This window comes from Serinus canaria, chromosome 2, assembly GCF_022539315.1.
Source record: "Serinus canaria isolate serCan28SL12 chromosome 2, serCan2020, whole genome shotgun sequence".
Taxonomy (NCBI): domain Eukaryota; kingdom Metazoa; phylum Chordata; class Aves; order Passeriformes; family Fringillidae; genus Serinus; species Serinus canaria.
The window spans coordinates 28,158,754-28,302,932 of record NC_066315.1 but is presented as its reverse complement, the minus strand read 5'-3'; the positions used below and the strand labels follow the sequence as shown (position 1 = coordinate 28,302,932).

Below are 144,179 nucleotides of genomic sequence, written 5' to 3'. Positions count from 1 at the left end.
ATTATCAAAACTATCAACACTATTTTTTGTGGAACAAATATGCAAACAAAGAAAAGATTGCATCTTTTGGACAATAGTGATCAGAAAAATAGGGAAAAGAGTAGAGAAAATGTGGAAGACAGACAAAGAGAGAATGAGTAACACGACTTTGTGAATCAGCAAGTATTGGCAGTGCTCCTTAAACTCTTAACCAGCTGGGAAAAGTTGGCTCTGACTGTAAGCTTAGATACAGAATATTTATATTCTTCAGTATAACAGAATAAAAAAGAAAATATATTAACTAATTGTCTGAAGATGAAGGAAATGATAAGATTAACTAATATACATGTAAAATTCTTTCTATGCTGTATGTTAGATATTATATATTTTACATCTTGTACGTGGGGAGCAGCTGCTATCTCCTTCAATATCATAAATCTTAATTTCTAATACAAGATGGTAGTAGGTCTTCCATTATAGTATAGTTTTCATCTTTTCTTCAGCAGCTTTTTTGGGGGGGAATGAAAGGATCAATTCATTACAAAGAGACTAGATGAACAGTAGAAGAGTCTTGAAATGACAAGGTTTTTCCCATGCAAACCTAGAAGAAGAGCATTCTGCCTCAGAATTAATTTTGAAAGACTGTTTTTTTGGGGTTTTTTTGTGTGTGTGTGTATGTCTATGACACAACCTAAGAAGTTTTCAAAAGAAAAGTGCTATGTGAGAATCTTTGGGGATAAAAGCAATGAGATCCAAGGCACTTTACCTAATTAAAAGAATGGAATTTAAAAGGCAGCTTAAGATGTTTAGAGATCAACTGCACAATTCTGTCATTCAAGGAATATAGAAGCCTGATCACGGATGCTTGTAAATATAATTTCTTAGAGACAGAAAAATACTGTAGATGCATTATCTCACTCAGCTCTCTGCTATGTGACTGTTTCATACAATATTCATTGTACTGTTTTAAAAATATCACTGTTTAACTTCTAAGTCTGCCTTTAAAACAATGTTGAGTAACTGAGATAATATTCTTATGCAAATATGATGCTTTATTCTTAGAATTAGCATGGAATAGATAATGAGAGAAAGGTAATGACTTGTGATTGTATAGCTGATACTGCATAGATTTTAACAGCTACTGTTGCATGCAAGAGATAGATGTCAAATATTTTCTTATGCAGTCATCAAACATTTCATGTGATCCTCTACACAGTCAAAGAAATTCCTGGCTATTTCTTTCTAGTCTCTCTGCAACATTAGAGATACATCTGGATTCTGCTTTTAGGACCTTGCAAGGATCTCTGTATCGCAGATACACTTCTCAGATAAGGGAGGTAGAGTGATGATAATTACAGGTCAATGACCTGTGAAAAAGCGAGAAAGGAATGAGTCCATGGGCTCCATTCTTCACCCAGAAACATGGGCATGTATGATGAGTTTTCTGTGTTCCTTCTCAGTTTAACTCCTTTTGTTGCCTGATGTTCTCAATGATGAAGTATGTTTTCATACCTAACAGTGGAATTAGTTTCTAGATTATCTATTTTCATCTTGGTTTGGAAGATTTCAGATGGGTGACTTTAATGTGTATCAGGGAAAAGTATGCTTAAAATTTGTTGTCAAATATTTGTCATATGCAGTAGAGAAAATGAACAAATCTCAGAGCTATGTGTCCAGAGACCTGTCTGCTCATTCAGACCTTTACCTGAACTGCTTTACAAGGATGGTCACCATCTTCATTTTTTTGTGCTCAAGTTCTCCATTCTCAAAATGGGAGTAATTGCATTGATTTATTATTCCCAAATATTATTGTTAAGCATAAACAATTGTTCATGAAACCTGCTACAAAGATAAGGTTTTTTCAGAAATGGCAACGGTGAGGGGGTGAGAGAAGAACATCTAAGCATTCCGGAAGTACTGAACACTCAATAAGTTTTATTAAGCTGTTGACTGATTTTAGGAGTGTGGTTGCTGGCGTCCATAGGACACACATTCATATATAACCACAAGGGAAAGGTAGAAGACTGGCAAGGAAGGGGTGAACAGAGAAATGTGTGTACTTCTCTAGGCATTACGAAGTGAGACGCAAAATGAATAGAAATTAAGTGGAGAAAAAGTAAAGAAAAAGAGGAAATGATCATTCTGTGACTCAAGCCAAATGAAGAATTAGGGTTGTTGGAGAAGGAGCAGAGTTTTGGGGGGATATCTAGAAAATACTTAGAATGGAGAGAAGAGAACTGGAGAGTCATAAATGAAAAAAGGCAGATGCATCTGAATGAGGACTCTGTATTATTAAGTTCCTCATGAACAATCTGGCCTTCAAGCAGCTTGTACACAGAAGTTCTTGCCTACTGCAGGAGGATGTGATTTGGTCATGAAAGAGCAGATGAGCTACTAGACTGGATCAAGGAAGGTATGACCATCAGACACTGAAACCCATCAGTCCCATTGCTGCTTTGTGCCATGTTGATTATCTACTTGGATTGGTTATCCCTAAGGACTTGTAAATGTGATGAATGCACAGACAGGAAAAACCAAGGCCTATTTATTCTAGACTGGTCCCAGGACTGGGGAGTCTGTTACATGCCAAAAGACTCAGATGAGTACAGATGTTACAGGAAGAAAAGGGAGTACTGTTTGTACCTATAAATACTTTCAGTGGTTCTAGGCAGCAGCAACTGCCTCACATGGCTCCTTGGTTCCTCCTCCTTGGTTCCTAGCTCAGGTCACATGTGGCCCAGCCTGTTTAGGATGTTGATGCAATAAGTGACATTTTCTAGGTGGTCCATTCACCACCCTTCTGTGGAATTGAAAAAAGCAGCATAATATGACTCATTTAATGTTAGGAGGCTTTATTGCCACAAATTTTACTAACAACTTCCATATGTGCAGTACATTTATTTGTACAAAAGCTAAACAGGGAGTAGGAAAGTGTTGTTATTGGTAGAGCATTGCTGCAATTGTACATCTTGTACAGTATTTCAGGGGAGTTAGTCTACAGTATTTCAGGGGAGTTAGTCATGGTAGAATCCAGTCAGTAAAATACTGCTGGAAGCTACTTGAGAGGAAAATCTGATCAAACTATAGGAGTTCAAATAGTATTTTAAAAAGTGAGACGCTGGGATTCTGAAAGTTATTAGAATTTATTTCTAGCTAAATGAGATGGATTTGGTCTCAAATGTATGTGTTTGGAAAGCAAAAAAGCCAGCAATATTAACCTACTGGTTTATTATACTTTGAATAACTGCAGAACGCTCTTGGGGAAAAAAACCAAAAAAAGAGGTTATGTTTAAATGGATCATGGGAACTAATTTGTAACTGAAACACTGATGATATTTTTATGCTTATTAGCTTCTACCATTTAGAAGGGAGATTAAGCTTTCTACAGAACCCATAAGCATTTAGTTTGTTGTAACTACAGATTTTAATGGATGAAAAACAGGCTTATCCATCTGTTGGAGACCAGCGAAACAAATACCTTGAGTTACCTGTATAAGCTGCTTTGTCTGTAGATGTAGTTCTAAATAAGCATGATATGATAATACTGATCATTTTTTAGACAGGATGTCAAATTTAGGGTAAATGATGCTAAAAAATATTGTAAAATGGTCCCTAGCCTCTCTCAGAGCAATAAAATGATCACAGCAGGTTTTTTTTTCTCATCAAAGCAGATGGCTTTAATGATTTTTCAAGCCATGCTTAATTCATCTGCAAACAACAGAGATTGGTTTCCAAATGTGTACTGAAAGAGAGAGATGTTACTGTTCATAAATACTCTGTAAGTTTGTTTTGCCCCATCATTAGCGGCAAATGGTGTTTACTTAAGGTAAATTATTTTTTGTGAACTACCTTGGAGTTAGTGTTGCCGTTGCAATAAATTACCTGTAAAATGAAATGAGCATCACCTGGTTAATGTGGCTAGTAATAGACCTGATGGAATATAAAAAAAATATCTATTTTCTTTTGAATTAAAATTGCATTTTAGAAAGACTGCTATCTTTTCCAAATACTTGTTTGTTTTGTACTATAAAACTGAATGTTTTTGGTTCTTTTCATAATTTTCTATTGTGAGTTTGTTATTGTTGTCATATTTTTCTTTTAACACCAAGTAGAGAAAACCACAAAAACACATGGCCAATTCACATATGGGTTCATATTTTAAAAAATCTTTGATTTTTATTGTGTCAGAAGTTAGAGAACAACTGGAGAACTAGTCTGCATAAGATATCTTACAGGAAGGGAAACATTAAAATACACTGAGTAAATAAAAACAATGATTCCAGCTTCTTAATCTCTCCAGAGGAGGAAATGCAGTTATTCCTAAGATTATGTCATTCCTCCATTTAGCTAGCGACTGAAATATAACTGGAGAAAGAAAGTTTGTGTTTAATGGATGTATTTCTGAACACTGAAACTTATGTCTGCAGAGGCTTCCTCGCATTAAAAGCCTTGGTTTTATCAATAATATTGTTGCTCCAGGCCATAAAGAAATGGAAAATTTTGTTTCTTTCTATAGATATATACAAAAACTCTAAAAAAATATAATTTTTCCAGAACAGGCATTTATCACTTATAGATGTGAGTAATGTACACATTTAGGCCATAGAAGACTTGTTTTCTTTCTAAACTGATCTTAGTTGAAGTTAAAATATGTCTCATGATTTATGATTGATGGCTTGCCAGCTAAACCATTTAAAATGTAGCAAGAACAGACAAAGGTGTTGGGATGACACTGACTATAATAAATAACATGAGATATGTGTTAAGAAAACTGTGAAATTAGATATTGAAGGGCATTGATGCTTGGGGTTGTAGATGTTCTTGATTTCAAACTGGAATTGTAAACAAAAGTTGTACTAACTAATTTCAAAGAAAGTTAGATGCAGGTGGTATTCCTGATAAGAGCATTATGTGTTTCTTCATAGTCTAGACCTTCATGCTCAAGCTTCATAAAGTATTGAAACATGTATGCAATTAATATGAGCTGGTCACTTCCTTCCTGTGTGATGCTCTGTGCTCTTCCCCATCACTCCCTTTGAAAGTGTTGTGAAAAGCCATGGTCCCAATATGTCAGAAGGGAAAGTTCAGGGCTGTGCTGTACAGAGTTTGGGTATGCAGAACAGTCAAGCAGTGGTGAGGACACCTGGCTAAATCAGTATCTACACAAAAAAGGATTTGCTGACCACTCTCATTTCAGACCATGAGTTTCAGATTTTCCAGTCCTGGTAGATTCAGTCCTTCAGTAAGAGATACACAGGGTTTATATGTCAATATAAAATTTTAATTAGGCAGACAATAGAAAAGATCTCTTCCAAATAATCTTCTTGTTGCACAGTTAGAAAGAATATTTTTAAATCATCTTTACTTTAAAACTTTGCTGATACAACATTATTCATGCTGTCAGTTGTCTGGGAGGAAGATAGCAAGCCACTACACACAAAGATGTGACATTTTTGAGTCATAGCAATTAGTTCAGTTATCTAACACAATACAAGTGGAAGTGAGAAAGAATGGGACAGAACAGGAATAATCCTCAACATGTCTTTCAATTCAGAAGGGGAGTCAGGGTTAGAAACATTGCATTCAAGATGTCAGAGACAGTGTTAGAGATCATAATTTAGCAGTGACGTTCATGGCTAGTGCCAGGAAAGCAGCTGGCATCCTACAAGAAATACACTTGATTAGAACATAGTTCAAGACACTTAAGACCTTTCTGAGAAGTGAAAACCTAGATGAAAATACAGCCTCAGAGTATAACTGGAGGATCTGTCTAGCACTGTGTTGTTGACATTCTGTTAAAAAAAAAAAAGAAATAACCCACAACAAAACCCACAGTTGGAAGGTGGGAGGAGGGGATTGTATCCTGCTAAACTGTGAGTTTCAGTAATAAGGCTTCACTAAGAAAAGTGCAGCATAACTAAATTTAACATACATTCTAGAAGAGCAATCAAATCATATAGCCAGAGTTTCAGTGAATTATTCATGTGAAACCTGATGAGATAAAAGGACTGACATGAGAGAACACCATAAATAACATACTGTAAAAAGACTGAAGACCAAAGATCTAGGCTTTCATCAGCAGATATAAGGCAACATTCTCTTTTGGAAATGACGGTGGTTCTTCACTCAATCTAGTCAACTTGCATTTTCACAGTTTTTAGCTGGGAAATTGACAGGAGACAAATTTCCCAGCAGACAAATTTAGTATTGCTAACTTGCTACTAAACTCTAATTCTTGCCAATTTCCTATTTTTCTCAAATTGACATTTTGCTGAACAGGATAATAAATACAGGATCTTGTTGCTATTCCTGGTGAGTGTAAACACCAGAGTGATCTCTCCTGTTCGGTCTATGATCCACACCACACCTTTAACCACTTTTTGTGTTTGGCGTAGGACCGATGCCTCCTTGTCTGAGTCACACTGCTTTTCTCCATCTGATCTTCCAGGTTAGAGTGGAGAGATGTAAAGAACACACTTAAAGACTGAAAATCACTGTTCTGGGAAAAATGAACTTTTTTTGGATTATGTCTCTGCTGAAAAAGATTTTTGGATTATCTCTCTGCTAAGTAAAGCAGCACTTTAAAAATAGTGATAATCCACTACTGCAATGGACCTCGTGGCAGTATTGGAAGTGCTGCATTGACTCAAAGTCCATCCCTTCCCTTGCATAGTTGTGTTGCTCTTACCTGGGCTTTTTGTTTGTGGTGAGTAAGACAGAGCGTTTTTCAAGTTTGCTTTTTTTTTCTGCCCTTTGCAAGAACACCTGAGTGACCTTTGTCAGCATCTGCCAAACTGCAGCGGCAACACTCTGCTTTATTGTTTCTGATAAAAAAGGACACCTGTGCTAGTGGAGTTTACCCCAAAGCCGAGCTGAAGAAGGCTGTGCAATTTCTTTATATTCTAGATGTGTTATGGTGTGATGTGAATGCTTGACAAGGTCTAAACCACTCTCCTCCTCAAGTATTTGCCTTAGTCAATGTACTTCTGACTAAATACTGGGATGGGATGCAGGCATAGTCCCTTTTTTCTTTGTAAGCAAATACTGATATACAGGGAATAACAAAGCATCTCTGACTTCAACAGGTTCTTTTGGTGTAAATAATCAGACCAAGGTGTGTGGTGGCCCACTGAGTGAGTTTCCATTGATGGGAGTCAGCTAGAAACCACAGTGAATTGTAAATTATGCAGGTGCAGTATAAATACTGGATTTTTATTGTGTTTAAAGTTATATATACTTTTACTTTACTACACCAAAGCCAAGATGCCCAGCACTTTGTAAACCCAAAGGGCTTATGGCATTTAAACTAGACCTAGTCATACTATTTTCAATTAACATGTTTACTCTGTTCAAAAATGCAGATTTCACACACACAAAAAAAAGACAGAAAAAGAAAAAACTACTTCTATCAATATGGTGTGATAACTTATAATCTCATAACAACTATTTATTTTGTTAACTTAAGTCAAATTAATTTCATTTTAGATAAATTTATTATTAAACAGTAGTTTCTGACTTAGCTTTCTGTGAAAAATTGTTCAAGTAACTCAATTTTGCACAGCCTGGGTTGTTTGGAGCATTGTCTTGTGTGCATTGGAAAGGAGATTTCCACTTATCACAGCATCTTTGGAAATCCAGAAAGAGTAGAACAGTCTCACATGGCTCACATGAATATGTAAGACATATTCAAACCAGATTCACTGTTTCATAGAAGGAAAAATGTCTTCCAGTTTCACTTCTAATTGGTATAATGAAATTGTTTGATGCTGAAATGGCCAGAAGCAAATTGCTTCCCCTTTAGTACCGTGAATTTTTTTTTTTTTTTTTTTTTTGCACTATACTGTGTGAGTAGATTACTTCTAAGTTTTCACCCCAATTTGAAATAATGATAAATATTGATGTATGGTTATTGCCTATAAAGCATGTCCCCACTCCTACCTAGGTCTCAAGAACTTTTTTTCCTGGTGTGTCAGAGCTATTGCATCTTAGTGAACATTTTCTAAACCAAAAAAAACCAGCCTCCCACAGCCCATTTGGACTGCTGTGGTGGGCCAGTGCTTAGTTCACTGCAATGCAGTGGTAAGCCACAATGTCTCAAGAGATACTGGACTCTCTGGAATGCAAAGCTAGCATTTGTCCTTTTAGTCTCCTGTGCATTGCACTGAACATTTCAGCATTTGTACATTGCACTGAACAGCTCTGCCTGCCCCAAGGAGAAGGGCCAGAAACCAACCTTGGTTAATCATTGGATTAATTCTTCTGGCAGTTGTCTCAGCTGATACTCCTTTCCTCAGTCTATGGAGATATTTCACAGGCTTTCTATTTATAATGCACTTAATGTCCCCTACTGGTGGTTTATTCGTGGAGTATAGTGGTACCAAAATATGTATAAGAAGCAGCCGATATTAGTCCTAGATGTACTTGTAGTCTCTGAATTTTATTGAGCAATTGCTTCTCTTGCCTGCAGGCACTGATTCATTAAAACGCAATCCAAAAAGCAACCTTGGATTTCAAATAAGTAACTGAGGTCAGAAATTTGGCAAAAAGCTCTTAAACCAATAGTGGAGGAAATTACTTTATTACAGAGTTAGGCTGATATTTTCAGAAGCAAGAATAACTCCCATTAACATTGTTGGCAATCACGCAGCCTAATCCCAAGCACGTAGGTTAGAAAACTTCCCCCTGTGTGGACAAGTGTTCTCAATGAGTTTCTAAATTTATAGAAGCCTCAAAAGCCCATAGTCTCTTTGTTTTGTTGTTAGAGTCCCCAGTCAGTTCCCAAAGGTAGGACTCCAACATAGCAACAAGCAGCATTTTTATTAGGCCAACATTCAGCAAAGTAACATTCTTTATATTATACATTCTTATTTTTACACATAATTTTCATGATTCCACTTTAGCTCTATTCCCAACAGATGTCTGAAGTACCATTGCTCTAATCTCCACTGACTAAGAAAACATGCAGTAGATTAGGCAGTGGTAATGGTTACCAAGAGTGGGGCCCCTGCTGTTGAACACAAATGACAAGCTCATCGTGAGCTGTTTCTGATGTTCAGCTGTTTTACTTCATTATTCTCCAAGAAGCGAAGTTGGCAAGGTCTCTGCTCTGAGAACAAAGTGACAACATAAGAAAACTCAAGGTCCAAATCACGATTTTCACAGCCCTAAAGATTCCAGGAAAATGACTTCTTTGTTAGTATGATCTGCTTTTAACTTTCAAGGACTGCATGAAAATGACTTTTAAAATAACAGCAACATCAGCAAGCAGTCGCCATGACCTATAAACTTGTGTTATAATATCCATTCTCTAGAGTTCAAAGTCTGTCTGAAATCTGAATGCAGATCAGGCTTGTAGTACTGCCATGGTTTGGAGATCATGAAGCAGGAGTTCCTTGTGGAACAATTTTGTTCTTGAGTAATATAAAATTACAAAAGCTGTTAATGTGGCAGAAAGAGAAGAAAGAAGCTGGAACCAGAATCTAACATCTGGATGTACCCTGAAGAAGTTCCCATTTCTCAAAGAGGTGAGGTATTAATTTCTCTATCCTTTTTGGTATTGTGATTGCTGTTAATTCAATTTGGATAAAATTCGGAGCCTCACACTCCTCACCTTCACAAAGACAGGACTTTCAAACTGTCTGTAGAGAAATATTGAGTCAGGGAACCCAGCAACTCCTTTGCGTTTCCCATCTTCTGGTTTTGAGGCCTGTCTGTGTACATTCATGTGCAGCTACATTAGGTATATTCCAGAGGCTCCTGAAACATTGGTCTGCCTTTTGCTGGCTGTCAGACTTTGTATTCAATTACCAGGAAGAAATCCTCCTGGGAGGGAAAATGTAGAGAGAAACAGTAATGTTTGCAAAATGCATGAAATAAATAAATAGGATGCACAGAAGAGTCTTCTAAAATTCTGCTGGTCCAGGTCCTGGTTCAAGAAATAAAGACCATGTGATCCTTGAATGATGGATACGCCAGTATACAGCAACGTGATTCCACTCATTTGCATTTTAGTGTGAGGATCAACACAATTCCAGCATTACCAGGAGAGCTCAGGATCCCAACTTTCCCCGAGGAGGTAGAGAGTGCTGCTCACCCAGTCCTTTGGGGGACTGATGAAACCAATCCTGGAGCTCTGTGTCCACGGTTTGGTTGATGTTTTGGGAAGGAAAAGTGATGGCTACAATGAGCTGATGAAACCTGGAAGGAGCAGACATGGTATGGATAAGAGAGGCAACCTGGATGGTGACATGTAGCAGGGGTGGAGACCTACAGGCTCAACCCAGCCTTTGAATGAGAGTAGTGGTGTGTGGTTACTGTTGTTGTCTGGGTTTGGCCAGGATAACAGAAAGTCTATTTGGTCTTGATAGAGGGAAAGACAAATATTTGGAGTGAGATAATATTTGACTGGGAAAGACAAATAGGGTGTGGATGATGAGTTATGTATGAAAGAAGATAGGAAATCTCTGGAAGTCATGCAGGACAGGTGAGTAGGCCAAGGAAAGTGAACAAAAAAAGCAGTAAATAGCTGACCGGATGGAGAGGATAAAACAGTAGAAGGGAGGAGTGCAAGTGGAAGTTATAGGTAAAGGAATATGAAAAATCAGGAGTTTCCAGTATTTTTAATGACATTAGGAATAAAAAGGTAATAATTGACTGAGAAATAAGGCATTGTTGCGGTTGATCAAGCTATTACTCTGCAAATTATCTAATAAGCAGAGAGACATGACTCCAATAATGCTTTTTACTTTTTGTTTGTTAGCTTGTTTGGTCTTTGGGGGAGCTTTTTGTTCCCAGAGAAGACATTTTATTTTTCTATTCCAAAAAATATAATTTTTTGAAGGCTCTGGGAAATACTCATGCTTACTTTAAGCTGTGTTGTTCAAGTGAGGAAATAATCTTTTTTAGATTAAGAGAACCAGATGCTATATCTTAATAAAACTTCTGGAATCCTCTCATTGTAAATTCTTCACTATTTTGATTGTACAGAGTACAGAGGTACAGAGGTATTTTAAGAAAGACCTGTATAAGCAAAGTCAGTTCTCCAGCACCAAGGTTAGATTAAATATTTGCTACAGCTGTTAGAACATGGGTTGGACTCGATGATCTTAAAGGTCCCTTCCAACCTAGAAATTCTGTGATTCTGTGATTCTGTGATATCTGTGGAAAGAAAGAGACACTTTAGTTATATTGATGGCTTTTACCTTATTGTTAATGTACAGTTTGGATTTTTAAAAAGTGGAATCTATTAACCCTGTGTTTCAGAGTGACTATGTGTATTAGGAAAGGTGATGCAGAAGGACAAGTATGGGCTTAATATGTAGCCTTGCTTATGACAATTTCCCAGCTTCTCCCTGAAAAGTCCAGTCCTTTCTGTATTAATGTCAAAGCTGATATGTGCAAATTTCTTTGCAGTGGTAATTAACAGACTCCTGGTAAAAGGAGAAAAAGTAAATTCATTTCCTCTGAAAGCTGAGCTTGGTTATGAACAGGTCAGGCTCACACAGTAATTGTCTAAATTCTGGGTTTTTAGGAAGTTGATTCAAGACCCATGACTCAATTTTTAAGATACTGTCTACCTAGGTTTTCAATGATGCTGGTTAAAGAGTGTGTATTGATTCATAAGACATCCTAATAGAACGCCTACAGAGCTCAGATATACAGCTGGAATGGAGCAAGATGCTATGAGCACCACATTTGAAAAAAGACAGATCAGTATCAGTCTGCATAATTTTCACATAATCAGAATGTCTGAGGTTGGAACGGACCTATGGAGGTCATTTGGCTCAAACCTCCCACTCAAGAGGGACCCCCTGGAACCCGTTGCCCAGGACTGTGGCCAGACACTTTTTGGGTGTTTCCAAAAATGAACACTTCTGAGTTTCTAGAAGTGGCCCACCCATTCCCCTTTGTATCTGTTACTGAAGGAGCAGACTGTGCACCAACACGCACAATGTGTCACTAAAAACTCGCAAGTGGACTCAAGAGCTTTGGTGCGAGCATGTATTTGCCCCATCCCTCAGAGCATTATCTTACAGTGGTGCACAACTACCAAAGTCATAGCTCTGCCTCTTCCCCAGCCTTTAAAAAGAAAATTATCTTCTGCTGACTCAGCTCCATGAACTAGCTCAGAGCCAAATCACAGAAACATCAGGATGGGTGACAAGGAGGGATTGAAACTGTATGGCCAGGGGAGAGATGAGGAGTGTACAGGATTAATGTGGTTTGTGTTCGAGTATGACTTAACAGCCACAAATGACATGAGAAGAATTGAAAAAAAGCTATGGAAAAATATGCAGTACAGTTTATTCCCCTTATTGGTGAAGAGCTGATTTGTCTCTCAGTCCACAAAGTGCCTCTGTCATCTAAGTAAGAAAAATATTAAGATACCTTTACTGAATTTTAAAAATAGTCAATTGTACTTGCAGAGTAGGGTAGAACACAGTATAAATACATATTGATAGCTAGACCTTTTCTATTCAAACTTACTATCTTCTTTGGTTAATACCCTTAGGTTTTTGTTGTAAGAGTTTAAGTATTTTTCTTCAAATATGATGGACAAATTGAAGCAAAAGAATCTTTTCTCATTCTGTGTCATGCTCAGTTACAAAAGTCAACCAAGTGACTGCAGTGACTTCTGAAGTAACAAATTATATTAGTAATGTGAGCAAATATTGTGAGAATATAAAATTGATTAGATTGAAGAGATTGCTGAATTTTGTATTTTAGCTGCTTTGGATTTTACCAAGAGAAATTTAGATATCTCTTCCCTAATGCCATGTATATATGCCAATTTTTTTTTCCTGCCTGCTATTTCTTTATAGAAATATCATTATTCCAACCACATCACTTTTCAATGTAGAGACCTACATGGGCAGTGATTTGTGAAGGATTACTTGCAAAGTTACACTATAATTGCCTGAAGTAAAAAAAATAAGAAAAAAAAAGATAAAATTAGGCTTACAGTAAGGTAATGTAGGTAATGTATACTCGTATTATTGAATTGATTCTACATGCAGAGTTTCAAGCCTGCTGTGTTTGCCCAAAAATATTGTTTCAGTTTCTATATGTCAAAGAACAATAATCCATCTGCAAATAAGGATTTACTTTAAGCTGTCTTGTATATCAAGATTTCAGAAAAAAACCTGATAACTAAAATTTGTAACTTCCATTTATTATTATGCTTAAAGGTAAAGGGGCCACTTTAAACCTATGAAGCTAATGAAATTTCTTATTAGGATTAGCATACTGATAGCACAACTTTCTTTGCACCCCCCCTGTTCTAGATACTTTATAAATCCTGAGGTTTAACATCAAATCTGTTGTTCACTGTGTGCCTGACCAAGGGGACTAGGTACCACCTTGTTCATATAAAGAAAATAGGTAGGATAACTAAACTAATCTCTCCAGCTCCACCACTGTAATCCTCTCAGACACAGCCTCACTGCAGTGAACTGAAACTGGCAGCACATCAGCTGTGCTCAGTTCCCTGTTGCACTGCTGTAGCTGGAGCAAAAACATCACTTGATGCATCATTCCTATAAATATAGGGTCTGTTAGAGATGTAAAAGAAGAGTGTGCAGTAAAGCTGGCACATGTCACTGGAAAGCATACGTGTAGAGACAGTCAGATGGTTTCAAAAGTGAATGTCATAGGAGAAGGGTAAGATTTGGTCTTATCATCTGTCTGTGCAGCACAGTGAAGCACTGATGCAGTGAATGATGTGCTGCTTTCAGCTCCTTGTCTTCTGTGATGTTTCACCGTCTTTGAGACTGGTGTAACTTCTGTTCATCTGGTACTGAGTTTCATTTTCCTCCCTATGGGACAATCAGTTTTTTTTATTTTGGTTTTGCACTTCTTCTTACCAGTATGCAGACACTGTAAGTCTCAGGAAGATCTATCTTAAGCTTCCATAAACAAAATTAATATTTACCTCTTTCCTTGGTTGTACCAAGGATGAGGAGCAGGGACTTTAAAAGAGTCATGACTCTCTTACTGGAAGGGTTAAAAGTGAAAACAAGACAGGCTCTAAACTTTCTAAGTGACAGGTACCAGCCTGGCTTTCTTGAGACTCAGCATAAGCCAAAGAGGCAGTGTAGTCATGCTCTAGTCTGTGGCAGGATATTTACGCCTAGATCTGATCTTCTTTATAGCATCAGAGCTCTATAATAATAACACATTTTTTGTATTTTTCAATGGCCTTGATATTTTGCTGATCTTTTTGATCAGATCATCAAGGGCCACCTCACTTCTAATTCACTGAACATTAGATACCCAGATGCAAGATGTTGGACACATAAATAGGTTTGAGGGCTGAGTGAATGGTTTTTTGCTGTGTACGCTCCCCTGGCCCTCCTTTTTAGGTGATCCTTGACTTTCCTTTCTTCACTGTGGTAAAGCTTTGGTCATGGATTTTGCTTCACTATTTGCATACTGAAAACAGACAGCCCCATAGTATTTTTGTGCAAAACTTGTTCTGGTGAGCTTCAAACTGATCATAAAGCAGTTTTCCTATTGACTTCACTTAGATTTAGGTCAGGCCTAGATGCTGGGATGAGATATATATTTAAGGATAGAGAGTTATACAGATCCCTGTATTTGAATAATGAGAAAGCAGGGGAGGATCCTTTCAGATAGTTAACTGTCTCTTATAAGTGAAGTGTATGGTGCTGTATCTTTTACATGGTGCTGTCCTGGGTACCTGAAAATGCCATCTGGTTTAGGCAGTGGTTTTAGTTTCTGAATATGTGTATAATTGTTGGTATCACATACCCTAGGAACGTAACAATTTGTCTGTGAACTCTGGATTTCCTTAAAGGAGTGGCCCAGGCTTAAGTGCAGGCATGGAAAGTCAGGGCAAAAGAAGGGAAGAATGGCTAGCAAGTGAAGAGAGGCAGGTAACTAATACCTGTAATTCTGTACAGCCATAAGACCCTCTGAAATTTGGAATGAACTTTTAAAAATTTCTAAAGCTGTAAATGTTGCAAACAGGCATTTGCTGCAGTGAAATGGAAGCCAACAACCAAACCAAAGAATGCTCTTGCTTCTAAGCATTCATATCTTGCTCAGCAGGTCTGAACTTTTGACAACCTAAGAATTAAAGTTGCTCATTTGAAATCACATGATCCTTTTCCAAAGAAGAGATCAGAGATTGAAAAGAAAGAAGAAAATAAAGAAAAAAAAGCAGAAAATAAAAGGATTCTTTCTTCTATTATGTCTCTCTTTACCTCTCTTCTTCTCTTATTCTGCTTTCTTGCTCCACCACTTGACTATATCATACTGTGTTGCTGGTTGCTGAGGTGCTGCTTCACCTTCTGCAACGTTGCTTGATCCTTGATTTCCTGTGAAGCACAATGAATCTTACATTAGAGTGTGCAGAGTCAGGTGGTGCACCATCTGTTCCCAAGCTCTGAAAACACTGAGTAACAGAGAGCCACAGAAAGCAACAGCTACACCAGTTTCATCAGAATATTCATATTCACACAGTAACAAAAAACCAGATGACTCTTATTTTCAAGCAGGAAAAAAAAGCATTTAGTTTTCCAAGTTACCTATTAAATCTAACATGTTGGGCTGGTTTTCTTTCATTTTGTTAAAATATGCTTAATACTCATTAATATGGCTCAGTCATAAAATATGTTAACCAATTCATACTGCTTAAGTGATTTGATGTTATGGAGACCATTTGACATGGACTGCAAGTAGTGTTAATTTAACTGTATTTAGGAACATCTGTGAATGCATCAACCAAAAGACTGCTGGAAAACTATGGTACTAACATTGTGAGGAGCAAGTGATGCAGAGGATTGGTAATTCCCTAGCCACCAACATGTGATAATACTTTTTTCTTTTAGTGTGCACTAATATTCTGTTGAGAAAGCATCATGTATCCCTGACTTAGCCTTAGAAATCTCTGTGCTACCCTACTAAATATTGATTATGAATCATAGGCTAGAACTATATTTAATTATACGTTTTCTTACCTGTGGTATAATCAGACAAAAGAGAAATACCTTTAATGCCTTAGAACATGCTTATTGGTTGAGAGTAAATCAGCAACCGTCAAAGTTACTAACAAAAGTGCCTCTAATTCTTCAAGGTTCCTCTCCCTATTAATGCTAGAACAGTTTAGGTCAGATTTACAGGAGTCCAAAATTGCTTTAACTACTTTGCTAAACATTGTGCTTATTATAGAAGAAACTAGAAGAAAGATTTATCACATTTTTAGAAACCATTTAAAAAGCTTCATTGATCTTCCTGCACTTTAACTTTCTGACACTCTTGTTTTGAAGCACTATATTACAAGGAGAATATAAATGTTCAAAAATAAAATTGCTTCTGCCAAAAAATGAGGAAGTCAGGGAAGAAAGAAAAGCTGTTTTGTTTAGCACTGGTACATCAGTACTCTCTCTAATGTCTTCCATCTCTCAACACACAGCACTGAAAATAAACTGTATCTCATGGGTAGGGTTGCCTTTTCCCAATTGTGCTCATGATTTGTTGAATGATCTTGAGATTTTGCTATGTGCTATAGTTCATCCAGACTTGAGTAGAGACAACGATGATTGTATATACAATGATTTTGTATATGCAGGATCTTTGACTCAGAAATGTTCACATATTTTACAACCATCTAAACATCTTTCTCCATAATTTCCTTGAGGGAATACATATGGCTAGCTGGCAACCACATATAGCATTGTATAATCATATAATGAGAAATGTGTTCTAATACTTGTATTATTTTACATATGTGCATATATGTGTATGTGCTTTATGGATTTTACATAATGTGTGTGAATTTAGCTATACAGATAAACAAATGTACAACCCCCCCATGATATGCAGAAAGGGTCCTGCATGGTTGTAAAACATTTGAAGATATCTGTACCAAAGATCTTGTGCTAATGTAAAGGGAAAAATACCCTCCTACCTTAAAAAAAATGCTGAGCCACTCACTGTTGCAGACAGGGCAATGGGGGGAAAAAAAGGTAACTCAAAAAGCTGACACAAATATATTATGTGTCTTGGCAAATGTTGGTTGCAAAATTGATTTTGCATTGTCTGAGTTTGGAATGGTTAATGTTGAGATCAAGCTGCTAGTCTGCAGAGGAGCTGAGACTTTTGGCAGATAGGAATAAACACAGCATGTGTAAGTAAAATGCAGGACAAAAAAAGACCCCAGGTCCAGTTAAATTAGAGATAACTTCTGATTTTCAGCCTGGACAGTGCTCAGTGCCCAGCTGGCTCAGCCTTACACTTCATGGCTAATCGGGACGATCAATTAAAATATTTCTCATTGCTTAATGTGCAAGTATGTCCTAGATCAATGAGGCTTAGAAGTCCTATAATCAGATGTCCTAAGCTTTTAACCTTTAATAATTGAGCTGTAAGAGATGCTTCCTCATTCTTCTTGAAGCCTTCAGGAGCATGTGTCAGTTTATTCTTTGCTTGTTAATTGTTCATTTGAATGTAAGAGAGTCTGACCCTGTGTTTGCTGACCTAAGCAGCAATGTTTCCATTGAACTCAATGGATTTGGCTGCACTGTTGCTGCCTGGGGCTTGGTCATCTCTGAAGCAATGTAAACACATGGGTGTTGTATATGCTGGAAACAAGCAAATAGCAGCCAGAGATAAGCTGTTAGCAGGATAGGTTTGCTGCTTCTGCAGCCTGTGCAGCAATGTTTGTGAATATAAAGCACTCTGTAGACAATACTGAGTTACCCCTAAAGAAGGAATTAGGATCACTCCAGCTGCAACACTGAAATGGTTTTCCAGCATTGGAACAGGCTGCCCAGGGAGGTGGCTGAGTCAACAGCCCTGGAGGTATTTAGAATGTGTGTAGATGTGGCACTTGAGGACGTGGCTTGGTGGTGGGCATGGCAGTGCTGGGTTAGTAGATTCCATGACCTCAGAGGTCTTTTCCAGCCTAAATGATTCTGTTATTCTATCTGCAAGTTTCATCCTGGCTAATTTATTTTGCTCTGAAAAGTAAATGTGGGATATCTATCTCCTTTGGCTCTTCTACAGCTATAGCATAACTTTGAAAGATTTACTCCTTCAGAGGCAAGGAAAAACAGCCTCTGCTCTAACAACAGGCTACTGAGGCGGAGTCTGGTCTATGAATTTGTCACTGCTCCCACTGGAGGTCTGTGTCAGAACTAGAAATCAGATTATTGCTGTATCAAGATGATTTGAGCCTTATTCCTGTTCTTCTTATGGCAAAGGATCCTTGTTGTGTGTTAAGAAATGAACATCAACACCAACCCCCAAGCTCCCCAGTCATGGATTTGTGCATATAAGTTCATCAACCACCATTCATCCCATTCAGCTGGGACCAAGTTATGGATTGAGCCTCCTTGTACTCTTTTAGATATGAGCTGGATTTCTTGAACAATGTAGTGATGACTAGAAGAGATCATGTTTTCCAAGAGCTAGTCTCACAATCAATCAATTTAAGGTTAACTGACCTGATTATTACATTTTCCTCTCAAAGTGAGGGGAGAAGGTGTGTGTGAATCTGTAAGGGCAAAAGGTAGAAAAGAGTTTATTCTGAAGTTCCTTCAAGGTTCTGTGGGATGTCAGCTTCTGTTCAGGAACTCCTGGGGCTGTATCATGTCAGCAATTGCTTTGGACTGATCTGAACTCTGGTGCAGATGTGTCTGGGGTGGGACTATGTGCAAAGACCATCCAGTTGCCAGGGTAAAGGCACTGAAGGCAGCAGTGAATACATTCTCTGGGAAGAGCATGGACAGAGTAGGGAGGGGCAGCATGGATGGTGTGAGAGTGGACTGATGCATATATCTCTTTGGATTTAAAACTAACCATATAATCTTTTTCTATGTTGATTTTTAAAATTTCATTATGTACTGCAATAGAAGCTTAAATTAAAATTAATGCTGACCCATTGACTTGAATAGGTGATGGCTCTGAAGTTCTGGGAGCTGAATTTGCCTGTGTTCACATTTCCTTCAATTACAATGACAGCAGTTTTAATTTAGAATAATATTATCTGGTACATATTTATCTTTCTGCTGCCAACTAAGATCTCCATGGAGAACCTGAAAGATTGTGACATAATTAGTAGAGACAATTTCCAAAATGCCAGAAGTGAGTAAAGTTCTAGGCAATCCCCTCTTGAATTTACCTGCCAATATTTTTTCTAAAATGTGTTATGATTCCCATTTGTTTAATATTTATGAAAAACTACAAAGTGCTTTCCAGTAACTATGTTCTGCATTAATCACATTTTTTCTATTATACCTGTTTATTACTTAATTGATTAATTAATTATCATTAATAATATAAATAATGTTTAAATTTATTAATTCTTAAGTATATTAATGAATTAAAGGCAATTTATCAAAGAAAGTGGAAGTGAAATATTTTTAGGCCCAACTGCCTCTTGGATTTGCTGTCAAAACTTGCAATGATAGATGCAACCTGAAATTATCCCACAGATGAAAAGCTGTCCTGTAACAGATTTTAGAGGGCTGCCTGACTCAAGATGCCAACAATCTCTACCACCATGGACCAGGCTCTAAGCCCCAGTTGAGATTTCACCAGACTGGACAAGTTCTATCTGAAATGTCAAAATGTTACTGAACCACGGGTGACTGTATATTTTGTTTGATTCAACCTATGGCAAAGATCAATCCTGCTCAATAAGAGATTTCTGAATGCAGCAATTCATTTTAGGATCTGTGCACTAATAACTACTTTAATTCAAACAGGCCGACAGCTGGCGTCTCACTGACAAGAAGAGTAGAAACAATTTTGCTCTTTTTGGCCACATGAAGTCAAAAGTCCAATATCACCCTCATATTTTGGAAGGTAAAATCACATCAATTGTTCATTCTGATGGAAATTACCCCTTAAAAATTTAACCTCATTTTGTGCTCTATCACATATGCTTACAGAGAATAGTGTATCTAGATTCAAGCTCAGTTGTGAATATATATCAAAGGTTTTATACACCGTTGACAAAAAACCTTATTTGTCAAGATATATTTCCTTTATCCAAAGCTAATAACTAGTTTTATTTGCATCAGCTGCAGACAGTATGTGTGAAGCTGGCACTGAGATTTTGTCTTTTTTGACTGAAATGAGGCAGGTGAAAGAAAAGAGGAAAAAACCCTAACAGCTGATTTTAGAAAAATTCTGATTGGAGGGTGTTCATTTTGCTGAAAAAATTCTTGCTCCATTTTAACGCAGTTGATCTTCCCTTTTGACATGCATCCCTTTTTCTCATCTTCTGAGAAAACACAGCATGTCTTGAGATTGTCACTGAAGTATAAAAAACATAATACTGCTTTATTTGGGTTGGGTTAGAGCAGCAAGGTGCAAAATGTTGTCAATGCCTGGTAACCCCTCAGCCGTGCCTGTTCTTGTGCCTTCCCATGTGGGTGGTAGATTACCCACCAGCAAGAACTCTCTTCTATGAGGCAACTAGTCTTGATATTTTAAGTGCCTATAGGTAAGCTGAACCCAAAGCTGATTTTAGTCTGATTATATTTTGTGCCTATTTTATTTGAATGGCAAAATTGGGATTTACCTCCGCTCCTAACATTAAAATATACAAATGTCTATTGGCCCTGTGTTAGTGATGTTTAAAAAAAAAAAAAGTCATTTTCACTGTACTTGTTCTATTTATTTCAAAGGTTTGGGAATTTGAACTAGCACTTACAGCCCTCTTAGTAATAAGAACACTGCTGGATTTGAAAGAAAACAAGGCCAAAATTATTTTTTCGTCATTTGATAAATGTTGTGAAAATATTTTAGATTAAGGTAAATCTGATCTGATAATTGTGTGACATAAACGTTTTCTTGAACATGAGTGCAATTTGGAGTTCAAAGAGAGACCCTCTATTCTTCTATTCCTACCAGCAGCTGAACTGAATATAATGTAGTTAGGTAGAGAAATGACAGACCCTTTACATTCAGGACCCATAGAATAACAAAAGGAAAAATACTGAGAAAGCTCTTCAGCTTGGCAGTAGTTCTGTGAATTTGCCCACTGGTTTTCAGGAATACTGACATTACTTAGTTTTTTCTTACAAGTGGGGGGATTGAAGAGTCCTATGTATTTCTGTGTATATGAGAATTTTGCTCAATATAAACCAGACATAATTTAGGACTTAACAGCACTTTTCCCTAGATTTTGTGTGGCCAGTAAAACAAGTTGTTTGGAAGTTAAACTGTTTATTCACCTTTTGACATCTCTGTACCTGAGGACAACGTCCACCAAAAGAAAACACCCCTCTTTCCAGACATAGGTAAAATAATACCATTTTTCTACTTGTCCTCTTGTGGCATTCTATACCTTACAGATCTGCAAGAGAGCACAGTTTTATGCGAAAAACTATCCACAGTTTACAACAGATGTTAGGATGGAAGCTTCCTAAGGAATTTGCATCATGGGGTACAAATCTACCAAGAATCCTAGAAAGGGCAACACATACCAAAAGTTAATTGGGTCTGAGAAAACAGTGCTGGATTTTTAAGAAATAGTGTATTATTACAGGTCAATACTCCCTAAATTCATAAGCTTTTAACAGCTTCACTTGTGCTGCTTTACTCTGCCCAATGATGTATCCTTTGTTCTTTGTAGACTATCTTTAATTAGAAAATTGTTTAATAAATCCTCACATTTTATCTCATCAAAGACAGACATAGCATGTGTAAATATTCATTACCACTTCATGTTTAAAACCACTTTGATAAATTAACTTCATAACCTTTAGAGAACAGGAAGAGACAGGAAGCCTGGATGTAACTGAGACGGTGCATAAAAAAAATGGAATAAAAAGAGTAACTCAACAAAGTAATTTGAAAATGTATTTAGAAAGATTTTGATTGTGTCTGCTAGTCAAAAGGAGATTCACATGAGCTCTCTTAGAGTAGAAGATGAATTATCTTCTTGAGCTGCCAATCTCACTCCTCTGTCTGTAGATATAGCTTCAGCCACTGGCTTAATATAACTTTAAAGTCACTATGAATCTAAATTTTGTGGATATTTAATAACTAAAAACAATGTAGTACTGTAGGATGTCTTAGTCCAAGTTTTACAAGAGTCTGGTCTCATGTAAAATGCTGTTACAATAATTTCTTTACCATTTTTCTTCAGTCCTTTAAAGGACTGATTTTTTCATTTTCTGCATCTTTTCCCACATTTATTTTAAAATTTGTTGCTTTCACCATTAAGTTTCTCCAGACCCTGTCTCCACTATCAATATCCCTCCTATTCACACCTAAGTCTTCACTATTCACTGGTTTTATCTTCAGTCACCTCTGAACTTCCTCTCCCCCTGCTCTTCATCCTGGGGGAAAGCTTTCTGTTACCATATACACAGCTACTTTATCATCCCCTTTTCATTCCCTCCTTAAAACCCTCTTCTTTGGGACCACAAATTTAAGTGAAGAGCTGACAGCAATTATGATGTGGATGTGCTTTGACCCCTATCAATCTTAGTGACCAATATCGCCTCATTTTTCCCTTGTATTTCCCCATATGTCTGTATCTCTTGCCTCTTATCATACAATCTCCATAATATTTATGGAGCTAGCTGCAGAATAGAAAGAAAATATCTGAAATATCTTTAAATGAAATTACTTTATCATGAGCAGCAGTCTCCTGTACAGTATAGATGTATCCTTAAATTGCAATCTTGCTAAAGCAGCTCCTGCTTTTTTGGCAGGAGTAGCATAATTTCAGCTTGTAAATAAGTCTCATAAGTACCAGGGCAAAGCAAATAATTATCAATAATGCCAACAAAAAAAAAAAAAAAAATCCAGTAACCAGACAAGCTGATTAGCAGCTGAAGCAAAAGTAGAGGTCTTGTCTGCATGAAGAGTTAAGAAACAAGCAAGTAAAATATCCTATATCACTTTGTATCAGCCCTCTTCAAGGTTTGCTTGTGCTAACGCTTAACAGCATATGCACATCATGCAATTTCTTCTGCTTTAATTAGAGATCTGTGAGGAGTGAATTCTCTAGAGATAAAACTTCTGCTTACCCTATCCACTAATTATCTGCTTTTTCTTTGAAAAAAAGATTTGATATTAGAATCTACTGTTCTTGAGTAGGAAAAAAGTTACTGTGACCCTTGATGTGACATAATGCATAACAAATGAATTTAGAGAATATGATGAAATGTTGTTAGACCAGTCTTTGCAGGAGTTAATATACAGCACATAAAAAGAATTATATGAGGAATGTTGAGAGATTGCTGCCTTTTTTGCTTTTTTTCTCCTCAATACTACTGGGTGAATCAGATTTGACTATTGCTATAGGAAATATATTTACAGGAGTGCTTGCTGGAGTCTAGGACAGCAGGACAACGGTGTAGTAGTATAAATTCTCCTTGTGAGGAAGGAAAAACAAATTGGCAGAGCAAACGATGGCCAGTCACCAATTCCTAGCTGCAGTCAGATCTGTCTGCTCAGTGCTGGCCCCAGGGGCTGTGCTGGTTTTTCCACCTGGGAGCAGGAGGAAGGAGACACCCCTTGGGCTCCGTGGCTGGAGCAGCTCCTGGAGCTGCTAATTTGATGCCCCCTCAGGCTGAAGAGAGCAAGGTCCCCCTTCACTCTCCTCAGGGAGTGCTTCTAACCACTGAGCTATTACGTGTGGCTCCTGCATTGGATTTATTTTTGAATTAAAAACAATGAGTTCTGCACAAAGAGCAATTGGTAAACCTTCCTTCAGGAGTGCATTTGGGACTGAGGGTCCCAAGTGCCAAAGGAGTGTCTGTCTGCTCACAGCTCAGATCAGAAAGTCAAAATTCCAGAGGAGAGAGAAGGGATTGCAGACATGATTGACATTTCCTATTAGCTAGACATAGGAGATTCCCAGCTCCTTAGGAAGTTTCCCTTCACTGTATGATTTTGTTAAGGATATGTTTTGGTGGTGCCTAATTTTTCATGTAAATGGCTCTGAGAGGTTAGGTATCTAGCTCAGCTCTTGGGACTCCAGCTGAGGGGTTAGAGGTGCCTGGAATGAACAATAGTGGGAATAGTTGCAAGGGGCTCATGCCCTGGGTCATACTCTCCACCTTCACTTTGATTTATTAATTACCTTGGATCTGATAAATTATGACTCTTTTCAAAGGGCTCAGGAAGAGGACATCAAAACACAGGGAAATTATAAGTTTGTTATTAGACAGTGTCAGGTTGCTCTCACCCTGATGACTGAGCTCTTTACATGGCAACCACTGACTTCACAAATTTTCTGACCTCTCCTTAATGCACAGCACTTTTATAAACCGGCCAGAGGACCACAAATGTAATTTCATAGGTAAGAAATCTCCAACCAAAGGCCTTGCACCAGTTTTTGGTCAGCTTGATATCTTGGACTTCTGAAGTGTTACTCCTAATACCTACTTATCAGATGAGATCTAAACCAGGCCCACAATACTGCAGATTCTTCAGTGCTCTACCCTCACCTCTGTATTCCAGTCTTTACAATAATGTTTATGTATTTATGAGGAAGACAGAAAAAAATAGTGTAAAAGTGCTGAATAATGAATGTTTCCCTTTAGATAAAGTACATACATTTAAAACAAAAGAGACTCAGTCACTTGAATAAATTCCACAATAATTTCACAGAAGTAGGAGGATTGACTACAAATTCCCAGTGTATTTTCATTCCTTCTCTTGCCATATAAATGATCTTGCCCTTGGAAGTTAGATTTGCTTTTGCCTGCACTGGGAACCAGGCAGGTTTTCCAGAAGCCTCCAGAAGCCAGACAGTTTTCAGGGATGCTTGTATGCATCACTGGCACATACAGAATTCCTAGCTCCCAATGAAAGGGGACAGTTAATGACATTTGTACAGACAAAGCTTCTTTGTCTGATAAAACATAGGTACCTAAATTCAAGAGAGGGAGTCAGAGAGTCTACTTTCCATCACTGCCTAACCCTGATGGCCAGAATGAAAACAGGTAAGTGGGACAGCAAATCTTTATCTTATTGATTAAAGATGCTGGCAGGGTGTATGTGAGATCTGGGTTTTGATCTGTGTTCCCTGGATTATTTATGCCTTGTTACATTCAATGGTTTAGGTGAAAAACAAACAAAGAGAGAAACGAGACCAGACTGTGAGAAAAGGCCCTTGACTTGTGCTCAGATAGGCACCACTGGAGACCACCAAGGGCCACTTGCTGCCTTGCAGAGCCAGAGTGCAGCTTCTGAAAGGCTGCTGCCCCCAGCCAGATAGCACAGCTGCTGAGGTGTCTTCTGTGCAGCATGGAGTCTTCTTTCTAGAGATGAAGATTTACACCTGAACCTCTCAAAGGCTGCCAAGGGATTTGAAACACAATTTCACTGACTTATAGGCATGACTGTTAGGAAAAAGATAGGCTGTGCTGTGACAAAAAACCAGACTTTTCAGTAATTTTGTATTAGCCAGGTGGGCAATTCTGAGGGCTGCTGTAATTCATTTGGCCATGGTCCCTTGCTCTTGAAAGCCTCAGAAATAAAATTTTGAGCTATAGCCTTGCACCTAGGTCTTGGTTTCCTACTGAGTTTGCATAACACCCTGCCTTGTAAACCAGGCACCTTGTAAACCAAACCTTGTAAACACGTCTGCCTTTCTTCAGAATTCACACAGGGAGCTGGGCATCATAGAATCATAGAACAGTCTGGGTTGGAAGGAACCTTAAAGGTCATCTAGTTCCAACCCCATTGCCATGGCTGGGGCACCTTCCACTAGACCAGGTTGCTTAGAGCCCTGTCTAGCCTGGCCTTGAACAGTTCCAGGGAAGGAGTGTCAACAACTTCCCTGGACAACTTATTCTGGTGCCTCAATACCCTCAATAGGAAAGGATTTCTTCTTGATATGCAACCTAAATCTACCTCCTTTCAGTGCATGTGTGCTCTGGCTTATTCTCCTGAGGTGAATGGAACATCTTCTTAGCCAGTGAGATGCCTATGTTTTATTTATCATTGTGGCTTTGAGTATGGCTTGTTTAGCCTGAAAGTACCTCCACACTTCAGGTGGAGTCTAGAAAAACAAGCTCTGGAATAACATTTTGTCATGCTGCTGGGAGAAGTGTAGCCTATGATAGGTGAACTTTCTCTAGTTTACCTGCTGTTTGAGCCAGATTGCCTTAAGCTACATAAAGATATCTCTAGATCAGTCAGATGTGTTTGCAGCACAATGTGCTTAATTGTGGAATCCTCCACAGATTTAACTGTCATATGGGGCAGATACAATGTATCATGAATGACTATTTTTTATAAAAATATTTCTGATTTAAAAATTCAAATTTTGCAATCTCTTTTTTTGATGCTACTCTTACAAAAAACACTTTGAAAGAGAATTAGAACTTTCAGAAGCAGAAAAATGTAAGAAAAGCGTGACAGACAAAAAATGCTGACTCTTTGATATACTTGATTATAAATCCTGTAATATAGAAAATTAACTCTACTGCAGCCAAAAACCAGCACAAGCATCATGTCAGTTACCACGTTACTGGAAGGGGTCGGTGGGAATACAACTAAATGTCTTTTTTCCTTTCTCTGAGACACTGTCCTTCATGGGTGCCTGTTCATGCATAATGTGATAGCCCTGGGGTCCCATACTACAGAACCCAGTATGACAATGTCATGTGCTTAACTGAAGGTTGTATGATATTACCTTTAATGAGAGAAAAAAAAAAAATTAGCCAGGGACACAAATATACTAATTAACTTAATAATTTATTAATGAAATTGGCTATGTTTTCTTACAATGCATTCTACTATTCTGTCACTCTCCTAGCTATTTTAAATCTTTGGAGGACTGCCTAGCAGAAAGGATGTCCAATTCTGGGGAAGGATGGAGGGTAGGTAATTCTCACAGAAAACTAAGCATGTTGACTGTTATGCTGCTTAACATAGGAAGTGGATTTACATGTTTCTTAAGCAGATGTGAAAGAGATATGGTATAACTTAGTTTAATACACGAAGTAGTAATAACAGTTTTGTCTGTGAAATAAAGTAAACCCCTTTATCATTGCTAAAATTTCAAGTTTTACACTCTCAGCTTAAAATGTTTTTATTAGCTTTCTTTTAGTCACCAATGACAGCAGAAAAGGCCAGGTTAATTCAATCCAGGGGTTCTTTGCAAATCAGTAAAATAAAATCATGAACCCAAAACTGATGCAAGGATGAATCTGTCTTTCTGTTTATGGATAATATACCATGGTCATGGTCATATTTGAGAATCGTCCTTCCTAACTCAGAAGCTTCAGGTTCCTTGTTATTCTGTAAAATATGTTGCACAATGGCCTTCTAGGTCTGAGGTCTGCCTTTCTAGTGGCTTTCAAAGTGTTTTATAAAAGGGTATTTAATATATTACTATTGCTCTTTCCACTTCAGCAAGATGTTTTCCTCCACAATCTTGTTGAGGACACTAAAGAGAGACTGTCATAACTTCTCCCATTTTTCCAGGCTCTGCCCTAACTTGTAACAGGAAGGTCCAGCCATATGAATTTATCCTCCTCTCCTTTTCTTTCTCAAGACATAGGAGGGCACAGAGATGTGTGTCACTTACACAAGACACAGCAGAACTTGGGACAGTAAGTGACTGTCATCTCCTTCTCTATTGACTTATTGTAAGTAACAAAACAATTCTTTGCAAGAGCATGGGAAGATATTAAAGAAAAGAGAAGAAAGCATATCAACCTGTGTATTGAACTAGTGCAGATACTTTTAAAAACATAACTGAAATGATAATTTTATTTATTTAAAGATAATTAATATTCAGTCATTCTTTGAAAGTCTGGGAACAAATCATTGATATGATGCAATGTAATGGTACCTTTAACTCTACTTTTACTTTTTATTTTTATATGGTGAAAAAATTATTGCATGGTTAGCACTACTAAAACTAAGTTCCAGATGGAGCTCTTCACTTGTGTAAAGTCTGAAATACAAAGACTTAAGTAAATGATATAGTAAAAGCTTTTTAGTTTTCATTTTTCTAATCTGCCAATTGCATAATTAACACACAAAAAAGAATTATCTTCTCAGCTTCTCAAGGAATGATTTGATGTTTCAGTGTTGTTGTATGGTTTGATTAATTTGTTAGTTTTTTTTAAATTTAGTGATTTTGTTAGTTTTAGAAGACTGTCTAGCATGGCTTAGCATTCTAATTAAGATGTTGTGGTATACAATATATTACTATTTTACTTTATCATATCACTATATATAGGTATAAATTATCTGTAAATTTATATATGTAATATTCTTATAAACAATAGTTGTAGTTGGAATGTTAATTGTTTATTTATGTAATAGTTTCTTGGGGTTTTTAATATAATTAGTTCCCTGTCATTGAATGCAGGCAGAATGTACTCAGAAACTTCTTCTCCTTTCCTGTGGGTCCCTATGCAGCTTTTAATAATCAAGTGGTTGGACCATAGAGATGAATAAGTGTAGGTGTTAATGGCTTAGCTAGATTAGTTTCTATGCTTGTTTCTTTTTCTTCTTATGAGAAATATGGGAGGCCACGCAGGAACTGTGTTCCTATTGCTCTAAGCACACACAGTAGGATGAGTAGCAGACGCAGTTAGCCAGCGGGATACAAGCCAGCAATGTGTCCAGGTGGCCAAGAACACCAATGGTATTTTGGCTTGTGTCAAGAATAGTGTGACCAGCAGGACCAGGGAAGTGATTGTGCCTCAGCATTGGTAAGGCTGCATCTCAGGTTCTGTGATGTCTCAGTTTTGGGTGTCCCACTTCAGAAAGGACAGAGAGGTGCTGCAGAATGTCTAGAGAAAGGCAATGAAGCTGGTGGAGGATCTAGAAAACCTCTTGTGTGAGGAGGGGCTGAGGGAGCTGGGGTTATTTAGTCTGAAGGAAATGAGGCTATGGGGTGACCTTACTGTTCTCTACAACTCTGTGAAAGGAGGTTGTAGTCAAGCGGGGGTTGGCCTCTTCTGCCATGTCTCAAGTGACAGGATGAGAGGAAATGTTGCACCAGGGGAAGTAAAGATTAGACTTTAGAAAAAAATATTCTCTGAAAGAATGGTTAGACATTGGAAAGAGTTGCCCAGGGAGGTGCTGGAGTGTTGCAGTCTGTGGTGGTGGCGGACACAGCCTGCCCCGAGAGCACCTTGCGCCAACGGGCAGGAGCCACGAGAGCACCAGCACACACAGACAGACAGACAGACAGACACACACACACACTCACATGCAGCAGCTTGGCAATGAAGACACGGGAGGGTCCAAGCGTAGAGTTCCAGTGTGCTTTATTTCAGGCAACACTGAAAGGGTCTAGGGACTAAAAATGAAGACAAAGGAGATTCTATGGTCTAAATACAGGGAAAGAGGGGAGAGGAGGAGAGCATCAGGGATCCAATGGTCTGAGGGTTCAGGGGTGGTACACAGGGAAGGGACTAATAGGGAATGCCAGGGTAGCTTTGAGAATGGTGCCATGAAATTTTGCTCATTTTTTGATGATACAAGGACAAGAACTGATTTAGCTATGTAAGATGTAATTGGTGTACTGTTATAAAACCTGATTATTGTTGGCTTTAATCAAGAATGTACTTCTTCTGAATCTAAAATATTTTGATAATTTTCATTAACAGAACTTCCTCCAGGGAACAGGTTCAAGGAGTTCAGATACTGGAAGTGGACTTGAGTCCTTTATTTGATTTCAGCTAATGAAGGTAATGATTATTTTTAATAACTCAAATAATTTCAAGTGAGGTAAAGTTTGAAGTTTAACTCTGGCTCTTCCACATCAATTGCTCAATTACTCATTATAGTCAGTCTCTCTTTTTCTGAAGAACTAGTAGGGTAGGGAAAAAGTTTCATAATTATTCTTCCTGATGGCATCATAAAGCTGATTTTAAAATATACAATCATTATACATTTGATAAAAATATATAGGTGGTTTTGTTCACTCTCCAAGAAAAAAAAAAAAACAAAAAACCCTTCAATATGTCTACTTAAAATTGTTGACAACAGACATATCTATTCAATGTGGACTAAACGGCCTATACTTCCAATAAGACTGAAATTTGGAAACACAAACAGAATATTCAGTGACATAAGGAAGAAATTTGATGAATTGCAGTGCATCTTGTGATGTAGTTCCAAATGCATAAGGCCAAAGAACATCAATAAGTCTGAGTGGTCATCATCTCTCTAGAGAAGCAGATGCTCCTGGCTTGCTCTTACTTTATGCCCTGCACTAGAGAAGCCATTGACAGACAATGGCAGTCTTATTTCCTACCACATTTTACCCTAAAAGAGGTTGTTATAAGACAATTCAGTCTAAATGCCTTGAGCCTCCATACTACTTTTGAAGAATTTTTACTATTTTGGTAGAAGAGAGTGAAGAAATCATACCAAAGTTATCAGTAACTTTGAAAATGTGATTGAAAAAAGGAGCTAGAACAAGTCCATTCTGTTTTGTCAGCAAGGTGCTTTTTTTTTCATTATTGAATCAAAATTAGACTCCATTGCTTCCAGGATGAGAAAGGCCCTTCAAGGGCTTCACTGCAAATTTCATGCCAAATACTCTAGTGCTCTTAGGGATCTATTGAGCTCAAATTATATGCTAGCTTCTATGGATCTGGCTTTTGTACCTAGATGAGCCATTCAGCAGGGGTACCAAATAGGGCAAAAATACATCTTTGTTGAAACAAGAAGGTGTCTCCCTGGCTGGGCTATCTGTGTGCATGTATGCATACATGCATTCTGCCTTCTCTCAGTGATCCAGCAACCAGAGAATTGCAGCAGAAATGCTGATCCCAAATGGCTGTAGAGAATATGACTTAATTTTAAAAAAATTAATCTTCTCCTTCAGCTAGCTTAATGATGGTATATTCCTTTAACCATTGGCACAGAAGCCCAGCACAGACACTCTCATTCCCACGTACTTGGATGGAAGGCTGATCTATTGTACTCAAACGTGATGCACATACTGATTCTCAGCATGCCAACACTCATGACCATCTGCTAGGGTGGCACTGTGCCCACCACCAAGGTGGGACGCCATTCTCAAGAGGCCTAGGTGCCAATTGCCTATAGGTTGAAAAGGAGAGTTCAGACAATACAAAAAGTGACACTTTCTTTGTGGGTGTTCTTCCTGATGCTGCAAACTAGCTCAAATATTGTTTGCCTGCGTCAGGCAAAATTTTGCTAATTCTGCCTGATAGCATGTATCACCAGAAATATGGTCTTTGAAATGATTCACAGACAAATATCCAGACAGAAAAAAAATCTTTAAAATGTTGCTAGGCAGAGTCAGAAACCATAAGCTAGAAACTCCCCCGAAGTTGTGCTGAAAACACAGAAGCTAAGCAACAAGCATCTGGAGGAGTGGGGGGGACCTGACACACCCACTGCTGGGACATGGAGCTTCATACAGCTGTGTCTCTCCCTTCTCAGCGCTCCTTGCTTTATTTTGGAAAATGCAGTTTCTTTCAAATCAAAGTGGTTGCACACAAAGCTCAATATGCAATCAGTCAGATTTTCAAAAAGATTCTGTGTGTACCAAAACAAATATCATATTTCCAGGGGAAATGAAAAAGAACAGGGATGGGGGAGGAATAGGATCCTCAGATCCTTTAAGCATGTTTCACCTTTTTCTTTTGGCTTAGTCAGCTTTTAAGGATAAAAAATTTCAGTTTACTAAAATTTTTGGACATAGAAAGTCTTCTGAATCTTTCTAGAAGCAAACACCGTGCTCTGATACTGATGTCTGGATATTGATAAATCTGTATCAGAAATGCCCTTCTGTGGAAAACATGTGGGTAATAGTAGTGGAAAATTATACAGGTTAAGGCCCTGCTGGAGGAATCACAACTAAACATGTTAAGGGTCACTGTAGAAGAAAAGTTAGGGAAGTCAGCACTTGTAAAACTGAGGGGAGGAAGAGTTAGATGAATCTTGTTGCTGAGCTTGATCTATTTAACAAATCCACCATTCTTCAAGTCACCGTCCAGATCATTGCCTTATCCATTTCAGTGTTATTGGATTTAAGTCCCCAAAGCATGTCAGGTGTATTTGACTACTCAGTCAGTCACTGCTGAGAGAGTCAGTGACTTTGAAGGGGTATGCACTGATTTGCAATGAATTTTTGTCAAATGTGTATGTTATACTTGCATTATGAAAACAAGAAATGCTGTGATTCTTCGTAGCTGAGCATTTCAAGTTAAGATTTAGTTTGCACGTAGATACACACACATCTGTACACATTTATTTTACAGTAGGCAATGCAAGAAAAGAAAGAGCTTATTTCTATGGTACAGCTTTTAGAAAAAATGCTGAAAAGTTTGCATATTAACAGAACAACATTCTTAAAACTTCAGTACTTTAAACCTTTATTCAAACCCATGCCAGGACATGAAAGCAGAGCCCCAAATGGCTCATACATTAAGCTATACTGGTTACAGCTTCAGTAAAGATGCTGAGGGATCCCTTGTTTCCATATAAAAGTCTTTACTCATGGTGGAGAAAAGCAGAATATGTCTCACATATCTACACTAGCAGGGAAAAATCATGAAAAGTATTTTGTATCTTTTGGGGAACTTAAATATCTTTAGAATGTTTCCAAAACAAGCCTAGATTTTCATGAAAAGTATTTTGTATCTTTTGGGGAACTTAAATATCTTTAGAATGTTTCCAAAACAAGCCTAGATTTCTTTTCATTCTGTGTTCTATTCTTTCCATTTTCTGACATCCAAAATTATTAGATGTTTATGGAATGGTTGCCATGATCAGATATTAACACACTATTGATATGGAGTTAACAGGATGAAGTGGTTTGTGTTTTAAAAAGGTAATACTAATATTCTCTTCTGGCCAGCAAACTTCATTAATTTAGTTTTCTCAGAAATATTTTTGTCTCCTCAGAACATTATAAAATAAAATAACTGAAATCATAAACAAGATTGAAAAGAAACTGCTTACATCTCATATCTGTTTCTGCAGCATATCTTGGCCTTAATATCATCAAGATATGGAAAATAATCTGCACTTTAGGCATGCATGCTTAGCTAATTTTACAAATAGCTTTGAGGTTATATTTGTTATGTCTGGCTTGTACATAATAAAAGGATTTATTTTCCTCTCTTCCTCTCTGCTTTCCTGCAAATCAGAACCCGTGCAACTGGCCTAGCCTCTCAATCAATGGTGTCTGCACAATTAACTACCAGAAAAGAGCCAAGCCCACTAGGTAGCTGACAGCTGCTTGAATTTAGGCTGACACCTTTAAACAGGAATTGAGATAGCAAACGTAGCTGATGCTGGGATGCCTCCATGGGGAATACAGTAGATTAGCTAGCTCAGTATATAGCTTCTGTTGCATAAATACAAACTACTGAGCATTTTATGGGCTTGATCCTTTGAAGCACCAGGTTGGCAACATCTCCAGACCCTGCTGAATGTGGAGGCAAAGTGAAGAGAGCTGTGTTTTACATAAAATTTCCTTACCATTTTGTGGATCAGGTCAATTATCTTTTAAGTCCTTTCTAGGGAGCTAATAGAAGAGTCTTTCACATGTTTAATTACACAGAGAAAGGAAGAAAAACAGACAATGGACAGAAAGAGCATAAGAATTGATTCATTGTCTGACCACAGTGAAAGAGAATGGCAGGACTGCACTGAAGAGCAGTTGTTTGGAACTGGATGAACTCCAGAAAGTACTCACACATTAGCGTGAAATAATTTAATTTTCAATAAGTCCTCCTCCTTTCCTCTCTTTACTCTCCTTACTCTCTTAGTTCAGGAAAGAGTTCTAGAGCTGAAACTCTAAGTATAAATGAAGATGGTGTTAGATGTATATTTTCATTGTATAGATCTTTTTGGCATCTAATAAAAGATGTAGTGACAGACATTGAAGACAACACCTTTCCACCTAAAAGGACTAGCCCAAGTCACTGTGTTGTAATTTTAATCTTTCTCATAATCCATTCAAATTTATCTTCTCAGGAGTTAACTACAATTTCTCAGTTTATGAATGTTGAGTTAAGAACTGGAACATGATTATTTATCTTACAACTGTGTATAACATATCCTACCAAGGATACAATAATTTATTTGATACAGGAGAAGGAGTGTTTGCTGTGAGGGTTTTATACTCTAAGGAAACATGATATTCAAAGAAAGAGAAAAAGAAATATCAGCATCCCTGTCTGAGAGAATGGGGGGAGATTTTCAGCATTCAGCACATGGTCATGCAGAAATATATGGCAGCTCTAGGATTTAAACTAGATCTCCTGACTTTCCATCCAATCCCTTTCTATAATTATTAATTTCATCTGAAAAATTTGCCAGCAGAAAGGTGTTGTGTTGCATCTGGTAGTAGACAGGACATAGAAATTTATTCAAGAAGATTCACTACCATTACTGGCATGCAACATGATTTCAGCAGAGCTGTATTCTTAATTTTCTTTACAATTCCTTTAAAATGAAATAATGGCATTCATTACTAACTTACAATTATTTTTCTTTACATCAGGATTCAAAGGCTGAATACATCAAACTTTAAATCTTTATTTGCAACAGGGGTTGTTTGGCTTCCCTTTTATTTTGTTGCTTTTGGGTTTTTTCCCCTCTATGGTAAGAGTCCACAGGAAAATTACTTGAAAAAAAAATGGTGATCAAGGCCATAACAAAATATGTATTGTTGTCTTCCTAGATGTTCTTGGCCTTGACCAACTTTTTAAGTCTTCACAAATTTTGGCACAAAATAGTCTTGAATTTATACTGCCTTTGTTTTGGGCACACTAAACAAACTAAGAGGTTTGTAATAAATATTGTTATAAGGAGAACAGCTGCTCCAAGATAATTTATTCTTTATTTAACCAATATGCAACTTTTTTTTCAAGCAGCTTACTCTTTTAAAACCTTTAATACCCATATTTAGATGCATTGTCTTAAATCCACAGTAAATGGAAGTAGCATATACAAGTACATCTCACTTTTGGTTTGTACACCAAAACTTAGAAGCCACTAAATGTTGTTTAGTAATATGTAGTGTTGTTTAATAAATGATGATGAGGTATAGAAATGAGGCAAGTATAGAGGATGAAAGTACTTACTATGTATGTGGCTGGATCACTTACTTGCTTTCTTACTTAGTCACATTTATGTTTGTTGTTTCTAGATCCTTTTCACCTTTCTCTTTGTGCTGGATTGCAGTCCTTTCCTGTTTTCCCTGCACTTGGATACACCTAGGCTAGAGCATGAAAGTATCTTTGAAAGTATCTGACACTGGTATTTGGAATAATTGTCACCCTTCTCTCTTTTCCAGTGAAGATACAAAACATAGATAATTTTGATGTTGGTGACATTGGCATGAGTATCCAAAACAGAGCCCTGGATCAGTGCTGCTGATTTGGTATCCAGTAAATTCTCTCTGATTTGGGATCCAGTAAATTCTTCTCTTTGCCAAGGACAAAGTCTGTTTTGTTGCCACTTTGCAATGTCAGCTGGAAATGGTTATTCTTCACTCCCCTTTTTCTAATCTGAAGACACCGTTCAAATGGCTGCTACTTTACTTTTTTGCATCTCAGTGGCAGATAGACACTGTTACACCTGATTTATTTAGCAACTCCATGTTTTTCACAAAGGAAAGATAAAAATCCAGATTGAGTTTTGCGTCTGCTCTACAGTCTGCCACAAGTAAGGAGAAAGTTCTCTGTCAACAGGGTTTGAATGAAGTTAGTGTATAAGGCCCTGTTCTCAGGCTTACAATTAAAAAAGTGCCCAAGGAACTCCTTGAGTGCCTTTTTTGGGCTTGAAGAAGCCAATTCCATAGCACTGAATGTCGGGGTACTACAATTGCATCACAATCATTCTGGATAACAGAAAGCCATTCCCTCTCCACACTGCAAGGTTGTACCTGTATCTTGTAAGATACTTAGTTTACAAAAAATGATCACTCTTCTGCCTATTGTGATAAACCAACTCCACTTTCACTTTTAGTGAGATCTTCCAATCAACCAAATCAACTTCCAATGCTCTATTTGTATGGAAAGCAAGAGAATATTTTTAGAAAATGCCATTTTTATAAACAAAAAATATGTAGCAGGAAAAGCTGTGAAAGGAAAAAAGTATCTATGAAAAAAACCTGATTATTAAAATCATAACACTTCATTTTTTAAAGCAGTAAACCTGAAGCTGCTGATAAAACAACAAAGAGAAATGTGAAGAGGAAGACTCAATGGGAACCAGTGATGAGGAAATTAGCCTAGGACTTGGGAAAGCTGTTCTCATATTCCTTCTCTGCTGTGCTGGGCACATTCATTGCCTTTGTGCCACCAGTATAGTAGCATGAGGCAGGGCAACAGCACTTCCCAGCCTCACAGGAGCATTGTTTGGGTAAATTAAAGACTCTGAGATGTTCAGGTGCCATGGTGATAGGGAAAGAAGAGAAGGAGGGAGAGGGGTTGAAAGAGTGAATCCTTGAAAGAGTGGCCACATATTCCAGCAAGCAGCAGAAAACAGTTCCTTTTACCCCTATTCTTGAATACATTATCCCAGAGGCACAACCACAACTGGTGATGGGCTCAGTCTTTGCCAGCAGTGGGTCTATCTTAAAACTGTCTGGCTCAGTTGAACATGAGGGAAGCTTCTACCAGCTTGTCACAGAAACCACTCTCTGCAGCCTCCCCACTGCCAAAACAATGCCATGCAAACCTATTGCATGTGCAGAGCAACTCCTGCAGCTGGGGCTTGGGATGGTATGACAGGAGGGCAGGAAATATAGGAAGAATAATATTGACAGGGGATGTGGGGATGACCTCCAGGCACTGTGGCATTGTTTGGGAGGGTGCACAAATGAGTAGGCATGGAGCTGAAAATGGGATTTGGACACATACTCAGACCATGTTGCTTCTTATTTGTTCTTACTGCAAAATTTAGGATCACGTTTCAATGTTTGCTGTGGGAATTATTATGGTTAGCTGTGAGATAATTACCAAAATAAAAATAATAATTATTATAATTGCCATCTATTGTCAAGAAGAAAGGCATTTTCATTCATGCCCTCATGCCCATTAATTTCAACCTTAGCAGCGATGTTTTGCAGAGGTAGTAGTGGTGAGAAGTGTGCTGCAGCTCTTTTCTAGAAGCTCTTGCTGGGACCTCAAGCAGCTTTCTGGCCTTTTGAATGCTGCTTTTTCACTGTCCCCCTGTCACTGTGAGACTGGTGGTGGTTGCAGGGCACATAGCCCCCATACAACTTGTACACAAGTGCACTCTCCTGACCTGAATTGTTTGCTGAAGGACCAGCCACATTTACTGGTGCCATGCTGAGAAAAGCACAGGAAATGCTTCATCTCCATTCTCAGCATCAGTAAAGGGGAGGGCAGACTGGTGGAGGAGGAGGAGAGGAAACTTGGTAGCCAAAGGGGACAAGGGTCTTGGCCCTCCATCCATGAATTGGTTTGTGTTGGAGCTGTAGATAAGAAGGGCTATAGAAGATTTGAAGGCTGTATGGAGCATTTGGCCTCTGTAGCCATGTGGAGATACTTGAATTAATTTTTAGATGAAGGAAACAGAGCATGGGGTAGTCAAAGGTCATGTTTTTCACGGTTGGATTTCTAAAGGTTTGCATCTAAATCTGTTCTAAGTAAAGCAAGTAGAGGTGTTACACCTTGAGTCACTGTTTTGTGCAAAAATAATGGTAAAACCACATGCTTTCAAATATCACAGGGAATAAATTTCCCTGTTAAGATATGTCCTGGAAAAAAAAAAGGCCTGTGTGTTCCTTCTTGTGCATATTTACAAAACAGATATTTCTATCTTTTAAGTATTTAAGGGTCTTTAAAACTTATGTATCAAGCCAAAACCATATAAAACCTGCTTTTTGGATGTTGAAATAGTAATAATACCTAAATGTGAAATTGCATGATGATTTCTAATGAATAACATATTCTATATTTTATGCCTCTTAAAAACACTGGAAGTGTGTCTATATTTATCTTTGAAAACTAAGTAGGTGTAGGTAGGAAAACTGCTTCTTTGGATAATTTTTAATTTTTGTCTGAATTCAGTTTTATGTTCCAAACTTTCCATGATGAATTTGTACCTTGGACTTACTGAAAGTGAACTGAACTTTTTCTTTGGTATCTGCAAGAAGGTTTTGTCATTCTTTTGTTTGGTGTCTGAATCTAACTAAAACATGATTTTGCATAGTCTTTTTGTCAGACTTCTCCAGTTTTCTATCTAAACTGATCTGTGCATTCACAGTGAATCTTCATTAAAGATCAAGCCAAGCAGTCTTTAAAAAGTACAGGCCTTCAATGATAGACAGATGGTGGCTTTCATGATGTCAGGAAGTGTCAAATATTATGGTTGGCTGCAGAATGATGGCTACTTTCCAAACAGATTGAGAAACAGACAGAAAGAGCAAGAACACCATTTGTTGTATTTAGATACATTGTGAACAGAAGGAAGCAAGACAGAGCATACTTTTACACATCTTTTTTCCACTTCTTGTGAAAACAGTTTAGGATTTGTTACGTTATATTAGCCCTATCATTATGCAAAAACATGTGAAAGCCAGAAGTGCTAAGATAGATATATATATATCAATAGATAGATATATATATGATATAGATATATATATATATATATATATATATCAATAGATAGACAGATAGATAGATATAGATATATAGCTATAGCTATGGATATATATATATATATATATAATATATATATATATATATATGTTTCCATTCCGACTTTCTGTGTATTTCTGGTTCTGTGAGTAATTTTTTTAATAATATAGGCAGATAGAATCCTGACATTTCATTTCATGGATTTATTTATTGATCGATTTATTTTAGGAGCAAAGTTGTGCTAATCAGATAACTTGCAAAAATGTTATGATTTTTATTATTACTATTATTATTGTTATTAACCTATATGTTCTTCTGAACCCCTGCTTGGGACACTGCTCATTAAACTACTTACATTTAGACAATTTCTTTGGTGTTGAGTAGGGGTGAGGTTTGTTCAATAGCTGTGTTGGTTCTTCTGGAGTTGGGAGAGTTTTGGTTCTTCACAATGGGACCATATTGAAATATAATATGTGTCAACAGCTAAATAGCAACTTCTAAATAAAAATACTGAAAAACAAAGGCCATGAATTGTTCTGTGCCTGGATGAGTGGCTTAAGCTGCACAGAGCCTGAATGATATCAAGTCAAAGATTGGTTCTGAATGAGGGACAGGACAGATTTTGCGCCTAAGAACTAATTAAGAACTACAGTTTTCTACTTGAGAATTTTTTTGGCCCATAGAATTCTGTGTGAAGGATGCTGAAATGCATGCATACCCTTAGTGCACAGTATTGTATCATGGGAGTCTACAACAGGTCAGCACTTTGGTAGAGCAAATTGAATATTCTTGATGGCTGTAATTTTGAAAAGTACATATTCTGTATGGGTTTTATGTGCCTAGCACAGTTACTGGAGAGTCTGTCTGCCCTCGTGGCTATAAGGGAGAGTGGTCAAGTTTGCTTTTGCTTATTTAAAATCTTGGTTAGCCTGATTTGTCAGATAGCTTAAGCAATGGCTGCTTTAAAGGTAAAGCAAGGAGCTGGCCATGGTCAGGAGGAGTAAAGGGGGGAGAGAAGGCCTGAAGAAAAGAGACAGCTGAGAAGCTGGGAACTAGGACAGCTGCCCTGTGTGTGTGTTTGTGCTTACTTTACTTATTTATGAGCTTTTCCATGGCGCCATTCACTAGCTGTGTGTAATCACTCCTTTCCTCCCCAGTTCTCTCGCAGAAAATCTGTTGCTCTAAATTATCAAAATACTTAGAAAATGCATACTTATATTTATAATAATTAAGCCCCTGCAAAAATAAATGACCACATCTTGGAATATTCTTTTATTCTTTTTGCTTGCTCTCCATTCAACAGTGGACTAGCTGAATCCATGGAACCATCATATGACAATAATTTTACACTTCCAAATTATACCAACATTTGCAAACAGCATAGCAATTACGGTCCACAAGGAACCTCCTTAACCAGAATCCTGTTGCTCTGTGGAAAGAAAACAAAAACTGTAGATTGGAGCTTATTCCTGGCTTGTTAAAATGTGTTTTTTGATTAATGGTTGAAAATGGAGTGATGGGATTTTCCTGTTTTTCTGCTTTTGCCAAATTTGCTGCATGATTCAGTAGTCCCCTCTTTGAATACTGGAAATATTTATTTTTATCTTTTTTGTTATTTTAGTATTTTTCTGTCTTTTATAAAGATGTTTTAAGGATTGAAGGCCTCTTTTATCTAATTCATCTTTGGTAAATAAACCAACATGGCAGGAATAATATCAAAAAATGTCCACAAGAAATCATTAAAGTTCTTAAATGAATTCTCTTTACTCCTAGTCACACAGAGTCCATTCAAATTTGCTTCTTGATGAAAGAACAATGAATTGAGATTTACTTTAAGCAGAAAGGCGTATAAAAGGCAATAATTCAAATTTTGTTTCCCATGAGGATTTATGAAAATCTGATTTTATAGAGGAACACACAACTGTGTGCACTGGAAGTAGTGTTCCTCACACTACTTTACCAGAGAGAACAAACAGTGTGACCTGATTTACCAATCCTAAATAAATGATACAGCTTTAATTTCAAATATTTGCAATCTGTTTGCAGGGTAAAATTCAGACATATTTATTGAGTAAGTTTAAACGAGAAAATCATGATCTGCTGATGGATATTTCATGGGAAGAAAAAGAGGCTAATTTAGTAGAAGAAATTACAGGCAGAGAATTACTCACTCAGCGCTACTGGCAAATAGTAAACGAGTGGCACCAAGGTTTCAATTCAAACACTTAACAAAGAAAGCAACTAATAGCATCTTCCTTTTTCATCTGAAGTACTATAAAGAAGAGGGCTAGCCCTTCTGCCAAATTGCTTTTGCAGAAATGTGACTTCCGCCTTCGTTATTTTTACTCAAATTGCCTTAATTAAGAAACTAACTCTCCAACCCCAACTTTGATCTTGTTTTCAGACTGGATGTGTCCAGGTTCATCTCTATGGACTTGCTGATTTTCTGCTGGATTCAGGTCAGAAGTCACAGTCTGCTGCAGAATATTCTTCCAAATGATACATGGCTAGGGGAAAAATCCTTTTGGTTTGACATTATCTTAATGTTTTTAAGAAATTGGAAAATTATGAAACAACTCCCAGGTTGAGAAATGCATTCCAAGGTTTTTCTGTTATACTGTAGAATTACACTGCATGGAGCTAAACAGTAGTTTCAAAATCTTCATTTTGTTTGTTTGTTTTGCTGGATTATGTTGGTAGTGGTGGTTTGTTTTTTTTGGGCTGTTTGTTTGGGGGTTTTGTTTGTTTGTTTGTTTGTGGTTTGGTTTATTTAGTCTTCCACACCTGAGAAGTCTTGTGTAGAGCTCTTTTTTCTGGAGCCCAAAACTCCCTCTTATGCAGAATTCTACTCTGAACTGATGACTTTTTTTCCTCTGAATCCTTTGCTTAGTGATATTTCAGGTTCTTACCTTGGTTTCAAAGTGTTAGTAATGGAATGATTTACATATGGCACCAATTCCAGATAAGTACAGTACCGTGATAATTGTTAATACAAGTAGATTTTTATTGCCTGGGGAAGCACCCTGATGTTTGAGTTAAGAATTGGAAGACAGTTTAAAAGGATGGCTTTGGCTCCAGCTGAGGTGAGTCTAGCCACTCTTTGAAGGTGGAACTTCATATGGTTATTCTATTAGCTTGTCTCTTCCTGGGGCATGTGGATTATCATAGGGCCTCTCTTATCCTGTCTGCTTTGTTTTATTCCATACCCAGAATAGTCTCTTTTCTATGGGCAGGAGGAAGGGAATGAAAGATGTTTTATATCTGGAAGTCTTTGCAAGCTGTACATTCAGTCCCCATCCTGTCACTTGACTGGGTGGTGTGTTCCTCCATCCACACTCTGGAACACGTGGGGCAGGCTGTGTGCATTAAGGTGGGATAGCCTCTGGTTGCATAACCTGTCCCAGTTACCCACTTTCAAGACAAAGTGGGGTTCAGGGTATGAAAAAAAGTCTTCATTTTATAACTAGAAAGCCTAAGAATGTTATGGTTTATAACCAGAAAGCCATAGGGAGCCAGTTCTGGATATCATGTTGATCATCTAAATAAGTTAGTTTTCTTTTGGACCCTTGGTGTTTTCCTGTATATCAGCAAGGTCCTCTAATCCTATAGCATCCAAAATGGCTGTACATAGGATAACATTACAGAACTGGCTTAGGTACACTTGGAATCTCATGCATGGGCCACTCATGAGATTGCAAATTGCTTTGCATGAGATTGCATGCTTTGCATGAGATTGCATGTATTTCTCTAGACATTGAGTTCAGTCATTCTGCGAAAGTTGCTCCATGGACCAGAGAAAAGTACTCCCACCTCAGGCCTCTTCCTGTCCTGCTGTCCTGTAGAAAAAACTGTATTGCTTTAAGGGAGTAGAAATATATTTTTAAAAAAGAGGTGAAATTGCCTTGTAAAGTAGTCAGGAATAGGAAGGGGGAGAAAAGAAAGAGTTACAATAAATAAGTGAATTTTGATAACTCACAGGATATTTAATTTTTAATTGCTGGTTTTTTTTTTTTTTTTTTTGACATGGTGTTGTATTTTATTTAGACAAGACATCATAATTTATTTCATTACTAGAGAACAGTTGTAAAACTGAGTGGTAAATACACTGAGAAAATAGTTGTCAGATTTTGTGAAGGTATGTAAAGATTTGGTTCCTCAAAGGGCTGTTTTAGCTAAGTGTGGCTCTTCCCTGCAGCCACGGGAGCAACGCAGTCCCGGCTAGCAGCTCCCCAAGCTTGGCTGGAGGAAGCCACAAGATTTGCCACCCCAGGTTCCTTAGAGGACCCCAGGTGGTGGTGTCGTCTGTGACGTGGGTGGCACAGGCGAGGAGGAGACCACGAGGAGTCCAAGGCAAAGGAAAAAGAGAGGACACTTACACGGCTGTCAAGGAGGCTTTATTACTTTATGGTTGCAGAGGTAAGTGACCCATCAGACAGGCTCCGGGGGGGAGCTGATACAGGGAGTGAGCGTGGAAGGGGGAGACTCAAAGTAACCAATAAGAATAGGTTAGGGGAGGAACGAACAATATATTTGAACCAATAAAGGTCATACATGGGAGGGGAAAAGCCCCAGGGGCAAATCATACAGCACAGTAAGGGTGACTGACATGGAAAAATCTCGAACAAAAGGGGGGGGTGGTTACAGTGAGTGACAAGGGAAGTAGGTGGCACCACTGGGTGGGGAGAGGACTTATAAGGGCAGAGAGGGAGAGGGAAGGATCACAGGGTTTGATGGGCAGGCAAGGGGCGGGAAAGGAAAGAAACAACCTGGGACAAACCATCATGAGGGGAGAACATGGGGGGAACTAAGGACCAAACCATTTTCTTAACACAAAACAACTAACACAACTAATAATAACAAATCTTTAAAAACACGATGCCACAGCTAAGAATGCATTCAGTGTTTTCATTAATAGCCTGGATAAAGGACCAGAGCATACAGTTGACCTTTGCTCATGGCACCACAATGTGTAGCAGTAAGTTTCCTGGGTACAGGGTTACAAACCAAAGCAACCTTGACAAATGGAGGAGCTGCTTGGAAAAGCAAAACATAAGAAATTAATTAAAACCAACTGCAAAGTATAGCCCTTGGGCACAAATAATCAACTGTGCAAACAGAGGATGAGGAACTTGTTCAGTAACATTTCTGAAAAAAATATCTGGGAACAGCACACTCAGCACTGGTCAACAATATCCTGCTTTTGAAGAAGGAAAAGAACACACCAGGCTGTATGTTGAGTTGTCCCTGGTATGCAGACTATGTGAAGTGAGTTGTCCACCAGTTGGAACTGGAACTGACAGAACTTCAGCTTTACCCATGTGCAGTAGGATTCCAATTGATAGGGGGTCCAAACAAGTCCAAACAAGCTGGTTAGAAGTTGAAAAATAAAAGGATGAAAAATTTGAGTTCTTTGGTCTAGGAAAGTCTGGGGAGGGGACTGTGGAAAAGATTTTCACACTGATTCAGGGAAGAGAGGAGTTCATCCTTAGGGAAGAAAATAATTTATCCTTCGGGAGGATTGGACAAGAAGTTGGTTTAAACTTCAAGAAATATTTAGTTCAAACATGTGTCCTGTAAGGATGATAAATCCACACATGTTTCCTGGGGATGTGGTGGTAGTGGGTTAATTGCCACTCTTTGTGAATGTTGAAGGTAAGAGTACTTCCTGTTCAAGCGAGTGGGATGCAGGCTATGATCTCCTGAGATCCACCCAGATCCTGCTTGTTGCTGAGTTGTGATTGCTTTCTTGACTCAGCTTGAGCACGCTAAAATATAACTGAATGTTGCAAAATTTTGTTAAAAGAACTATCTGTATAACAGATATTCAGGTATGCTCATTTTCATGTTATCTAAATACAAAGAAAAGTGTTGATTAAACAAATTCTCAGGCTTACAGTACATCAGCTGCTCTTTCTGAGAACTTCTTTCTTTGAAGCTGTCAAGTTTGTACAAAATTGAAATAAAATATAAATAAATGGTTCTTCATGAAGATGGTGCCATTCTTTATTGAACTGCATCAGTGATAGGTTAAATTTATGTTGCTCTGCAGCATGATTTTAATATCATTCTGGCCTGGTTTAGGCATAATCAAATCTTCTGTTGAAAGAGCTCTTGTAAGGAGCAATTAAACATTAGTACTTTAGCTAAACCCATATTAAATTATGCCTTGGAATTTAAGTATCTGGGAATCATCTTAAATCTCAGCTTGAATTTTAGGTTGGATTGTACCTGCAATTTATATTGAGGTATAAGACAATCTGTTTCCATCTTGATTTAGTATTTATAGCTTAAAATGTTATTTTATTATTAAGTGTTCTATGCAACTGTTAGTAAGACCACTAATAGATTAAGGTACTGTTATTTATGAATAAAGCTTCAGCTTTTCAACAAGAAAAGAAGCTGAGCATCCAGCAAGCAAATTTTAACATGCTTTTTGAAAGCCCTGTAATAAATCAAAGCTAGCTGGGTACCCTTTGGCAGCCATGTGTGGCCATTCCAGCCCTTCCAGTGAATACTTACAACACAGTGGGAGCAAAGGACTTTGAACTGAGCTGAAGGGCTCAACAGAACACCTCTGTAGAGCAGGAGCAGGAGAACAGATTTAATTTGAGTTATCTCACCTTCCCTTTGCTGTGGACTGACAGGGCTAGCACTGGGCATTCCCACGGGCAAGCTGATATGAGACACTGAGCCCTTTGGACCAGATTGTGACAGTATGAACCATAACTGGGACTTCCAGGCACTCCAAAAGAATCCTTGCCATAGCAAGTCAGCAAGGATATACAGTTTAGATTGACACTGGGATGGATGAAAGAGTAGCAAATGGTACCTTGTATCTTGATCAATGTAGATCAGCATTAAACATTATATTTGAAATCTTTGAAGCTTAGGAATAGCTTTATGAATGTGACAGTATGTTTGCTTTTGGATATATTTTAACACAAATTTTCCATTTTTTATCTTTTAAATATATGTTCAGTTTATTATACCATCAGTATTTTGATCACTGATGGTGTCTTCTAGTTTAGTTCCCCTGTCAGCACAGAGATGTCTTGAAGCATTAGAGAAATACATGCTCCAAATCCAGAGGACTAAAGAAAAATAATTAATTTTATTTGCATCATAGGAAAGATAGGTTCTCTGCACAAATCTCGTATTGAATATGTTTTATTTATTTGGTCCAGACTGGATGAGTATGAGCTGCACAGTTTCTTTTTCACTTGCCATGTATGACATAGTGTAATAGCTTGACAAAGGAAAAGCAGAATTACACTTGCTGTACCATACATCTGATTTTTTAACATAATCAATGAAGAGAGATTATATAACGTGATAATGCCTAAAGATCAGTTCTCTGTTTTTAAGAGCTAATTTCTTTATATTGCCAGTCTGTTCTGAAAACTCTTTTGTGTTTCAAGATGGGAGATTTCCCCTTCTCCCAGTTTTGAGAAAGAACCAGAAATAGGGAAAATAAACTTGTCTCTGTGTTTCTACATTATACAAGTACTGATGTCATAATATCTAGTTACATTTTTGACAATTTTGCAACTAGGCTGCAAATAAAAACCATTCAGGTCTACTTTAGCAAGCTGTATGAGGACTATTGATGGCTTGAAGACTTGCCTTAAGACTGATACATTTCAGCCTGTGAAATCTGTCTGACATACCTAAAATTAGTTTTTAGGTGACTAGATGGAAACCATAGTCTTCATTTTTCTAAGTGCCATATGCTTGTCAATAAAGCTCCTTATTGTATAATCAATTGACCTAAAGAGAAAGCACAATAGTTATCAGATGATATCCTAAACATATGTATTCAGACTTTCTGATCTGGCAATATATTCAGACTTTCTGATCTGGCAATATTTACAATATCATCTTCCCAGTAATTTGAAAGTTTATGCTGGCATCTAATAATAATTTAGAAGGCAGTGTCTTATAACACAATAACACTGTCAGAAGACAGTGTTAACTACTTAATTTTGAGAAGTGCTGCAACCAAGGCTGTGGCCAGTATACCATTCAAGAAGAATGCTCAGAAGTCAATTCAACAGAGGCATCAGCATTCAAGTTTGGAGTAGGAAAGACTCTGTCAGAGTAGCAGAGACTTTCTCTTGCCTTAATACAGTCAGTATGTTTTCTAGTATTGGAGCTATGTTGTCACCAAAGTAACAATTGTTCTAGAGGCTATTCTAATTCTGTTGTTTGGAATTATTCTTCTCCTATCCTGTATATTCTGCTTTAACTTTTCTTTCTGAGTGTCATCCTAATTCTCTTAAATCTATTAATTCTGATCTTTTACATTTTCAGTTAAGATACCCCAGCATTGTATCTACCTAGGGTCATGAGTTTGAGAGCAGGGGGGAAGAAAGTAAATCTTCCTGGTGAATTTGCTATTAGAAGAGCAGGACAGAAACATAATTACTACAGTCCCATCCAAGCTTAGCATTGCCACAAAACACCGAGGTTGGCATTTAGCTGAAATGCTCCTCTGTAGAGTTTCTTTGCTTTACTTTAATTCATAGCTGAGAGCTTAGCCTATAGCAACCTGAGCCATAGTTAATGAAAATTGAAAAGCTACATTATATGCTGTCCTTCAGGGTAAAAAAATTAAAACATCAACTTTATCTACAAAGACGGTTTCATTCCAGCTGCTGCATTTAGGGAGAGAAATGAACGCAAGGCATATACATTATCCAAGGGTCTCTGTCCCCAAAGGATGGATGAAAGAATGGTTTCTGGGCATGAATCTCTAGGTTTTTTAGAAGTGTTATGATAATTTTTTGTTTATAGCAGACTACACTATAAGGAAGGTTTTACATGCAGTGTACAGACTGAGTGATGATGTCATTCACAAATTCTACTGGAAAGGCATAGATGGATGGAGTCTATAATTGAGGCAGTGCCTTACATGAGTAAAGCAAAAAAGGATGTGTAACAGCAAACAATTTCACTCTCTGTGGGAGTCATCCCTGTCTTTTTTCAATAAATAAGTTCCCATAAGTCTGGTTCCTAACTACATCTGATGTAGCAGATGCAGCAACAAACAGTGGTGCAGGAGTGAACTGTAGTTTTCTGAAACACTTCCATTTACAGAACAATCCAGCATGGCTGGTCACTGATCAGTTACTCTCTATGCCTCAAAGATCAAGTCCTACATACTAAGGGGGGAAATGTACAGCTGAGCTACTCCAATATGAGTTTTTCCCTTCTTCTTTTGCTCTTCATGCAAACATTCCATCCACAGTTTTGTGAATACAAAGTGGCAGCAGCAGCATTTGTTAGGTACCTCTTGCTTAAGGTGTGTGCAAAAGACCCATTACAGTCTGTGTGCAGCTCCTGGGAGTTCTTAAACACTGAAGTTCCCCAGTGTCCCACCAGTAATTCCTACAAGAAAATCTCAGGCTTAAGTTCACAATCTCTGCTACACATTTGAAGCAAAGAGAGGGAGTTAAATGACTGGGAAAATTAGATACATGAAGTATTTTTATTATTTCTAGTATTATTGTATATCAAAGATAAATTTTTCTTTGCTGTGTGGAATGTAGCATTTATGCTAGGGCTCCAAGGGTTGCTTTGCTGGCCCCTCAGTTCAGCAGGAGGGACTCTGGCTTGTACAGTATAGTAGAATTCCCAAGCCAGATGCTTGCAATATAATATTTATATTACAGTAGCTGCTTTTTAGTCTTTTTTTTTTTCCTCCAATACACCTTCAAAAAGTAGCAAACAATTCCCTGGGAACAACCTCTGTTGTGTTTCATGTTCTCCTGGATGTCTTGATCAAAGTGCAATTTACCTTGAATAGCAAGTAAACCTGTCTTTATAAATCTGCAAGTCTTTTAGCATGAGCTTCAAAAAACACAGCATTATAAGGAAACAAATGCTAATAGATCAAACCTATATGCATCCCTGAGAATCCCTAAGACAGAAGCTGACCACAAGATGGTGAGGTTTGATGTTCACATTAGTGAACTATCTTTTTTTCATTTAGTTTTACTGGTACAGCATATCTACTTCTTCATCTTTCCCTGTGTGCCTTATCCCATACTGGTTATACTTTTGTGAGTTTTATAAATGAGTTTTAGGCTATGTTTACAGATTGCTGTACACTAAGTGAAAATGTAGATTAATCAATATGGAGCCAGGTGTTTGTAGAAGATATATCCCATTTTTGGTTCACATATACAAATAAGCTGTACATGTTGTATGAAACTGTTCTTGACTATTTTTCTCTACATCTTACATTCTCAAAGACTGTTTTGCCTGTAGGAGAGCAACTCTAAAAAATGTTTCTGCTGGAACTGCAAAAAAAGTACTGAATTCCAGATATGCACAGCGAATGCATTTCAAGAAATGGATGATACCTGCTGTATTGCCATCTTCCTGCAGGAACCCACCATGACACAGTATTAACAAAGATAGGCCTGATTATGAATTATGCTGTATGAATTGTGCTGCTGGGGTAAGAGCAATCTTTTCATCTTCTCATTTTTAGGGATTTGTGGGTCCTACTTTGTGTCTGCTATCTTTTCATACTTCAGCCAAGATATCTTCCTATAAAAAATAAGATGCATTTAGGATTTATGCCCTTGCAGTCAGATTTCTAAAACAAAACAAAAATCAGCAAATATGGAGACATAGGACATACTTAATTCCTGTTTACATTTATCACATATAGTCAAGGTGGTCTTATGATTAAGGAAATGACCTAGTACTTGAGAGACCTAGATTTAAAATCTATCGACAATTTCCTATTTATTTCTGCTGCAGAAAAACACTTAAACATGTGCTACAAATTAAGGACAAGCTTAAGTGGTTTTTGAGTCCCAGACTATAGACCTTGGGCAAACCACTTTGTCTCTTGAAGTCAGAATGTGAAATCTTTTATTCAGCTTGGTGAGCAGTTTCATGCACAACTACTGTCATTGATTTTAATATGATTAGTCATGATAGTAACCACTTGCCAACCTGAGGTTAGTACCTCAGCTCTTAGTCTGTAGAAGGGGGTAATTAAATTTCCATGCCTCCCAGAAGTACTAGTGTATTACACACTAGATAATTTATGTAAATTTATAAATCCCACTCGTTGGAACTGCTTTTCACCAAGTTTGTGCATACGCAAGAAACTTTTGTGCAGATATAACACTTCTTTGTCTTTTATTTTATTTTATTGAAAATTGTGTAAAATGTGCATATTAGCATTCTTAAGAAAATTTAAGTGTTATGAGAAATGATTATATAAATAATTTCAGAGGAATTTGTTCATTCTGTTTGATATGGCATTTTCAGAGAAAATATTCCCTGCCTGCCATCCTTTAATACTACCAAAACAATATGCTTTATATGTAATCTGTATCAGAGCAAAGCTTGGAAGAAGGTTTTTAAATGCAAAAGAAACAGCCTGCATCACTATAATATTTGGGGGTTTGCCTTGTATCTCTTTTATCTATTATTTTTTAAAATAACTACCAGTAGTGCAGAACCCACTGTGATTTGCAAGATAAGCTGTTCTGAGATCCTTCATGTTCCATAAACCAGGGTATGTTCTTGATTAGGCAATCACTGAAAGAGGAAACTCACAGGGCAGTTGCACTTACATGTCAAAAGAATATTTATTAAGAGAAGAAAAGCAAATGTTGGAATCTAAATCAAAAGAATTTAACACTGCTTGACCTAGCCTTTCATATTCCAGTAGAAATCATTAGAAAAAGACAATAATTAGCAAAGAAGCTTGGATTTATGTAGAGAGATTAGACATACATCTGTATACATACATACATACATACACTCATACATATATATCACATTTGAGTTTAATCCTCCACTCTTTTAATCTCAAAACCAATGGGAAATGTTTGATTGCAGATTTGCCTTTCAAATTCACCACATATTCTTTCAGTTCAATAAAAATAAAGGCTTTTCCTCCACTACTATTTCTTGTGGCCCACAGAAAGCCATTTTTGAATGTTGAAACTGTAGGAATTGAGTCAGTCATTAGTCCATCTAATTAGATGCTTTGGTCAAACACAGTAAGCACTTGAGTGAACCTGGACAATTATGTCATAGCAGGGCTGGGCCTTTAAAGGACAGAAATACTATGATTACATAAAAAGTGTCAATTGTCATGGATATGTTTTTGTAGTAACCAAATTATTCTTGTGAACTTGACCCATTCCACTAAGCTTTTAGTGGAGGCTTGTAATGAAATTTGTTCCACTGTGTGCAATCCTGTGCAGTCCTTCAGCTCGAGTCAGCCAGGCCAGTGGGCTCCTTTGTCAGGCTGAGCTCCTCCTCTCTGTTACCCTTCCAAACAGTGCCTAGCTCAGCTTTACAGCTCTTAATTATGTTTGCTCCATTTTGTGCAATTAGGCTCACTCCATGCACCCAGTCCACTGGCTCTCACATAGGACTCCAGAATGTTGCAAGTCATGGATATTTATTAGAAAGGTATGAAAATTGTGGAATGCCAAATTGCCCTGATCAACAGGAGAATTCCAGACCTCAAAAACACAGTGCAGCATTCAGCAGTGAGGGATCTGGGTGCAGAGAAAGAACAAAATGACCAAGGAGATACATATGTGTAGAGAAGAGGCTGTGAGAGAAGGTAATAGGAGTTATGGCTACCCCTGTGTGTCAGTATTCCTCTTTTGCATTGATTGTGTGGAGAAAGAACAATGTAAACACTTTTTTTTTAATGCCAGCCATATATACCAGCTTCATTAGACTCAGCTGACTTTCACAAACACTTCTTACTATATGCCCTGTCTCCCCTTACTTGAGATAAATAAGAGAGTCTGTATTTAGATATATAGAACATTCAGTACAGAAATTGCTTTTGGAGGTCAAGAAAGGAATTTATTTTTTATCCATGTTGATATGGGATCAAATAAATTTCCAAGGATATGGTGCTAAGGTAAGATAAGATATGCAGTCACCTTTACTCTGTGTATGTGTCTGTGGCCTCCCTGTATCTTTAAAATTAAATTTTAGTACAGTAGTATAGATCTCAACCCTGGTCAAAGTCCTTTTTTCAGGATACGAGAGGAGACTAGACTGTGGGATTTGGCAGGCAAAACCACAGCTGAACTGATCCTGAAAAAAAAAAAAAGAAATTAAAAAAAAATAAATTTAAAATTAGTCATTGACTTGTTGCTATTAGGAAGCTTCCAGTTAACTGCATTTCCACAGAAAATTTCTCTGCAAATGTAAATCCTATGTCATGAAAACTTTGCAGGCAAAACTCATGCAGGCTCTCCAGTCTCTTCAGTCGAGAGGTATCTGCTTATACCATGGATGATTTTTCCATATTCTACTATTGAAATTTTGCCTAGTGAACCATATAAAATATAAAATAACATGTTTTTTTCTGAAACACAGGTAATAACTATAAAAATTGTAAGTTTACACACTCAGTATTGTATGTCCTTTCTTTATTTCAGTGATTAAAACATCATTACTCAGAGCCCCTTTCAATTTAAGGAGAATTTAGTTTGTTCATAGGGAATAAGGCAGTATTTTTCTACATATAGGTCATAACCTGCTCCTTTGAACAACAGGTTGTGAAAGCCAGTATTCTTGTGCCAATAGTTTAAATGGCACAGCAACATTCAAATCTCTGATATGGCACTCAGTGGTCATTTCTGCTTGTTCATTCTGACAGAAGAGTTTGGCTCTGTCATCTTCGTATCCATCCTTCATACTACCAAAAAAGTGACCACAAAATATCTGGTTTTAAATTGCTTCTGAAAAGTAAGCATCAGCTAGAGAAGAGTTTTACCTTAATCAGTGGGAAAACACATGAAACACAGACCTTACAAGTCAGTATGAAATGCCACTGAACAAAGCACAAAGTATTTACCTCTTATGATCTCACTTTTGTTGTGACAATATTCCCCACAGCAACAAATTAGATTTCAGTACAGCAGCTCTGGCAGAAGTAATGACCTGTCACCAAAGCATATACTTTTAGTATTAAAAATAGTGAGTCTTGTGGGGGCTAACTCATAAGCTCCTCTGGTGTACCCTAGGGAATGAACCTCTGTGCATGCATCATCCTTCTGTTGCCAGACAATTTTCAGAGCCAGTGACATGACACAGCTGAAAGTCTAAGCCAGAAAGAAAGCTTAGAACACTTCTTTTTTCAGTTTTATCAGGGCTCTACAATACTTAATGGTGCAGGCTGCAACCACAAAAACCTATTTTCTAAACTAAACTAAACTAAACTAAACTAAACTAAACTAAACTAAACTAAATGATGAGCTGTGTTAAAACTGCAGAGAGAAATCAGGAGTCCATGTTCATGGCAGTATAACAAGAGGACACACGTTACTATGCTTTGTAGGTAAGACATTCATAAACCATTATTTTCTTTGGGCAAAAATCTTAGTTCCATCTTTGTTCCTTTAAAGAACATTTTAAAAGAAAATAGTTCTCAAAAACTTTTGATGACATTAATTTTTGCAATAAAATCACTTTCTGCATAAATTTCAGTCTTTTAGGTAAGGCATAGGACATATCCAGGAGGCTGAAATTTAAAACTTCAGAGTGACTCTACTGTACTCAGGGGCCTCAGATAAACATCTTATCAACTGTTAGAATAATTTCAGTTTGAATCCCTTCCAGAGTCAGAAAATTTTGCTATTCCTGGATTGATTTCTATGGTGCTAGTGCGATATCTGTGCCTAACTTTTTTTTGAGTGCTGTGGGAATCTGTCCCACTCAGCTGAAAGGAAATGTGATGAGTGCAGCCCTTCAGACACCCACTCATGCCTATAGATGAGGCAGTTGGAAGTGGGGTAAATTTTTCCTAGATGAGAACAAAGAAATATAGTCTGAACTGTTGGGAAATAGTCAGCACAGTAACAAGATTTTATAAGTTCTCACCTGAAAGCCAATAACTCCCCCTGAATCTGCTCATACTTTGCACTCACCCTTGGCATGATCTACTCTCATGTATTAGGACAGAGGCACTGATGGATGGAAGTCTCTTCTTGATGCCTTTTTTATTCTCTCTCAAACAGAGCCTTCCTTGTCATATTTCTTCTTAGTTTCTCTTGTGCCAACTTTAAATTGGGACACAAATTTCTAAATCCCCATTTTTAATGGCACTTCTTTGCCACTTTTGGTGCTTGTGCCCACAGCTGTCTTCTGTGCTGCTGACAGCTTTCTGTCATCAATTTCATTGCTCTTATACCTTAAAACCAGTGTTCTTATCTTATATTCTCTGTGAATTCTAGTCTCTATTTACTGCTGTCCTGTTTCTGTACTTGCACTCTGTTCAGCCTTGCCTTAAGTATTTTAGGCACAATTTTACCAGATAATTTAGTCATCCAGTATGAAATACAAAATGAGCCAAATTAGATCATAAACATTCCTGTTCTAGTTATTTTAATGATTGCATATCAAGAAAGAGTGTTTGATGGAAATGGTCTGGAAAGAAGTGATTTCTTGAGAAGAGCTGGAGAACACTATTGATTGCACTAGTGAATGAGCATTTTGAAGTGCCTCTGGGCCAAACCATTTTTGGACAGAAAAATTTGGGTAAGAATAATAAAATGCTCCCATGGCTGAGGATATCTTGCATTCCTTCCTGAAAGTGCCAGTATGAGTAGAAAGAGAGAGGAATGCTGCCAGACAAAACTAGTGAAGGCTGTATATTGGATTTTTAAATTAATTTTTTTTACAGCTGTTACCAGGTGATGCTGTTAATATGTTATTCATACTGAATAAATAACACATATGCTATTTTCAAATGTGTGTATAAATATAGTATAATATTTTGATGCTTAGGAATCAACTGTAATAAGTGCAGCATCTTCAATATGTCTTTCAGCTACCATGTTAATAATTTGTGTGGAGTAAACAAAAACATTGCTTCTCTCTCAAGATTTCAGTATATGAGAAATGTTCCAGTATTTTTAGTGTCCTTTGGTTCTTTACAACCAATTTTAGCACTGTAGCCCTTAGGCATCAGTATAACCTTAACTGTATTTGTATAAGCAGTAATGGAGGAAAATAAGCCCTTTCAGAAGCAAATTTCCCTAAATTATTTTAGGCTAAAATTTCAAAAAAGATTGAAACCACCTAAATGTATCATTATGAGAAGCAGTCCTGCCTAGTTTTCATTTTTTAACATCCTCTCTATCATACTGCTGTACATAACTGTGGATTACACCTGGGAACTGATCCACATAGTATAAGAATATAAGAAATTTCATTCACCAATTCTAGCAAATCATGTGTTGTGGTAACTGATTATTTTCTCAGAGTTCCTGATCCAGTAGTTCTTGTCTTTTATTTTAAAATTAAGCATATTTCTAGACCTCATAATTGCACAGAAAAACCTGAAAAAGTGTTCTGAGTTCATTTGAGCTTATCAGATTCCTAAAGTTCCTGAAAAGGAAGAAAGCAGAATTTAATTTAAGTTTTCTGCATTTCAAAAGGTTCTTTACAAGTTAAGGTTTATTATATTGAAGTGAAATGAATATTACTTTTGGTTTTAACCTTTAGAATATCGAAATCTTAATGCAGTAGTAGCCAAGGGCATTTTTTAAGGCTGAAGGAACACAGAAGGAGAATCATAGGATCATCTAAAAATTTAGGTTATAGGGAGATTTTGGAGGCCATCTGGTCCAGCCTTCTGCTTGGATCAGGGTTAATCTCAAACTGGATCATGTCATCCAGGGACCTGTCCAACCAAGTTTTGAAAAATCTCCAAGGACAGTTTCCCACAGTTCTTGAACAACCTGTTCCAGGGCTTTTCAGCTCCCTTTCTGCATTTTGTCCTTAATTCCTATTGTAATTTTCTTTCTATAAATTGTGACTGCGACTTTTCTTTCACTGTGCACCCATGTGAAGCATCTGTCTGCGTTTTCTGTGACTCCCCTCGAGGCAAACAGATACCCTCTCAGCCTTCAGAACCCCTTTCCTCAGCTTTTACACAGGTCAGGCACTCCAGCCCCCTCCTAATCATGGTTTCCCTCCTCTGGACTCTGCAGTTTCTAAGTATCTCTTTTGCATCAGTCAGCCCAAAGCTGGACTGTGGACCAACGTGCATGAGGACTGAGCAGGGGGGATAATCTCCTCCCTGGGGCTGCTGATTGTGCTCTGGTTCCTTCAGCTGCCTGCCCTGAGCCTTCCTCACTGCAGGGAGCTTGGAGGCTCACAGGGTGTTTCTGCCACAGCCCACAGGGCTGCTGGGGTTAAACTCACAGACAGGCCAGATGAAACCCTGGAACAACAGGTGAACAACACTTTTACCTGTGCATGATTAAATTAATTTAACTCAAAAAGCACTGAACTTTGTTTCTAGCTTTTTAGGATAAAAGGAGATCCCTATTTGTCTTGGCTAAGGTGGTGAAACCCTTCTGATATCAGAGCAGCTATGCCAGGTCAGAATCTGACATGATATGCTGAATAACAAAGAGGCAAAAAAAGGTAATACATTATATATTAGAAAACATATACTGGAAACCATTATTCTATGCTTGGAAAGCTTTGGGCATTTTTTAAAACGATGGCTATCTCTGCTGTTTTCAAAGATGATTTAAACCAAAGTTTAGTTGCAAGCTGTAACTTGAGACTGTTGTGAGTTATACCACTGTTTTATTATTCTTAATAGCATCAAGTCCATCCAGAGATATTTCATCCTGCAATTTTCTTCTGATATGAAAATGCATAATGTTAATCTTTGTAATACTTTATAAACTGACCATAAACCAATGTTTATGGTCAGTTAATCATTGTATTACTTTGCTTTAGGTAATTTAGTACATTACCATAATGTAACAATCTACTTAATATAAATTTTAAAGTGAGCCCAGTGCAAGTTGCAGGGCATTAATATGCTTTCTAACCAGAAACTCAGAAACACAGCTAAAGTTTAGATGCAGATCAGATATTTTCTGCTTTGAGTGACTTAGTGTTTTGCCTAAGGAATATAGTGATTTTATGAAAGTCACTACATTATTTTTTTTACAGTGTGCCCTACAGTTCATTTAGAAGTCCCAACAGGATTTGTGCAACCTTTGCAATAATCACAACACAAGAATATCATATCAGAAAGCCTTCTAGAGCATCAATCTGCATACATTGTAGGGTACTGTTTCCACCAACACTGAGGCATGTCAAATCCCACTGAATCCAGAGGAGATTTAAAAGCTGTCATTAGTGGGAGTTCAGATGAAAGGCATTAATGCTAACACATGATGACATTATTGATTATATGAAAAAATAAAACAGTGGGTGGAGGATGATGCAAAAGTACTTATGACCAATGGGTTTTGAATTTAATTAACCTAATTACTGATTTTAAAAACATTCTGTAAATTGTTAGATGGTGAATTAAACATAAAGAAAATTGGTATGTCTCACCACTAGTGACTTCGACACACTTGTAAGAGACAACTATGCCCTTTAAAGGACAGCTGAATCAAAAGTAGATTCCAGCCAAATCCAAAGAAACCTCCCACTGTCCAAAAAAAAAGAAAGCAGGTCCTCCTAATATCACTTAAGAACTTATTGAAGTTCTTAGACACAGTTATTTTTCACTTGGTATCTCATGATTAAGGCACTGCATACATACAGAGACTCTGTTTCCCTCCCTGAGAGAAGAAAAATATTGTCAGAAGAACACAGGGAAACTGGACATGAGAAAAAGTAAAGTAATAAGATTAAGAACTTAATGATCTAAATGACCTGGGTCACATTACTACTATGATTAAGGATTGTCTAAAATCACTTTATCACCATTTTTGACTCTGAGGCACCAAATTTTAGCTAAGTGCTTTGCTTTAAAGAAAGGACTGTATTACATACCTCAACAATGCTCTTCTTCCTCTATGAAGTAGATTAAAAGTAGTATTTTTTGTTGTTGTTAATTTTTTCTATAATTTGTTCTCTACATAATCTGATATATAGGTTCCTCACAAGTCTGCATTTTAGCTTGAGGTATCTTCATCACATTTCACAGTGATGGAATTAATTTGTTCCTCTGCAAAGCTAAGACTGCTGAAGCTTGAACTGTTTGCAATAAAAGACATGGCAGGAAATGGATCCAATCTCTGACTGCTGTGTGAAAGGAAATGAGCTATATGCATTTGGCTTAATTGTTGAAGGCATGACACAACCAAAAGAATCATACCTAATTATGAAGGATAACACAATCTTATTAACTTAGTTGTTCAAAAACCACCAACACTACACATTGAAATCAACCACTTTTCACAGAAATAATTACTGCTGGGCCTTTACCCTTTAGCCCTGACCAAAGCCAAGCATATTTTTGCATTGCCTTTAAGTAAATGAAGAGGCTCAAAGAGACAATGAGTCTCCTGGCTTTCCCTTTCAGTGCCTGAGTTCTTACATGCTGGTGCAACTAGGTCATACAGTGCAAGATTCCCTATTGTGGTGATTCTTTTCATTCACCTCTCACAGCTCCCCTGGGTATCAGCAATAAAGGAGAGTTTTATTTCTTTATTCTCCCTCCTATCCTGCACAGCCATGCAAACTGGGTCACAATTTGGACCATAATTTGTTACACATCTGTGGATCCCTGCAACACTTCATAATCTACATCTGTTCAACCTGCCCAGAACTGTATCAACTTTGCCAGCATTTTTAGGAGTAGGAAGGGAGCAAAGTGAATAGATTTCTTTTGTTTTTTTCAATACTGTAAGAGAACAAAAACCATAACAGGTTTCATTATAATCATATTTACTGCATTTGTCTCACTGCATAGCAACATCAACAGGGCTGAGATAATCAGTATGATTTCATATTTTATTGTAATGAGATTACATTAAAGTTTAACCTCTGCTCTGATTTCTCAGATTCATTATATTTTATCCTATGTTATTTACATTATTTTGTTATACATTTTGCTATGAGTTACTATGTCTCCAGAATTTTGAGTGTAGTTTTTCTTCAAAAGTTTTCCTGATTTGATTTTATTAATATGAAATAATATTATATATGAATAATATGAATATATTATATGAATATAGCTTTCTTGACTGTTTACAATGACAGTTTTGTCAGACATTTAATTCCATGTATATCATAGTCTCTAAAAGTGTTATTTAAATTAGATTAATAAAAAGGATAAGTATGTTAAAAAATTAAATGCCTACAAGGAAAATGTTTATTGTAGGCTAGGCACTGTTTTACATTTCTTATTTTTTCTCTACAATGATCCATTTCTTCCTCCTCTAGCTCTGGTTAGACATATTACTAAATGACATAAAATGATTTTGTGAGACTTCTGAACAGAAGTGGAATTGGAATTACAGGAATTTCAGGACATAAGCCCTGAAATACAATTTTACATAGAGTCCAGTCATTTAAAGAGTGGTAGTAGAAATATTTCAAATGTATTACATAACCCAAGTCAGAAAAGATGGCTTCAAAATCCTGGACAAAAAGACTATACTAAAAGCAGTTGATCATTCTTTTGCCTCTTCCTGTCACACATTCATATCAACATAACTGCATGACTGAAGACATTGTTAGTCTTCAGCTGACAGCACTTCTACCAACAGGACTTTTTTCCCAGAGGATCTGATTCCTTTCCTAGATTAATTGACCCATTTTACTGCTGCTTCTGAGCTGCTGGGCTTCCCTGTAGTGCCTGCAAAGCCACTGCTTGCTTGTTTTTAACCCCTGGTGTGATGATTTGGGGTCTATCCACAGCAGAACTTACTAAGAGGTAGGAGAGGATTTACCTGGTGTACTCTGTGAAGACTGAAAATTTATCCCACAGACTCATGGCAGCAAATTTGCTATTGCTCAGGGCCAGATAAAAACTCTTATGGCTGTGAAATTACAGAGCATGGAAATGGAATTGGTTGAAACATATTTTAAAATGAAACAAATACATTTTTTTTAGAAATAGTACAATTCCTCACGGGAGATGGAGATTTAATTTTTGGTTTAAAAAGAAATCCCCAAGTTTTCCAGCAAAAGAACAATTTAGACAAATTGTTGGAGACTAAAAACTACAGTGAATGAGGTTTAACCCTATTCCCTGTGCAATTATTTGTGGTAAAATAAAAAATACTGCAAAATATTTGCATCACTCCTGAGAAGGTTGTGAAAGTCTTGCAGACTAAGCACCAGTCTCCATTCTGAAAAAGTAGCCAAATCCTGCCATCTCCAGAACTAAACAAAGGCCAAACTCTCCCCTACATCCTGCACAGGCTGCTGCACTCTAGGAACAAAGCTTGCCTTAACTAATCTGAGTTCAAGACAGTCAGATGGCACACACATTTTTACATAGAATTACTGGCAATTAAAAGGAAACACTTCTGCTACAAAAGGAAGCTCCAGAGAGGTGACCTGGTCTGCCTGCTACAATGAAGCTCAATAACTGATTTTGTAAAAAAAATCTTGAGAATTTGATAGAACGCTTTATATTTGCTTCAGATTCCTTATTAAAAAAGAGATTAAATAATCCAGAGTCTCTTAAAGTAGAAGATACATTATATAATCAATAAATACAGGTTCTTCCCTCTGGAACATCCTATATTTATATGAAAAGAATTTTTTCATCGCTTTTTGTGTATATTTTTACTCACACAGGATTCTCCCCACCATCATGCCCCACAAAAAATCTAGCTTGTTATCTATCTATCTATCTATCTATCTATCTATCTATCTATCTATCTATCTATCTATCTATCTATCTATCTATCTATCTATCCATGCATTTCTGCTCCTTAAACATTTGCTAAAACAAACTGTATTCCTTGTCAAAAACATACAGGTGGAGCAGCAGCTGTTCCCTAGGAAGAACTGCCCAATTAGAGTCCTGATTGTGGGATAATTATCTCTTTTTAGGTTCCTGCTACCTCTCCCACTTAGGCTGTCTTGTACAGCCTGATATTCAACACTGAGCCATGCCACAGGTGCTTTGTGCTTGGTGCTATATGTTTCTTTTAGCATTTGTTCCAAGTGTTTCAACCGAGCTTTCTGTTCTCTTTTCTGTTCTCTGGTATTCTGTTTGTGGGTAAAAATTTCAGCTGTAATAGTAATGCCTTTTCCAAAATCAGGGTTTACAGGAACAAGGATGAATTGTTCAAAACATTCAGATAAACATTTAAAATCAGCCCATCTTGGAAAAGGTAGTTAAAATTTCTGAGGTGTTGCAAAGGGCTGAGATTTTTGCTGTCCATAGAGAAATTTTGTCACAACGCATTGAAGTGTGAAGGCAGAAAAAAAGGTTTGTAGTTGCTCAGTATCAATTTGCTAGAGTTTGGCAGCAAAATTATCCTAATTTTCCAATCACACCGATCCTCCCAACTTCTATGTGGAAGACAGCTTGCACACCACCACAAAGCTAAGGCATTTTGTTAGCCTAAGATATACTACGTATTTTAAAGCAATGTCCCTAGAGACATGTGACATTTTACAAGATGAGGAAATGAGAAAAACAACAGCAACAAAATTTAGATAATTCTTCTTTTTCCCCCCTTTTTCTTCCATCATATCTCTTAATGAAAATTATCAAATCCATAGTACAATCCTACTGTGCTCAACTGAATTAAGGAATTTGAATGTACATAACTACATTTTTAGGTCCTGGGACCTGGGAGTAGGATGAAGAGAATGAAACATGCAATGTACTTCTAAATTAAAGCAGCAGCTCTATTGGAATATTTCTCAAGTTCACTTGGCAAGGTAAACCTTTCCCACTTTAATACAGTAAGGTCTAAGTCCACCTTCTATATAATGCAATGAAAATAGACACAATTTAGTAAAAAGAGAATTTGTCTTACTGTATTTCATAACTGCTACATATGTGTGTGTGTGTTTGTAAATACAATTTCTCAGTGTCCAAGAATTAAATCCTTGCCTCATAATGCTAGTAATAATAATAATAATAGTGGTGTCTTTCCATTCTATGGAAAATAAGGATGGTCTATTACTTTCATTAGGCACTGGTAAGGGAGTGTGCACAGGTCACAGTATGCAAGCTATTAAGATTGAAGGCATCTGCACAAACAGCCTTGACTGCTTTTTAAAGGCTGAGCTGCACAATTTGTCTTTCATTAAGAGCTGTTGTGCAGTTTTGTGATTTGTAGCCAGCTCAACCGAGCTTCCAGAGTGTGTACTTCTATTTTGAGATCTTGTCAATAAACAAATAAGACATATGCTTCAGTGAGTCATCTGAGCAGAGCAGACTATCACAAGAATCAGTTGACCTGTACTTCCTTCCTGCTACTGAATCGTTCTCTACCTTTTCTTGTTAGCACAAAGTGTGTCCCTGTACGCAGCACAAAACAGAGAAGCCAGGGATGGGAAGACAAGGTCTCTTTCATCCATATGGGTTTATTTGTGTTCTGCTGGCACCGTTATATTCATACAGTAACCAACATAAATTTTTAGTTTTATTATCACCTCTAAAAAGAGACAGAAATGTGAAAATTGAAGCCAGAAGGTTTGTATCACAGGATTAATTAGGCAGGGCCAAGTGGAGTCACACTCCTCCTGGCAGTGAGTGCCTCAAGAAGGTGCCTGCCTTCAATTATGGAGTGCACAAAGCAATTAAAAACCCTGTTTCTTTTTCCTGGGGTGTTACTTGTTGAAAAATCTTTTTTCTTTCTATTTTCTTCTTTTTTTTTTTTTCCTTTTTAATTCTCTGGAGATCTGAACTGGTTTGAGGTGTAATCTGCTAGGGTAGATATTCATGAAAAATTGATTGAGCTGAAACCTAAGTGCAATAGGTTTAAAATAAACCTGAAAGGAATGAACAGTGTGTTTCTTGGCTGAAATTTTATTGGCCATTTTTTAAATACACACGAACATGCACAGAAGACCAGATAATTAAGAACCCAGACATTATGGATCTCCAGGAAAGAATTTTGTCACTGGGACACATGAATCAAACCAGCCAGCCACTCTATGCATTTCCTTAAGCCATACAGCACTCCTGATTAACCTTTTCCTCAGTACTTTATACAGATGTATGAAAGTTTCTGAATGGCAGTGTTGTGTGTACGTGTCAGTTTTAAACATATGTTTCAGGCAGCCATATTTCACGGTCCATTGGAAATTAGTTCTCTGTTTCACCTGTGCCTGGTTTACAGGATGTGATAGCCTTTCCCTGGATTTATGACCCTCTTTGCTCTCCTGGTGTTACCAAGAGCTTTACCACCATCACTGACTCTGACTCTTTCTACCAGGACTCGACATCTGACTTTGTGCAGCTGGACCTGCACATTAATTCTTTTGCCACATTCCTTTCAAACACCCAGCTAACTCCTTCCTCTCCTGTTATTTCCCATGACAGATAAATAATTCAAAATATGATATAAAGTATGGTGTATATCTGGTTTGAATAGTGCTCTATCAAGATGTGCTTCAGCTATAGCAATGACCTCATACTTCCTGTTGAGAAGGGAGAAGCAAAAGGATATTTAAATCAATAGAATAAGGGAGACATGGCAGTGGATATTGCAGTGCATGAGAGCTTTCTTCACAGGTATTACATGACAAAAAATGTATGATTGGGCATTAAGAGGATGCAAATAATGACCATCAGTTTATTATTTTTTTCTAAGTTCGGAATGCCTATATTCCCAGGCTTCCTCATTAATGTTGCCTAAGAAGTAATTACATTTTTGAGCAAAAAAGTGAGTAACTGAGATTTTTTTTTTCCCATTGTGCACTTTAATTTTATTATTCCCTAGTTTAAATATAACTCACAGAAGAATGAGAAAAGTCTTTATAAAGGTCATTAAATAAATGCTGCTGGAACAAATCTTTAAACAGGATCATCACTGAAATGGGAAGTTATGCATATGGAACACTTTGACTTGTAATACAGATTAAACAGTTGGCAAAATAAAGCTTTAAATTGCCAGACATTATGTGTCACTAAAAATCAATTCTGACAGATTTTATTGAGGCTTTTACCCATATTATTGCTGCTATATTTTTTTTTTCAGTCAAAGAAAAGAGGAAGAGGATTGACTTTTTCATTGCAGGTCAGCCCATTTGGCAAAGGCTATCCTGTCACATGGCACACTTTTATACCCATTTTGATTTAGTGTGCATATTGTGTTTATCAGTGGTGAATGTCAAGATGACAATAGTTTCACATTTCTGAGCCATTGCCAGAAGAATTCTGATACATTCTCCAATGATTATTTCAAGATATATTTATAAGTTTCAGCAATTCCACCATACACAAAACAAAATACACAAAGACGTTTTTCTTTCTTTTCCAAAGTTGTTTTATTTGGTTCATGAACCTTAAATAACTATTTATTAAAATTAGCTGGCAACTAGGGCATAGCAGAGCAATATTCTTTCACTCTATGTCATGTCTTGTCATGGGTACAAAACTGTAAATTTAGTGCCCATGGATTTTGGAGTTAGGCCACCATGCTATCTTTGTTTTCTTCAAAAAGTCATTTGTACATACATTTTTACATACAAAGTCCAGTATTTTTGTAAAAAGCCTTCAATTTTCACATCACTTAGGGGGTTACTGGTGCAATTTCCTTAAAGAGATATTTATACATACATGTATGTATATATATATACACACACATGCCAGGACAGTCACAGGAGAATTATATAAAATAATACATTGTATTTGGATTAAAATTCTGATCCTGGTATTAACTGTTTTTCATACTGCAAAGAGTGGAAAGGATTCAGCTGCAACACTTTTAGAAATAATTAGGAAAGGTTGTTATATTCTTAGTGCACCTACCTTGGACCCTGCTGCTGCACGACATGTCGGAGGCCAGAAGTTTTGAGGTCTACAGAAAGAGAGAGAGTTGTACTGTTAGCAAAAAGACTTATAATAGTCTGAAAAAACACCAAAGAATCAACAGCTCTACGAGTGTTTTAGGATATTCACCAGCAAATAAAAAGCTGAAAAATAGGCTGTGGTTCCTCTCTCAGTTACTTTATTCACCACTGCAGGTGGGTCAAGAGTGAGCTGAATATGGTGTGTTTCAACCACCAACACTGAATCTTGTCTTTATAAAGTATATCTGTGCTGGGAACTGAGGCTTCATTGTGTGTAAAAGATCAGTCCTGCTGGCTTTGAGAAATAAGAAACACAATTTTTAGGCATCCTCCTTACTTTTGACTATCTTTCCTCCTCTCCTTAAGTTTTCTTGTCTTCAAGACAAGTTCAAAAGGTTCATTTGGTTAAGATAGCAACCAAAGATAAGGGTAAAATTGTTAAACTTCTGACTTTGCTTTGTGCCTCTGGGCAAAGGCAAAGGGCTGAAGTCTCAAGTAAACAAATATATTGTCAAACTTCCTGAAGCGTCATACTATAGAGAGTATAAGAAAAATAATTAGGGACAACAACTTAATAACATAAACCAAACAAAAAACAAAACATTTTGGAACTCGATTTTGATTGACGGTTCAAACTTAGGCATTGTGACTTTTTTCCTGGATATTAGGATTATACAGATGCTCTCTCTAGGCATTGCAGAGCCCACAGGAAGCACCAGGTTGCAGACAGACTTGCTGTGCTGGTGCAAAGCATTGACCTGAGCCCTGCTGTGAGCTGAACTCCACTGTGGGAACCTCTGAGAGGAGCAGGGAAGGCATTGCTTGAGCCCCCTTACTGCTCCTTCCTGAGAGGCCCATGCTCCCCCAATATTACATGTTTGTGTGTCTTTCTTTTATGCTTCATATTGCAATATGCAGCATCACACATCTACAATATGTGCATTTATCTGCCTGAAGGGAAAGGTATTTTTCTTTTGAATAACATTGACAAAATCAGGGTTCATATAGTTATTTGATTCATTTGCACATAGATGAACTTAATTTAGGTCTGTTGTGGGATAAAATTTATTTTAGACACTTTTTTGTAGGTAGTGACAACAATGGTATCATATTTAGCAGCTGTTATGTTTCAAGCAGGAACTCTACATGTGGTTCCTGGGGAAAAAGGGAAAGAGTAAAAGTTTGAAGTGAGAGACTGTTCAACAGGAGATTCTCCCAGGTTCCTTTATTACAAATATTGATGAACACTAATTGAAATCCTTAATACCAAAAGGAAGATGCAATATTGAGAACAGAGACATTGAACTGGAAATTTGTAGAGATGTAAGGCAGGCAAAACTGTAAGCTATTTTGCCCAAAGCAATTTTTTAAAGAAGTAATCAATGTGCCCCTTGTCATTTGGGGGGGATATTTTAGAGTAAAAATTATTTTACTTCTATTTTTTCCTATTCTTTCTTAATTTCAGTTCATAACTTTTATTATATTTTTTGGGGATAAAACACAGTGTTGACTTGGGGTATCTGCTATATGAATTAAAGGTCATTATGAACTAGGAATTCTCCTGTTAATGTGTTAATAACATCCAAAGTTGTGATTACTTCCAGAATTATTTTTCAGGACTTCACTTGCATAATAACCTTTTTTCCTTTCCCCCCCCACCTTTTCTTTTTATCCAGAAAAAAAAAGCAGCACTGTGAGCACGAAAAAGCAGATTTTATAAGAATTTACACTAAGATATACACAGTCACCAGAGAAGTTATTTAATAAATAGTACATCAGATTAGAAAATTTATTTCTAAAATAAGGGCAATTTCAGTAAATACTATCCTATTTCAAAAACCTTTATATTGAGAAAATAAGATAGGACATCTCTGCCCATCAAAGGAGTGGAGAAATTATCATCCTTAGTCACTCAGTATGAGTAAAGGAAAATACAAGGATTTTTAAATTCTTTGATGGAAAGGCAAGATATTTTTCAGTGTTTCTTCCTTTTGGTTTGTAAAATAGGGTAAAATAATATAATTTTTCAATCAACCACTTGTAGGACAGCCTTATTATTTTAAACTAAATGTAGAACATTGCCATATCTTCATGTCTGTAGAGTCCAATCCAAGTATGTGTTTCTTCCATCACCTACCCCAAGGATCATTTAGCACTCAGAGGTGTTCACCTACTTCAGCCATAGCTCATGATGTTAAGTGGTGACTAACACCACATTTTAACTGTCCATTATCTGTTACCACCAATTTAAATTCTGGGAAAAGTTGCTTTATAAATGAACATCCTCCTTTGGCTTTTATATAAAATACTACTACTCTAATAATAATGCAAGTTCATCATCTTTAATAAATTAAACAGGACCTTCATTCTCCTTTAATAGCAATACAGGAAGTCTAAAACTTATTCTTAAGCCCTTAAATTTAGGGGAACATTAAAGTAGAAGCAAATTCTCAAACATAATAGTATTTCTGGTCAGCTTCATAGAAAATTTCACTAAATGGCCAAGATAGGAGACCACAGTTTCTAACTAGATCCAAATAGGTCAACACTAGCTAATAAATTTTGATCGACTGGTTGTTCTTTGGTGAGGAATGAACAAAATGAAGGGCCAGGAGAAAGAGATATACAATAAACTAAAACTGCAGCATTGATTTATTCTCATATAGTGTCTGTGGGATGGATTAAAAAATAATAACAACTTTTTCCAAGGTTCTCATCAGAAAAATCAATTTGACTGAGACACAAGGGTTTATTATTACTATTTTTAATCAAAAGCCTTATTGACAGGAATTTGTTTTATAAGAAAATATCCTATAAAATTATAGTGCACAAATAAATATCACAAAGTGAAGATTAGTGTTGTATTACACATACTTCTCAAAAGGCAATCGTGAAACCTAGCCATGATGCACAGAAAATGTCCATATTTTCTGGTTTCCACCAATCAATTTTTAACAGAAAACTTTTAATTCATTTACTCAATAAATAAAAAATAAATACAAACTCCCAAGAGACACAAGCACTTACAACTCATCGGATACATAGATTTCTATTTTTCTACTTCTATTTTTTTAAAAAGCAAAACACACATACAAAAAAAATCTCACCCCAAAACACAAGTGTAAGTTTTGTATGTATTATAGGACAGAGCCACGATTTCCAGTGAGCAGAAAATGAGTTATTTAATAAAGACAAATTCATAGTCTTTAAGGACTAAGAAACTTATATGTTTTCGTGCATCAGTGAAAGTATAGTTATTATGAAATCATTTCTAAAATAATTAAAGGGTGAAAAGAAGCAATCTTAGAAATTATTTCCATGAGCTGATTTGGGGAAATGTAAAATGATTATATTTTTGAGGGTAAAATAATTACTTTATTGAAGTAAATAAAAGTATTAATACTGATTTAAAAAGGACAAAACTCTGAAATATTCTTCTATGATTTAAATAATATGTACAATTTTAGATATCAAAGAAAATTGAGAGATATTGGAAATGTGTTTATGGGAGTTTTAAATGCAAAAGACACTTCAAAGAGACAGTAAGTGGTTCCATCACCTATGCATTATTGAGATTTATGATTTCTGAGGCTGATACCTTGGAAATCCATGTAAATAGAACAGATTTAGCCAATATTTACCTATATCCTAAATGTATAAAAAGAAATCTGGTTTTACTTTTTTGCTTTATGGGTCATCTGCAATTGCAATAGTGTACTATGGACATTGTAAACTGTGTTCAGGAAGCCTTGGATGTTGATGTTTGATGCCATTGTTTTATAACGGTGTCACTGCAGTTTGTAAGTATTCCAGATTTGTGTCTCACTTGATAGGATGCAGTGAGATTTAGTCAGGGAGTTTTGTTTCTTGTTCTTCAGCTGACTCTTGACTGGGCTGAGCAATCTGCCTGGAGAAGTGTCAGCTTTAACCAGGTTTCCCCCACAGTGGCAATATTTGCATTTTCCTTGGAGCACACTTAAAGCCTGGCTGCCCTTTCTGTCCCACTGCCTGGAAAGGCACTGGCTGTGCTTTAGGAAAAGATCACAGGGCAGGGGACAGAAGCCAGCTCTAGCCCTTTCTCTTTTGACACATACACCCTTACTTGCAGTGTGAATTGGGTGGTTCTGGAGGTTTCTGCTCAGCAAACTCCTCTCCCATCTTGTGGCAATTTTGCTGATTTGAGGCAGACAAAAGAGTCAGGATTCCTTTTACAGGACTGCACAGTGGAGGAATTACAGGGTAAGGAGCAACAGGTGTCCACACTGCTGCCATAGTGACATGCTTGACTTTAAGCACAGCCATAATGTCAGTTATTTACAAATAAGTGAATAATAGGAATGGACATTAGTGTTGTTTACGAGTTACAGAGGAGTTATTTTATTTGTGTTGTGCAATAGTTCTGCTTTATTTCAGAGGTTTGTTTTCTTTTCATGACATTTCATCACTTCTCATTTCCCCCAAATTAGATTGTAAACCAAAGTGTTCATTCTTTATTCCAGACTCACAGAAGAAAAAAAGAACACCAAAACCCCTGTAAAATAAACATTGCTGGTATCTACATAATGCATAGATTTCAATATACAGCTTATGCTTTTTAGTACATAGTTGTGATGTGTTAGTAGAAATAAGCTCAGTAATGTTGACATCTGAGCAACAATATTGTTTAATATATAAACAGATAAAGCTGCATATAAAGTGTTTGAAAATAATTATAACTTTTTTCAGATAAAACTTAATTCCTTAATTTTAATTCACAATAAGGAAAACTAAGGACATACAAAGTAGTAGAAGATGGAACAATCATTTGCAGTGCTGGCATGTTTTCATCATTGGTTAGACTTTAGAGTGGTTCATCATTGTTCAGACTTTAACTCAGAACATGTTTCTAGTTTAGCTAAAGAGTCACTGTACACCTTAATCCATGTCACATAAGATTATTCTGCTGTGTGACACAGATATCACCGAAGGCTTCCAGAATATGTGTGATTACTTTTGTTCTCTAGACAATTAACAAGATTTCTGTCTTACCCTATGTGACAGTTACAGAAGTACTGAACTTATCAGACAGAATAGCATAAACCTTCATTTTATGTGAGCATGTGTAATCATTTTATCACGATGCTCTCAAGAAGGAACATTTTCCCTTCTTTTCAATTGAACAATTTCTCTTAGAATAGTTTAATGTCAATGCTTATATCAGGCAGATCAGACTAAATACCAGCATTCAACAGTAAAACAGAGAAATAAAACAAACTAACAAATAAAAATAAAACAAACCCAAAAAATTTAAAGTTGGCAACAAATGGAAAGATGTATTTCAGAATAGGAAGTATTCTGAAATCAAAGAGCACTGACACCTGGAATATTATTTAGATGTCTCACTCTGCCACAACACAATTTAAAATTTCAGAAAAAAAAACTTGGTGAAAGTGACAGCAAAGGCACAGGAATACTGAGGTACAAAATGAATAAAGTATTTATAACATTTATAAAAAACCCCCAATACAGTCCACATAAATTGTAGTCTGAACCACTTGTGGTATTCCCTGAACTAATTAACTCTACCTTAGCCTCTTGCACACTGTAAGTACAATGATACTGTAGGAATGTTATGTTCAAAGTTATAATTCAGGAAGGTAAAACATGGATATTTAAAGGGAAATAGTAACTACACTTAGCTGAGGAAACTCTCTTCTGAAGCACTCTGCTGATTAACAAAGCTGTCTGTGAAATTCATGATGCCATCAGAAGATCAGAGGAGTAGAGGATAAAATGTCCATTCAGAGATCAGAAAATTGATTTTGCTGGCTAAAAAATTCTTTTCTCCACTGAATAAATGTATTGTGAAATTCATTAGAACGGAGTTATATTCTGCAAGCACAGTCTTTTTTTTTTTATATACCAATTAATATTTCATTTTAATTGCACACAAGTGTAACTCCTTGAGAATTGTATAAGCAGGCTTATGGAAAGCTGAGAGAGACACTAAAGATCATAACTTCTCTGAGAGACAGTGCTATTGTTATTCATGGGGTTTTTTGAGTTCTGTGCAAAGTCCTCAAAAACTTGGAGAATATTAGAAGCATCTGTCCTCTATTCTGCTTTTAAACTACTGTGGCTGAGACAGTGCTTAGAGATGGGCAAAAATGTTCTTTTGCTTGTAGTACAAAGAACTTTCTTCCTTGGTCATTTGTTCTCCATGATTGATTGGCATCTTGTCAGTAGGTGCCATAAATATGTCTGTTGGAAAAGATCAAAAGGCTACTCAGTGATGAAATCTTGCAAAAGTATGGTGTAATTTCTTTTCTTCCTTGCAAACCCTTTCTGATGGAATCAGCTCTATAAGTTCTAGGCAAAGTTTAGGAGCCACTCAAAGATAATTCTTAAAAATAAAAATAAAATACAGTAAAAGCAGAACAGTCTACTAACAGTAATATTGATAAGAATTGCACCTGAAATTATAACTTGTTTTCTTAGGCCTTAACTCATGTACACCATTTTTGCTTAAGATCTGAATTACATTTTTTAGTTCAGCAAACTTATGTCTTGTAACAGACCTTGAAATAGTGCTGAAAAGTCTAGAAACACCACAGTGTGACAACAGTATGTTCACATATGTGTTATACATTCTAACACCATTTCCCATTATGCATTCCAATCCAGTCTATCATGAGCAGGGCTCTGCATCCAGGAGGACCAGCTGTATCCTGTTATACCAAGACATCCCTTGTCCCAGTCATCACATGGGTGGCACTAGTATTTTGCTCCTTCCCAATTAAACACCTGAGTAACAACTCACTACTGACAGAAATTCAGTGGCAGGGCACTGATTTCCAGTGCTGAGAGGAGCCTAGGCAGACGCACAGCTCTGAAAATTATTAGACTTGGGTTTTTTTGTAACAAATGTTACTTCAGAACTGCAGCCAAACTACAAAGCCCTCTAAGTCTACAACTCTTCTGGCACTGCACTGCCCTGTGTGCTTGTTTGGTTTTGGAGCCAATTGTTTGTCATGCTGTCCTAGTGACATCTACAAAATCTGGGTTTGCAGAGTTTTTTCTGTAAGGTAGAAGTTATAGAAGGCTCTCAATCCTTAAATGTGTCCTCCTATAAACTAAGTATATTTTTGTTCCAATATAAGCCTAAAGAGAGGCTACTTTCAAACTGTACAAAATAACCTCAATTTAAAGTACTACAAAATTTTGAGAAGAGTTCTATATATATTAAAATGGTGAGAGGACTTTGGCTGAATAACTGAGTAAATGCAAACATTGCTGCATTTGCTACTTTTAGTGCAAAAAGACTCAGGGACTAGTTAAAATATCCTCACCAAGCTCAGGATAGGATAAATTATTCTACCTAGCAGGATCATAAGAAGGTCTGGGTGACCCAGAAGCCCTAAGGTTTGTTTGGAGTGCTTCTTTTTCTGAGCTAGTGGTGCAACACCATGTAGTCTTTCAGAAAATGGGTGAAGAAATTAATGCAAACTTGGTAATATTCTGTAAGCTTCAAGATGTGTCCTAAATGCAAAATAAAAACAAGGCATTATTATTGTAAAAGAAATAAAGGTATTCATCTGTAGGGATCTCCAAGAACTTTCCATAAATAAAATGGTAATAAAATGAGCTAACTCTTGAGCACACTGGCTCATTCTTGGTTACAAACATGCTGAGTTTTATGTAAATAAATCTGCAAGAATTTTAATAACAGTGTCTGTTCTGGAGAATAGGATTTTTTAATTTTATTTGATCAATGTCGGAGAGTATCAAACATCAGAGCTATTATTTTCTATTAACTGTATCTGGCATTAGCATAAGCAGTCTACTTTGCCAATGGGTTGGGTGAGTAAAGAAGTCAGAAGAAGAGAAAAAAGTTTGCCAAACTTAGTAAAAATTTCATAATCTATGTATTAATGGCCTCACTTATTTGCACCTTTTTGAAAATATTTTATAAAACCAAAATCCTGTTGATATTTTTCAGTTTAAAAAAATAATAAAATCTCACACATGTAGGATTTTGAATGTCTGGCTCATCACGATTTTAATTGTAAATCCCAGGAAATGCAGAATATGAAAATTAAATTAGGAAGTGCTCAATGGATTGCAGAGTAGTAAATTTTATTAAATTTCTTTGCAAAATAACATTTAGAAAATAATTTAATAAAAAGCTGTATGTGCCTTACTAAGAAACAATGAAAAAGGTTCAAGCAGTTTTTAGTATCTCTAGAATATTTTTTTGCAATGCCTGTGGTCTTAGGCAAGCTGTAGCTCAAGCAAATGTGAATGGATCAAAACATATGGACCTTTAATCTAATAGGTAATTTAAGTATAGATTACTAAAAATATAATTTATGGCAAATAACAGCATGATTCTCTGAAGCTGTTTTATATGTACACTCTTCATGAAAATATAATGAATTGTTAACTGGTCTTGGAGAGTTGCAATCTAATGTTTGTCACAGACAATACATTTAATTTCAAGTTAAAAAAAAATGTAGAATTCACAATCTGTACATACATGTGCAGTATTCTTAGCAGAAGTCATAACCTACTGTCCATATTCTGCTGTAAAAATCCCCATTTTACAACACAAGAAAAACATTAAGTTTATATGTGCTTTTATTCATATCCATGTACATGGCTCTCCACACCAAAACCATCTATTTTTCAGTAGGTTTGTCCTTGAGAGACAAATCAAAAATCTTCTTGTATTTTGGCTTCTGTGGCAGTATTATAAAAGAGGTATGGAAAGAAAGAGAATACAAAACCACATATTTCCCATGTACTTTGGAACAACTGTGCAATGTTAGATATTATTGCTGGAATATAAAAAACTTGTGATACTTGGGACTAATAGGATGAAGATTTCTGGTTTGACAGAAGACAGCAATAATATTAAACCTGAATTTAATCATGCTGGCCCAATCACTACTACAGTGTCATCTTTCCTAGTGCAGTTTAATGAAAGACGATGATCCCTATATATCAGGATTCCTTTCAGGACAATTATCATTCTATAGGGCTGTTTCAATGTCCTCAGAGCAAGACCTCCAAATCCTCCTAACTCAAAATCTCCTCCACTACCAATCTGTGGCAGTGTTTTCCTGAGTGACCTTGTCATGCAAGCCTACTGACTGAACAGCATAACTAATTCGGACAAGAATTTTTCACCAGGTGAAAAGAAAATTCCAGTGTTAAGTACAAAATCCCACTTTTTTCTACAGGACACTGCTCAGTACAAGCCATTCAGAGTTCCTCAGATTTTGTTCATGAAACAGCTGGAACACAGCTTGGATTGAATCCCTTGATTAACTTAATTAGTATGACTAATAATATTAATAGCAGAAAGCTGCTCAATACTGCCTTATTTGTAACACTGTCAGCGGGTACACCCAGTTAAAAAAAAGTCTAAAAAAACACCAGTGAATAATGTAAAATCTTATTTTTAAGTCCCCTGACATTGCCAAGAACAAGAATAACATGTGAGACATCTTGCAGATCTCATAATCATGAACTCGGAGCAATAGTTCCGAGGACATTGATGTCATCATCTCAGGAGAGTGTCTCACACAGGACTCACTCCTCACTGTCCTAGTGCCTTACTTAATAGCCTGGATGCTTCTCTTTAATACAGCAGGTTGCCTTACATTCCTGAGGATCAGCAGATAGTTCAGGAAGGCTTTTATTTCATGCCTCATTTCTTCCAATATCCTTGGAATGACTTACCTCACTCACATTCTCCTGGCAGTTGTGGAAAAAGAAGAGAGTTGCAAATGAATTGTTATTTCCTGTATGTGTGTACACAGGTGTAAACATCACAGCACAAGGGACAGAGAAAGAATTTTTAACAACAAATATTTCAGTGATGAAAATGTTTACCTGACCAGCCCTCAGTCCATACAGGTGGGGTGGCCAATTGCCTGTTAATTACTGCAGGGGTGTTTTAGTCAGTAATAATATTATTCAAAGAAAAATACTATTGCTTTAATTAGGGTTAATTGGTGGCTCATCAAGGAAGAAGGTGGCCTGCCTTCTATGCCCCAGAAAGGTGAACATGCAGCTCCTGTCTGAGGCACAGCTGAATTGCCTACGTGTCACTCAATCAAAATCTATATGGGATTTAACATCTAAGCACCAGTTGTTTTGAATAGAAGGTCCTCTTGTTCAAATGGGGGACATATGCACTAATCACATTTCTACTCTGGATCTGTCAAGTCACAAAATTTTTGTGAAAACTACAGGAGTTTTACAAGGAAATCAGTTGCCTGCCAGTGAAATATGCTTCGCCTTATTAGAGTTGCATTGTAAATCCTAAACATTTGGAATTGGGTTTTGTTCAGTGTTCACATTTACTTTAAGAATATTACTTGGAAACCAGGTGGAAGATACAGCCAGCCAGTAATAAAATTAACAAATTAACTTAATCTATATATTTCTGTAATATAAAATGTTACATTGCTCAGTGAATAAATATAAATAATATCAGCGCTGAAGTGTTTCACAATGCATTTGGATTTAGAAGCTCACGACTTTTTAAAATAACTTTCAATCACTGTCTGTTCTCCCCTCCAGTAGTCCATCCCAGCTTTCCATTATGAATAGTGCACAGTGGTACCTGAAACCACATCTTCTGCACAGCAAATATTGCTTCTTTGCCAAGTCTCCTCTGTTGCTAAAGGGGCAGAGGTTCCTTGGAAGGTGGCACTCCTGGCAAGAGCTTTTGGTCAACTCAGCTCATTCAAAGAAGTGGCAAGCATCATAAAAGTGCCAAAAGATGTTATGCCTACTGGATCTGACATCCCTAGTGCTGCTAAGAGGTGGGATATGGTAACTGACAGTTGCCTTTTCTACCAGGCAGGTGTAAGGTCACTAAATACACACAAACGAGAGCAGATGTGAGCCAGTTGTGTACATAAAACTGGAAAGCTGCAATTCATAGGAAGTTGTTCTTAATAATACAGGTTAGACTTGAACAGTAATATTCCACTAATGTTTAGTCCACAAGAGTGGCCGGGCAATAGACAAAGGAGGCAGAGCAAAACTCATTTTCCTACAGCAGCATTGTGTGATCCATCTGAAGTTAACTACAATGTGGATCTATAGCCTTTTGGCTTTGACTACAAATTCACAACTACCCTTAGAGAAAAACCTGTAAGAAAGGAAGTTTGAGAAGCAAGCCAGCAAGCAAAAAAAAAAAAAAAAGGCAGACAAAATGTAAAACAGAGCAAGCCCTGTTTTTTCTTTGTCTCTTCTTCAGTCTTCCGCATCCTTTTGTATTCTGTGTTGAAGCCAGAATCAACTATGCAGTATTTATAGTGATGTTGCTCTCCTGATAAAGTATTGCACAGGCTGTGGCAACAATCTAGGGCTCAGCAGGGAAGCTGTGAGACAGCTATTTTTGTAATGTTTAAAATTATACTAAATTAATAAAAATAAAATCTCCTGCTGGGCTTCCAGTTTTAAATAGCACATTGTGGTGTAAATTATCAGAGCATCAGGGTTCTGCTAATTTAGTACATATTATAACACTGAAGACATTAAAAGATCATAGCATTTTTCATTTTAAAAACAACACTGTGAACTGGCTGAATAATTTCAATAGTTTATGCTAAGAATGACTAATATATGCTCAATGGGATAGAGGGAAATGGGAAAACTGCATATCATAACTTTTAAGGGTTTGAAGGTATAATTGTTTAGAACTCTGTCAGAGAGGATTCTGCCTGTTCCCCAGATTATGACAGTCTAACATACTAAATTATCACCTTCTAAAATTAGAATGGTACTTAAAAATAATAACTACACTTAATTTTGTAGTAAAGCAAGATGACATCTTTCCTAATCTAAAAAAAAAGATTGCTTTAAAATAAGAGACCTTCCATTGTCTCATACCTGTACAGAAAACTTCTGCAAAGTAGTGCTGAAAATCCTACCACAAAGGATATATTAGGTTAGCTAGTCATCAAGAATACACCTTTTGAAATCATCCAGAAATTTCCCAGTAACTTAACTTACAAAGGAGGTATGAACTGAAAGCACTTAGATGTTGGGCATCATGAAGGGCTAATGTGTGTGCAAGACCAAGACCTAAGCAGAGTAAAAGAGAAAGGTGATGACAGATGTTTCCAGAGAAAGGATGTTAAAAATACAAATGTCCTCTTGACAGTAAGCTCACATATTGGCTCCTTAGATATTTTCTGCCTGCTCCTAGACACCTCTTGTGTCCATTCATCCCTGGTAGAAAAGGATCAGAGTAATGGCAAGGAAAATGTGCCACTGCAAACCAAACTGTCTGATACACTTTGACAAGGATAGGCAGGTTGATAACAGCATTAGTGCTTTGCAAGTACTTATTGCTGCCATCCGTGGGTGGAGCTGTGCCTGGAATAATGGCAACAGGACATTCGTGGGGAAAGTTCAAACAAGACAGTGGGCTGAAACACCTCTATACTCACACCAGTTTTTTCTCAGTCTGCTTTTAAAATGCTAGAAGCTGTGTTTGAAAGCATGGAAGACTTATGACTACTGCAAGCATTTGTGTTTGCTTATGGCAGACTATTTATTTTGAAAAGAACTGCTTGTTAAGTAAATAAAAGACAATGTAATTTTGGCAATAACTATGTTTACAGGGAGCTGGGACAAGGTGAAAGTCACTGGCATTCTTGTTGAGCTAGCTGATAAAATGTGACCTGAAATAATGTGTTACTAGTGAAGTCATGCAAAAAATCCCTAGAGCCAGTACACTGAGACCATGTCCTCATTGTGAAGAGAGCAATATTCACACTATGCTGTGGCAGTCTAATATGTGTGTATCATAAAAAACTGAACAAGCAAATAAAAGCAAGATAACTGCAACTTCTTGGGATGACTTTTGGACAGCAGTTTATCAAAATTTACATGCAAAGCAGCTCACTCCTTTTACAAACCTTGAGTCCAAAAAAAAAACCCCCACTTTTCAAGCCCCATCAGGTACTACTTTGCTGGCTCACTTGGATTTTCATAAAGGCTGAGTTGATTTAGAACACAATTGAATTCAAATTTAATAGAAAATCATAAAACTGAAATCAGTGTTGCTGTTATAATGCAACAAAGACAATGCCCAAGATATGAAGAATAATTTTTTTAATAAAAAACTGATAATTTTTAATACAAATTATATGATTGAATAAGATCTTGGATAATGGGGACTGATTGATTAGCAACATCACCCTTTCCACCAATCTTGTGGCATCTCAGAGGTCCACTTGGCACTTGGGAGAGCAGCAATTAAATTTTTGGTTTTCAAAATTATTCTAAATTATTTGAATCTGGGTTTTCAACATTATATGTCAGTACAAAGACATATAATGTCTATACTGGATTCAAAAGTATGAATGTTAATCTTGAGTATGTGAAAGCCTGATTTTCATTTCTTACTAGGCTTCCAAATCAAACTTTTCTTTGTGATGTCAAATTCTGATTTGCTAGCCTACATCAATGACAGAGTCAGAAAATCATATGAAAGTTCCCAGGTTTTGAAGCTTCACCACTGTGAAGAGATTTCTTTTGCTACCACCCAGGAGTTCTGTGCTTCCCTCCTCTCTGCTGGAGTGGGAATAACACATTTCCCCTTCCCTCAGAGGACTTCAGAGAGGGTGAAGGGTTTCAATCCATGAGATATCTCAGGAATGGGGGCTATAAAGGTTACCTCTGTAGTATGAGGAACACTGGGAGAAAGCCGTGACTGAGGCTGGCTTTGCTCCTTGCTCTCTGGAGCAGGGAGGCTCTGCTGAGGGCAGAGTCCTCAGATGGGAACTCACTCTGCAAACCATACTATGCCAATATTCTGCCAGTGAGCATGCTAATTATTAATTCATATGATAAATACAGTGCCCAAGTTGAGCTTATACCCTGCCTTTGTGTAATTTGTTAGTACAGCAAACTTAGAAAAGAGAATCAGACAAAAAGAACACAGGGAAAAAGACACATAGATCCATAAAGCTAGTTAGAGACACATCCTTTTGACTCATATATTACTTTTCTCAGGTTTCTGTTGAGCCTCTGTGAAGCCATATTTTATAGACCCTCTTCCACAAAAAATCCATGTCTAAATAAGTGGCCATGGAAATTTATCTGACTTTATTATTAAAAAAGTAGGATTCAGTACTTATAAATAACCAGTATTTAGACAGTGCTTGTTATGCTTTGGGTACAGGTGAAATATAAATATTGCCCCTATGAACACACCGTAGAACAGGTTTCTGTATTTTTTTTCAACCACAAATGTTCGAACACACACAGTCTTGGTGGGGGAAATGCCCAGATACATGGACGAAGCAACTTGCACCTTACCTGACACACTGGAATAACCTGAGTGATGATATGTTTTATATCTCTATGGAATTCAGCATGGTTCTAAAAAAGCCTTTCGCTCAGATGTGCCCCACAAAGCTTAGTGTTGGAGGCTTCTGTTCACCCCACAGACTGGTTGCCTGAGTTTTCACCATTATTCTGAAGCATTTGTTATTCTCGTTTCCAAACCCTTTTTTCTCCTTCTTTCATTCCTTGTGCTGGCATGTATTCATATGGATTTTTTAAAAACTGTTATTAATTACAGATGATGTTTCTTCTTCACACTTGACCGCAAAACCAGACTGAAATGGACACGTATTGAATGGAGATGCAATGTAGTGTGCTACCAGTTCATGTGCTGCTCAGGCAGGTTTTGAGACCTTCCTTCCCCCTCTACTGATCCATAATTTATTAAGTTCAGGAGCTCTGTCAAAAAATTGAAACTATAGCTCAGCAGCACTAATTGCCACTTCCATCATTAAAACTGATTCATTCTCCCTTGATGCAAGAAATAACATAAGAAGAATGACCTCCCTAATCAAGAAATAACATGACAAACAAAGAAGTCTTACCCTCCATAAGGCAGACAATTAGTTATCACTCCTTACAAGAGAACCCTTTCAAAAACTAAGTAAATACAAAATTATGAACAACAGCAGAGACCATTGGTATATCCCAGGGCTGTGAGTATGCCTGCTTATTTAAATCCTGATAAAAATATTGGGAAGAATAAGAAGGTAGCCCAAATTTATTATATAGAGATTTTTTTCCAAGACACCAGCTTTGTTGCAAGGAGTTTGAGAAGGGTCTGAAAACACACAGGATTCTGGATAGCCCATTGTGCTGGAGAAAAGGAGGAATAAGGTTTCAAAATGTATTTCCAGATGCTATGTGGAATCACAATCTCCATGGAGACAGACTCACATGAGGCATTTGTATGTCTGAAATGAAGTACAGCAAAACACAGTTCATTTCTTTTGTCAAGTGAATAAGAGACTGCTCATTTGTCAGGAACAAGCACAAGGCTCACAGGATTATTTCTGCTGGGACACTAGAGGCAAGAACAAAACATTGAGATAGAGCACAGGTAGTAAAATGCTGTGGAAATTTGAGCCCATCCAAGTGCTCTAGAACCTGTTTGCAAAAGAGAGATATTTGTAGAGTTCTAGCCAAGCCCCAGATGAACCAAAATTTTTGGTTCATCTGGGTAATGAGAAAAAGGAATACTTGCTTTCTATATAGGCATATACAGGAGGGAAAATGTCTACTTTTCACCCAACTTTCAAAAAAGAGAAATAGAGGGAACAAATTGTAAAAATTAAAGATTAAATCAGAATTCAATGCAAATAAAAAAATATGAATGAGGTGACATTATATTTTGGTCTTCTGTCCCTGGGGGTTCAAAACTACTGAAAGAAAAATAGGAAGCATAAGTACTGCAGAAACAGAAATAATGACTGGGTTATTAAATAATATTTTACAATACTCTGCTGATAGCATATATTCACAAAAAAAGCTTTTACCATTTGTTAGAAATGCAAATACATGCACTCAAAGAAAAATCTAAGTCTGTCATACAGATAAGAACGAACTCATAGAATATCTTGATTATCACAGTCATAACCAATTCAATATTCAGCATAAAAGAAGAAACAATATTCCATTAGTAACAAGGTCTTAGGTAAACTAACAAAGTTATCCCAAGAATAAATCTCAAGTTATATGTATTGTAGTTTAAATCTCAAAATGCTAGTGTGGAGATGAACACTGCTATTATGATTATCTTGCATGACTCCTAATATAACTACAATCTTCTTCAATGATTTCTTAGGCTTTTTTCCTTGTGAATTTCAAAGAAATCTTGAAATAAATTCAATAAATTGAAACATTTTTGTTTTTATTTAATTATTGTCTTTGGCCACAACACTGAAAGCCTTCATTGCTCCAACTGTTTACTTCTGTCCAATTTGCACTCCTTCATGATCATTCCCATGAACAAGGGTATGTTTCTCTTCTTTACTTAGGGTTCATATCCTTAGCCAGCACCTACTTTTACCAATTAGTGAGCTCTACTTCCAACCTATTTTATTTGATAAAGCAAATCACTTTGAATAAATAAGGTATTCAAGTTCAGCCTTCTTCTTGGAGATTATCCATAAGGAAGGCAATTACAGCTCTGTCAAATTTATTTGGATTTGAAACTATTTACTATTTTTGTATGAGAAATTTTCACCCTATGGCACGTCAGGAACGTTGTTGATATTTTGAATTAAGTCTAGTATTGATGGCTTAAAGCCAAATGTAGGGGAGCAAAACAAAAGTAAAGTAAAATGCTGTTTCATTTAAGCTAATGAGAAGACCAAATTTTGGAGACCAAATTTGTATTGCTTGTCCTCGCCATAAAGAGTGAAGAGTCCATGTAACTTTGTTAGGTTATGTGAGTTGATCATAACAGCATTGTAATCAAATAAAGTGGAGCACCCATTTCAACTCATCTGTAACACTAAACAAAAAGAGGAAAAAAAAGCATATAAATTAAAAAATATTTAAAATAATTACTAGATTCAAATTTTATTTCATTACCTCTGGTGGTGTCATTAAGAAATGGTATTAGCTCTGGAGTTAGGATTCTTTGAGTTCAGGACTTTTCTCTTATAGTGAGAAACCTAGAGAAGAACAAAAAACATCAAACATCAACTTCAAATATCTATATTTTCTGTTAATGTAAAGGAGAGTACTCTTTGGGGTTGTTTCTTTTTTTTTTCCTTTCTTTCTCTCTGTCTTTTTTTTTTTTTTTCAGTAGTTGAATACTTGGGATTTCCAGGAAAGGCAGAAATAGCAAAAGCGTAATAAAGAAATCTCTGCCAAAGTCTCTTCTTGATTACTTTGTCCCTGAATAAAAAGTCCTTTGTAGCTTTGTTTCTATCAACTTGGTGGCCTTTTGAATTTGCCATAATGTACACAGTAGCCTCTGATGCCCAGGCACTTATTGTTTGTGCTATCTCTGAAGCCAGAGCTGTTTCCCTGTTGATCCTCTCAGAGGTTTCCAAGCCTCTTCTTGAGCTGCGAACCCTGTCTCTGTGCTGTGACTCTGTCCTGCCTGCCACATCCTCTAATCCAGAAATCTCCATCCTGAGCAGACCCAGTTCCTCCCAGGGACAGGAAGATTGTTTACACCTAGCACATTGTCTTCATTCCTCCCCATGACTTTGACTCAGCTTGATTTACTTTTCCCAGAGACCACTCTCTGGTGATGCCCTGGATTGGCCTCAGCTATCTACTTCTTTCATAGCTTCCTGCTAAGTTTTTCTGAGAGGTTTTCTGGAGCTATAAACTTAGCTGCCTAAAGCACAGAGAAACTTCCAGGAACTGAAGGAGGTGAAATTGCTGTTATTCTGTTTTCAGAACACTAAGAGAGGGAAAAGGTAGATAAATGTCTAGAAAAGGAGAAAGGCAGGCCAAAATCCTAGTCCTTTCACAGGAAAGACTACTGAATACCCAGACAAGCATAATTTCATTAATTTTGAATGATAGGCAGGAAAATAAAGTCAATCAGGTACTGAAATGTGAGATTTGGCTTTTTAACAGCACACAGTCCAGAGCATTTTGCTCTTGCAAGGGATTGCTCTCACAAAACAAGGAAGAAGCTCTGTATGCTCCTACTAAAACTTTCACAGAGTGCCCTCGGTATAGTTACTTGCATTCAAGTCAAGTTACTAGCATATTGGACTACACCTAGACCAAATAAGACATAGTTAGTTAACAGATGCATATCCACAGAGTCCAAAATACACTTAGTCACATGTCATTTGAGACCAAACAAAATATCCTGCAGGTTACCCTTTCCTAGAAGCAGATTTCATACTGAGGTTCGCATTCCTGCTCTGTGTGCCAGACTTGATGACCTCTGAGGGAATGCAAATATATAAAGATGAGCCATATTTGCACCAAAAGAGATAATTAAAGAGAGGAAGGAAATTAAAAAAGAGAAAAATACACTGCAAATTTCAGAAAATCTACCTAATAGTGGAATAAGTGGATTGAGGCATAAATGGTCTCCCAAGAGATAGAACAGAAAGGCTATCTGCTTGGATTAGTACTAAATGGAATGAACAAAACACTAGAAATTACATTGCAAGGAATAATATTGCACTGCCAGGGGAATGGTCGGGATAATCTAATTGTACTGTTTATCTCTAACCCCCCAAAACTTCAGGAGACAGGATCATGAACAACACCTTTTTTTTCTCTCTCTTTGCCACTGCTCTACTCTCAAACTCTTTTATCCTCCCAAGAGCTGCTTTTGACATGATACGAGAATGTGTCCAACCTGAAAGAAAGTGAAAAGAAGAACAGTCCATAAAATATTTTGGGAGAAGCACATGCTCACCATCCTCAGGGCTTACAGCAGGTCTAGTATTTCAGCAGGTATGACTTTTCCAGCAGGTGTGACTGTTCTAGTGAGGTGTCTGTATTTTCTTCCTTTGCCATTCAAACACCTTGAAGAGATATAGGAGAGGGCTACAGAAGCCTTTGTTGCTTTGAGGCACTTGCAATGATTGCTCATCAAACAGCAGTGATAGTCCTAAAAAAGCTGCTGACAAGGAGAATGTAGGAGACTCACACTTCTGGGTTTTGTTTCTGTTTTTCAAGGGAGCAGTCCCCTTTGGAAACAGCCTTATGACAGCAGGCCAGAGGGGTGACATACGTGTGAACATATGTCAGTGCCCCCCGTGGTAATGTACATGCAAACATATGGCATTGCCCTCCTGGTGCATATTAGCTGTCAACAGACACAGGAAGGACCTTGCCCTGGTTATGTTTCTTATCATCCATATGGTTTTCTATTGCTCCTGATAGCAGATAAATTACAACTACTTCCAAAATCTCTGTCTAATAATAGTTTGTGTTTATTCCAAATATAGATGCTTACTCTTTCCCTTTGGTACTTCCACAGAATTCATTGAGAACCAAGCAACATTTTTTCATTGCATTGCAGGACTCTGATGATTTGAAACTAGAGGGGAAAAAAAAGAGAAGAGTCAGCACACACAGACAGCCAACGAGATGAATATCTGGAAGCTAACATGCAGCTTGACCCCTTAACTTGGAAGGGATCCTCATGGGAAGGAAAAGTCTCCCTGCCATGTTGCACACACAGCACTGTGGTCAACAGAAAATCATGACAGTGGCTCAATATGAGAAGAAAATGCTTCCACAAAGGGTTTTACAAAATGACATGATTCTATGAAAAACTGATTTGGAAAGCAACAAAGTTAACTCAGCATATGGACTCATATTTTTCTAAAGAGAAAGTAACCTGCTAGACATTTTATAGTGAAAATTCAACTGGCAAAAGCACGGACCATCTCTAGATGTTGCTGAAGTCAATACTTTCAAAGAGTAGTTGCATGAACTGTGAAGAGAAAGAACCCAAAGAGGAGCTAGCAGTTTCTGCATTATTTTACTACCTTGTTGTCTATTCCAGACATAATCCAAAACCTTTAGGCAGCCACTTCTCAATCATCAGTCCCTAAAGTGGAGTAAACCACAAAGTGTACAAAATGAGTGTTTGTTTGAAAGCACTACTGTAAGTGACAGCCCAAAGTCTGAGAGACAGGAAAATCAGACAGCTGTCCTGCCCCCATAAAGTCAATCTCCCTGTCTGTTCCCTTTCACACCCCAATATCTTAGTCACACTGCACATGTGGCAGCTGCCGTTTGTTTCCTGTGCATCCAAGAACATGCTGCCTATTTTAGTGTTATTGTTGACAAAGAGGAAGGCATATGCATTGCACTAAAACAAGCAACATTATTCTTAAAACTCAGATCTTAGTATGTTGAAACTCAGGTCTAAATATGTCAGGGCATAGTTGGACATCTGATCTGTCCTCTCTTCTTTGACTGGCAGAACGTCTGACCCGTAAGATTGGTAGTGGAGCAGAACAAGTTTGCAGAAGTACAGAAGAACAAGGGCAATCACAATACTTATTTATATATTAAAAAAAAAAAAAATGTTGTGGGTTTGTGGTACTTCAATTCAGCTTAGATGATCTTATGGCACTGAGAAAAGTCCTCCAACACTGCATGTCAGTAAAATACATTTGAATAGGTTTATGCACAAGGTCTCAAAAAAGTTTTTGGTGGAGTGTACATAATATGATTGGTAGGAAAAACTAAGCCTGGCAAAGTACTCTGTGCTATCAAGAATCATAACATGAGTTCTTAGGATGATTTCAAAAGCATTTTAGTGGATCAGAAATAGTGTTTTTATTTTAGCTGGATTTAGTACAGTAATTGCAAAGAATCAAAAGCTGAGGGCTGTGTACAACAGCAAATGCTACGCGGAGATAAATATTTCTCACTTTCAGTAGTTACTGGAACTACTGGATTTGTTGGAGTCATGCTCACTGACTGTTCCAAACTAACAACATTTGTAATAGTGTAGGAATACTATAAAAATTTGCAAAGAACAAAAATTTAGGGTGCATTGATTGGGTTGTCTTTATCTTTCAGGTGGAGAGAACTTTATGACAGGAAACAACAATAGGTTAAGGTAAACAGCTTATTTTGCCTACCTTCATATTTCAATACAGTAGTTCAATATAACCACATTTCTCCAAAGACTCGTATTCTGTTATTGAAAGGTAATGGTGGGAACCAACTTAAGAACATGTAAAATGCAAGATTTTTTAATCAATGAGGAGCTATTAATTTAACCAAGCCTTCCTGTAATAATATTGAGACAGACTGTCTGCCTGTTTTTACATTATAGCTAGCTTAGCAATCTGTACAGAATATAATGAGGTGTGTACTTTTTGTGAATATATTGATTGAGAGTTGTCCTTAAGAATCTAATGCTGCCAAAAAACTTGGTATTGCTCCATGATTCTTGAGAGGTTGTTTGCTTTCTGGAATAACCAAGTTGTTATTTTAGTAGGAGTTGTTGATTCTTACCACTCACTACATGCAGAACTCATTTAGTTTATCTTTACTAGATCACATTAAGCTCAGACCCAAGTTCAGACTTGATGTGATCCAATGGATCAGGTATCTGACAGACCCCCATGTTAACCACACTGATGCATCACTTGACAGGTTCATTAAAGTCATTGTGCACATTTGGTTCTGCAGCAGCAGGATTCCTCAAGTTCCCAAACCACCTCAGCCACTAATCTAAACAATTCTTGACCTGACATATTTGGACTCGAAGAAAAATTTAAGGCAAAACTTTGAGGCGGACAATGTAATTTTTAAGACTTACGGAAACCAAATGGATCTTCTTAATCTAAAAACATGCCTTAGTTTAAGCATCTTTATCCCACTTTCATGATGTATCACTGCTGATTTCAGCAGAATCATCCACAGCTGAAATCCCACGAAGAATTATGCTTTTATCAACTGTGGCTTTATCATAGATTTTATTAAAAATTTTTATTAGCTTAGAAGACACAAAAAAGAGAATTTATAGGTAAATATACTAAAATAATTGAAGAATTAAGAAGTTTTTTGCTTTCTGAGTTCTTTAACTTGGTTCTATAGTTATTTGTATATTCTTAATACTACTTTTTGGTGCAGTACCTGAGCATCTTCCATCAGTGCATTAAGCAATATAACTAAGGTTTGAAACATGATACATACTCTGGAAAAATTTCACTTTATATATGGAAAACCAAAACAAATGTACTGGGTTGTGGGAAAAGAATCAGTGCTACTTCACTGTTAAACACACATGGCTGGAAAAAACAGGTATTCTGGGTTTTTTGGAAATGTCAAGGTTTTACAACTTGTGCTTATCCCACATTAGGAAAAAACTGGGAAAAAGAGAAAAAACACCTTGTGGGTAAGACAGTTTTGCACATTCCATTAGAAGAGGGAGACAAAGATGAAATGATGTCCCTGATCATTAGGGGGGCTTGGACTAGATGACTTTTGAAAGTCCCTTTCAACCCAAATGATTCTTTGTCTGTGAATGATTCCATGACTGAGATTCCATGAATATTCTGTATAATAGCTACCAAAGCCACTGGAGGTTTTGCTGTGCAGTGTGCATACATCATCCCCAACAGTTTGCTGCTTCTTACATTCTAGTCTGAGAAATGGGCTCTGGGAAGCTGTCATGGAATGGGAACAACCTGGCCCGTGGTCAGCCTGCTCCAGCGGAATTCATTTCCCTTCCCACGTGCCACCAACCCAGAAAAAAACAGGAAAAATCTCAATACATATTTAGAAAGCTCATGTATTACACAGTCAAAGGATAGATCACATGTTAAATACTGAAACAAAATGATTAGTAGGGGCACATTGTTCTCTTGGTTGTCTGGGGCATTTCGATAACTTCTATCCCACTCACCAGCTAGCTAGCTGAAATATAACACAGAATAACTGTAATCTGATGCTTACACTTTCTAATGAAGATTTTAGCTATAAAGTAGCATTTAGTCTTGGAATATATTTATTTATTTTTGACAGAAATAGAAGGAAAGCTTGGAGTTTCTAGTGAAAATAAATTTAAAAATATATAAAATACATAAAAGAATTTTAAAAAACACTAAAATGATGTTATTCCACATCCAAAATGGAGCTAATGTTCGTATAGATAATATATAATATTTAGAAAAATTCATTAATCAAAAATGTTTGACAGATTTGGTGTAGCACAATCTTTTACTGTATCCCTTTTGTTAAAGTGAAAAACAACATCCAGACTAAGGATTACTGAAGAGTAATCACAATAGAAATAAATACCAAATGAAAATACAGAAACCATAACCTAGGATAGTGTTTCATGGGGAAAGGAGACCTAAGGTGACTGGATACGGATATGTACCCACTAGCTAACAGTTTATGACAAATGAAACATATTTAAGTATCCTAATTGTCTTTCTGATTTAATAGGATCCAATAAATGGAAACTGTATGGCCAGAATAATGAAAAGAGCACAAAATTTATCTCATTCTGTTGCGTCCTCTCTGTGTTCTTTTGTCCTTTGATTGCACTGGTGGATAATATTATTTTGTTCCCAAGGAAATATGTCCCTTTGATTAGGTTGCAGATATTCTCTCATTTGTCACTGTTCTATCAAGCTATGCCATGTAACAGCAGGAACCCTTGATTATTTAATTGCTTGTAAGAACTCATTAAATCTTACTATCAATCATTGGACATATGGCAAATATCACCCAATGGCATGAGAGGTTTTAACAGTGATCTGTCACTGGGGCATACCCTTTCTTTGGTAGCATAGGCCCTTTGTTTAGTTCTCTGATCATAATAATTTTTAATTAATATTGATTTGTAAAAGAGTGTTCATGCAGTGGCCTTAATCTATGGGTACAAGGATAATCTTCTAACAGGAGCATTTGTAATTCCATATAAATATCCAGGAACCCCATCTAAGAGAGTTTAACCTTTTTACAATGTTTTGTAGATCATGTTAGTCTGATGATAACCTAATTTACTCTTCAGAGTGGATATGGCTCATTAAGAAAAACATATAAGAACAAGTCACACAATAGGTTTTGCATCAACACCTTGATGGTATCCTGTGAGCTATCTCTGATAATATAAATACAAAAGACATTTTTCAAAATGCAGAATATTAGCTATAGCTACTAGAGGTTGTGACCTGTGTAGCTACTTGTTTTTTCTGTAACAAAAATCAAGTCAAAGGTGTGGGAAGTTATTCATCACAGATCCTTAAGGTTAAGGTATATATTTATGGAGATGGATGATAAAGTAATGAAATAATTTGATTCTCACAAAAACTCCTGCCTGGAATATGTAGATTTTAACATGGGATATTTTAGATTTTCGATTCAGCATTCTTTGCAATCAGAACTTTAGCAACAGCTAATTTTACCTGAGGAGGTTCAAAATTAGTCATGTTCTAAAACGAAATAAACTTTCAAAGACGAAAGTTCACACAGTTGGCAATGGAACTACTCCATTTTTGCAATCATAAAAAGAGTGATATTTGGCCAATTTCTTGTGAAGTCTACCCTTTTACTCTACTGGACTCACAACCTTTTTCATAGTTCATCAGTATTATTTGGAAGTTGCAGGAAGCAAAAGAGAAAAACCCCACCACAAAACACTTCTTTGATGATTATATTTAACAAAAAACTTGCTTTCATCTTTCTTATTTTTGATATACTGCTATTTGGAGATAAAATCAGGGTATTTAAGCTACTACTTTGTAATAAATTTGTCCGAAATCGCTTAACTTTTGAAAATTTTGTGTCAAAATTCTAAGAAGAATTGATAAAGAGAGGAAAGTGGAAACTGGAAAATTTCCATCTCTGAGTCAGGCTTCTATTCACACACGCTACCTGTGACACACGAGGCTCTTCATGTGAGGTGGGGCTGCCTTTGTAAGATAACAGGTAGGACTTGCCATAGCAACAGTTTAGGCCTGGGAAGGGTGGGTTAAATTCTAAAATTTGTATGTTCTTGGAACAAATTTTTGAATATGGATCACAGCTGGTGTCAATGTGAATTTGTTTTGTGTTTTTATAGAGCTCAGTGGGTTAGCTCTATAAAAGAAGTAGAGATCTGAGTGCACAGAAATAGTAAAGAGCCAGACACCTTGCTTTAATACAGAGTGAAAGGACAGCTGTGAGAAGTAAGAAAGAGAATTAGAATCTTAATACCTGAGATATGTTTCTGCACTTTTAGGTATAGATAGTCTTAAGAAAAGAGGCAGAAAAGAAGAAAGAATTTTGAGGCTGGATTTTTCTGTGTGTTATTATTTCAGGTTACATTTTGTGTGATGACATTCTGCCTCTGCATATTTCTGTGTATTCATCCCTGTTCTGTTAATTGCAGTATTGTAGCAGGCATCTGTACTTTCTCTTATGTTGTCTAATGATCATGTCATAGTTTTTCCAAAAAAACCCCATATCTGCTTTATGGTTTCATGAGGATTTATATTGACTCCCACATTTTGAAAAAAAGATCTTAATTTAAACATCTGTAATTATTCTTTTTTTAAACTTAGTTTCTGAATCTTTGGCTCTTTTCCAAAGGGGATTCACCTATGTCTAAATAGCTGTATGAATAAATACAGCCTTGAGGAGAGATTATTCAGGTGTTTTGTGTTCTCTGATAAAGTGAACTCTAATTCATTCCTGTAGAGGCAGAACTCAGTCCTATAACAAGGGGAAAACCTTCATGACAGATATTCACCTACAACTATTATGTACTTAACATTATTAGAGCAGCATAAGGGATCAGGAGTCATTTTCCTTTATATAAATATAAAAAAGTCGTTTTCCTTCCTGGAAAACACTATAAGACTGTCTTGAGATTCCTCTAAGCAATGCTGCCTATGAAAAACTATTCCAAGGAGCAAATCAGATATCATGGCTCATGAGAGAGTTGTTTGGGAAATATTTCAAAAAACACATACAATTTAATTATTATTTTGTTCTGTAGCTTACATAAACTTGACAAAACATCTCAGGTAGACAAATCACAAATTTCAGTGGTTTTATAAACATTTAATTACTGGGTTTGGTACTGATTCCTCATTTTTTTTTCTGTGTTGTGACAATGTTGGAATCCTTTTGTGCTTTTTACTTCTCTTTTCCTGAAGTTTAATAATTGTATTATGATAATAATAAGGTGAGGCAATAAACAAATTTTTGTATTCTGTTTGAAATTGTGATTTCTCTGTAAGAGATAAAGATCTCTTTTGCCAACTGTCTTGAGACTATGAAAGTGAAGTTCATTAACCATTCAGAAATACTGGAAACACCTTATTTTCCCAATAAACAGTTTAAACCTAAGGATTTCACAGACAGCCAGTTAACCTGAACTACAATACATTACAGTAACTTCTTTACTTCCAAGGTAGCTAGAGTGCCATTTCAGGAGTAATGAATGATGCTTTAAGGTATAAGGCAGCTACCCTATAGAGACTGAGATTATGCCACAAAATACAGAAAGTCTTCCAGGAAGCAAATGAATAAGCTTTGCTAGGGGAGCATAGAATAAAACCCATTAAAACCCATTAAAGGAACCCAAACTATAGGCAGAAGGTAAGGAAGGATTGATTTTTTTGTAGCTGTAAAGGCAATAGAATGTCTATTTATTAATTAAAAATACATTTTATGTATTGTGATGTGATAAATTGTTGACTGTTTAGGTGAATTACCTCAGAAAGGCACCTAAGGCTATTAACACTGATAAATTATGCACTACTACTTTTTGAATTTCTGAAACAGTCTTTACAAGTATGCTCAACTTTATTTTCAGTTTTAAGCAGCAGTTTTGAGTAATCATATTCGACATTTAACTACTGCCACTAAAACCTTCCTAGCCAGAAAAAACTCCAAGCTTTCACAAACAGCTTTAACTCTCTTATTTTCCCTGTTTTCCTGTTAAATATGCATACATATGAAACACAAAGTTTTCCATTTTGACATAATCTGATGAAAAGAAGTGACATACTCTTAACTATATATTCCCTTGGCTTTATATTTCCTTTAACTTGGGAGTGCTAAAACAAGTAACCTCCACCTGAAAGAAGTGTTTGAAATATGAAAATGACGTTTTTTGGGTATAAATAAACACAGAGCGAAAACTGAAGGTGCATGTGTATAAATAAATCTGTATATTCTCACACACCAAAGTTCTGAGAAAATATATCATTCTCTGGGATTTTTTTCTTCTAGAATACTAACTAAATCAGCTATATGTGAAAGAAATGAAATATTTTTCATAGATGTTGTATGTCTTTGGACATATAATGTTTTAGGTTCAATATCTATATTTTGTACATATATTTATAGGGTCTGTATTCTGATATAGACATGTATTTTGTGTACTTACAAAAGAGTTTATATCTGAAAATCAGGCATCCATCCAATACCAACTTAGAAAATTCAACATTATATTTGTCATCTTCTCTAAATTTGAATGTGTGATTATGGCTAGATGGAAGTGAATGTGCATTGTGTGTGTGTCTGTCTTGAAAAACAGGCCTTTTTTGTCCCTCTCTGATGGTAGTGATGGAGGGAGAACAATACCTTGATCTCACTATAATTTCTAAAGGCATTTAAAGGGTTTATTGTTTCAAATCAAAGAGCTATTCATAAGTTCCAATGAAATGCAATCCATCACAATTTCACATGAGCAGAAGCTTTCAGCTTGTGCATATTTTTTCAGGAAGGCAATTTAAAGCTTATAAACACAAATCACTTCTTCGGTTTTTAACCACAAAACATTTACACAGTACTGACATACCACCTACAATATCTCAGTACAAAGCCAAGAAGTGGAGCAGGCAGGACCAGGAAGCAAGGACCTGGAGACAGCATTTTATGTTAGAGTAGACCAGATGCTGGGGCAACAGTTCAGGAATTTTCAAAACATTGAGAGAGAAAAGGATGCTCCCCTATGCTTATGTCCCTTATCAGAGTGTATACGCCATAATAATTAAAAGACTTGTTTGGATGACAGACATATCTGAAGCAGATTTCTATATCCAGGAAGAAGAACTCTGGAATAATTTATTTGCTCTTTTTTTCTCCATGTATTTGATGATTAGGCTTGTGAACGAATGTGTACATTGACCAGATGCACAATGGCTGTGGTACCATAGCATCTCTGATCAGCAAATGATTTGGCTCAGTTTGCTAAAAAACCTTTGATGCATAAGGGTGAATCACTCTTAGAATAAAAAGTGAAGAAATATTATGCATTCTATTTCACTGGAGGAGAATTGAAGCTCACAGATGCTCTACTGTTTCCCAAGCCTACAATCATTTAAGTTGCTTACTCAAAGAGCTGGAATCAAACAATTCTGTCCTAGTCTGTCTTAATGTGCAAACTTTCCTCTATTTTTATTTAGTAATTCCTATTCTGGGAATCTTGAAAGTACAGTGCAGATTCATCTTCCTAGGGAACCGGTATTCATAGACCCATGAATCATAAGATAATCTTTGTTGGATGGGAGACCTGCAGGTCATCTTGTTCAACCATCTGCCCAAATCAAGGCTTACTCAGAAGCTAGACCAGATTAAATAGGGCATAGTCCAGTCAAATTTTGAAAACTTTGTTGAAAATCCACAGCCTTTCTTGACAGCCTGTTCACCATGCTCATTGTGAAGACTCTTTCCCTGAAGTACACTTGCAAGGTCTCATGATGCAACTTTTTATCATTGTCCTTTGTCATTTCATTCTGAATCTTGGAGAAGAGACTGCCTATGCTTCTCCATAATCACCCATTATGTACTTAAAGACGGAACATGAATCACATTTTAGCTTTCTTTTTGGAGGTTTAAGTAAGTACATTCCTTCAGGGTGTTTTGTGCTCCAGCTCCTGTCTGTCCCAGCAGCCTTCTCTGGCTTGGCCCCAATTTGTCAGTATCTCTCTTTGCAGAGGAGAGCCCGGCACTGAGGCACCACAGATAAAAGTGGGAATCAACACTTCCTGTGACCTGCTGGCCATGCTCTTGCAGCCCTTGCAGTATGGACCTTACCTTTGGCTGTGCACACTTGGCTCCTTCAACTTGCTGTGCACCAGAACCCTGGTGTCCTTCTCTGCAGAGCTTCTTTCCAGACAGCTGCACCCCAACTCACACAGATGCAAAAACAGCACTTCCACCTAAAAAAAAATACAATAATTTGTATTTAAGAGAAAGAAGCTCTTCAATACCACCACAACATGGGAATGAAGTGTGACAATTGCTAAATATCCTGTGTTTCCCACTAAGATTTTAGGAGGATTTCAGTCCCCAAACTTTTAGCTCTTAAAAAGAAATCAAGTGATTTATAGTAAACAAAAATCACTTTGTAATATAAAAGTGGAGAACTTGCTACTCATTGTAATGCACACTGATATATTGTTTAGCAGCACCATTGTTTCATTCCAAATAATCACAGGTCAGCAACTGACAAATTTACTGTTATCTATCAATTGATTCTGTTACAATGTCCCTGAGATTTATAACTCCCACACTGGATCTTTACCCCTTCCCTAATGTTAAACTATTATCCTCTCTCCCCTTTTTCTCCTTTGATTTTAAATTTAAATTTTTTTTTTTTATTTTAGGCCCATGTACTTTCAGCATTTCAAAAGGCTGCGTATTTATTTTGGAACTGTTATCTGCTACTGGGTTGTTTGCATGATAGAATCATGGTCCAACATGAATATTTTGTGTTATAAAGCATATTAAGGAGCCATCCAAAAATCAACAGGAATGGTTATTCTAAAATCTTTTTCTCATTTGATGCAAGCAGATTGTTTCAAAATTTCACATCTTTTCTGTGTACAAACTGCCTACAGAAATGGTGGTGGCAGTTGGATTGTTTTCAAAGCATGTACAACTCTAACCTTTCTTAATTTAATTTACATTTTTAAATGCTTGCTGTTTCAATTCAATTTATGCTGCTCCTGCCATCTATAAGTGGGAGGACAATGTTTAAAATAATAGTAATTCTTTCCTTTTTCAGACAGCCAAGCATGAAAAAGAATAGTTCAGAGTAGGTTGGGAGAAGAATAAAACAGGCCTGCATTCCCTTTGGTTAAAGTAGTGTCACATACAGAATCTGTACATTCACAGTAGAAGTTTTGGAACAAGCACACATGGCCTGAGAAACAAAGGAAAGAAAAGTAGTGACAGAAAATCAAGCTACTTCTAAGTTGCAGAACGTAGCTGCAGAGGGAGGAGATGAAGACACAGAACCACTACTGCTGGAACAGAGACTTGTTGCCATGGGAGCAGGGATAAGGAAAGTTGGTACCCTGGAGGCAGTGACTGGGGACAAGAACGAAAAGGAGAGGGATAAGAATTTGGAACACTGCACATACAGGGAACAGACTCATGCACACATTCCCCTGTATTTTAGGAAGCCCAAGCTACCTCATTTCCTACCCACATAATCACATGCATGATGGGGCCAAGGCCAGAAAGGCAAAATTTTGCAAGGAGAATATTAGGTACCTGTTACAGAGGTAGTTTGTTTTTTTTCTGACCAGTCTGGTAGTTCTCTATTCCCTTTGAGCTCATTTTAAAATACTCATGGTATTGACATACAAGGTGAATATCCATGCTCACAGTCTCATATCTTCTGAATCACTAAGGAAAAGAAAAAGATATTTATCCATGGAAACTGAAGAGTCACTGTTTCTTCCCCTAGGAAATACATTTTCTCAAAGGAGTGCCATAACAATTCTAATACTGTGAGGGTTTGGCTTATACAGAAAGATAATTTTTAAAAACCTCGCTAAATATTTCTACTGACATTTTTCAGTAAAATATAGCACAAAAATTCAAGCAATATTCTCATGTCATGGGACATTGCCATGCTCCAACAGGGATAAAATTGCTATAGAATTTGGCTATGGTATTTTTAGTTTTGAAGTAAGTTACTTTAAATTAGGTTGCCATTTCCTGTCTAAAAATCATGTATTTCAATTTCCATTTTCCTAAACAGCAGTCATTTTATATGGAAAAGATCAGCAAAGAAACTTTTCTCCTGTGCCTTTCCTGGGCACAGAGGGTAAAAATGGTTACTTCTTTTTTTCACATGCTTACATATCAAGCTTTAAGCCCTGTGCCCCATCATTTACCTGCATGATTTTATTCTCTTTCCTCCCAAGTCTGCCTTGTACTCATGTTTTTTTATTCTACAGTATGAGCTGATTGTTCAAACTCTGTGACCAAACCCCTCACTTTGTACCTTTTTTGAAAGTGTATAGTAATAAAAACAAGCAGGAGTTGTCAGTGCAGCAAAAAAATAAAACTGCCTGTTATATGCAAAGTACATCTTTAATGATGTTTAAAAAGGAGCTAAACATCTCTATGGGAATTCTTAAAACACTTATCTCTTAGGCCCTTATTTAGTTTTGCAAGTCTTTGTTGTTTAACAAGCTGGAGAAATGGGTCATCTAATGTTATATTAATCAGTAAATTAATATTTTAATTTGATTTTCTTTATAGTTGAGATGCTTACGGCATCTCCAGTGTTTTCTTTCTCTGTACACTGATGTTAAGCAATATCATTATCATACTGTACCTTGGGGTTGTGAGATAACAGGGTCCAGTGACAGCTCTATTCTTAGGAGAGTGGGAGGTTTGTGATGACACTTATACATTTTAAATGGCACATGGAGGCTCTCGTGCAATAAAATGTCTTACAGCTGAGTCATAGGCTTTTCTACATCAGGCTTTTCAGTTCATATACTTGAAATCACACACTTTCATGGCTGGGCAGGTGATACATTTTGCCTATTTTTTGATAGGATCTTTACAGTGCGATGGAGTAAAAATCTCAATGATTCGGTTTTTCGTAACTAGTCCTGTTTTGAAAATTTTCAATAAGCTGCAAGAAATAGGACTATCAACGGATGAAAAGGGGAGAAAATGCCATATAACTCTTTTTATTTAAAGATTAAGTTCCAGTCAAATCTATTTTTTTCAAACATTCAGTCAGGCAAATACAGAAGAGTTGTTGATACAAGAGGAGGCGAAAACTTTTATTTAACATTATCAGCTCTAATTACCCTTCTGAAATGTGCTTGGAAATTCAGAATATTGATTAGATCAGGCAAGACTGTCCCTGTCCCTTGTGCATCTTTACAAGAGCCGACAAAGAAAGCTTTCTGCTTTTTGCTCTCTTATGCATGACCTTTAAACAGGTCAAAATAGTGCCAAGATGGAAATGTTCACAGGTTACTGTTAGGTGAGTACAAAGGAAGAAACAGTCTTTGTTCCTTTTACCTCCTTAGTCACAATATGACCTTCTCACCTTCTCCTTTCCCTCCAGTCTCTGTAATTGAGGATATTTACTACATCAAAGATCCCATGCCTAGTTCAGGCCCCCTCCCTCTGTTACAAATACACAAATCACACATCCTAGTGCAGGCTCGCTCTGGTCCAATGGTAAGTTTCATGTCTGAGTGAAAATATATGCTTGGTGATACCCTTACATACCAAGGTCAAAGCAAATCACATTCACACATTCCATACCACACTTGGTTTGCTGGCCATACCTCAGCAGATGCACCATAACCATATATGACTGTAAACCAGCCAATACTTTATTGTTTCTTGAGCTTCACTGGCTTTGCAACATAGTCATTCACAAAAATGCATCCAATTGCAGGTTCCACTAATGCCTGCAATTGGGCAAGTGCAAAATTGGCTCAGGAGGAATGTAGGCATGGTGCCAGTTTCCTTCTCTTCCTCTCTTTTTTTTTTTTTTCTTTTTTTTTTTTCTTTTTTTTTCTTTTTTTCTTTCAAATAACTTATTAATGTGAAATGACATTTTAAACACTGCATAGCACAGGATTCTGGGGACTGAGTCATGTCTGGCAACCCTTACTCTCAGTCAGAAGCTTTTTTTTCCTGTCTCAGAATAGTGGTACCAGCTTTTCAAAAGATAAATCTGCCTGGATTGAGTCAGCCTTGAGGCCAGAAATGTTGAGTGGGCCGTTGGCTGGATGACTGCACCAGAATGTTTTGAAGTTAAAATAAATGGAAGACTCTAAATGAACGTGCTTATTATTTTAGCATAATAATAGAGTTAATGCATAATCTTACATTACGAGATCCATGAAAATTTTTGTGATGGATCATTGAAAACTTGCAGGAATATTCACGTTGCTTTTCAATTGGTACTAGATTTCTTTGAGGAAAGTACTCACTCATTTTTTACAAAAGCCTATAAATAGAATAACAAATGCCTGAATTAGTTTTGAATTAGAATGAAGTTCGGAGTCTTGTTCAATGTCAAAACCCTTTTGAATTCAAGAGTAGGCTTGCCTCAGTTTTCATATGAAGGACTTTTCTTAAAGTATGAAACTGCAGAGGTGTTTGGCTTCATTGTGAACATTTCACATATCTCTAGCTATCATGTTAAAGTCAGCAATTGCCAGTGTCAACAGAATGAGTTTGTTACACATCACTGAATGTTCAGGGACAGGTTTGACTCCCTGTATGAATTTGAAGTCTCCTTTTTTGGAGCCTTCACACAAAACAAATAACATCTCTCTTTGAAAGGCATTTCTTCAGCTCCAGAAGCAGGAAGGCAATGGGCTACACAAGCAGGAGCAGCAGAGGTGTCTTAAAAAGGTGGATACTCCAGAAGTGAATATGCATAGAAAAAAGAGACAGTCTGCTTAAATTAAATCAAGTAACCTAAAGGATCTGGCTACTCTCCCATTTCTACAACACATGCGAAAAATAAGTTAGAAAGAAGTTTCTTCCTTTAGCAACTTAAAAATAGATTGAAATTCCAATTCTTCTGTCCCAAAAGCGCAGCAATATTTTCTCTCTCTATTGATTATCAGTCCACTTCGGTTGAAAAGAGTCCTGACTAAGATCAAAATTGCTTTGAAAAGATGACTTTAAACCTGATAAAGTACCAGCATCACTGCACTATGCTATCAGATGGGTATTTTTGGAAAATGAAAGTAAATCAATATTAATAATATAAACCAGAAATTGATTGATTTTGCCATTAAAATATGTAATGGTGAAAAAGCCCATATCTAATTATTTCTGTTAAAGTCTGTAAGTAACGTATTAATTAAACTGGATACATGAAAATATCTCTGAAGACATTTGTAAGACTTTCTTGGGTCAACCAATTTTTAAAAGCAAAAGTTCTGCCATTAATAAACTGCAGAAAGATCAGAGCTGTTAAGCAACGAGGATGAAAGTCACATGAAAGGATGACTATGAGAAATTTGAAAAGAAAAGTATTTGCAGCCTCCATCGTTCTCTGTCTCTTACAGTCTAATAAGTTAACTTGTACTGACTGGTAAGAGAGGCAATAAAAACTGATAATTCTTTAAATGACACTAATTCCAGGATGTATGCAAAGCCTTACCAATGCCTTAGCATCTATCAAGGACATATTAAATAACTCAAGATAGTGGATTAATATTGTGTAACCATCTTCAGAAATACTAAACCATCCATTCCAACATCCTTACTAGCATTGATCATGAACCATTGAATCAGTACTTTATGTTCATTTCCTTTCATTTGTTTTATTTTACACTGGGGAATATTTGCATTTGTACTACATTCCTGTTTCACATCAAACACACCCAAAAGTTCTTACCTGCCTTAATGCAAAAGTAACTTTGGTAGCCAGTTATTGTCTTTGATATCTATGCTCATACCCCACTCCACCCAACAGAAAGACTGAAATAGCAAAAAAAAAAGAAAAGGGGGAAAAATGAAAAGAAGAATAAAGACCCAACAGGCCAGTGATCTGATAACAAAACCAACATAGGAATAACAAATTGGTAAATTTGGAAATTAACATCTAATGTATATCAGTAAAGCTCTAGTAATGGCTTTAAAAAAAAAAAAAAGTTAACAAAAGCACCACCAACAAAATGAGGAATTAGAAAGCACATTAGAGCAATCAGTAAATCATTTTGAAAAATAATCAAAATCACTATACAGAACTGAAAACCACTAAGTCAATCCTTATTGTCAAGCCTAATGTGATCCAATGTACTGTAGTGAGGGAACAGGAAGGAAGTGTCTACACCACATGTTGAATTAAAGGGAATCAACCAGCCATTTACTTTCATTTATTTAGTAACCTTCATGATGAGATCATCAAATATATTGTCTCCTCAGGAATCATAGAAGGCTGGTATCTTGTTCTCTTTCTACTGTTCCCCCATTTCCAACCTGATTTTTCCATCAGACTACTTGACCTCTTAAATACATGGGATTTTTGGGGGGGGAAAGTTGTTTTTGCTTCTTACCAGAAGGAAAACGTACTGAGATATTATGCTAACAGATTAATTTCAAGTCACTCTGAAGGATTCACTAATGTAATTCTGAAGATTACAGTATCATATTCTTATGGAGCAGGGCTCACAACAGGCTATGCTAACTGAGACCAATAGGAAATAATTTGACTGCAAATGGTAAGTAAAAGGAAAAATGTTTCCTGTTCCACAAAAGCAAAATCAAACAAGAAAAACATATTGATGGTAACACATTGCCTATAAATCTAGAGATCACTGTATTAAACAGAGAAGACTTCCCTTGTTTCCTGTTTAATAGGCAAGTCATCTGCTGTTGCTGTCAAAGGTGGTTCACATGAACTGTGCTCCTGTTTCTTCCATCTCACTCCCATGATAGGGACCTGAAGCAGCCCTACCTGTAGATATTTATTATGTAGAACACCCAAAGGAAGGTGAAAAGGATCACACAAAGGGTAAGAGTCATGTTTCCAAAAGCAGTCAGTGTAACCAAAAATCCATCTGAGTGACTCCCTGGCTCACTGTTCACTGGCTTACAGGATCCCTTATCCAGGCTGTCTATAAATGACTTGGTAAGTTTGCAAGAGCATGCAGAAATCCTTTCTTTGGTCACTGTAGCCCCTTATACAGTTAACACTGCCTCATTATGGCTAGTTCCAAATTAACTTGAATGTTGCTATAGAGCTTTGTAATGAATCATGTTTATATTTTGAAAGCAACAAATGAAGTAGTACTTTTAGCTTTGGAATTTCCTTCACATACTTCAAATCTGCTGGAGTTCATCTGTATTTAAAAGCCTACAATTTTTTTTCCCAGCTGTAGAAGCTGGTCTAGTAGTAGATACTACCACACTTTGCAAATCTTTTCTCAACTATATCAGTACCTTGTGGTAGGAATATTACTGCTGAGACAGTCTCCCTGCTTGGGTGTACACACAGTGTAAAAGTAAATTTGCACTTCATGTTACTTCTAATACTCATGCTCCCACATACTTTGAGATTATATATTCATAGAAATATGAAAGAGATATCTCAAACAAGTGATTTTCTTTGAAGTGTGGTTACACTGCCTCTTTTCATAGAATTGAACTGGTTCACTACCTGCTTCCATGATAAGTAATAAAGTCTCAAATGAAAGTTATAGATTATAAAAAGATAATGAATATACTACTGGATATCATAATAATTATTATTATAATGATACCACCACTTAAAAATGCACCATAAAATTACTGAAAGGTTGCATCAAGCAATCTGAAAAGGAAGGAACCCAGAGTTTTAATTCTTTGTAGTTTCTTGGAATAATTCTAGCGGTTTATTTTTCACTCTTGAATAGCTTCTGCACAATTTATTGTCATTTTACTCGGTAGTAGTGCTGATTGTATATCTTCACAGACGTGAATTTGAAAAAATAAACTGTTTATAATTTCAATCTTTTATCAAAGAAAGTAAAAAAATTATTCTTTTAAGAGTAAAATTTACAATTAGTGGTAGCTGAGGCATACAATATCTATAACACCATACTAGTTTTTTCTGTTCCAATTTGTCTGGAAAAGATTTTTAGTCCCTGTGAATTTATTTCTTGTTTTCATTGTATATGTAAACAGTATATGCACCAAATTTCAGCGCATGGGGAGATCTGCTGACAATTTACTTTGACAATTCAAAATTTTTAGACCATAACTGCTTGCTAATCATGTGGGTTTGCTTTTCCTCTCTGAACAGATTCATATTTTTTTAAATGTGAAGAGAACAGATAATATTTAGCTGGTAAAAATTTTAAAAAATTAATACTCTTTAGAAGATTTGTGATTCCCTTCTTCCTCTCATATTCATGCAACAAAAGCTGTTTGAGTAAACATTCACAAATACTAAAATGGAAGAGCATAGGCAGACAGGAAGAATGGCTTTTCAATTGGTTACTTAAAAGTCTTCCATTAGGTGTCAGCTGCTTACATTTCCAAACATTATATCCCACAATAATGAATAAAAGACTTCCTAATAAAAGGAAGGCTTTTTACTAGGAACATTATGAGTGCCTACTCAAGACTAAGGTTAATTTTGTGCCTTGCATGAGCACTTTGGCTTGCAGATAGAGAGTTTGATTTAGGAATGGGTCACACTCCACAGACGTGAAATATCCATCTGTTGTGTGAAGAGTCATACTCTGGAGTGAATGGAATTTCTCAGATCAGAAGAAAGTAACTGAGAATTTTTGTGATACCCGATCTCTCCCCCACCTGTGGAAACCTATTGGAGCAGCTCTACTTATAAGGCATTTGTCAGAATGTTAATTGGAAAAATGACTTCATTGTGTGAGTCATACAGTCACCTCTGTGGACCTCATTAGGTTTAAATGAGCAGACTGAAGGCCAGAGCAATCATTCTGAGCACATCCATATGTTGGTGAAGAAACTCTCTCAGAAATAGGCTCGTGGCCAACTCTGGGGACTTACAAATGACTAGATGGAAGATGGAGGTCTTGGTGGCAAGAAACACATTGGAAACACTGACACATGTAGCATGTTCTCTTTCACAACAAAGGACAATTAAAAAATATTTTAAAATAGCAGATTCACTACCTGGTTGGTTTTTAAATAGCTTGCAGCTTTTGAGTTGGGTCAATGATATTTTTAGGTGGCTGTAGAACATGCTTGTGTGTAGCTGTGGGCTTCCTTGAAAGACACTCCATAGCTCTGGTTTGAAGCCCTTTGGAAAACAAAACATTTTGCTGGGAAATGAAGTCATTCCAGCCTGACTTCAAAAATTAGCAAGGACAATCAAAATAAACAACTGGTTGAGTCTGTGACTTTCTGTGATAATATAAGCTACACTTATAGAGCTGCTTTTTACCTACATTTGAGAATTAGGTAAATCTGGATGAGAGTTTAGTAGAAAATGAAAACAACTCTGTCCTTCTCAGCAGCTAAGAAGTAATGTCCAGGAGCAGATGTAGCACAAAGAGAGTGACATATTCTACCATTCATTTAATTTTTTTAACCTGGAAGTCTCTGCTATTAGGATATCCAGACTCAGAGATCTGGGTATCCTAAGAGGTCCGAGAAAAACATAATTGGAAGATATCCCATAGTAAGAAATCTTATCAGAACAAGTAAATGGAAGGAACATGGGATAGCTATCTTCTTCTTATGTCATCTAAATATGAATTAAATTTGCAATGAGGTTTAAGGTCACTTACAAAGCTTGATTAGCAAACAGGGAATTAAAATCTGTATACTTTTTCAGAGGAAAACAGTAATTAATGTAGTCATTAATATCTACTGAATAACCTCCCCCAAAACAAAACTATTGAAATAAAAAACTTCTGTGATTACAGACATGTCTTAGCTTAAATATATCTATTTTGAAGCTATAGATTAAAGTACTTCTGGGGGTGAGAAACTCTCGATAGTCTGACCTTTATGAAATTTATGTCAGCTACTCATAATTGTCTGAACTTCTGAGAAGTGAACATATTGCTTCCTTTTCTCAGTTGTGCACAGTCCTTTTTTATCTGACCTCAAAATAAACAAGAATGAAGAAAACATTTTTTAAAACTGACAGCTCACTACAACTAAGCAGAAATAAAACAAGCTTTTAAAAACCAACAATCTACCAAAAAGAAGACTGAAAATCTTGACATTGTCATCATCACTTGAGAAATTGTATCTACTCAACTCCACCTTCTCACATGATGAAAGATAAATCTAAGACATGGCCTTGAGGTATCAAGCCCTCCAAAACTCTGCCCACACAAGTTATGTTCTTCCAACAGGTATATACTTATTTTTATTTTCATTAGTGCCATAATTGGAAACACAGAGATGAACAGCATTTCACAAAAAATGGCTGTAAAATTGTAGGCTCCCATAAAAAAAGTAGCCAAGTAACAACCTGCTGGTAGCAAAACAAGAGGATAAAACCTAGGAATTAAAACACATTGGCCATTGTGAAAGCTCTCACCTCCAAGAAACACATGGTCCTTTTCCCAGTACTCAACCAAGAGACAAAAAATATGCCCCTAGAGCACAGAACTTTGTTTATAACACATGTAGTAAGCTGGGTATCTGCATCAAAACACTTAAAATTTAGAGGTTCCTACTCTGGATTCATTAATAGATTTGGGATTCATACGGCTCATCTAGTCTTTATTTCATTAAAGTCCTAATCAGAAATTTAAAGCATCTATGAATTTACCTATCACTTTAAAGGATATTTCCTATTCCTGTGGTTGGATGTAAATGTAGATACTGCTATGTCACCAGTATGACTAATTATTATTACCCAGCCACGTACATCTTTCTAGTCATATTCATACTTAAAGAAGTATCACAACCAAATCTTCAAAGCAAAAATTTGTCATCTGAAAATTCTTTCTTCCTTACTTTGAAGTCTCTTTGCACTTAGAGGTACTGTCTATGGAATATAATCTGGCATGCACAGCTGCTTTCACACTGAATGTTTCCAATTCTGAGCTTTTTCTAGAAAGCCAACCAAGGAACAAACAGCACTGAAGTTTATGTGAACCAATTATTCTCTGTGTCAGCACTGCAATGTTACAATGGCATAATTCACTTAACCACAGCCTATGCAATCCCTGTGGATAAACAAACTCTTTGTCCTTGGTGTATCCATAAATTCCTTGCTCCTCCTCCCAGTGCCTAACTTAATGTCCATCCTTAAATTATTAACTCCCAGAGCAATGTCTTCATTGAAAATAGTAAAACTATCTGCCAATTGTCGTTACCATGTAAAAAATTAATTTTTCATAATCACATTAAAGAAAAATGTAAATATCTACATGGCAAAATTCTGCTATTATTAATTAAAGACTTTGATTCAAAAAGCACTGTTTTCTCTAGAAATGAATATCCATATTTAATTTTAATATTTAACAATTCTTTTCAGTAAAATGGAGAAAAACTTGCTTGATTGTCTATACACAATTGATTACTGGTATGGATTGTAGTTTATTTAGTTCCATAAAGTGTAACTGTGGTTTGAGAATTTTAAAACACAGGCTCATGTACGTTCATTATTTTGTTCAGTTACACTATTTGCCAATTTTTCCTCCAAATACAGTAACATATTCCAACTGCCTTTTCATAAAGCCATCTTTCTCATTTATCTTTTTTGTCTGCTTGGCAAGAAATGTCCATAACGATGACTCTTTTCCTAAGCTTGTATTATCAGACAGGATAGAAAGCAACATCTAACACCTGCTTCTCTGAGGTATGGCTTGAAGTTATTTATTTGTTCCTCAGTTTGTGTCACAGATGACACTGCAGAAGGGACTTTTCACTTTATTGATTAGACTGCTGGGAAGTTTGGATTTTTCTGAATCAGCCTCTGCTCAGTGCTGCCTCTGTGCTTCCAGCTGTCTCTCCTTCCAACGCTCTGCTCCAGCTTGAACGCTCCATTGTTCAAAACTTGGGAACTAAATGAAAGTTTCCATTCCATGGGGCAATAAGACTTCCCACAAAGTGAATCAGCTGTTTGAGACCAGCCTTTACAAATATTTGGGCAAGTCTTGCACTGCATCAGAGACAGAGAACAATGCGCATACGCAAGAGTGAGCTCCTGTCTCTAACTGGAGGTTTTTCTAGCCTGATCACTGTTTCTACCAAATTTAAACAAATAAGGAAAGGGAATATAAGAAGCTAGAAAGACACGCACCATTGAAAAAGTTAAACAGCTCTTCCTGAATTTTTTTCATGCTATTTTTTTTCATTTAGCACGTGCTATTTTAATTCATTATTAGTTATGCTGTTAAATTAACTGGAAATATATAATTACACCTTAATAATGCTATTGTAAGTGCAGAGTACATCCTTAACTGGGAACTTACAAAAGATGCTTACATAATGCAATACTGACATAGGCTATAGATTTCTTGTGTATTTCAAGGGTTTGTAACATTTATAAATATCTGCAAATTAAGAAATGATAAAATAAGATTATGATAAATAAAACGAAATTATTTTTCGATGTTTCACAGATCATACTATATGCCAAATAGGGTTCTTCTGCATAACCTTGGCCACATGCTTTCAAGCTTAATAGAGTTAATTTTCCCTACTCAATAACTATTTTGAGTCTGGTAGTGAGGCCTACTTCACTAATCTCTTCCTGGCACACAAATACTACTACTAGTACTGATGTATATTTTTTCTTCTTCTCTGTCTGCCTGCTGCCTACAGTAGAGCTATACAGCACAGATGCAAATTAATCTGTGGGAGATAATCCCAGTCCCTCAGTTCACCCATTTTACCATCAGGAAATAAGGAAGTTCAGTACTGAAAGCTCTGTAGCTCTAGGGCTTACAGACCATTGCCACAAAACATATTTTTCTGCATGTATTGTTTAACTGTTATTTTGGGCTAATTTTTTTAGTTAAGTTTAATTACATAATAGTTGTATTTACATATCAATATGGATTTCAAAACTCCTGGAAAACACTTGCTGCACTTACTAAGAAGTGTTTTGAAACATTCCCTTTCTCTGTTTTATTTTCTACACTACAGGAGTGCACCAAACCCATATCCACTTCCTTTGCTAGTGTCAGCTGGTGCACATCCAGGGCTGCGGTGGAGGCGGTTTGGTCTCGTCCCCAACTGGCTGCTAAAACTTGCTCCTTGCAGCTCCTCTCCCCACAGCTCACTGCTTCTCCTGGCTGCTGTGTTCATCCTCAGGGCTGCAGTGGCAATTCCCAGCTCTGGGCATATCTTCTCAGCCAAGCCTAGCCAAGCCAGCACCCAAGCCTGGCCCCTGGTGCAGTGCACTGGCCCCCCATCATCACCCCCCAATGGAAGCTGTCAGTGTTTCCCTGGCAGAGCAAGGCTTGCCAAGCTCTGTGCTCTGGAGCTGCAGCATGGGCTGTGGCTGGCCTTATCAGGCTGTGAAATTCCACTGAAACCAAGGGGACTTCTTCTGTTGAGAGGAAAGCATGCAGAAGGGCTGTCAGGAGTGGGATCTTACATACTACTCATGAGTGGAAGAAGGAAAATGGAAATCTTTTCAATGAGCCTCTTTGCTTTGTAATATAAAACTATGTAATGAAAGAACATTCACATCATTGTAATTTTCTCATGTTTTATACTTCAGTCATATTTTTCATAGCAGTTTCTCAGATTTATCCATTTCAATTTTTTATGTTATTCTTTTTTTTTTTTTTTGTCGTTGTTGTTGCCTGTTTATTATTGGCATATATTTTTAGTATTTTTCCTTTGGATTTTTTTTTAATTGACAGGATTTCATCTCTGTTTGTTAAAGAGAACCAGCTGTTTTCTTCAAAGATAATTTTCTGAAGCTGTTGTGTGCCATAATTACACTGCAATTACACAGCAATATCCATAAAAGCAGATGAGGATTCTATGTGTCCTTCTGACTCATTAGAAGTTGCAAAAATGATGGATGCTGTCTTTCATAGCTTGACTATTGCCCTCTGTTGGCAAACCCAAGTCCGGTCCTATCAAGAAAGAACTAAGGCAAGGAATAACACAACCTTTGAAAGGAGATCAATTTCAGTTTTGGTAACGGGAACACTGAGATAATGCTGAAGCTGGGAAGTGTTTTCTAGGTGCCTTTTATGGAGAACACTTTGAGTGATTTTTTTATAATGTTTGAAATAAATCAGTGTTATATACATTTTGCACACTTTCTCATAAATAATTTCTTTTCTCATATAGTTAAATTACTTGAGCAATTATTGTCCTTGAGGTTCAGTCTCACTTTCATGTAATTTCCTTGCAAAATCCTTCAAAAATTTCTTTTTTTTTAAGATATGGTCAAATTCTATTCAGTTTTGTTTGCTCAGATGTTCTGACATGAATAAGTTGAAAGAAGTCAAAATATGCTCATATGGTTTTGGAATACCTTAGATCTTCATGTTCTGACTGTGGAGAAGAGAAAAAAATCAGAGAGCTACTATTTAAACTCAAATCAAAGCAGACCAAATCTGATTCCTTCTGAATCAAGAGCTCAAAAGTGTTTTCATTCTGGAATGAGTTCTCAAATAATTAAGATAACAAAAGAGAGCAATTAGGATGGGAAGGATGAGATTTGGATGGTGAGATTTTGGGAGGTGTGGGAGGAGAAGGGGTTACTTGGTTATTTTTGTATTAAATGTTGAATCAGGTGAGCTATTTAGTTTTGTTCATTCATTTCTGGTTAGGGTTTAGCATGGTCACTTCTAAAGATCCATCATGATGAGCCTAAGCTAAGCTAAAGCTACTGGCACTGATTTTCAATGGGCTCTTGTGCACTCCTGTCAGAGCAGCCACTGAAGTCTTGATTTGCAAAAGATTGCGGCTAGGGGAGAACTTCAGAAAACAAATTTATTTCATTAAAATCCTGCAAAGTTTAATGAGAGCTGAAAATCAGGAGAGACCTATCAGCACATGGATTTCTCCTGGCTCTGTTAGATCCTGATGCAGTTTCAAAACATTTACTTTGGTATGGGCAATAGGGAGTATTCTAGTTCTGTAGTCAACTGCTCCAGTAAAGCATACAAGGCAATTATTAGTCCTCCAGTGACTTTCAGCAAACAGACCATGTTTAAACAGCAGAGTTAAACAAAACTCAGTTTAGAGAGTCTATTCTGGAAAAAAATGGCCATGGGAAATGAGCAGGTTTTATTTTCAGTTATCTTTCTAGCTGTCATATCATCTATAATGTATAGCTCAGCTTGCAAAATTTTTAGATGCTCAGAATTCAGGTGTTTCCTTTAATGCCAAACAAGGATGAGATTTTAAGGCTAACACAAAGACAGGAATACATTTTCTAATGTTCACATTTTCTCAGTATTGATAGCTAAGGCAACTTGAGTGAAGCTTCAGAGGTCAGTGACTTCTTGTTTAGCATCACTGACTTGACCGAAAATTATTTTATATTATCTTTTCCCTCTCTTCTCAGTAACAATTCATTAATATGTCCAAGATTTTTTTTCTCCATGAAAAAGATTTGCACACCAAGACACTGTGAATGCAATAAAAACCTACACCCAGGAAATTAGAAATATGCAAAGGCACCATTTTTAAAATGAGAACTAGTTGTTTGTCTACTGCAAATTCACTATCAATTTCGAGTTTCTGTGTAGGACAGTAGTTCTTTCAATAAATAAGACAATTGCATAATTGCAAGACTTCCAGCTTTCTCTCCATCCAGTGATTGCTGACTGAACTGTGTTGATTAGCTTTCAGTACAAGGCTTGACAGTGGCTCTGCAATCATTCTGCACAGCTCATATCAAGCAGTATTTTAATTTAATACCTGCTGAAGTGTGTTGTTGAAGTCATAGCTTTCATTCTGCTGGTCTTGTAGAAGACACCACTTTTGATGCCAAGCATGTATTTTTTTTTTTTTCCACAGCTCCTTTGTATTTTTCTTTCACTATCACTTTTCATTCAAGATTTAGAAATTTTTTTTTTACTCAATTATTTACAGCAATAAAACAAAAATCCCCACAATTACCCCTGTTTTGTTAAATTGTGAAACAATATATTTACCAATCCTGTCAAATCTCTGTAGTGAAAGTCAGCTCTTTCCCAGCTTGGTTTAAACGTTTTGCTACTAAATATACTTAAAATATCAGTAGATAGGAAATTAGACTTCAGCTACCAAAAAAAATTTTTTAAATATTGCAGAGACCACAAGCACAAAACCCACACAAAAGTAGTACTTTTGCATATATAATTAAGACAAAATGTGCAGCAGTTAAAGCTCATACTTTTCACTTTTCTCCACATGTACAGAACCTCTACATTTTCTGAGGCATAAAATTCTGATGTTGAGATTGTGACTGCATGAACTGCATAGAACTAAAATAGTATTTTTATCTATCTACATTCATTAAAATGTAGAGAGGAAGAGGTAGACCCTAAAGTTCAATTAATCATCAGTTTCTGAAAATTATGATGTTATAGTTCAATACACTCATTAAAAAAAAAATCTGAACTGTGTTTACTGGCTTCTAAATTTTCCTAAATGCTCACTTTATTTGTGTTGTCAAATCAAAGATTGCATATGTCTCACTGCAGGAAATGTAAGAAAAATTGACTGGGAGATAAATACTCTGGTTACTGCATGCAGAAATCGCAAAGATGTTTGCTCTAGGCATATCAGGACATACTGTCCTGCTGTAAATATAATGGTTATCAGGGAGTAAAAATTTAAGTTCACTGCCACAGTAGGAGACAGCTTTTTTTCCTCCTTTGGTGGTTGTTCTGAGATTAATACTCAAGCAGTGCAATATTTCTCAAAAAAAAAAAAAAAAAAGAGTTTTTTAACCCCTCTTAGAAGATTGTTTTAGTGAACCTGGCAATGGTACTTTCAGAGGTACAAAACTCTGATGATTGCCATTCAGCAGTTCAAGCTATTCTGTTTTAAATATTTCACATTTCTCTTTCAAAGCATATAACTCATATCTGCTATTAAAATCTGCTGTCAGGTTATTTTTGGTTTATTTTTTGAACTTTCATGCTGGTGTTATGTACTCAATGATGCCATATGTATGTACAGTAAATTTCTCACAAACACTATTAGCTTCATTATTTGTGACTTAGGATTAAGATTTGTCTTTCAAATCCACAGTTTCTGTCAACTGCAATAATTTTCTGCTTGCCTTTACACATAAGATCAATGCTCTTAGAGTTCAGGTTTCTGTGACTGTCATCCTGAAGTTGATGGTATTTCTGGTTCTTTATTGCCTTCTGACATCTCAGTACACTTAAGTACAATTTTTCTCCAGTGCCTGAGGCTGAGTTGAATGAAGTGGTCCTTCAGTTGCATTCTGTCATCTGTGTGTTGACCACGACCTTCATGGTTTATTTATGATTAGGAGGTTATGTCTTTCCTTACTTTAGCAATGGTATTTTAGCAAAGTTCTTCATCATTTTCTTAGTTCTGCAAATACCTTGCAATTTTGCAGGCTTGCTTTCTGCAATATTCTTCAATAAATAATAGAAAGCTAGCCTGCACCTTTAGAGAAACTTTCCTATATATATTTCCAGTGCCAGCTTAGATTGTCTCTTACATTGTCAGTTGTCCTGCAGAGCTGGACAAATAATGAAAGACCTTTGCCATCTCTGGATTGTACCACTGTGAGTTGTTAGATGACATTTTACTGTGAACTAATGATCTGGTAAGGAATCTGCTTGATAATGTATCATCTACCTGGGAGTGAATGTGTCTGGCAGGCACTGAAAAGGATTAAACATGAAGAGTTTATGGCAGGATGAGACCTTTAAGAGCTTTGAATATCAACAGCTGATAAAATATGAACTAGACATCATTAGTGCTTTAGACTATGTGTAGTGTTAATTTCAGTTGGGATTATTGCTACTGTTTAAACTTACACTACAAGTTGAGGAATGATACTTCCTTGTGCAAAACCCCTCAGTGAAATTAATGACATTATGCATGTCAGTAAACACCAGAAGATGACCTTGCTTTCTACATTGTTAATCAGAACAGTTCTACCAATACCAGAGAAAAAAGCATTTAAGACTTGAATCAATAAAGTTTAGGTAGATTTACCAAAAATACCATCTAGCTGAAAATTACTTGTTTGCACAAATAAATTAGTAACTTCTCACACATACGTTTTCACAAGAAGCATATGCATTAGGAAGAAAAATCAATTAAAAATTCCATGTTGCTGTACTAGAAACAGCGATTTCCTCCTACATAATGTTTATATTATGTTATAAATCTGGTGGATCATATCTTTCTTAAAATCACCTAAAATTTCTTCAATTTCACTGCCCTTAGGCAGCTAACACTAGTGCCAAGATCTTCACCTAGGCAGAGGTTTGTTGTTGCAATATCCTTTATGCCATGCTTCTTGTGAATACTCTGGATTTCCTTCAGACCCTTCACCAGCCTTGCTGCCCTTCTCTGGACGTGTTTGGGCATCTCAACATCCTTCCTGAACTGGGGAGGCCAGAAGTGGATGCAGTACTCAAGGTGCAGCCTAACCAGGGCTGAGTATGTGCCATAGAGGTGCTGCTCATAGTTTCCAATACTTTGCTGCAGACTTTAGGACACATTTTGGTATTATGTAAGAACTAGCATTCATAAAGCAAACACTTCTGAGCAATTTTCAGAAGAGAAGGCTTCTTTAAGGCAAGGGTACACATTGGGACCCTGGTCTAGCCTTTAACTTGTCAAAGCATATAAATCCATTATTTTACTCTGATACAGAAAGTACTGTTAAATTATATTAAGCACTTTGGTAAAGAAAAAAAGTTATGGTCACATTTTTTAATTAAGCCAGAAAAATGAAAGTTGCAAATTATGTTATGTAGAGGAAACACACCATCACCTCCATTGTCAATTTGGGAAAGAATATTTGCACTCTTTTTTTGTTGTAAACTATCTTCACCTCTTTTTCCTCCTACTTCCTCTCCTACAGCTCACCAGTAAGCAGAAGAATCACTTCCATTTTGTGTATGTGAATACAGTTTTCTGAGCATGGAGGCCATGACTTTTTTTAAGAATCTACTTCCTCACAACATAGGAAGCTCTTACGAGAATCTTACGAGAATCTTACGAGAATCTTACGAGAATCTAGGACACAAAAATGTTAACCTCAGCTCATGGATTTTACACTATATCTGAATAAACTCGTCATTGGTCAAGTGTCTGGAATCAGTGCTAAGAAAGATCTGACCTATTTGATGGATGTGATTAGTAATTCTGACTTAACCTCTTGGATTGTACACACTGAAGATAGAAAAAAACCCAAAACCAAACAACACAACAAAAGTGCAGAATCAGTTGATCTTGACACGTTAGTCACAGACAAATGGAAATGGCAGGACACAAGTCCAGTAATGAGTGTCATAGTCCAAAGTATAAAATCACAGCTAATTTGTAAAACTCTTAACACACATAACATTTACCCTTCTATTTAAAAATCTGCATTATTCAAAAGGTTTAAGGGTAAAGAAGCCAATAATACTTGATGATTCATTAGTTTGAGAGGCATACATGCTCTTGTTAAGACAATTAGGGCTTTGGTCACAAATCCTTTGGTTTTATTGATTTGGCAGAAATCATAACCCTGGCTCATTTTATACTTAACACTAAAGAGCTCTGAACAAGGGGAAGATAGGTTAAGCAATTATTCTGTGATATTTGCATTGAACTGATCCTGCAGTTTAAAAACACTGATCATCGACCAAATGCTGTGTGCCATTCACCCTGCACAAAAGGCAAATAGAAGGCTTCTGTATTAGTATACTGAAAATCTAAAAGGAAAAAAATGTCAAATAATTTCTTGCAAGCTCCTCAGAGAAAAGCCTTATATGAACTCTGATATATTATCTATCTAAATAGTGCCCTTTCATAGATGGAACTGCTACTTACAGAGGGTGCAGCTTTACTTTCTTTCTAAACACACTTTCAAATGTACTGTTGAAATCTGCCTTGCAATCAGTAGATTTTCCTTATTAAAGAGTTCTATATTTTAACTTCTTTAAGCCCTCTGCTCTGTTTTGGACACATGAAAACCTTTTATTGGAGATGTTTCACTCAGAAGAGAGACATTTCAGAACCCTCATGGGCAGTTCTCTATAAGGACCAGCTTAAAGTCCAACAGAGACCAAAAAGAAAAACCAACAATAAAATGCTGAGCATAATCAAGAATATAGCTGAGGATGAAGATAAAATATAATGCTGTCGCTATCAACTGCATGCAGCACTCTCCATACCTGCAGGACATAGCAGAGTCAGAAAAAGCAAGAGAAGAACAAATAAAATTATTTAAGGGCATGGTGCAACTGTCTTGAAAGAGAGACAGAATTACTAGCCAGACATAGGGTTCCCTGCTGAAATTCATTTCAACTTGGAATAAAACAAGAAAATTCTTCTTTATGGGAAGGGCACTGATTGTGTAGCTTCCTGCCAAAGACTGATTTCGAGGAAGCAGCATGTTCAAGAAGAGATTAAACAAAACTATGGACAGCCATACCCAAAAGCAGATACTGAGGAAGACAGATGGGGATGCATCCTCTATTGTCCTCCATCTGTTAATTGTGGATGTTAGGGCAGGAAACCACAGTTAGTGATCAGGCTTAAGGCCTTCTATTGCAAGAGCTAGACAGGGAGCAAGATGGGCTTACAGATGAGATCTGTCCAAAAAACATGATTCTTTAAGCTGCTTTACAAGTAAGGCAGTGAACATGCTACTGCCATGAATAGTCTTTATAATGATGGAAATTTTATATATCTGTGTGTGTATATATATATATATATATATATATATATATGTATGTATTTGTGTCCTCTGTTCAAAAATCATACATACACTTCAGGAGTAAAGTGGTGTTTAAGTCATGAAGACTTTGAAGATGTCCTGGGGTTTTTCCTACCATTAAAATGACAAATAAGTTAATGAATAGTGAAATATATATTAAAATGTATTGCAAAATATCTAATTTATCATCTTTGTCAGCTTATATTGTCCTTTAATATTGATTTTCAATCTTTTATGTTCACAATATGTTAAATATGGCTGTCAATCTAAAATGCTTAAAAAAACCATCATAGAATATTTCAGGAAGTTTACCTGAAAGTCCTAATTTCAATATTTTCTCTAGAAGCTTGCTTTGAAAGGTTATGTTCAGAGCAGCAAAAACAGTGTTGTCAAATCAAGAAAATATGAATGTCTTAAGTTCATTTAAAATGTTTTTTGACAATCGAAATTCTTATTATTTGCAGAAAATATTTGGATACAAGCAGAAAACAATAGCCAGGACACAGATGCTGTTCAAAATCAGTAAACATTATCATTGTATCCCCCAATTTATTTGTCATGGATTATGAAACTAGTTCTAAACTTCTTATATTAAAAGAATTCTTAATAAAACTGTTCAAAATGTTCATCATTAGAGGTAAGACCTTCTTAATTTTACTTTACAACTTATAATACTCCTCATGCAAGTTAAGATCTTTATTAACTGAAGAACTAAACTTCCCTTTTACCTAAATCTTCCTATACTAGTCAGCTCCAACATTTTAAAACAGTAACATATGGCTAGCAGCTTGTCAGAAAAAGGGGGATACTGAAATATTTAAACCATAAAATTTAAAGGAAAAGGCTTCTCTTGCCTACTTTTCTGTAATGTCACTGTAAATCTATCTCAGCTTGAGATTATTTAATTCTTGCTGCAGGATGCACAAATCATTTGATGCCCTCAAATAATCCTAGTTTGTGAGACTAGCTGGAACCCTTGCAGAAATGTCCACAGAAAGAGTCTTGACTTAGTAATTAGCTCAATGTTTGATGTGCTGGCATCTCATGAGATGTCACAGTGATAATGTGTAATAGGTTCACACTAACCCACAGCTTCATTCATGTTCTGCAAGAAAATACAAAACTGTGTGCTTGGAAGCTTGACAGAAAACAGTAATTTGTGAAGACTGCATCATGCCCACTACCACAGAAATTATCTCAAGTTTAGATACCTTTTAGAGAAGAAATTAAAAACAAAGTATTAGAGAGACTGGCAGTATTGTGATCATAGCACTAATCAAGTTGAGTATTTGTTAGAGTTTCACTTGTGATCAATTTTTCTTCTTAACACACATCTTGAAGAAACAGTTTCACAGGCATCAGCTGATGTGGGACAAACTGGGGAGCAATTGGGAAATGTGCCTGCACCTGAAAGTATTAGTCTTCATGGCTGATGGTTCTTTGGGTTTTATTTTTCCTATGCTGCAGAAGGATGAAGCCGCAACCATTCTGAACTTTCCCATACATACATAAAGCATTTGAAACAGCCTGAAATCCCAGCTTTTCCACTCTGTCACTCTCTCATCAAGACTAAATCACTGAGACCAGTTAGAATCAAGAGCCTCTCCATCTTCTGATAGAGATCTGCATGACAAGGCTTTCTGCTGATAGTAGTCAGGCCACTACTGGTCTTTCAAATGTTACAAGAAACAGGAAATCACTTGGCTGGAGAACAGGTTATACTCTAGGCCTCAAATACATAATAACAGGTGCAACCAACAGTCTCAGAATAGCTATCTGTCAAGATACTTTTCTTAAGAATTCATAAATCCAGATTCACAAGCTGGACTTGGTCAGAGCAAGAACTTGTTCTATTTATGTACATGTTGTTCCCATTGACAGCTAATTAGTAGCTGTCAGAAAGGGAGAAATTTCTAATATCAGCAAAATTTTCCAGATCACATTTTTTAAAAACTTTGTCTGGTTTTTGAAACCAGCCCTAAACACCCTACTATAAGAAGAGATATGTAAAATGCAAAAAGCCCATCTGTGGTATAATTTACAGCAGGAGTAAGTAAAAATATTTGGCAAAATCAGGAAAAAGTGTTATGTGAATAGAAATAATATATCCAGGGAAGCAGGTAGTATGCACACAAAAGGCATTTGAGGAATTACTTTTTATAAGAGGGGTTGTGTGCACTTTGGAGGAAGCAGTGGCACTCATTAAAATGTACACTTTAGGTTAGTCTTCTCTTAGGAGTTAATAGGGAATTAATCATCTGTACACCAGGGGAGAGTGGTTTAATCAATACTGAAACTATAACCTTCACTGAGGCAACATATCTAATAAGTACATCTTGAATAAAATTCCTTCATGCACTGACTCATTTTTCTTAAAACATGAAACCAATAAGCATTAGGATCTGTTTGGAGTGAGGGTGATCTCAGCAACACTTCTGACTGGTCTAACCAAACTGTACCCATCTATACATCCACAGATAGGCAATAAGCACATCTAATGCATTATTAACAGAGAGTAAAAATAATAATGGATCAAGAATTAAACTTTCATGAGCAATATGAAGGTCTGGTGCTGTGGCTATGAAAGAAAAAACAAACCCAAACCCCATATTTATCTAAATTAACACAGAAAGTTAGAGATTTCCTTCTCAAGCAAATAGCTAGAGTGAAAAAAAAAATCTCTGTACAATTTGAAGCTTTCCACTGTGAGAGTAAACGCAGTAAAGAGTGCTGAATAGCTTTGATTTTTACAGAATTATATTAATTGAAGCATTCTAAATATTAGATCTAAAAAGTACAATATAAGCTCTAAGGTCTATTTTGAGTCATTGTACCTTTTGCATTTTTCTTTGATTTTTAATGACTGCACAGGGTGCCAAGTTAGGCTAAAAGACTGGCAGGAAAAAAACATGCTATGTTTAGTATATCCAGATAAACTTTACAAATGTATAGGTAAATTATTCCCTGAGTTATCTGCCTAGTAGTCAGAGGATCTAACCTATTGATTTACTTACTGTGGGGCCTACAACTTACTCTAATAAACCTTCTGATGCAGCTCTTATATTATGTAATGAGCAGGGAAAAAGATAGGAGTTTAAAGGTTGAAAGTTAGATGTGTGCAAATCAGATCCACAATAAAGCTGTAAGATTTTTTAAGCAATTCCCCTACTTTCACACCTTTGCAAAACTATTTTAGGTAATGCATATTGCTTTGGTGGGACTGATGGAGTGCAGGCAGCTGATTTGCCCTGTATTTTTTAAAGGAGTAAGTAGAAGAACAGAGATAACCAAGAAACGATGCTTATCCTAATTCAAGACAAGCATTTCATATCTATTTATTGTTCCAATGATGCAGCTTAGAAATACTGTTTTTTGTACATTTAATTAAAAAGCTCACTACTTTTGTCACTACTACTCTGGCACCAACCACCAGCCAACTTTTTCCAAGTGCTTACCAAGAAAACCACTGCTGGGAATAATGACTTTGGCACAACTGTGCTTCTTGCTCCTGTCTGATCACCCTGTGTCTTGTGCAAGGAAAGCTGAAGTGCTCTTTTGACAGCAAAACAGCAGCTATTGAGGCCTGTGTCTTAAATCAAACAATGAAAATGGTAGTTGAACTGAATTGTAAATTGTGGTGTTTTATCTCTTCTATATTAACAGTTAAGACAAGGCAGGAAAATAGTGTGGAGTGGACATTCAATGAAAGGAATCACTCTGACTTTCTGAAAAAGAAAGCTGCTCAGAGTCATAGTGCCTTTAGGGAATGGAGACAAAGACTTTGCCCTCACACCACCTCAGGCAACACAGACTTACTATACAAACAAAAAAGTTTTATGTCAGAGAAAAGAATATCTGGAGAATGTGTGAGGAAGGGGGAAAGAAAGTACTACAACGGTTTAAAGAAGATACACTTTTATCAAAGTATAATGGGTAAAAGTGGACTTGAAACCCAAATTGTTGAGTCACAGGGTACCATTCCAGAGAAATACATCCATCAGATCCCTATTACTTCCATGTCTTATTTTACTTATTTTTTTATTACATTATTTTCAAAGGAGCTCTGTGGTAGTGCTGTTTGGGAAAGGGATGAACAGAGATTTTACAAAGACAAAGTATATATAAAAACTAAGATGACTACTGCAAGCATCTAAACAGGACTCCTTGGGTGGGTGATTTGTTCTTATGAGACAAATGCCACTAGGCAATGTGGGCTCCAGTTCTTCAAACATTTACATTAATGATTTAAACATTTGTATTTATCCCTTTGTAGTAATTCTCCAGCTAAGAATGTCCAGTTGACCCAAACCAGTTTCTTTAATGCACTCTTGAGAAGGAGCAGGGCTCAGTGCAGAGGTGGGAGATGCCCAGACAGCAAGACAAGAGCAGTGAACTCATGAGAAGTTCAGATCAGTTTTAACCATAGAATGGTTTGGGACTAGCAGGGAAATCTTCACCTACATCAAGTTCCTCAGACTCCTGTCCAGCCTGACCTTGGATGTTTCCAGGCATGGGGCATCTACCACCTGGGAAATATGTTCCAGTATTTTGCTTCCCACATTGTTCAAAAAAAAAAAAAAGTTTCCTTACAACTAATCTAAGTCCTGTGTCTATGTTACAGGATAGGCAAAGGGGTCATGCTGCAATAGCAGGTGCTGCCTAAACTGGTCAGCCAGGAAGAAAGGAGCACTCCCACTGGTTCTTTCAGGTAAGCAGACACATGCCAGGGCTCACAGGCCTGGGAAAACAAGAGCTTCCTCCAAGGAAGACAGCTGAACTGAGCCATGTTAATCTATTATGTAAGTAAGAACAGTAGAAGGTAAAAAATTAAATGGAGGGGAAAAAATAAAAGATGGCCAAAATTAATTTTTTAAAAAATCTTTGAGCTGAAACTAGTAATAAAGTAGAAAACTAAATGTCAAAAGATTATTATCCTGACAGTGCCTCATCTAGTAGGGTTTTCAAGCCCATGATTAGCTTCAGTACCTTGTGTTGTGAAGAGCTTGGCTTGCAAGTTGCAAGGTTAATAAGTGCAGTAAGAGACACAATGCCCTCACTGCTCCTGTTTTCTCAGCAAACAGATGATATAGAGTAATTATCATTCACTGATAACTGAGTGTCTCTCTTTTTAGATCTTGTATTCTTCATAAACTGATTTTGTACTTAGAATAGAATTTTTAAAAATCAGTCTGTCAACATAATATGGTCTTGTTATTGCAATACTTTAGCTTGTAAACAACTTCTCTACTTTTCCCCTATTTTAGGTTGACTGAATTATGTACATAATGTCACATTTATCGTTAACAGTGAACTATTTACCCAGGGACTTAACCTCTGTTGGAAAGCTACAGACACTTAAAATTCAAAATCACTTTTAGAAAGCTACAGAAACTCCTATGTCTTCTTAAAGTGGGACTGAAGTAATTTATCAGCTGTAATAAAATGAAAGCAAGGGGAAAAATCACCAAAAAAAAAAAATCACCTGTAAGTCATTATTTCAGAATTTACTGAATAGGTTCAATTTAGTATTTAAAAATAGAAAATCCTGATATCTGGGGATTGAATTTCATTTTGGCCTTATCAAGGGCAAATCAGAAGTCAGAAGTCACTCAGAAGTTGGAAGAAAGCAACAGAGCAGAGGATGAAGATTTTCAATAACTGCCAGCAGCATGTGCACTACAGGAGAGATCAGGGTCCTGACCAAGTGTTCACTGTATATTCAATTCTCAGCAGTTTTGAGAATACTGGACCACATTTCTCTCCTCCACTTGAGGAATGAACTAAATACCCTCTACTCCTTAGAAGGGTAAGAGTGTGGAAAAATGTATTCATTTGCACTCAGAAAGCGTACTTTTTCCTTCTTTTTCTCATCCACAAGTTCAAAAACTTCTCTTTCTTTCAATTGCTTTTTTTAAACCTTTGAAGCTTGGCAAAGAGATCAGTGCACTTAAGAAAAACACTAAAATGTTGAATCTGCTGTTTCAAAGAGGGCCATTTTGATTCTGATTAGACTTCCTTTAAATGCAAGTCCAAAACCTGTGGAAAATTAGTCAACATTATGCACTGACAGAAAGAACTTGGAGACCCCTCACTGCCAGCATCACAACCTTCTTAATTTATTTCAATCATGATATTTAATAAGACGTCTCAAGACACCTGTTTGAAACTTGCCCTCCTCATTCTGCAAAATCTGCATGCCTGAACACATAGAAGCCATGCATTAAACACAATCAAAAGTCCATTCCAAAGATGAATGCTTTCACCAAAAAAATATTAGGGTGGAATAAAAGTACATCCCCCATCCCCTTCAAATGTCCCCTTAATACGGGGCTAGCATTTAATCTCAGTTTACATTTGGATCTGAATGTTCCTAAACAGTGCAGTTCTGCACGACTTAGAAGAGTTACTTAGAACACAGTCTGGTTACAGACCTTGAAGGAAAACAACCTCCTTTGCTCACAGAGATTTAACCCTGTGTCTGACAGCCTATGAGCCAGCTCGCTCCTTCCTTCTTTCCTTCCTTCCTTTCCCTCCCTTCCCTGTGCTACTGTGAAGAATGAAAGGATCAGGGAACCCAACACTGATTTATGGGGGATAACTTTTGTGCCTTTTATCCAACGACAAGATGATGTGAAAGACTAAAATATAACTTTGGCAATGGGCTCAATGCTTCTTTAAGCCAAATTCCCTGACTACTGGGTTACAAATGCACATATATTTTTAGTCCATTCCTGTGGCCTAATACATCATTGATTACCTTCTGGAGAGAATGGATTTGAGCATATCTAATCTCTGGGATTTTCTCTAAAAAAAGAATGGAATCAATGTGTTACCAGTGTCTGATTAAAGGAAAGGTATGAGCTTTACTTCATTACTTTATTTTCAAGAGCAAAGCACAGATAGTCCCTTTCAAGAAAAGATTTCTGATGTTTTGGTCCTTAGTTAACATTGCCTTAGAAAGGCAGAATTTGACATGCAACACTTTCAAATTGCTATACAACTTTAAACTTAATACCCCCCTACCTACCCCTCTACTGCACCCCCCTTCCCCCCACAAATACATGGGGCCCCAGACAGCAAATTCCTTATCCTTGGGGCCAGGTGGCATTGCTGTAGCTGGTGCAGCTCATGTCTCATTCACATGTGGTGTGACATGTCAAGAACAGTCAGGTATAAACTGGCACATGTATGCATAAGAGACTTCCAAAAAGGTTTCACTGGCTCACCTATGTTCAGTTCACCCATCTTGAGTCAGCTCTGTCCAGGCTTACAGGTGATCCTTCCAGAACCATGTAAATCCTGAGATTAAGAAGCAGCAGTTTCTGTCTTTCTCCATTATTACTGCATTATTTCACAGTATAAAAATCAGAGCCTGGCTTTATTAGATTCTCTCCTTTGCCTCTCATCCCTCTTTCAGAGTGGGAGTAAGAAAGGAAAAGACAGTAATTAAAAAAACCAAACCCTAGAAATCAAAAGTGTAACATTTCCCACTGTTAACTTCATGAATTTACATTTTGCCAAGCAGAAAAATACATATTGAAACACAGCCAACATCTATAATCTTAACTCTTGTTCTAACTTAATTTTGCTTTAAGGTTCTAACTGCAGGTGTTTGGGATTTTTTTTCCCCTCAGCAGTTTAAGACTGCATGCTTGTTGCATCAGACCAACTTTGCTGAGCTACTGAGTTCCATTACACACACACAAAAGTACAGTATCACCTCATAAAACACTTCCAGGCTTCATCATCTGAGTAAAGATATGACAAGGCTGTTTATCAGTAGGTAATAAGACAGATAATTTAACTGTACAAGCTCTAATTGGTCTAATTCACTAACTGACCTCTCACCACTTGATTCACTAGTACAATTGAGCTCTGATAAAGCCTTTAATTGTAAATTGCACACAGCTGTGAGCTGCTTCTCACGCTGGCACAAAAACACTATCATCGACTGTTTCATCTCTGCGACCTGCTAATTTGGAGCATATGTAACTGTTTTTAATGCTGAAGGCTTGACATACCACAAACAGCAGATGTTGCAGCTGCCCCTGAGACGCTTTATTTAATTCAATTACGTCTTTTGGAGATATGTAAAAAAGCTAGGCGAGATGAGAGAGGGCAGGAGAATGTTAAAAATGGAGCCCCTGGTTGAGGCCCAGGTGGCTCGATAGGCAAATGATTGGGTGAATGTCTAAATGATCTTTTTAATTGAGTAGACTGACGGCTAATCAGGGTCATGAAGTGTTATCACACTGATGAGCTGAGTGGAGCCCTGGGCTGCTCTGCAATTAATGCTGCTTTTGTGAAAGGAGAAAAAAGGAAGATAATGTATACCATCTGGCAATTGTTTATAATAAAAGCAGCAGTTTGCTACAAATTCAAGTTAAATGCTATTCATAACATTATTTCTTCTGCTGCTGTGGAGGGCAAGGACATAGAGCCCAGGCCTTTGTCTGACTTTCTCATTCTCTTTCAACAAGCAAAACATTCATTTGCTTCCACGTGTGTTATTATTAATTACTTGCCTGCTTGCTAATGTATGGCCCAAATGATGCTCTCTTTGAAATGCCATGAATAAGTCCAGCAATCTAGATTTTGGATGCTTCGTGCCAAAGCATCCAATGAGATAAAAAAGAAGCTAAGGTCTCAACTTGTAGCTAAAAGCCAGAGAAAACAAGTTAGTTGGTTTTTCAGTGTTGGGTACCCATCCTCCTGCCCCCTTCCCCTGAACTGTTTCATTTTGAGGAGATTGAATTTTTAAAGGACACACTCAAAGGTTCAGAAAAAAAGCATGGTTTGGATAAGGAGGGGAAAACTGATGAATTTTATGTGAAGGTGTTTCACTAAGCCTAAGAAGGTTTGGCTTTACAAAAGAAAAAAAACAGTTCACCAGCAAGTCAGGGGTGCTTTGGGGACGTGGCTTTCTAGCAAGGTAAGAAGAAGACAGGTACTGGTGACAGCATAACACTGAGCTAAAAGCTCATCCCTGTAAGTAGAATATTATTCTACTACAAGGTAGAAGGACATGACAAGTGGGAAAAAATAATCCTGCCAATTCTTCTTAGGTTTTAAACCAGCTGGGAGCTGAAAATAACACTGCTGGGGCTCTCCTTAAAGAGCACAACCAGCAGTCAAGTTAGGGAAAATTTAACAATATATAGCGTCACTTTTGACAAGAAGATAAAGCCTTGGCTTAAAATGTAGATATTAAGAGCTTATTTATTGCTTACAGATTAGTTCTGAAAATCAGGTCATTCCAATTCCTGGCTGTGTCACAAATATATTGCACATCCTTAAGAGAGTCACTTCACTTGTTTGTGCTTTATCTGACAGAAAATATTTTTTTTAAACCAAACACTCAAATCAAAGTTGATTAAAATTAACAAATATCTGTTTAAAAGATAACAAATATCAAATAGATATTTGATAACAAAATTAAAAAATATCTGCCTTAAAAGGCTAGAAACAGAGACTGTCCCTCTGCCAGAAAAGCTGGAAAGAACTGGAATTTGTAAAGTTTCTTTAATTTTTGGGGTGCTGGAAGCACATTTCGTGTATCAGTTCTTTTATTGTGTTTTATACCTTTTTACTTTATGACTGGATTTAAGCATCACTTATGTCTTCAAAGCAAGATATTGCTGAACAGTTCTCTAGTAAAAGGAGCAATAGGCTCAAAAGCAAAGCAGCAGCCTCAAGCCTAGATCTTAGAAGTTTTTGTCTTAACCCCCTGTTAGCTTTTCAGTTCTGTGGACTACCAGTGATCACTTGTTGTTTTCTGTCCTTACTAACCACTGTGTACTGAAGATGAAATATCAGTAATATTTACAGAGACCATCTGTTTGCAACCTGGGGAAGGATACGCTGCTTTAAGGATTTCACTCAGCAATTCCAATGCTTAAACCATGCTTTGAGTCAAACTTCTAGCTATGATTAACAGTCCCATGCTATAAATATACACTGCAAACTCCTTAGCATTTTCCTACCTTCTCCCTACTCTTCCAGGTACTGCAACGTTCAGAAGCGCCTGGGAGACTTTTATCTCTTCCAAGGGAAGCTTTACAAGATTCTTTAAGTTTTCTTGCTCAAAGCAGGAGAAAAGCAACAACAAACAAAATGCAACAAAATTAACAAAAAAAAAAAAACCCAGTAAGAATTCAAAAGAGGAGAGTGAGAGGAGGAAAGGGAAAGGGAAAGGGAAAGGGAAAGGGAAAGGGAAAGGGAAAGGGAAAGGGAAAGGGAAAGGGAAAGGGAAAGGGAAAGGGAAAGGGAAAGGGAAAGGGAAGTCTGCAGGAGGACTTAGTCTGAAGAAACTGGGAGATGCTCAGCTCTAGCTGACCTGGCTGATGTGGTGCACAGCACAGTGACAGGACCCCAAAGCAGTGTAGGCAGGAAAGAGCAGCACTGCTGGTATCACAGTGCAGTCCCCAGCACAAGTGAAACACATTAGACCAGCAGCAGGCTGACACAGCCATACTGCTTTGAAATCCTGCTTAGTCCATGCTGCTTTCTAGGCTGGCAGTGCCATGCTCCACTCTACATGAAGATATGCAAAAGTCCTCCCTGAGCCATCCATTTAACTCTGAATTGTGAATTCAAGTTGAAATGGTTCTACAATACCTCATGAAATACCAACACATCAAATGTTGATCTGTCCCCAGACTCAGCTCATGGATTTAGTACCCTAAATGGGCCAGATGAATAGTGGGTCAGTTCTTCCATTGCTGATCAGAAATCCTTGCCTTATTAAAACAGGTACATCTTGGAAAAAATGTTTCTGTTTCAAGGAACAAGTGTATTCTGAGAAAAATATTCTTAAGAAATTTCCCAGCTGTATCTCTTCAACAACAGCTGTTCACCAGGCTACTGTTTCATCATGGCAGTGAGAGATACAAAAGGATTTTTTTACTGAACAATTGAGGTAGAATATTACCCGACTTTATGTTTTAATAAGGGCAGAAAAACAAAATACTAGGGAAGGATGCTGTGATGAGAGTACCTTGTGAGTTGTGCTGGGAAGAAGTGCCTGCTGAGGGTGCTTTGAGAGTGCAGGAAGTCATCAGATATTGTAGCAGGCAGCAGCTCTCCTGAAGTCTATGGAGTTAGACAGAAATGTTGCTACTAACACCATGCTTAAGAAGACAGCTTAAAATAATACTCAAGACAGTCTTTGTGGCATTTTGAAATCATGGCATTAAGCTCTGAATTATGGATGAATGCTGCTTTATTTTAGTTTAATAAAGGTATCCTGCTTTTTCTCTCAGACTAGTATTAGACCCAATAAAAAAGAAACATTCTTTCCTAGATTTAATATGCTATTTGAGTTCTCTTCTGTGATCAGAGTTTCCTATTCTCTTTCTGATTTTTTAGCTACAAATTAATGTAAAACCTTCGCACATAAGAAAGAATTTGCAGTGACACTTCTACTTATTTCTGGAAGAGTTTTGGACTCCTATATTTTATGTACTTATAATGAGCCAGCATATGAATTCTGTTGTTTTAATTTCATTATGGTGTGACAGAATTTTTTTCAGGATGACTGGGACTACATTAACAGCTGAACTTTCATTTTGATGACTGGACCTAAAAACAGTATCCTTTTTAGTGAACTAGGTAATTTTTTTTGTCTCAAAAAAAAGGAAAGAAACATAAAGCAACCCTTTGTTGGCAGTCTGAGAAGTTCTTTGGAAGTGTAAACCTGACTTAGAGGCCTGAATCCAGGAATATTTGAATACTTTGTAGGACTATTCCAACAGAAGAGTTTAAGGGAGAACTATCTAAAAATATACTCTCCCAAATATTTGGTTCACAGTCCTATCTCCATGCAAATGAAGAGAAGGAAGAAATCCTCCTTCCTTCATCTCAGCTCTGTGACAAATATTTGGACAACTGGACCCTAAAAACTTTTACCATTAAAAAAAAAAAAAAAAAAAAAAGTACTTCCTCTTGCTAGGAACAATATGACATTTTTATCTTATAAGTGAGCTTAAGATGTTGTTCTGCCATATAGACTCACCTTTACCACACCGCAAGTATGTCTGTTGGAGAGGAGTGCAGAAATCTCTGGGCAATTAAACCACTATGCATCTTAGCAGTCAAGTTTTGAATACAGATTTTAGCATTTCATTGAAACAGCAATAGCCATTCAAGTGGCTCCTAAAGTCCCTTCTTTGAAGTACCTTAAACTTTGATAAAAATCACAGGTTGGCACAATGACTTACAGAATCTTTGAAGTAAAATGGATCTGAAAAGTAATGCTGCTTTGCCTTCAGTTCAGAATTCAATATAGAGTCCATTCTCCTCCTTCCACAGAACTCCCATACTTTTTATATGTCTGGGGGAAAGACCAGGTTACAATTTAAAACTCACAGAACTGCCCCATGTGTTCATAAGATCCACTGTTGCTGTCCAAGGACAGGAGAAAAAAAAAATATTTTTGGGAATGATTGTTCTTTCAGTACCAGTGCTACCAACAGCCACATGATCTTCCTGAGCAGTGGTTTGGCCAGAATTTGAATCCTAAAACTACTCCTGCATTAGGCCATAGGCAGTGCCAGAGCATTACATGGGCAAGACCTTTCAGCTCCACCATAATTTTACCCAGGGGGCTGAATTCCAGAGGCACAGGAATACATGTGCAAAAACCAGCTAAATACATTACCTTAGATAAAACCACAGGCAGAGAAACATAAGGTAGGCTTACACTGCTACCCCTCTGAACATAATAAGATTTTTGCTATGTTTTCTTCCAAATTTACCTTGAAATAAGAGCATTTAAAGTGCATAGTTATGCTAAATGGTGAGAAAATCTTTATGCAAAGTTTTTACATTCATCTAACTTCTGTGAATAATATTCTGGAAATGCCTCTGTCCCTCTGTTTAGTGTAAACACCTAATTTTAGCCTACCTTAGGTTTCTAACAAGGATGTTATTCATAACAACTACATTAGATTATATGAATATTTCCCATGGGGTCAAATCCAGAAGACAACTTTTAAAAACGTTGGTTGCTAAGACTGTATATTCATCAAATGAATTTTAATTAGGTGGAGTAAGGCAAATTATGTTTTGCAATGCAGTGTACAATCCTAAAATAAATCAGTGAGTGAAAATATCCAAATGCAAACACAGGTTGATATAACTCAGAACATCCTAATTGCTCTTGGAACCAGGAGTCTCATAAAGTACATATAAACTGTGTCATCTTGACAAAGAGCACCCCGGATCCTGGCGTTTCTACTGAGTTTAAGTTTATGCTAAAATAAAAAGGAACTGTTTTTAAAGGCACAACAGACAGTTGGATGTCTCACTCCAGGTAAAGTCAATACCTGAGACAGTATATTACACTAAAATCTTGGGAAGATTTCCAAAGCCTCTAAAAAGAGATAGGCAGCATTCAACCACTGATAGCTAAGTGCAGTTTTGTAACCCATGTAAGACAATTTGAGATGGTTCTTCTGTTCTTCCTGAATTCCCACTAGCTCATGACCATATATTTTATTGTATCTTTCTTGACCTGGAATGAAGAAAAGCACAAAGTTTTTACCTTTTTTTGTAGGATTATTTTTCCCTTAGCCTGAGGTAAAGAAAAGAATGAGTATGTGGAGGTAGGCATGGGCATTGTAACATTAAATTACTTGTAAAGCTGAAGAGAAAAAAACAGAAGGTGCAAATTGTAGTGACAGCTTACATTTAGAGATCAAAATTCATATGCCTCTTCAGCCTAGTTCTCTCTTCAGAGGTACCATTAAGTATATGTTAGATATACAAATGAGATACTAAGCAAACATACTATTTGTAAGATATACTTGAAGCTTTCTAGCTATTTTAAGGCAATACAGACACAGCTATGTAAATACTTGGAATTTAATCCTTAGAAATCCATGTTCTCAACACTGACATATGGCATTTGCTAAAATTGAAAGCAAATGTGTTTTCCAAATCACTTAGACCCAAACCAATGGAGAAAAACAAAACAACCCACCCCACAGTTGTCAAAAATTTCCTTTTGATTTTTTACCCTATTCTGCAAGGCATGACAATACTCAGATGTACTACCTTACAAGACTTCTGTCTCATAATAATATAAATTTAGTTGAAAAGTATGTCCTTATTATTTTCAAAACAAGCATATTAATTTTCAGTTCAAACTGTCCTAATTTTTTTTCTTTCCATAATAATTTTAAAGGCATATTTCAAAGGAAAAAAAAAAACCCAAACCAAAGAAATATTTAAAAATAGGTTTTTTTAAGTCCAAACAACATTTTTGCTCCCCAGCACCTTTCATTCAGAACTGCATGTTCACCAGACCAAAAGAGCAACCTTTCTTTTCCCACAAAAATTCAGCCTAAGGATATTTGCAAAGAATACAGAATTTCAAACAATGAACCACAGTTCAGACAGTTCAGTGACAGGCTGAGAAAATTAGGACTGTTCAGTCTGGAGAACAGAAGGTTGCCCAGAGACCTCACATCAACCTCCCAGTATCTGAAGGGGAAGCCAGAAGAGGACTCCTCCAGGAACTGTAGTGATAGGACAAGGAGTAATGGGTGCAAACTGAAAGAGGGAAAATCTAGGTATTTAGGAATGTTTCACAGATATTTATATGAATAATTGAGCTATTAGGAAGAAATTCCTTATTGAGAGGTTCCTGAGGCACTAGAAAAGGTTGCCCACAGAGGTTGTGGATGCTCCAAGCCTGGCAGTGTTCAAAGTCAGGCTGGATAAGGCTGTGAGCAGCCTGGTCTAGTGGGAGGTGTCCCTGCCTATGGCAGGGGGGCATTGGGACTAGAGGATCTTTAGGGTGCCTTAACATTCTATGAATCTAACATTCAATGATTCTAAAAAGACAACCAAATTTTATGGAGTTTTCTTAATAAAATAAATGGTCACAAGTCTTCCTTCCCTGAAGAAAGTGTGTATGTTTAAAGTGACTGCTGTTTCAAGTGCCTCTGTTCTGCCTAATTTTAAAGCTAAAACTCCGTTTCACATACCTTAGATGAAGATCAGTTAAAGATAACTTTCTTATAATTTACCAGACAGCCTAGGAAATTATTATTAATAATGACTAGGAATTAAATTTTAATGTTAAAACCATTACAGTGTATAAATAGAGTGTATTCACTGCTAACAAAATTGCAATGTAGCTCTTATAAGCACCTTATATTTTCAGAAACCAGTGGGAAGAAAGTAAAAAAAGTCTTGTTTCTAGTTTGTTGGGGTGTAACAGATCCCCAGTGATATCTGTTCTCTTTTCAGGAAGGCAGACATTGGATTACAGCAACGGAGCAGAATCAACCCAATGTGATGCTCCTGAAAAACGAGTATAATAAGGATCTCTGGGAATACAGTTTTCATCATTCACTTCCAGAAGGGACACTGCTGGAGATTACACTACTGAAGGTGAGGTTCAGCAGCATCCACTGTGCATACACCAATATTTTCAGGGGGGAAATCAATCCCAGAGCCTGTTCTTGTACTGTGGTATTTCTTGGCTAGAAGAAACCACATAATACCCACACTCACATATGGATTTGTTTCCAGACCACAGAAGTTTAAATAACATTTATAAAATACTTTGAAGGAAAACAAGTGAACTTCTAATGATAAACAACTTGTGTGAGACTCTCTATATTTATACTTCTCACTTCCATCCAGAGCTAACAACAAAAGGCTTGAACAGTCTGCAGTGTTCCACAGTCTACCACGCTGCAAAGGTCACAGTGGCAACCCAGCTCTGCTCTGTGGCAACCCAGCTCTACACCAACAATTTAGCAAAGTTTTGGCTGGCCTCCCTCCCCCTGTCCTTAGTCACCCTGCAGTCTGGTGATGAATGATCTGGATGGAGAGAGGTTGAGCTCATGCTAATGAACCCTCCTTATCATGCAGCCCTTATGCCAAATTCATCAGGCACTTTGGAGAGCCATCAACTCATCAGCAGCTCCACAGTGAATGTTTTAGCTCAAGGCTGGTGTATGCTCTCTTTTGGTGCATACCATGGTTAACAACACTGAGTAGGTAAGTATGTGCTGACAGATGAAATGTTACCAACACCTCTACTTACTTACTGCTTACTGGACTCTTTTTCCAATATTAACAAAATTAAGCAAAACAAAACATAATAAAAAATCAAACATAAACAACAAAGAGGAGATTTGAAGTCATTCCATGTCCTGAGTAGAATATTTTAGAAAAAATATTATCTATCTATCTATCTATCTATCTATCTATCTATCTATCTATCTATCTATCTATCTATCTATCTATCTATCTATCTATCTATCTATCTAATCTTTCAATGCATTTAAGAAAATGAGAGATATCCTGAACCCTTTCTTACTTTTCTGAAAGGTTTTGAGTCCACTATCATTGTGACTGCATTTGCAGATATCCAATGCCTTCTACCTAGCCTATTCTCCTTCCTCCCCAGTACCTGCCAGTTTGCTATGTGTGCTATGCCTTCCTCTGGATTTCTTTGTAAAGAGACTCTCACCATCAGCAGCAGGCTGAGGGTGCTGCCAAACACAGGTACACACGTGCACATAGAGAACAAATTTTCCTGCAGTTGTCCTTCACTTACTGGCTTTAGACCTTGCACAGCACTATAGTATAGTAGCCCTTGAATGTTCAAATTTGTAGGTTTAAACTCCTCATTTGCAGTCTCTTTCCTCTCAGGAATACAAAAATTTAGTAAGTGTTCACTGGAAAAATAAAAGATGTTAAAACATAAATGGGCAATCTAATCTGACTGTGAGTGAAAACAATCTCCACCTAGAAACAGAAATTAAAATTATACCAGTTGTATGTCTAGCAGATTCTCCAATGACTCTTTGAACTACTACTCTTTGCAGTAGGAAATTTTGGATTTACATTTGACTTTTGCAGTTCAACAAAAGTCTTATTAAAAAAAAAGGGAACAAAACAAGGCCAAAGTTCATAAAATAATATCCCTGTCCTGCAAGAAAAAGAACCCTCCCCAGCCCTCACAATGCAACATGAACTTTACCTGTATGAATTGCATTAGGTGTTTGATTCTTTACTTTTTCTTGAAATGGTCATATTCCTTTGTAGACTAATATATCCTTTGTTGCTGTTGTGACTTTCTAAGAGCACAGTATGACCACAGCTTTTCTGGGGACAAACTTAAGGATGCACTCTTCTGTCAGGGTGCAGAGCAACCTCTGATGGTCATACTTTAGCTGTTTAGCACTGATGGACAAGGGAAGGCTCAGAGTCAAAGATACTCCTAGCTTGTTGTCCTTCCTCAGTAGGATAATGAATCTGTAAATTGCTTATCCTCAGATGGACAGGACTTTTTGAACCTGCCAGTCCTGGTTGGGTATGTAAGGTAGTTACACATAACCATGCACATGTCTGTGTGATTTATGATTTCCTGTGTGAAAAATGTTTCAACACCTTTTTGGCCGTGCAATAATTTTAAGATTTTAGTTTGCTAAAGCACCCAAAGAGCAACCTTACAGAGAATCAGATCCCACTGCTGAGCCATGACCCAGCTTGGGTTTCTAAGGACAGATGACACGAACAGGGATGTTCACTGTCCTTACAGAACTTCACTCAGGCTACTTTGGGGTCTTGGTATCCAACTAGAGCAGCCTATTATTTCCACTTATTGAGCAGTGCCTGACTCTTCACTGTGTCTGAAATCCACTAGGGAGGCATGAAGATTTAATTGATAGCTTGGCAAAGTTTCCCTGCAGTCAAAGGAATGACACACTCTGGTTAGCTCTAGATAGACCTGAAATAGAAAACAAAAATACATACTCATAGTCCTTTAAAAACTGAAGACTCAAAGTGCAATTTTCATTGTGAAGGGGTTTGGATTTGGGGCACTAAAAACCCCAGTGGTTCTCAAACCACTATGTGTGCAAAATTAATTAACTGTTTTCTGACAGATTTTAATTGGAATCCCTTTTATTGTTCAGCAGGACCTAGTAACCACGTTTGTATAAGAATTTTGTTTGTTGTCTTTGTTTGTTTCACTGCAAAGTTTACATTATGCTGTGTTGTCTGTAGTTTAAAAACTTTGATCATAACTATAAATACAGAAATCTTCAGGAAGACATTTGTGAAGAAGTACAAGAATATAAGGGCCTAAAAAGAAAATCTTTTACTAGGTTTAGATCTCATAGGCCTCTCTCTTTATGGTCTTTAAAACCTGAAATAACTTCATATAAATTTGTCTGCAGAACATCCACAGAAGCATAACTGTTTGCAAAAGTTGAGGAAAAAGCATTTAAGTCTACTTGGCGTCATTTCAGTTCTTTATAAATCTATTACACGAAAAAATCTTAGCTCCAGGGAGCTACACTATTGTACCTGAACTGGAAGGTCTGACCCAGATATGGATTGTACCTATTATGTAGAGACCATCAATTGACAAACATTTGAAAGTGTTCAGAGTACTAACACAAATAATATAAAAAAGAAATCCATTGGCACGAAAACATATCATGAAACACCTGAGATACAACAAAGAAGCTACTGCTTGTTCATTGTGAACAGACATTTTCAAGTGGCTTACAGTTTTTACTTCGTTGTATAATAAGTTTAGTACAATCTTTAAAACCTCAAAAACTCCTGACTTTCAGAAAAAATGCTTCTATTAAAGAAAATCTAAAAAGTTAGGCAATGATTCTGGGCATGTGATTTGGGAATTTGAGTACCCACAGCACTCACCAGAATCTGGGGGAGAGGAACAGGCTTTCTTTATTCTTTTTAAGTTGTAAGTGATTCACTTCAGTGGGTTTCAGACAATGATGCCCGGTGAAAACCAGATCTACAGGAAAATTGGAGAGAGTGTCAAGGAGATCTTGGAGTTGTGGGCTAAGGAGGAAGAACCAATGTTTTCTGCTTTGACAATCAGATTTGGAAAATGAAGTTCAACCTGCAAGTGAAGTTGACCGATTTTTTTTTTTTTTTTTTTTTGTACATGTGTAAACAAGAAGTTCGCATCGTTATCAGAATCCACATGCCCTGATCCCCATGCCAAAATAAACCAGGTGATCTGCTTCATACATGGACCTGTTGTTAGTGCCTCAGTCATTATGCCTACTTTGAACTTTGTGCATCAGCCAGGGTCATGCTAAAATGAAACAATCTTAATTTCTTTCAATTCAGGATAGAGGTAAATGAATCAGGAGTTTTTCCATTGATTTCTATAAGATTGTGTTTAACGTCTAAAACACCCCAGATTTTTGTTGTGGTGTATAAAGCAACTTAAGGTAAAAAAACCCACAAACCCTGTTTGATGATACTAGAGCCATTCTTAAAAATAATAGAAGAAAATTAAATTTCAGGAACAAAATACCTCTGATTTTTTCCCCTGTAGCATCCTTGGCTGCAGTCTAGAGCAGAGCAAGAGCTGTGTGCTTTCTATGTGAGTGCAATATCAAGCACTACAAATGTTCAGCTTAGAACTGTCAAGCCACACATAAAATATTGATACCTCACATTGGCAGGGTTAATACAGTGTTATTTTAATTGCAAACACACTGTGGGTGATTAGTCAAACTTGGTGTGTCTTGAATTCTAAGATAAAAATGCCTTCTGGCTGGACCTCCTATGCAATTAGCACTATGACCCTCATGTGCTCTTCTCTGTTATTAATATGATTGGTCTAATATGAGTATTAGACATCATTCATTAACCTGTTGTGAACCATCTTAAAAACCATCTCTGAATAATATACTACATTCCTTTTTCTAAATCCATTTACAAGTAAGGAAAGTGAAAAGGATGAAGAGCTTTCTCCATTACACTGACTGGTACAGTGTTAAGCAATATGTACTGTATGAAATTATGAAAGAGCAAATTAAATAACAGGGCATATCTGGCTTATTAGTAATGGATGGTCAGGTACTCATTCTGTTGAATTTTCACCCTGTTCAGAAGATGAATGCACATGCCAGAGCAGAAATATTTTAACTGACCCTGTCTGAAGATAAACTAAATCACATCTGGAAGTTCACTGTTTTGCCAGCTTATTTTATGCTGGGTTTATTTATTTATTTTTCTTTTCTTCTATTTTTTTCTATTTCCTTTCCTTTCTTTTCTTTTCGATTCCTTTCCTTTCCTTTCCTTTCCTTTCCTGTCCTTTCCTTTCCTTTCCTTTCCTTTCCTTTCCTGTTCCTTTCCTTTCCTTTCCTTTCCTTTCCTTTCCTTTCCTTTCCTTTCCTTTCCTTTCCTTTCCTTTCCTTTCCTTTCCTTTCCTTTCCTTTCCCCTACATGCTATCTGTTAAAAAAATCTGAGATTGTTATTAGCAGTAGATGAAAGAAAAAGAAAGAAAAGTATTTTGGAACTTAAGTGCTCTCTTCTGTGTGGACAGGTATTCAGTTAAGAAAAGTCAAATACTCCACTGGCTTCAATGTAGTTATATATTTTACATTAGCTGAGGAAAAAACCCAGTAAAAGAACATTATCTACAATAAACAAGATTGGGTTGATAACAGGAAATGATTATAGATTAGAAAGGTTTCCTGGATCACTATTGTCCCTAATAGCACTCTGAACTGAGTGTTGCTGTTTTGTTCCTACATGAAAGCTTGGCCATTTCCAACTTTTACCTATCTCCTATGCTTGGTCCTGTCAGTGTCCTGACTTATGATGTGTGAGGCACCCCTTCTCTGGTCTGCAGACAAGGTCACACCTGTGGAAAGATATCTGCACAAGAAGGGTGTTGATATTTACTTTATCTGATGGGTAAGGCAAGCCCCATCAGAGAGGAAAAGATTTAGAGTGCAGCAAGAGGCAGAGGGTAAGATGAAGGATCTTGCTTGGTCTCTGCACTTCCCTAGGAAGCACACCTGGTTTTGTAAAACTCCACATGCTCCCTTCTACTTGATGGGTCAGCTCTGCTCTCTCTGCTGGTGTGGTCACTACAAGGGCCTGGGACCTGGGATTCTGCCCTGCAAACGTGTGAGGTGTAGGAAGGACAGAAGCAGAAGGATTCTCTTAGAGGTCCAGCTCAGAATGCCTGAGACTTGGCAGGATGTACAAGTGAAAGATTCATCCTTTAAAGAAGTCCATGTCCATGCTTCATACCCTTTATTTGTTTGGAGTTGGATTCTGAGGATGAGTCCCCACTAACATGGGACTGAATTTTATATGTTTATAATAGGATTAAAGCTTCCTCAGTGAGCATATAATTATTCTAGATATTCTATTGGAATATTATTCCTATAAGAGGTAGAAGTTTACTGATTTTTCTCTGATAATCTAGCATGCTATTTCATCAAGGTATCATCTTTTAAATCAAACTCCTGAATTACTTGAAGAAGAGGAGTTCAGTGATTGCTTTTGACAAGTGGGCATGAAATACTCATTAAAAAACTGTGTGTTGTTATCAAATCAGTATTGTGCTGTTTTCAGTGAGATTTCCAGGGCCTCTTAGAAAGCCATACCTAATGCTTAAATTAAACATTGAATCATATGACTTCAGCAGAAGTGAGCTACTAATAACATAATTCTTACTGATCTGCTAACAACCTGGAGATCAGTTCAATTGTTAGGAATTCTAGCAGTACCAAAATTACCACTGTGTTGAATTATTAATGGTTTGTATCAAAGAATGAGCTTAAATTGCTTTGGTCTTGTGTAAAAATTCCTCTGATCTTTGGCAATCATTATTTATTTACAGCTCCCATACGTTCTCCCTCTTTCACAAAGAAATAGGGTTTCTTAAGTATGGCCAGGAGGCACTGAATTTTCATATGTAGTACTGTCTTTCAGTTAGAGAGACAGGGAAGAACTGCTGGCTTGAAGGTTCAGCAGGCAGCTTTTCCGTGTGAAAAGCAGGTTATCTAAACATTTTTTTCCCCTGAGAGAGATATTCATAATATTTATTCTAAAATACAAATATTAGGGCTCTTTGCTACATGTGAATTATCCTTAGGTATAGTAAATACAGTTCAGGTTAAAATAAAATCAGGGCTTAGCAACAGCTAGTGTTTACATTTATAAAAAGTACATGTGGAGACTATTGCAGGAAAGTGTTCCTGAATGTATTAAAAGTCCCTTTTTTAGCTGGATAAAGAACATTTTAACATTTAGACTTGAACCCAAGTTGGCTGTAACTGTAAATGTGGCTTCTACAGAGTATCTCTCTGTTCAATGTGGACATCTTCCCCTAAGTTGGTTCATTTTGCAGAAGGCAGATTAATACCAAATGTCCTGATTTATAAATTACACAGGACTGGATATTTAATTTTTTTTTCTTTAAATTCAGCTTTCGATCTATCAACCAACTTCTTGACAATCCTTTAGAGTCAAAGAGAGATAGGATCACCCATTTGTCACTATTACTTGTCTGTGTCAGACATATAATTACTTGAAGTATCTGGTCAGATACAATGAAAATGGAACAGAGAAATAAAGGACATATTTGAGATACCATTGCAGTTTGTATTTAAAACTTAAAACTGCAACACAATTTCAAATGGTGCATGACACTGCTTTAAAGAGAAATTTATACAGAATAAATCCTTACATTTTTGTTTATGAAAATAATATATGTCATTTGTTGCTTTGAACTGATGTTCTTCTGTTGGTAATCTGTTAGCTTTCACAACATATACATAGAATTGATTTTCCTCAGAAACAGGATATAGCAAATGCTCCAAAAAAAATGCATTTCAAGTTTTCATACAGCAGTTCTCAGTTCTGGCAGCTTTTATTTAAAACTGATTCTACATGAGAAAATTAAAGGAATTTGTTTTTTAATTGCTATTCCTTTTGCTCTCTAGAAATCAAACTAGCTGCGAGTGGACTACAAATCCTCAAATTGTGTTGACTAGTTTTATAAGATTTAACTGAAGATGACCTCAGATTTTTACCAGGGTTTGAGAGGTCCAGCACCATGAAAGGGAGAAGCATTAGGAGGCTCACCAGCTACTTAGTGTATGCCACTATCAGACCAGAGCAACATAAAGCAGCACCAGACTCATCCTTTTTCTAATATGCTTGTTCCTATATGAAAGTTCTACTTTCCCTCTATGGTAGCTATTCTTACTGAGTTCCACACTCACACAGGAGGGCTGTTTTAATTACAACCTCTATAAAAATGTCCCTGGCCTGCTAATTCTTACTCTATAGAACTCCTTGGGAATAGATATCAAATATAAACACACTGTTTGCTCTCTCTCTGAAGCAATCTTGCCTATGATTGTCGCTACTGGACACGAAAGAACTAGACGCAAACCTTGCTCCAAGGTGAAGAGCAAAAGAGAGAGTTTATTTTTTGACCCCAATATTTATAGTTTTCCAAAAGTGACAGTGGATTGGAGGGTGACAGTGCCACCTCTCCAATGCCACTGGACAAACTACCAGTCTATCAAGTTTTTCCTCCTCCATAAAGGAATGCAAAACAATGTGTTATCTACAGAAAGTGTGTGAGAAAGTTCTCCACAAAGAGGTAAACATCAGAAGGCTTAGAAAATATTAGAAAATCAGGGCGACATATGATAAGTCAGCCCTGAAAGGGTTCACCTGCTTCTTGGAGCAGAAATCCACTTCTCCAAATATATGTTCCACTGAATCACCAAATCCTGGCACAGACATACAGGAAAGGCACATCATTAACAGCAAAAGGCACTGCCTGCTGATAACTCCAGATAACTCATAGCATGCATCTCTATAACCTACTCTAACAGTGAAGTTCTTTCCAAAATGCTCAGCGCTAACCCAGTGTTATTACAACTGAAATAGCAGCAATTAAATTTCCATTGCAAAGAAAATATGAACAAAGCTGAACACTCTTGTAAAAAACCACACCGTTCAGATGGGGAAAGGAGCTTTGAATAGCTGAGAACTCTGTCAAATCAACATCAGTTCTCATCAGAACACTCCAAGGTACTTCTCTTTGCAATAACATAATGCATTTCAATTTCTGTCACTATCACTTTTCCCTGCTTAGACAAACAATGCTACATGATTACTTTATATCTCTAAAGACAGTGATTTTTCCCTCAAACTGTCCCAAATAAAATCTAGCAACACTAAATGTATACAATAGCAAAATTAAAACAAAGAGTTAAACAGAAAGTAAACAGCAAGGATGTGGAGAGATTACATCCAAAAATGCCTCTAAGTTAAAGACTTCAGAATGTTAAGAGTGAAAACTCAAGGTTAGAATGGAAGCACATTTGAAATATTATCTCCTGTGGTTATTGCACTGGTTCTCACCACTCTCAATTGCAAACTCTCTTATACAATTCCCTATATTCAAGTTGCCATATATATGTATATATATATATATATATATATATATATATATATATATATATATATTTAAATCTTTTGTTCATATATGCAAGAGGTAAAAAAAGGTTTTGTTTTTCTTTTAAATCCTTACAGGAGTATGACCTTCATAAAGGTAGCTTCCTCAGATGCTGAAAGAAAATAGAACACCTCTGTCTATTTATTAAAATGTGCAGATATGTTCAGAGATTTTTTTCCTTTGTTCCCAAGAAATACAATTTTTAATATATGCTGTTATATGATTCCATGCAAAGAAGCATATTTTATTTTATAATATGCAAATATGCTGCATTTATCAAAAGCAATCCTCATCAAGTTTTCTTTCTCTTGGGAAAATTAAAACATATTTTGCAGCTAACTGTGCAATATTATTGCATCTAATATGATTTTAGCTGAGGTAAACCTATGAATACAATTTTAGGTGAAATATTTTAAAAAATGCCTTCTCTCATATTTAGTACAAAACTTTGTTTAGCAATCGAGGAAAGTAAGTAGCATTCTCGTTTTAACTGAGAATGAAATCAAATCTTCTCTGTCCCTTCAATTAGGATAACCCTGCTCACAGGTTTTATTTAAACAGCCCATGCATTTGAGATATTGGATCAATTTCATACAAGATGAAATATTAGATGTCTGAAAATCGCTACAACACACAAAACCCCCTCTAACTGGCATTATGGGAAAAGTAATCATGATGCAACTCACCATTCACCCAAAAAATGTTATAATCTTTAACAGTTTCTCAGACATCACTTGTACAATCAATCTCTTGTAGGATGCTTTGCACTTGGATGGTGGTGAATTTCATTTCTATCTGAAGTAAAAATTGTCATTCTTTCTGAAACTCAGAGAAATTTTTTGTTGTTTTTATATGCACACACCAATATTTGACAATAAAATAACATATTCACATTGGCATACAAGAGACTATGTGAAGTTAGTCAAGCACCCATGATAGCAAAGGAACTGGCATGCAGATTATGATGAGGAAATACTTTTAATCTTAAATCTCAGTTCTGTGAGCCAACCATCTTAATTTCTACCAGTCTGAGAACAAATATTTCAAAACTGGTTCATAATATGTGCTTTTGTCTGACCTCAATTATGACCAGTTTATACCAGGCTAGTGGGAAAACTTTGCACTACATCTTTTTTAACCTTACCCTTTGAGGATATCCTTCAAGGTTATCTTTGCCTCCTGCTACACTTGCCATCATTGTATTACTGTCATCCCATTTGGCTGAAACCAGGTTAATTATCTGATGAGCTATCAATAAGTACAGTCTTGGATTAGACTTTTTCTCTGGAGTGTAGGAACTGAGAGCACTTTTATTATTTTTCCTTAAACTGGCCCAAGTAGAGTACAATCAACATTAAAATCTTATCACTTAGGAAAATTAGCAAATAAAATTTCCAATTTTTTTATAAATAGATTAACAACACAGCAAGATGAGTCCTGGAAGCTCACCAAACACAAAGAAGTCTGATTTTCCCCACAGAAATTCTGCAGTGAATTTTTTTATTCTTTAGTTCATAAGTGCACAGGAGTGCACTTGGATGCCATCAAACAGAGATTCAGTAGTCACTGGTTAATTCTGATATGTAATAATCTCAACACAAAATCAGAGTGTCAAATGGTTTCTGCATTAGAAGACTCACAGCTGTCAGAATTTATCAAAGACCGATTGCAGGAATGGATGTTGTCAAAATCTGCTGCATATGGTCTTACAAACTTTTCCTGCTATTGTAATTTCAGTGGAAAAGTTTTATTCATCCATTAAATTAAACAAGCAGGAAGGAAGTTCAAAAAACCAGTCTATAACAGGACTTGTAAAATTAATAAGAAATTCCAGGAACCAAAACAAAATTATAAAAACAACCTAAGTAAAAAAAAATTAATCCAAGCTTTTGATCATTCTTTAGCAATCCCTCTTGGGACTTGACTTTACCAACACATCTCTCCAGAAGTTATACTGCAAGGCAATACAGAATTACATTTATGATGACAAAGTAAATTATTCAATAAAGAAATTCGGGTTTTAGTAATGCCTTTTTTCCTCCTAAATTTATGTAGGAGCATGTATTTGCACATTGCTATTTATCAGTCTAGTGAGTTTTTTTAGTGTATGAGTGCCTCCTAATGAATAAATAACCAAAATCACACTAAAGTGATGGAATATCTTTCCTTCTACTTAAGAGTTGGATTTAACCTTCTCTTCTTTTCCCCCATTTTGCATCTACCCAACAATTCTTTTTTTCTACTCTCTTTCTAAATGAATTCACTTATACATTCTTCTTACTCCCTTATTGTTAATTTTAGTTACTTTCCATAGAACTGTAAAAAAGAAACCAGAAATAGCATTTTTCTTTCATTTTAAAAACAGCCATTTTCAGGATGATAAAAATTTTGTATACCAATAGGCTTCTTGGACTGTTGCTTCCCTCCTCACAACTTAGAAATTGCATTTTACTAAAATAGATGAATATTCAGCTGTTCAAATGGAAACCAGAATCTAATGATCACAGAACACAAAAATGGAGAAGAATCGGTCTAAAACTAATGACTTGTCTCTTTTTTTGCAGGGTTTAAAACAATAATGTAAAGATCCATAAATTTAATTGAGAAAAATCACAATAAGTATTTTTAAATTATTATTTTATTTCAGAAAAAAACAAATTTTCTTTTAACTGTCCTTAAATTCCAAGCTTCTGGTCCTTGTTTTTTATTTAAACTCCCAGGGGAAAGAGAGTAATAAAATGTCCTTTTTCTTACCTGTTTCTCATTACTAAATAGAGATACATAAAGCAAAAATGTAAAGGAAATAAAATTTCTTTTAATAGGAAATGCTTTATTTGAAATATGGCTTAAATTTTATTTGGAAATCAAAAAAATGACTAATCCTATTTCTTGTGATTTATTTTTAATAAAAGTTCAGCTTTTTTCCCAGTTGTTCTACTGAATAAAGAAGCATTACATGGCAGGAAAGTGCCTTAAAAGTATGCTGGGCTCAGAAATGACTTATTGCTAAGACTTATAGTGCAAGATAATAAACCTTTTTTTAAAAATTTCAGCACTTACCAGGCTGTAGAGCAGACAGATATATTCTTATTGAGACAGGCGATAACTAGAAATACTTTGGTTTCTTGACTCAGTATATAAGCTGAAGTCACAAAAACATTCTTTTAAAAAATCACTTTTTGTTTTTCAGTGGTGTTGTCATTGGAGATAGAACGGTGGTAATCCAGGTTGAAGTTCATCCCCCAAAAAAATTGATTAGTTGAAGTAATGAGTCCAAAAGTTATGTAATTTCATTTGCTATAATTACCATGCAGAATTGTAACTCACCTTGTTTTCTGCAGAAGACAAGGAAGAATGTTCTCCTTTTTTGGGTGTCAAGGAATATATGGAATGGATGCATTCAGTTATTGAGTTTTTTTCTCATCACCTCTTGTTTCCCAAGATCAGATGTTCCTTTTATGATCTTAAGATCTTGAGGAAACATTCATAAGAAGGCAACTCTCTTCTTTGTTTTTCAGTTTCAATATTTTAGAAAAAAAAATCAAAACACAGTCCTGCTGTTACTGTTAAGTAATTTCTTAACCTGCAAAGCAACAAGAAATCCACTGTCTTAAAATAGTCAGAGTATCTACAAAAACCAACTGGAACCATTAGAAGACCCACCAGCCGAGAAACTCAGGAAGCAGGGCTTTTAAGAAAATCTTTGTATAATAATTATTTGTTCTGTATTGTACATTATCTAACAAAAAATTTAATTCCATCTATCACATTATTCTAGACTATGAATTCAAAAGGTTTACAGCCCAAGAAATACACCTTTTATTCTGAAACTTCTATTATTTTCATTTTCCATTTTGTATGACTTCTCATCCCAAAATGCATTATTGACTTAAAAGGAATGCTCACAATGTTAAATGGCAGACAAGAAAAAAATGAATGTAGGAGCGTGGAGAGATGAGATATTTATTAGTGTTTGTATTGCTATGTGTGAATGCTCAGTTCTGTCTTGCTTCATCTAAAAAAGCAAAAGGAACATTTACAGTGTGAAAAACATTAATGACAATAGCACTAAATAATCATACATGTGCTTTTGGATACTTTTTACAGCAGCACCATTCTTATCAGAGAATGGTCTAGGTGGCTGTTAATTTTTTTAAATTTCCTGAGATTTATTTTTCTAGCCTTAATTTTATTCTGATATGAGCTTTTGAACACCGCCTTAGTTTAAAATTCAAGTATATGCTGTTGAGTGACAAAGAAATAAGACATAAATGCACAGGATAAGTCCCAGTCTAAAATAGTTTTTCAGCTCATCCAAAAGACTTCCTCACTGACATGTTCCCTGCACTGTGGGGAAGCAGATACCTGACAGAGTTTGGGCTTTTCAAACATTTTATTATGATGTTGCCATTAATTTAGACACTTTCCTTATTGATTGGCAGCATTGCTTGTGATGGAGAGTGTAATTCCTGCACTGTTAGATTCTGGGAAACTTCCATTTACCTCAGCAGAGCAGTCCGGAACACTGACACAGCTACATGGTACCTGGCAGAGTTCATCTAGGAGGTCTGGAGGAAAATTACTACTTGGAATCATATTTTCTTATCTACCAATATTTAGCAAAAGACCAGCATTTCAAACATATGCTCATGACACAACTTTAGGTAGATAAAAAGACAAAGACATTTTAAGTATGTTGTTTACTCAGAAAAGAGAATTCTCTTACAAGACTTAACTTTGCTAGTAAGAATTTAAGAGTTTCATTTTTTAATATAAATATTTGGTTAATAGATACGAAAGGTATTTATTTTCTCTTCAGTTGGCTTTCTTTCCTAGGATTAGTGTAGCATGACAGATGGCTGATGTCATCTTTACTTGGAAGAACTCAGCTGGCAATAATAGCATGGTACATTTCTGGGAATTTGCGGTACTGCATGTCATGAAGTCGTTTTCAACCAAAAAGAGTCCAAAAGGGAATTCCCAGAAGTAAATATCTGCCTATGATATCCTACTGTGTCTTGTTGATGCATCACAAGCAGAAGGAATCATAGAGTCTTTATAAAACTCCATAAATATTTACAATATTTTTGAAAATACATTGGAAATGCTACAGATTGCAAATGGTATGGGCCCCCTTGGCACTGTAACTTTGATTTTTCTGTTGAGTGAGAATAACAAAAACTGGTGATTTATATATATCAAAATCTGTTATGTATATATTTGAAGTTCAGTGATTTTTGTCACATTTGACATTCATGTGTAGTAGAGTGAAAGCATTAATATTAGTAGAATGTAGATATGCTGGTTGATTGTTTTTCATTTTGCTAATGATTGCTGTGATGAGTAGAATAATGTCAGGGTCGGAGGGTTAAAGTTAATGAGAGCTTTCCATTGCACCATTGATTAATGGTGGAAACTGTAGTGAGAGATTTTCAGATTCCTTCCATATAAAAACAATAAAGGTAAAAATGATGCCAATTTAAACACTTTGACTGCCTACCAAAAATGTTTCTAAACCTGTCATAATGACATCTAGGCCTGACAAAAACTGTGAGAAATTATATAAAAATATTTAAATTGTATCAGATGTTTGTAATTATATAAATCAAAGCTTGCTTTTAAAATAAACACTTTCTCTAGCTGCGCTAGGTTAAACCATAAGAGATTTTAAATGCCTCTCCTAAATGCATGTTGAAGAGTACACTCTCTAAGCACAAAATAACAGGATATTTTGTAGCATAATATATGTTTTAATATTATAATATGATTCTTTCAATAGCTGACTTAATAGTTAGGTTTTAAATATATTGACTCCACTTGCTATCTGTTCCCTCCTAATCCAAGAACAGACTTTACTGACTGGATTTCAAAGAGAGAGGGCTACTTCCACAAAGCCCCAATTCTTCTTGCAGAACAGAGATACAAATGCAAGAAAGCAGATCAATGCCCATAAGGAACTGAGAAAATATTTTTGATAAATATTTTCCATTTCAATGCTTTTTACTACTCTGTGTCACAATGAGAAAGAAAAGAGACACTGCAAGGCAATGAAAAAAAGCATCATAAAAACCAAGACCAACCCACCCTCAGCCCCAAAATCTAACCTTACTTTCAAAAGTGTCATCCTGTCAAACAAAATATATATTTTTTTAATTCTGCTAAGAGCTTCCAAAATATTTACTTTTTTAGCAAGGAATATTTAGTAAAGAATATCATATCAATTATATCATATCATATCATATCATCATATCGGTAGTGTAT

At 36.6% G+C, this 144,179-nt stretch overlaps 2 long non-coding RNA genes across 2 annotated transcripts; both read right to left on the bottom strand.

The window, feature by feature from the left end:
• Window positions 1-70,409: 70,409 nt before the first annotated feature.
• Window positions 70,410-83,112, bottom strand: LOC127059321 (uncharacterized). Its single transcript, XR_007777011.1, has 3 exons — window positions 83,020-83,112; window positions 81,213-81,295; window positions 70,410-70,541 (listed from the first exon to the last, which is right to left on the bottom strand). It is a non-coding gene; the product is annotated as an uncharacterized LOC127059321 (long non-coding RNA).
• A 448-nt stretch (window positions 83,113-83,560) lies between these two features.
• On the bottom strand, window positions 83,561-138,707 carry LOC127059296 (uncharacterized). Its single transcript, XR_007776963.1, has 4 exons — window positions 138,605-138,707; window positions 94,581-94,715; window positions 93,117-93,241; window positions 83,561-83,646 (listed from the first exon to the last, which is right to left on the bottom strand). It is a non-coding gene; the product is annotated as an uncharacterized LOC127059296 (long non-coding RNA).
• Between the last annotated feature and the right edge of the window lie 5,472 nt (window positions 138,708-144,179).